The following is a 144179-nucleotide window of genomic DNA, read 5'->3' as shown; positions in this document are numbered from 1 at the left end:
ATTTACATTTCTGAGGATATGTTTTAATGAATATTGAGACACCTCATGCTGAAAAAAGCACACGTCTTAGAAAAAGCAGGATCGCCTCAGACCCCTTATCTTTCCTGATTCCTGTGTCCCTCTGTTTTCTTTTCCTTCATATAGTTTAAGCCTTTCCAGGCTACCCAGTCATTTAGTAGAAGACAGAAGAAAAGATGGGCAAGAGATATGTCTGTCCTTAGAAACTGAGCTGTGCTTAACATCCTTAAGCAAACACAGCTAACACTGTGGTTCTGCAGCATTCACTGCAGAAACCAAGCTAATGTACGTCCATCTCACCCCTTACATTGTAGTGCACAACAAAAACTAAAAACCAAAATGTGTGTGCACAGGCCTGACATCCATGAGCCCATGGCACAGGAGCAAAGTAAATAATGCCAAAAAAAATAAGGTCACCATATACCTTTCAACTATTTACATAGAAATGTAAATCCTGAGGCTGCAGGACTAAGGAGCTGCCTCTATATGGTGACCAGCTTCATTGGACTATGACATTTTACCCAAAATACTGCAACTTGAGTTCCCTGGGAACTCAAGGAGAAAGATACTTCCTGCTTCTACATATTGCTAAAAAGAAGGAAACGCAAGGTTTCTATCCTCTTTCTTCTGGAGAGTACAAGAATAGCTTAAATGTTGCCTTTTCCTGCCTTCAGCACATGAGGACAATTCATTTAATTTGCTAATATCTGTGTAGTTTATGCTGATGCTACCTGCCAGCAGCCAACCGTGAGGAGTGCTTAGGGGAAGAAGAAGGGATGAGTACCAAGATGCTTCTGTTTATTAACTCACAGTGCTGGAAGATGGGGAATAGAGTTCCCTCATAGATGCTGTCAGGGACTGTTACTTTATTCATACATTTACCTGTTGCTGGTCCTTCTCAGCCCCTAGCAATATCCTTTCATTCCATGCCAGTGGAGAGGTCAGACCTGGCACATGTGCCAGGTTAAGTTATTCTCTGTTCTCAGATACTCTGGTTGACACGGCTGGCTCTCTTACAGATATTTCCAAGCTGTTTAGAGAATTCCTGCCAGATCTCCACCGTTATATATTAGCCCATATCCTCACTGCCACTCTGAGGAGAGAAAACCTCAGTACAAGCCATCCTCTCAGTGTTTTGACTTCTTTGAGGAGATTGCTCGGTTTGTTCCACAACTGAGTTCCAGAGCAGGCTACAAGTTACGCAGAGGCCCTGGAGTGAATACAGAGTAGGAATAAAACTGATGGAGCTGTCACATCAGCTTTGGACTACCCCGGCTGCTTGGACCTGGCCCCTGTTACTACTTTACAACCTCTGGCAGAAGGATTAGGCAGAGTTGTTTTTACTGGCAAGAATGGGATATGGTTGTAAGGGAATGTTACTGAACCACGAGGAAGAATGAAGATGGACAGTTGTGCCTAAAATATGGTGGTCACAACATAACTGTTAATAACCTCGGTGAAAGTGATCACATTTCCCTTAAAACCACCTTCACCACCCAAGCACCAGAATCATTCCACCAGCGCTGGAGGTACTAATCGCTAGGATCAATATCCTCCCTTTGCCGAGAACTGAGGTGCATGTGTCTATCCAGCTGATTACAGATTTGATCCAGCACTTGAGCAGCCAGGAATATTTGTTTCAGAAATATTAATTTGCTACTGGAGTAAATGTTTTGCCAAGGTATTTATTACGAGATCAAACTCACATTAGCTGGAAATGTTGGGGTCTTTGACCTGTTGCTCTGACTGCAGTGTGCCTCCTACTTTCCAGAGAAGGCACAAATGGAGACAAACGTGCCCTCCTTCTGCTTTGGCTCCTCTGTGTAGCTGAGGTTCCCACATCATTTTGTGTATTGAGTTCCCACATCTTTTTTAATGCTGAGTTTTGGATCAAGGCCCCAAGTCTTCCTGCAGCTGTAACAACAGCAGCAATTTAGTGGTAAATTCTGTCAGAAGGATTATGAAATTCATTGACAAATGTTCCTGTATAGTGTGTCAGATTCGAAGCATAACTGAGCTAGAAAACTAATCGTAGTTCAAAATGAGTATATAATAAAAATGCATGTTGCACAATTATTTTTTCTTTTTTACTGCTCAAGGAATCGGTTTTGATTGTATTTGCATTTCTTTCGTCACTTCTTTGTTGGACTGAGGTTAGTGGTAGCTGATGGATCTGTTTTCATGACATAACCAGGGTAGTCCAGAGTCCAGAGGTGTGAGATAGGAGTTCAGGCAATGTAGTTCAATAAAAAGGGAAATATGCATTCAAAAGGTGAATGTAGAAGGCCTAATATGAGTTCAAGAGATGCAATAGGGGTACTTCCTTTTTTCCTTCCCTCTAAGTAACACCCAGTTATCACGACCTTTGGGATGGCAAACAGCCCTAGCCATGTGATTGCATCCTTTCTCTTCTGTGATTGTCTTTGATGTTTTGTTGTATCTGTGACCAGCAACAGTTGATTTAAAAAAAAAAAAAAAAAAAATACAACAAAACAAACCACAACTCCCCAAAATTAACAACATAAAAACTTATTCTTTAATACATGGAATCCGGCTGTGCCTGCCAGTAAGGTGGGAAGGAGGGACAGAGAGTATTTATCTGTGTGAAGAACAGTAGCTTTCCCAATATGCTGGTGGGGTAGAAGGACCTACAGGAACTCTTAAGTTCCACAGCACATTCAAGAAACTATTTATTTTTTCTTATCCATTTTTAGGATCAAATTTTTTTAAGTGATAAAATTTGCTTAACTCTGATCCCACTGACTTCAAAAAGAACAGAAATAATCCACTGCTGAGTTCTGCAAGCCTCACTCAATTCTCATGCAAGAAGGGAAAATGCAGCCTAGGAGAGCAAAGGGTCATGTAAAGAAGTTGAAATGGAGACTCTCTAGACTCTTAGTTTTTAATTTAGAAAGTACTCAGATGCAAGGGTGAGTCAGAGGTAGTATAGCAGCAGAGCCCAGTATCATGCACACATTGTAGATGCCAACTAATTCTCCACCAGGGTATACTGAGAATAGCTAAGATTTCTTATTTGGGAAAGCAAGATCAAGGACTCAGGAGCAGGTCGTATTTTACGGAAGGGAAACATGCGCTTCTGGGAGCAGGCTGCCTTTTTCTTACTACAGGCAGATACATAAAAAAGCTGAAAAAGAAACAGGAGTGGCCAACCTATGACTCTTAAAGCACATGTAGCTCACAAGCCACACAGGAGTTGTTTCCTATCTGAGATTGCATGAGCAGCAGCAGCAGCAATGTTTTGGTGGATAAATGAGATACTTCGGGATAGGAAGGTGGGGCCCATCAGAGGCTGCAGTAACTGGTAGTCACTGAGTCTGCCAAGACACTGCTTGCTTTCTTTCCAGTTGAACAGCGGGAAACCTGCAAAGCATCTGCCATCTACCAGTGTTCTTTCTCCCCTTGGCTTTTTGAGGTATGTGGTGCATATAGAGGGCTTTTCGACTAGGTGAAGAGCTTGATATACTTAGTGGGGCATTAGGGAAGGTTGCTGACGCCCATTTGTTATAAATCCACTCCTCCATGGGAGCAGCAGACATAGTGACACCCAGTTGGTCCCCCACTCATTGTACTGAAGACAATAGCTCCTGCCCTACTTACAGTTATATCCTTGGAGGCAATGCTTCTGGCAATACAGGATTCCTGCACAGGGAGTAAATCTTTCATAACAGACTAACAGACTTAACACCTGCAGGTATCCATTCTCCAATGCTTGGCAGAGATGTCTCCTGTATCAGGTTACCTCATCTGATCTTCAGCTGCAGGATAGACAGAGAAACCTGAAGAAGTGTTTGGAAGAAGCAAAGTACAAGTCTTTCCTTGTTCCATAATACACATCAGATAAATTGACTGTAACATACTGTCTCCTGTCTCTGGTTGTTTTCTTCTCAAGCAAGAATTACATAGATGAATAAAGAATTGAACAGGCATTTTGACCAATAAGGAATGCCACAGTCAAGCACACTGTCTCACTCCTTGATACACTGCCATATATTTTACATCTTTAATGATACTGGGATGCTTCAAGCAAACTGTGCAGTTGCTATCAGTCAATTTACCAAGTGAAAGCCACAAGAATTTAGAAAGAAAAGAATCAAAATCTCCTTCAGAAAGATATTCTTTTAGGGATGCATTGTTACCTTGCCTTTGTGAATTGTCAGTGAAATCAATGGGGCTTTTTCTGTAATGAAGACATGCAAACTACGAATTGTGCAAGCTAATCCAATACGTCAGAGAATAGAATTTGATCTGGTCCTCAGTGTGCCAGTTATACCTGGTAGCATTACTCAGGATGTCCCCTGGCTCAGCTGCTTTTAAGTGTTCACTGAAGGCCTGGGGAGTCTTGCCGTTTGCTGGTGGTGTTTTCACATAGGAGTTGTATCAGAAATGGTCCAAGATTCCATCATGCAAGTCACTTATCCACAACTCCTTTGGACTGAATTCTTATCACTATACCCTTTCTGCTTCACTTATGAAGCCCCCCGAAAAAGCAACCAGAATCATTTTTTCACCTCTGATATTCCCACCCCATCCCAGCAAGCTGCTGCCAACTCCAACACTTACTGCATGTAAAATGGGTACTTTTTAAAGAATGTTGCCCAAGTTATCTTTCCATAGCTACAGCACAGCTTTGCATACTGTGAATGTTTATGGAAATATATTAAACTCAGATCTGTAACTTCACAAAGCCTCATTATAGTTTGTATGCTTCACTGAAACCTTACCCTGTACTACTTAACATCTGTGTTTCAGGGTGTCAAAGTGTTAATCAGCTTGCATAATCAAGATTAAACAAGTAGATTATTTTGATATTCCTCAGTAATATATTAAAAGTGAAACATGATCCATTGGCCCTTCAGGTTCAGTCTCAGCGCATGCAATTATGCAAGGAGTTCCCTGTAAAAGTGAGCTGGAGAGCTGAAAAAATCCAAGTCCTTCACAGATGTGGTCTTACTAGTGGTCCATAATACATGACAACAATGAGTTAAACTAAGGAAATCAGTGAAGGCCAACATCTCGGTTTTAAGTTTCAAATGAGGTTTTTGCTTATGCCCACCTCAGGAAATTAATATTGCATTCATAAATTGTTTTTCTTATCCAGGAGATGAACCTTAACATTTTCATTCAGCCCCAGAGTATTAGATTTCTTTAACACTTTGCCACATTAGAATATGTTTTCCATCTGACTCTGATGATGCAATATCTCAAGAAAAAGTTGGCTGAGTGGCATTCCATAACAAGCAATAAAAGTTTATGATGCACAGAGTATGATAATTGGCACAATATGAATTGAATGCTTCCTTATGGATAATATTTGATAAGATATAGCATGTGTAGCTATCATAACATTTCAATCAACCCACAATTGCTACTTTAAACTGTATTTATTTTATTGTCTCCATAATGGATTTTACAGGGCCAAAAATTGGTCTGACTTCACTAGAAAGATGAAAAATCAGTGTGTTGTTTTCCCTGGTGCATTTATTTCCCACTGAAATCCTTCTCTCTTATTTTCTTCTCTTTTTCTTCTCATTTTTTCCAACCCACCTACTTGCCATGAGCTGTTGACATATGATTTGTTGAAAGTCGAAGCTAGTGGACACCAGTGTTTTATTTCCCCACCCCCCCATAGTGGCATTATTTTTGCATAGGGGCTTTTACAAGGTTAATTACACCATAATGGGGAAATCATTCACGGACAATGTGCTTTCCCAGTTTCCAGATTTTATAAACCTCACACCTGTTTTTCTTAGGTTTTTGTGCTACATCAGCCTATAAATCCTCCTATATTTCCCAGTGTAGTTTCTTATGAAATAAAACTTTTTCCCTCCATTTGCTCAACTGTTTTCAATACTTGCAGTCAAGCTTGAAGTTGTCAATCAAGGAACAGCTTATCAGTCTGAACTTTTCCTTTTCAAGCTTATGCTCAGTGACTTTTGAGACCTGTCAACACCCAGTTGATTTTAGCCTTAACAATAAAGTCACACTCTATCTCCCACCTAGTAGCTTTAGATTAAATTCTGATGTCATATACGTCATATTTACATAGTTAAAACTCATAACAAAGCAACCCACAGGCAATAGGATGTAATAACCATGCAAAAGAGCCATTTCCTGTCCCCTTTTTTCTCTCACACTATGTTTCGTGTAGTTTATTGGATGTGAATGTTTTGAAAATGAAAATCGTCTGGGAGAAAACTGCTAGCCAGGCGTGAGGTTTAGAAGAATTCAACTAAAAGAATATATAGAGTTGTAAATGCTTGGCCACCTCTGGTATTGTAAAATAGAAACTCTTTCAATATTCCTTTCATTTCCACAAGAAGAATAGATGGGAGGCCACAATTATGCGCTCCAACAGTCAATTTTTAATATCTTTAATTCTGCTCATATTAAAGGAAAACAATTAACTTGGAGTCAGAAAGCCTTAAACACCAAAAGTTTTACAGTTTTCATTTTAAAGCACAAAGGACCTACTTCAAATACAATGCAACAGGAACTTTAACCACGGGCTATGTTTAAAAGACAAATCCACCACGGTACTTTAAACAATCAATTAAAGCAAGTTTAACATTTTTTTTTCAGCCTCACAAAATAGCCCATTAAAAGTAAGGAAATAAAAACCGCTGTGTGCGTCTTTCTCTTCCCCCCTGCCAACATACATGCACACAAAGAGTACTCTTTAACCATAGCCATGTCAAGAGATTGTGTTTTATCTAAAATAAGGAAAAGAGTAAGCCTTAACCAGTGAACTTTACATAGAGCAATACAGTACCTTGTGCAAACTGCCTTTTCAAACTTAGAACAACTAAAACACTGAAGTTGATTTGAATATTGCTAGGACTCCGAGTGAAAAGTAAAATATCTATTCAAAGTAATTATTGAGGAGGACTTTTTTCTTCACTAGTACTGATTTATTTTAAAACTTGAACATAATTCATAAATACGAGAGTACAAACAGGGGAGGAAGTTTCTGCCAGAAGAAACTTCTGGCAGACTTCTAGGGGACACACCCTGTGACACTTCTCTTTTACCCTAGCCATGCCCTTTTCCATGATGTTCCTGTATGGAAATAAAAGGTCCTTTAATGCTGAAGGGGGACACTGCAGGGGATCCTCCAGTTGCTAAAAGCTAATGGATAGGCTGGGCTTAAACACACGTGTCTGTTTGCATTGAGCAGAGCTTGCATCACAGGTTGTGTGCAGTGGGCTTACCCAGATGTATGGCCGGCATCCAGTTCCTGCAAACCTCCCTGCTTCTGTTTTCCTTGCTGCTGTGGCTGCTACTATTGTTCCAGCAGCTTTCTTTGCTACGATGCCCTGGCCAGTGGAGGTTAAATCAAACTGGCCTTTGGGTCAGATAGGTCTCCATGGATTTGGGAGAACAGTTTTATTTGTGTTGAATTCTCCACTTCTTGCTCAGTAAATAATGAACTGTTTCCAAACAAACCATGTGTCAAAGCACTGGCTTTCTAATTTGTCCTGACAGTACTTTATTCCTAGCAATCAGCAGCCTAAATTCCTCAGGAGGGACATCTTGTTACACAACAGGCCCACGGAAAAGGACCCTATGGTTGACCCTGGCTTGGACATCAAATGTGAGCTACCAGTGCTGCACACGGAGTTGTAGAAAAGGTGAATGCTGGGGATATAAACAGGAGCAACCTCTGTGAGACGTCATTTGGCTCAGTTGGAGGGCTTCTGGTGAAGTACTGAGTCTGGTCTTGGATGCAGCACTTCAAAATGATGCGAAGGGAGGGAACCAAGAGAAAGACGATGAGAACAAGTAGACATCAAGAAAAGAAGGAGAGAGAAGAAATTTTGTACTACTTATCCTAGAAAAAAAGAAAAATGAGATGAGAAATTATATTAGGTTTGGAATGTTTTGAATGATAGCTGCCAAAGGGGAAAGACCTATTCTCACACTTCTCAACTCCCTTTAGATGTGAGAAGCAGTAACGTGCTTAAATTGGAGCAGGGAAGGATAAAGTCAAGCATTAAGAAAATGCTCTACCCATAAGGATCCTTGCAATTTCTTCTACTAGTGGCCTTTGTAAGAAGAAACACATCTGACAGAAATGGTTTTGACACAGTAGATCCTGTCTTGAGCCAAGGAGATGGCTAATGACTTCCTATGGCTCCTTTCACTCTTGCTATCTCTAAGTCAATTCTTTTCCTTTGTCTCTCTTCCAAACGATCTCCATATCAACACCTGTCCCTCCTCCTACGCCATCCTGCCTAACCCCATAGCCCCTCCTAAGGTGAAGGTAATCATCAGCAGTAGCGCTCACTGGAAACAGCTCCCTCTATTCCCCTAGCTCCCAACAGTGGTTCCTAACAGACGTTTATGACTGCAGGGAACGGATGACCAGTGGCAGTAGCAGAGGAGCAAAGTCCCCCAAGGTCAACTTACTGGTCAGCAGCTCAACAGTCATCTTGGGCCTCCTGAGCTCACAGACTTGTGAATCCAGTTGATCAAGTTGGTCTGTCAGTTAACTGCCCTTCAGTACCAGGGTTTGGCTATATCTGCAGAAGGAAAAAAAATATATGGGTATAGTTAACATGTGTAACTCTAATGCATAACACATGTAGCCATGTATGTAGCCAGAAGGTGTGCGTTGTGCTTACTGGAGTGATGATTGCCTCAGCTTGCACCACATTTTTTGTATCACTGCTGCATTTCCCCCATCAATTGACTGGTTGGCCACAGAGCATAAGTGCTGTTTTCTTCCCTCGCAGTGAAACAACCGGTCTCATGCCAGCATTAAATTCACTGGGGATCTCCCTGTACCACAGGAGACTTCAGGATGTCACACAGCCAGTCTGACATTCAGAGCTGCTGAACTCTTGTTGAAATTTTGCACCGTGTGCTGAAGTCAGCAAGAACAACAGATGTTCAGCAACTTTTGGAAATCAAGCCAAGAGCTTTTGCTAGGTTTGGTCTGATGGCAGAAAGACCCTACTTAGTGTATGTATATAAAGCCTACACTGTAGACTCCCTGCTCTTCAAACGGATATGTCATATACTGTGAAATTGCACCCTAAGTCTTCTGCCTGCTTCATCTCATGGCAATGGGAAAGCCTTCAGAGAAAATGTGATGCCTGCAAAGTGGAAAACTTGAAAGAGTGGGACATGGACTGCTTAGGCCTGCAGTAGCCAAGTTTTTACGGGAGATAAGGCAGACTTAATTTTTCTCTCTCAGAGATTTTACCTGCCTGTGGAAACACGTGAGATGGTGCCCCTCACAGACACCGCTGTTACTATACTGTGGCTCCCACCTTGAGGCTTTGCACAAGTCCTGCTGCACATCAGCAGCAATATACTCGGTGCCAACCTTGGCACTGGGGTGGAGGCTTTTGACTACCTGGTGCAAGCGACCTACAGGATACCATCCAGCTGCTTTAAGGACTCAGTGGGAGAGCTTTTCAGCTGACCTGAAGTAGCACACACATATATGTGAGAAGCAGTTACTGTCCTTCTTGTTTTTTGATCAATGAATAAGGAAATTAACCCCGGTGAATGAGCTAAGCAAGAGTCCACGTTAATATCTATGTATTTCAGTCCAAAATGGCAATTGGTCTCCTCTCAGCTTTGCACACAGAATGATACAGAATAATAGAGTGACTGAGACACGGTTGCTCTGAAACAATACTGCTCTTCAAATAATAATATTAATGGTGATGATTAGAATAATAAACCATAAAGTCTTAATATCTCAGCGAAACATGAACTGGGAGCCCCATGCTTGCAGAAACATTGGGAAAAGGAAACCAGAGGTGACTTGCTTAGTAAATGTATGTTCTTTTGTGAGTGTTGCGTCACACATTAGGCTTTCTGATTCCCTGGGGGAATGAAGCATAGTGTGCATTATATGGAAAGAAGACATTGCACAGAAGTTTACAATGATTGCAAAGGCAGAAGCCAGGGTACACTGAGATTTTCCTTCAACCAGTCTAGTAGGGAGGAAATACAGGGGTAATAATGCAAGTAGAAGAGAGGACTAGCTGAATTGGTTGTAGGGATGAAGCAGACTGACATTCACCTTGCTCAGCTTGTCACTATTAGATGTGCAAGTGATAAAATAAGTAAATGAACAGAATGGCCTCCAATACTGCAAACTGTTACACAAGTCAAATCTGTGTGGCATATTAACGAATATTTATGAAAATTAATATGAAATGACAGAAAATTTCAGTCATTAAAATATGACCTGCTAACTGCTTCTACCACTGTTTTCACCGCATCCCATGAAACAAAGAACATTTGGAATCCAGGCCTCTACTTCTTTTTCAGCTTGTCCCAAGCCTGTGATTTGTTGTTGCAATTTTGTGAAGATGTGAGAAGACAGTGGCTGGTTCCTCCAGCAGCATCTTCCAGAGGGCTCTACAAGAACTTTGCTACACAGCAGCTGCCACACTCAAATAAACTGTCTCTTCTCAAACCCTGCATTGCATTCTCTTTTGTGGAGCTAAGGGCATCCTCCTGAGCTTAGTTATGCAGGACAAAACCTTGCACTTTTTCAGTGGGAGCTGGGTCACAGGACTGGGGCAGGCACACATGTTATGAAATGGCAGAGCTGATGGCTGCAAGCCAAAATTAGGGCTCAAGTGCTACCTTTCTACTGAAGCCAATCAGACCTAAGGAGCCCATTCAATATCATCAGCATATCGTCAGCAATCTAGAACTCACACATGAGGATGTCAGAGATTAGTTTTTCCTTCTTTGCACTTAGACTAGAAGATCCCTGTGGTCACAGTGAGTTAATGACTGGCAGATGCTGATTTTCCAGTGACCTGCAAGGATGCTTGCTCTTGATCTCAATTCAGCACTCCTGCTGGTATGTTTTCTTACCCTTTTTTAACTAAGTCTTGGACCAGCTCCCACGCAACCAGGTTTAGTTCTCTCAGGCTTCACACAGCAAATATCCCCTTTCTGGAAAAGCCTTTTTTCTGAATTATTTTCCAGTCTTCAACATGTTTTACTCTCTTTTTTTTCATTTCCTTAGTCCCCTCCCTAAAGTATCTTTCCCTGTTGAACTGATGGGTCTTGACTTTCCTCTCAGGCATCATTTCCACCTCGAGCTTTCTGCACTCATTATGCTCTGCCATCCCTTTTCTTTGGCTCAGTGACTACTCTTACCTTTTCTGTGTCCCTTTAAGGGCCATGGGAGGCAACCTCTGAGCAGTGCCAATTCCTTCATTCCAGCTTGTTTTGCTGTCTCACATCTCAACATTCCTTGGTTCCAGTGCAAAGGATGACAAAACTACATAGCAAATACTTTTCTCGACTTGGAGTTTATGCATGGATCCCTCTTTGGTCCTTTTCTCTTCCATTCTCCTTTAATCTTATCCATATAACCTCCTTGTTCCATTTCAGAAATTTAATATTTATTTTAATATGCACCATATAATGCATCTTTCCCTTGCTTCCGGCTTTTGCCACATTCCTTCTCTCAGAATTTGAAGTGCCTGTGCTCTCTTTTAATGTCTAAACCTCATTTTCCTCAATTATCCTCTTGGCTTCAAAATTTTTGTGTGTGCTGTCACATTTTTGCCTATGCGATATATCTTGCAGACACCGCTTGCCCCTCTGAACAAATATAGAATGAACAAGCAAGACGAATACTTGGTCAACGGAGTGAGAAAACTGATTATTTGAGAAAAATAATGCTACATACTTTTAAGAACATTTCAGTAAAAATGCTTTGCTTTCTACATAGCTCTTCCTTCCAAAGACAGCTGCAAGAGACAGCTGCAAAGAGAGTGGGGTTTTTTGTTTGTTTGTTTCCATGGCTCAAGTATTAGAGTCACGTGGAAACTTGAAAAAAAGATCATTTTGGCTTTAGATACATTTCAGTTGTCCCCTACTGTTAAATCCAGAGATAAACCAATAACACAAGCACAGGTCTGCACACAGGTGCAGTGTGAACATAAATCAGACTGTGCCCAACAGTCCCAACACCAGTCCTCCACCACATTGAGGTCCCACTGGCATCCCCTTCGGAAGCATTGCATAGAGTTTAAACAAAACCAGGAGGGATGGAGCTAGCCCTGTATATTTCAAGTACCTGTTCATATCGACTTGTTTGAGCTCATTGTCCTTCATAATTGCCATCACATGTTACTACGTGCAATGTGACTGAAAGATAGCTTTATATCCATTTCGCTGTTTGCTTACACTGCATCACAGTATATACAGCAGGAGTCTCTCACAGCTGCACAAAAGTCAGGACCACGGTGCCCATAAACAAGTACAATAAGTCACCTGGACTAATTTTCATTAGCAATCACATTTCAGTTGCTTGTTTTGTGATGGAAAGTAGCTAAAATCAACTCTCTACTTCTACTGATATTAAGTGCAGATAGTATTTTCCCTTCTTTAACAGTGTTGCTTCCTTTCACTGTAGTTTGGTTAAAGTGAAAGTAGATTATGTCACATGTTTAGCTAACATTTCTTTCTTTTTCTTTGTCAAAATTAGCAATAATATAAACTAAATACGACAGTAAAAAATACAGTATTTAATTCTTAAAAAGTTTAGAATAAAGTTCAATGTTCGTACATAACTTATCTCAGCTTGTTTCACACTTCCAATTATGCTGTGCATTTTTTTCATGTGTTTGTTCATTTCCTTTTTAATCCTCCCTAGGCCCAAAATTACCATGAGGAAAAATTCGCAGTTCTAGGTACTCAGGGAAATTCAACAATGTTACCTTGCCAAAGACATTTCTAATTGGAAGATAAAATGAAATTATTCTGAATGGATGGCAGGACTAAATTATAAAATGAAAGACAGTGTTGCAGACTTCACAGAGCAATTCTAGATCAGGATTTTTCAGTCTGCAAGTTACGTGATCACCAGGTTTCCCTATTTCCTCAACAAATTAAGAATATCCATCAAACAGGAAATCTTTCCACTGATAAGGAAGACTGTCTCCACACTCAGTAAATACATATCCAGTTACAGAAATGCAGCAATATCAAGAAGACTCTGTGCATAAATAGAGATTAAATGTATCTTACCTTATTTCATAATTTTACACAGTATCACCCAAACAAAAGAAAATCATAGTCTGAAATCAAAGGATTTTAATGAACACATTAACACTGGAGAAGAACACAGCTTCATTCAGACCATTCAGCTGGAGACTTGGGGTGCCATCAAAACATTCATAATGTGTATGACCATGTGCATAACCAATTATTCCTAGAGTGATCCATTATGCAGAGATTCTCATGGGTTAAAAAACTCTAGGGGACCAGACAAATATGTCTACCCAGATCTCCATCTGTCTTTCTTGGCCAACAGCTTCCAGATTTCAGCAGAACTCTCTTTTCTTTCTGTATCAACCCATCACAGGAGGCCAACCACAGTCAGGGAATCCATCAGAAGCCTCAAACCTTGGTCCAACCTGCTAAATGTTTACTGAATTTGGAAAAAATGTGAGACAAATTTAGATGGAACTTGGGCTGATTTATTGTGTTTCGCAAAACACGTTTTTTTCGTACGATTACGACGCTTAAACCACACAAAGTTAAGTGGTTTCATTTGAATGAAACTAAAGCTTAAATCAAAGCTGGAGAGACATTACTGGAACAAAAGTTGTTGAGGCTTTTGTCTTTTGTTGTTGTTTTTTTTTTTTACAGGAACAAAAGTTATTTTGGTTTAGGTCTTTTTTCATCTTGAGCCAAAGTCCATAAAATATTTTATCTGTGCTTTTAGTCTGCCTGCACATATAGAAATAGAAAATCATGGTGATTTTCATTAGAAGTTTTTTCCTGATTGTTTTTTACCAATCTGCACCAGAAATTACAAGTGCTCACAGTTTCTCAGCATCAACTTCTTCACAATGAAGAGATTTTTCCAGAACAGAGAACTCTTGACCCAAAATATGCAGGGACTGTCAACCAAGAAGAGAGAGAAACTCTCATAGTTTTATTGGAGAAGTTAAAACAAATCACTATTCCAAATGCTGAATGCTAAATACTAATGGTAAAAAAACAGGCTAATTTTGCTATTCTGGAATTCCTTTGCATTGCAAAACTTATAGCACTTCCTTATACCACAATCATTTGTTATTATGTGGAATCATCAAATAGAGTGTTGTTTTCCAGACAAAAGTTTTGAAGAATGCAAGTTGCAAACAGTTTTCTCATTGCTGAATCAATATTTTTACACAGTCTTAATTTTTCCTGAGTGAAATAATTGATTTTGAAATGAAATATATTCTTACTTTGAAGCTAATGCAGATAGATAGCCAACTCCTCACAAACCCAGATATTAAACAGCAAAAGTTAAAGAACTTGGACAGGCAACACTACATTTTACCCTCATATGTTTGTAGAAAATCATTTCATTTTAGATTTGAATTATGAAGTTAACCAAACCAAATACAATCTTCACTTTGAACTGCAGATATTTTCCTTGACAGAAGAACACCTTTAATTTAATTTGCAATGCCGTTGATGGTAGAGTAAACATAGCAGCAGTTGTACTATAATATGTCTCGAGATAGAATTAAAACATACATAATATTTTCATCGCTGGAGGGTAAAGAAGAGAATTTTGGTCACACCATGACCATGTAAAGCAGGATATGATGTAGTTACAAGTTCATTTACACAAATACTCTGGCAACTGAAGGTAGAATCAGGGCCTTTTGGGTGTCATTCATGAAATTCCAAAATGATGTTTAAAACCAAGTAAAATGCAAAATAAGGGCACAGAGTACTTTAGTGCAGCACATAAAGAAAGGTGAGAAAATAGGGCTTAAAAAGAAATAGGGTTCTTATATATATAACGAGATGACTAGAAATGCAACTGGTAATGCTTAGAAAAGTGGTGATAAGAAACGCGCCTCAGAGCTTCATCCTGGGATTGTTTATCCCTCTAACACCCCATCACCACAGTATGCCCTCCTTGGGGTCAGACACTTCTGTATGAGCTGGCTGTGCTCCCCAAGTTCTCCTGTGCTGCCCTCCATGGCAGATGGGGGTCAGCACTAGCAAGGCATACAACTGGGGCAGGGGTGATAGTAGCTGTTCAGTATCGACAAATTAAAGACAACAGTGTGGGAGCAGGGCCACGCGAAGGCAAATGTAAAGAAAAATAATGCAAAGTTTCAATACATCAGATGCAAAAATGCGGTCTGGTCTGCGGGCAGTTGCTGGCTAACACCTAGCCCAGCCGGGGGTTTTCCCCTCACTTTTCACGTTGCCCCATGTGATGCCACGCTGCTCAGTATGAACAACTTTTCATGGTCTGGCCTTTCACAGGGTCTCCCCAAATTAAGTGTTTGCACAATAACATCCCAGAAAGGTAAGGCCACGTGTTTTTATACTCCACAACAAACACATCTGAAATAATACCCACTCCCACTGAGGCAAGAGAAAGAGGTTAGCTGTAATTAAGCTGCTGAAGTATAGCACTTTCATTCATTAAAAACAATTCTTTGATTTAGCGCACAACACAAAACACCCACAGACCACAGGAAATATCTGGGCTAATTCTCCTGCCCTTTCACCTCTCACACATTCGAGCTTTCTGCTTTCTTCCTCCTGTCCATCTGCTTTAATCATTAGCAAAAGCCTTGTGCAACAGCTCCAGCAAGTAAAGTCAGCTGTCATCAGAGCATATTTAAACTCTGACTGTTAGTTTCCACTAAATCAGCTCTATGCCCACAGGCCTCATTAAGCAGAGAAGGGTAGTGGTGCAGGTCTCAAAAAGCTCTAGAGGAAACCAGTCTTTCCCAGACAAAATTTTGGTCCACATGGTTCTCAGACCAGGTTGATCCCTTCCCGAGTTTTCTGATAGCTTTGAAGTGGAAATGCAACAGACACAGAAAACAGTCACTGTGTGACCGTTGCACTGAGGGTAGGTCTGAGGACGGCAGGTTTGCTCTGTAGGCATTTGAGTGCTAAAATATACTACTGTTACGAGAGAAAAATAAGTGCAGGTCTTGACAGTAGTCTAGTAGGGTAAGGATAGAGACAGCTGCAGTACAAGACCTGGAAAGGGTTTGATTTTGCTTATGTAATGAGCTCCCCTTTCATAATATGCTTACTTTCCCACAGTGTGATGGCTGGAATAAGAGAATGAAGGCAACAGCAGGGGAAGCTCTTGATGCCCAAACAGCATAGGCTCATGGGCAAAAAGGTTTGGAAAAGTCACAATGCTTGCTTTTGAAAGCAACAACAGCATTAATAATAAAGCAAATAAAATGAAGATGCAGTCCTGTGTTGTGAAAACTCGTATTATCTATGATGGAGAACAGTATATAAAATTCAGATGTGCAAGTGAAACTACCAAGTTAGGCCAAAAAATACCCAATTGACAAAGGCAATAAGGCAAGCTGAAGGGATACTAAGACACTTTAATTTCCATCATCTTAGAAGAAGCTTTGGAGTTTTCGTCTGAGCTCCTAAGTGTAGATACACTATCTGCTTTGTACCCAAGTTAAATTAACCATTAGGTAGACCTAAAGACATATACATCAATGGAATAAAGTTAAGTGAAAAATTGAGGCATTGGTCCTGCATATTAAATTTTAATGTGTGGATAAGTACACATCTTTACAGCAGATCCTCAAACGGTGTTCAGTCTCTGTCCCAGAAGTAGAGAAAACACAAAGACAGACAACCAGGATAATCACACACAAAATCATAGAATCGCTGAGTGGTTTTGCTTGGGAGGGACATTTAATGGTCATTTAGTACAGCCCCCCTTCAATAAGCAGGAACGACTTCAACTAGATCAGGTTGCTTAGAGTCTCACCTACCCTTACCTTGAATGTTTCCAGGGATGAGGCTTCTCCCACCACTTCAGTCTATCTATTCCAATGTTTCACCATCCCCATCATAAAAAAATCCTTCCTTCTATCTAGCCTGAATCTACCCTCTTTCAGTCTGAAACCTTTACCTCTTGTCCTATTGCAATAGGTCCTGTTAAATAGCCTGTCACCCTTCAATCTGCTGGCCACACTGCTTTTCAGGCAGCCTGGGATACGGTTGGCTTTCTGGGCTGCAAGTGCACGTGGCCAGCTCAGGCCCAGCTTTTCATCCACCAGGATCCGCAAGTTCTTCTCTGCAGGGCTGCTCTCAATTCCTTCATCCCCCAGCCTGTATTGATACCAGGGCTTTCCCTGACCCAAATGCAAGACCTTGCACTTGGCCGCCTTGTTGAACCTCATGAGGCCTCACGTGGACGCACTCCTAAAGCTTCTCCAGGTCCCTCTGGATGTTATCCCATCCCTCAGGTCTGTCAACCACATCACTCAGTTTACACAGCACCTGCTATTCAAGAGGAGAATACTCAGGTTAGGTGTCCTCAGTTTAGAAAACTGATAGCAGAAAAATTACATTACAGATCAATCAACAACATTATAAGTGGTATGACAAAGATAAATAAGAAATCATTATCTACTGTTTGGAGGTAGCCACGCTGTCTTTGTACTTATCCTTTGCTCTGTGTATCCTATGAAATGTTTGGATGCTTTAAATGCCTGTACAGAAGTAATTTTTAACACTCCATGTAGTTAAGTTTTGGAAGTCAAGAAGAATCAGACAGATTTATGGGAGATACGTCTGTCTCAGGTCATTAATCATAATGGATGTCAGTATAGGCATCGCTAAGCCACTGATTTCTAGAGGCTGGGGAGATGGGTTAAGCTCTAGTTCTAGCAAAGCGTTACTGTTCTGTTCACTTCCTGCCTGCTGCCAATCACTGTTAGAAACAAGATACTGGGTTTGAGTGATCTTCAGCTTTTCACAATGACAAGAACATGTTTATGTTCTCCAGAGAGTTTAATAATTTATCTTGTCAGATATTTAATTCAAATATTAAATTTACAGACTGAAACACTACAAAGCAAACAAATGAATAAGCAGTGAAAAGTCATGTTCCCATTGCAGGATTGCCAAATTATCACCTGGTATCTTGAATAATGTTTTTAATCTCCGGCATACTTTACTTATTAACTGGTGGAAGGGTGGCAAGTCTAAAAAGGAAATTAGCCTGAGCTTCAGAAAATCAGCTATATGCCCCTTAGGGCAGGAACAGATTCAGGTTACCCTGACTGTACACTCTATAAATGGGTATATTTAACAAAATACATTTGGATGTTTCAACAAAACTGAAATACTGGCATTAATATAAGCATAATTAAATTTATATCAGCACCTTTGTCCTGAAATTGTATCTTAGCAGATCAGTATTAAAAGTGTATTTTGGACACAAGTTTCATCAAGTTAAAAAAAAAAAACAGCTTGTGCTGAAGATGTTCCTAGAGAGGTAGCTCCAGGGGCAAAGCTTCACTCAGACCTCCTGGCTTAGGGAGGTGGAGAGCAGGAGCCTGCAGCACTCAGTGGTTAGAGAGCAAAGGAGGCACTTCCCAACTAAGGCACCCTTCCATATGTCTGCTGAAATTAATCTGGCTCTTTCCTGCCTTCTTACACCTCTAAATGGCCACATTTTAAAATGCACACATAGCACAGCACACACAAGAACATTTCGCATTTAGTTCTGCAGTGTAATGGTTTTGCTTGCTTTGTTATGGTTTCTTGTACCAGATGTAGGAATGTTGAGACATATGGAAAAGAAAATCAGCTACAGCAAGAGCGAGCTACCAGTCATTGTTGCAGGTTCCTCCAAGATAGGTGAATAAGATTAAAACCAACATCAACCAACTGCCAGAATGATTTAGACAATCACTAGCGTTTCCTCCTTTCTTATCAACTCCCTCAGCCCAAACCAGTGAAATGCTGGGCCATGCTGGCTCAGTTTCTGAAAGGAAACAATTCCAGAAAAAAAAACTATGATGACAGTCAGTTATTAAGATCCTATTGTGACTGCAGCAAGGTTATAGCAATTAAAATAAATTTAAGCCTCTTCACAGCCCAGTTTGGGTCTCTTCACTAAACACATAGGGAGGTTAAACTGACCTCTTATGAGCAGTCCAGCCTTAGAGATGTTACACTGGACAAACATCAAAGGACAAAGTTTTAAAATCTCTCTATACTAAAGGAAACTTGGACATAGGAAGGAGAGATTACTGAAGATCTGCTTTCTCCTGCGCGCTTCACTCCACCCTGGCCTCAATGAGTGTCATCAGTTCCTAATCTCTATCTTCCTGGGAGCTTCAGCAAAGACAAATATGGACTTCCTTGAGCTAGATTTAATCTCACTTATCACCAGCCTGCGGACTTGTGGCTAGGGCCCGACACGGGAAGAGTAGCAGCTGCAGAGAGCCTCATGGGATGTAGAAAACACCCACACCTCTGACATCTGCCCTGCTCGGCTGCTGTCACCCCTGAGATGAAGACGTGTGGGGCAATGCCTCTTGCTGAGGCATCTGGCCAGAGCCTTTCTGCAGCACAGCCCTGCTCCTCCTCCTCCTCTTCCTCCATGTGGCAGCAACCCTGAGTTGTACTGCTGAGACATTCAGAGGAGGTGTGACGTGCACAAGTGGCCATGGCAACGCAGAGAGCAAGGTGGCCCAGTGCCCGCAGGCTTAGCCAGTCTCTCAGCTGGGTTTTGCAGCCCCAGCTACTGGCCTTCTCCCAGTACCTCAGCCACCTTGTCTAAAACTAGTTTAAGTATTTCTACACCACACCACGCTTCCAGCTGCACACACCCTCCATACAACACACCACACACCACAAGGAATCTTGGTTCTAGAGATAGCCTGTTGCTTGCACGGTCATGCACAGAAAGCTGATTTTCCAAAGTGTTGACTCAATCCTTTAAGCAGGCACTAGGATCACTTACAGAAGCATACAGAATACTTTGTTTCAGTGCTCAATGGTCTGTTTGTGTGTTTATCAACCAGAGGGGGTTGTAGCATGCAATTTTGCCAAGGCAAAAAGGTGTTCCAAGAAGAGCAGCAGCAGCTGTAAGCAGGCTCTGGGAATTAAATAATGGCATCTTATAAAACTTCACAAATTGAGCCAATAAGTGTGCAATAAGTCAGTTTTGAAATTACTGTCTTATATCAAGTTACTCTAATAAAAGTCAAATTTGTGCTTAGAAAAGCTTAAAGCCCATATGTAGGAAAACTTTATAACTCTAATGGGAGCCATGATAGAGCAGCATGTTAGTAAATACATGTGTAAGCAGCACAGTACAAAGAGAAAAGTAGCAATATGTTAATTACCTCCCTCCTGTATTATTTTTGGTTGTCACTGAGAATGCAACTGCAGTGAAACACATGCACGTTCCTGACAGCTGCTCTGTTCCATGAGGAATAAAACGGCAGGAAGACTGGCAACGTGAAAGAGAGAAAACAGAGGCTTTTCTTCTATAAAAATTCATTACATGTCCATCCAGAGATAGCAATAATCATTTTATGTTCTCAGTGACTGATTCAGAGGCAACTTTTTAAAAGGAGATATATGGGTTGGAAAAGAAATGTCTGATGCCAAAGAATTAGTCTGTAGGGACAGGCTCCTTATTAACAGCCATAGGGTCTCACTTAGCTTGGAAGCATTGAAAACGGTCGTGTCAGCACTGAGAGCGAGGTAGACTCCCGCATCCCGGAGGCCTCTATGGCTTCTGGCAGGCTCACTCAGCGAGCATGGAACCAGCCTGGAATCCAGTTCTCCACCAAATGAAAGGTGAGCAAGGCTGTTGCTGCTTTCCAGGTGTGAGATTTGGACACTGGGCAGAAGACATATCCCGTTGCTGGAGAGGTTCCAGCCATACTGTGCAGAATGCTGCCAAGTAATGGCAACTCAACCAATGGCTAACTGCATTTGTCAAATGAGAAAATGTTCCATTGCCCTAAATAAAAGTGAGCAAACTCTTTTTGCTTGCATTTTTCCTTAGCCGCAGTACAAAGCAGCACCCCTCCGTCCCAGCCAACTGAGGTAACCACTGCGCTGTTGGTTGAGGTACAATAATAAAGGTTCAGCTGAAATGAGCCAGGCAAGATCTTGAGGGAAAATTATTGGCCCTCTCATTTGAACTTTTAGAGAAAAAAAAGCTTCTAATAGAGCACCAAGATAAAGGGTAGCACAGGCTTTTTTCCACTGAAAATGCATACCCCTCAACAGGGAGGGTATAAAGATGAAGGACTGACCAGCTTGGCAAGGTGCTTTCACATGCTCAGTTAATCCAGTTAATTATGAGATGAAGAGAGAACATCACAAATGCAGTCATCCCTGCATCCTCCAAATCTCACCAGTCTATCACACCACAAAATCATCTTCTCACCTAGAAGTCATTAACCATAATAGGGCAAATAGAAATGTTTCCAAAGTTACCAGAAACTACTTTGGCCTGTCCACAAGGGTCTAGAAAACTAAACTGGAGGTGTTGCATAAAAAGGGTGACAGAGGTCCTAAATCCAAAAGGCTATAAGTCTCAATGTGCCCAGAGTTATAATAATAATCTAAGTCCTACACTATGATGGGTACTTAAGATGTACTTCTCTCGTCACCATTTCTTACCTTCTATGACCCCAGTTCAGCCTATTGGATTCTGTGGGTCTTGTTCTTAGGCATTTGACCCACACACTGCACTGAATAAGCACCGATCCTAATATCTTTATCAAATAACGTCTCAAAGTTGGGCACTACAATGCCTACTTCTTTTTATGGAACTACACTTAAGCTTTATGTAGTAGACCACGTCACCCGTGTTTTGGTTTTTTCTTTATCGTTTTGAGTTATTAGACAAGGCCACTTCAAAGATTTCCTTTGTCTTTGAGAAAAGGAATGTTGCTTCTATAACCTTTCCTTATCTCTAGGTCTCCTTGAGACCTACTGTTCTTCAGATTACTACATGCTGTGCTTTAAGAAGTAGACAAATTATATCCTTTTCCTGTAATATGGTGACTAAAACTGCATAAGCAAGCATTTCAGATTGCAAAGTGTAAACAACATGCCGGGTCACCCCTGTGTGCAAATGTAACCTGGGCCATAGACTCACTAAGCTGGAAAAGACCTTTGAGATCATCAAGTCCAACCGTACCTGTCTACTACTAAATCATATCCCTAAGCACTTAAATCTACCTGTCTTTTAAATACCTCCAGGGATGTTGACTCAACCACCTCCCTGGGCAGTGTCCGCCAGAGCCTGATAACACTTTTGGTGAAGAAATTTTTCCTGATGTCTAATCTAAACCTCCCCTGGCACAACTTGAGGCCATTCCATCTCATCCTATCATCTATCACTTAGGAGAAGAGACCAACACCCACCTCTCTCCAACGTCCTTTCAAGTAGTTGTAGACAGTGATAAGGTCTCCCTTGAGCCTCGTCTTCTCCAGGCTAAACAACCTCAGTTCCCTCAGCCACTCCTCATAAGACTTGTGCTCCAGCCTTCGTTGCTATTCTCTGGACATACTTCAGGACCTCAATGTCTTTCTTATAGTGAGGGGTCCAAAACTGAACACAGTATTTTAGGTGCAGCCTCACCAGCGCTGAGTACAGAGTACAGGTGTGATCAAAGTAACTCCCCAAATATGTAGAGGCTCTGGACTTGGAGACCAGAACAATTGTGTTACCTATTGTACTCCACACAACTTAGGTCATCACAAGAGTATGCAAATGTGGAAGACTCACATGGTATCTGTTATCTATACAGCTGGTTGTCTGGATAAGAATCATGGCTATGGTTGTGGTTTGCTTTGCCCCGGCTTTTCCTTTTATGGTTTGCCTTTCGGGTACACAGAGAGGACAGGTCTGTTGGACAGAACAGGTCATGGATGCATGCCCTGCTCATTGGTCAGGTGCAGATTAGTCTCCTTTCTTCTAATAGAAAATTGCAAGGACACAGACAGCCCCTGTTGCTGCCAGGCCCTTCAAGACAAAACCAGGCAGCCACCAACAGTCTTCCCTCCCAGAACTCTTTGTCAGTCCTCTGGAAAACCTGAGTTCTGGTCCTGGCTTGTTTTGCCAACAAATATCAAGACCTTCAAGTTGATTCATAATTCCAGGGAAAGCCAGTTTTCCCACACATCCTTAAGAGCTCCATAGTCCAGATTTTGGGCAGCCTAATTCTATATGAATCCTTTTTCTTAGAGCTTCCTGTGGTTGGCTCCAGACCTTCGGGCATCCTATGCAACACAAAATACTGAAAAATGGTGTTTGGAGGGAAGTGAGGCTGACTGAACCTAGGCCTGTAGGTTTTCAATCCTAAAGACATTTTTTCCCATGTTTTATTCTACAGTATGATCAAGACAGGAAGAAAGAATCTTTTCAGAGCAAATCACATGACAACCTGCTGCAAATAGCTGATCTAAATTACCTGTCTTTCAATAGGACTTTCAGCTCTAGGCCACTGGATCCAGTCGATATGCCAGACAGAAGGAATGCCATCCAGATGGACCTTGACAGGCTAGAGAGGTGGACCTGTGCAAACTTTATGAAGTTTAACAATGCCAAGTGCAAGCTCCTGTACCTAGGCTGGAGCAATCCCAAGCACAAATAGAGGCAGGGCAGAGAATCGACCGAGAGTAGCCCTGGAGAGAAGGACTTGGGGGTGCTAGTGGATGAGAAACTAAACATAAGCCAGCAAAATGCACTTACAGCCCAGAAAGCTGAGCATATCCTGGGCTGCATTATAAGAACTTTGACCCGCAGGTTGAGGGAGGTGATTCTGCCCCTCTACTCTGCTCTAATGAGACCCCACTTGGAGTCCTGCATTCATTTCTGGAGTCCTCAGCACAGGAAGGACGTGGATCTGTTACAGCGAGTCCGCAGGAGGACTACAAGGATGATCAGAGGGCTGGAGCACCTCCCATATGAGGACAGGTTGAGATAGCTGGACTTGTTTAGCCTATAGAAGAGAAGGCTCCAGGGAGACCTTAGAGCAGCCTTCCAGTACTTAAATGGGGCCTACAGGAAAGATAGGGAGGGGCTCTTTGTTAGGGAGTGCAGTAAAAGGACAGTTTTAAGCTGAAAGAGGGGAGATTTAGTTTAGATATTAGGAAGAAATTTTTTACTATGAGGGTGGTTGAGGCACTGGCACAGGTTGCCCAGAGAAGTCGTTGATACCCTATCCCTGGAGGTGTTGAAGGCCGGGTTGGATGGGGCTATGAGAAACCTGATCTAGTGGATGGTGCTCCTGCCCATGGTAGGCGGTTGGAACTAGATGATCTTTGAGGTTCCTTCCAGCCCAAACCATTCTATGAATCTACGATCCAGCTGCTGATATTCAGTTTTGTCTGCAACACAGGGGCAGAAAGCTGCAGCCTCTGATGAGTACAATGAGAGGAGCATCCAGAAATGTTTTCATCAGATGTTGTGAGAAGGGCTAAGATAAACAGAGTCCCACAATCCAGTACCTGAAACAGCAAGTCTTGCCCATAACTTCACATCTTTTATCTCTGGCAATGCAGATTTTTAACTTATCCTCTTGATCTTTTTATGTGTGTGCATGTATACCACAAAATGGATGAAGGGTCTGGAGCAAATAATACAGTTTGATTTAGTATAATAACTTTGGCAAATCCATATAGTTGTAGAATTTAAGTTGGATTCTATTAGTAAAATAAATAGTGTTTTCAAAAATATGTGTATTTCCCCATGAAAAGATTATCCCTAAATTTTGAAGCTCTTTTGCCTTTGATATGATAAGGCTCCACAAATATGTAACCAAGAGGTTTGGCCATTGTTTTATTCTAGAATGTCACAACATGTTCTGCTCCTAAATTGGAAAATAATACTGTCTCAATATTTCATGATATTCTGGGGAATATGAAGTGATTTTCTGGATTAGGACAGAGGGGCATTCGAACAGCATGTGCAGAAAGTCACAGTGTGACCACTGGGGATACAGTGAGATGCAAAAAAAAAATCACATTTCTACTTACACTGCTATCTGAGAAGCAATTTCCCAATAACTTAAGAAGATATATGGATAGTCTGACCTATTTTTTTGTAGAGACTCACTGCAGCTGAGTATTTCCTGTAGTGACCTGGATCCAATATCATATTGAACCTAATAAATCAGTTAATATTTCAGGTAACTAAAATATTAAAAGATGTCTTAAAGATTTAAAATTTTTCCACACATCATACTCCAGCTTAACAAACAAAGGTAATGTGAAACATGTAAAAATTCCTCTCCTTTATTAATTCTTTGTTCTCTCTTTCTTTTTTCTTTTTTTTTTTCCTACTTGAAAGCTATCCAGCTAAGCAAGGGGAATCCATGACCTTAGAAAGTGCTTTTCTCTTTACCAGAGTGTTTAGAGACAATGTGTGTGGCACATTGAAGTGATACATAATCCCCAGTTCTTCCCCTCAGTCTCCAAGGAATAAAGACAGAATCTCTTGTAAGAACTATCCCCCAGAATACAGATACCATCTATTCAGTGCAGCTAATGTTTATTTATTAAACATCCTGTTTAGTTCTGATCTGTTTGCAAATATGGGATTTTCTTCTGTGATTTGACTCAAGAATCCAAATTTTCATTTGTATTACGTAGGATCCATGGTGATCTCTCACTTCTCCCATGCATACGACTCCATATAACCACCCTCGGAATAAATATACTTGGAATAGACCCATGTCCTTTGCCTTTGTTGGGCTCTGCTGACCATGATGTAACAGCACAGGCATCAGCTGCTAGCCCAGGAGAATCCTTCCATTAAAAATACAGGAAAAAAATAAATAATGGAAGCCTTCCTATTGTTTTCCTAAAACAAAAGGATTCCAGTTTCATAAAGCCAAGGCTTTTGCATTAATCACAGAATCTGTTGATCTTTGCCAGCCACTACATTTCTTGGCAGTTCAAGGAGCTGAAACAGTTAATTCAAGATGATCTCTTAGAAAGAGCCTGGTAGCAGAAAAGAGTTGGCTGAAGGCATTCTCCTGTACTCAGGGTTTTAGTTAATTTTATATACAACAACTAGGACAACATACTATTATGGAAAAGGCCATAATTCATTCCGGTCCATCTGCAAGCCAGGAATTCTAGGATTTGTATAAGTCTTTTGTAAAATGGCCAATTTCATGTTGAGCATGCAAACACTCAGAATTGCAACTGTCAGGAGACAAAATTCACAAACAGCTGAATGGAATTAAACTTAAAACCATTGCAGTTACTGTCTTCTAGACTAGATAAGCATGAAACGAAATTTTACAAAAAATGGTTGTGACATGAAAATAATGCTTTGCCATTGATCCATATGTACGAATTCAACTCAAAATCCATAAAACTAAGGACTTTGCATTTTTAATAAACCTCTGATGCAGTCTTCTACGCTTTTCAAAATACCCAGCTTTTCCAGCAGAGAAACATGCTAACTAAGAGTCCTTGATGTAGCCATATCTAACAGCCTAGTTATTGATTTTAGTTGTTTTTTCTGTTTGCAAGTATTTTATGAGCAGGCTACTATTTGACTGCTGATATTTTTATTTTCATGTCATTTCTTTTTCAGTTTACATATTGGATACATAATATTCACTGCACATATGGAGCTCAAAAACCCACCTAAGACTTGAGCTAAGATTTCAAGTCATCACTGATAAAGTAGTAGACAAAGACCTAACGTTGGTTTAAATGCTGAAATTTAACTACATAATGTCATTATGTTAACACATATACCTAATCTAGAAGTTAAGTAGCTATGCTTGCAGCTGGATCAGGGACTTGTCACAGGAGGAACATCAAAATGCTCTTCAACCTTGTTTTTACTTTAGAATAAAGAATAAAAGGGGTTTAATTTTACAGTTAATTTTTTTTTTAATAAATGTGGACCTGACAACATCAAGTTTATGAATACAGAGGGTTTATTAGTGTGCAGTTTATGAACATATTTTGCTTTAAATAAATTGTTTCTAGATTGGGAAATGTTAAAAACTCTTCAAACCATAAATGTTCACAGTGACATTCTAGAGGAAGCATTTTCATTTTTTTCCTAATTAAAATAGGAGATTTAATTCCAAAATATCCTTCCATTTTGCTTTTTAAAAGAAAGTTTAAAAATCCTCAGACCTATAGTATCCCTGATATTTTAGGATTTTACCTGTGCTAGCCACAAAAAACCTCCGAATAACTTAGGTTTGGGTTAACTTGATTTCCTACCCCCATGAGCTGCAAACAAATCAGCCATCCTTGAAGAGCTCAACAGAAAGACCAAACAGTCACAAACTTGAGCCTGAAATTAGCCTGAATTTCGATCTCCCTCAACACCACAAGCCCAAAGCCATGGCCAGATGGGAGCTGCCTGTAGCTGGTGGTTGGTGGTACCTTGGCAGACAGAGGCAGGCTCCTTGGGTGGCCAGAGCACATGTCCAAGGGCAGGAACCCCTTCAGCCACCCGATATTAACCCATTGTCATATGTGAGTCAGAGCCAAAATACTCCCCGGGGCAGAAACATCATTTCATAGCAACCTTTTCCGGTACACTCTCAAGTTGGCCAAGTCAAGCAGCTACAATCCTACATTAGCCATTTGGCAGGCAGGTTGTCCCTGCAATTTGTTGAACACACATAGTAGTCAGTTAATGTAGTCCTTTGAACAAATCTTGATGCACGTGAGCAGCCTCGGATTCAGTGGGAATACTGAAGCAATTGAAGGTTTTGATTTCAAGGGCCTCGCTCTCGCTATTACATAGGGATTTTGCCTTTAAATTCCACTGGGTTGTGTAGGATGCTCCAGGATCAGGTTGACTCTGTAACAATGTGGAGTTAAAAATGCTTTTACGTGTCACATGTGGTTATTCTTGCATTGTTGTTGTGCTACAGAAAAGTTTTCTTTGTGCAAAATCTGTATTATCACTTTGTGATGTTACAATTACAGGCTTTATAAGTATCTGCTTGGATTCACTATGAAAAGTGGGGATAAAACTGAAATTACTTGAGTTGATGGTGTTGCAAGTTTGCAAAGGCCGAAAACACTTTTTCCTCCAAACTCCTCACAACATACATTCTCCTGCCTAATCCCATGAATCCAGGGAACAAAAAGTCACTTCACACAGGCTGGCTCATTTGGATAATGAAATATACAGAGGAATTAGCTCTGGGGAAATGCTCTAATTTGCAGTTGTTTGAAGGCAGGACAAGTTAATAGTGTCACTGGTGAAGATAATCCAGGGAATTTTGGAGACAAACAGAGACAGAAATGTGCCTGGTTTAATGGATAGCTGATGTTATATCTTGTTATATTTTTTTTAAAGTCTGCACTCGTAAAGACTGTCAGCAGCAATGGATATAGTGGACTTGGGCCTTCTGATATCCACCAGACAATTCTGTTCTTACCCAGCTATCACATATTCTTTGACTTGCAGCTACTTTTCCAATATATACTCCTATACACCAGTGCTGACCTACCTCAATTGCAGTGCATGTGGCTATTGCTGTTCCCAGAGCACTGATAGCCAGTTGGATAGCTCTACCATGGAGCAGAAGAAAAGGTCACTACTGAAATAGTTTTCCAGCTACGGACCCTGTCTGCAGGGGCAGATGCATCTTCTCACAAACACTCTACACCCCCCACAATATAGGAGGGCTCCAGGAGGAGCAGACAGGTCTACCTGTAGGCAGAAAAACAGAGAAAGTGCAGTTACATCCTTGATAGAGGCAATGGGTCAAGAGAAGGGGAAATAAAATTGCCCTGGAATAAGCCTTGCTCATTATAAGGGTCTGGAAGTTCGTTTGGGTAAGTTTTTACCTCTGACCTACAAATGCCTCTTTGAAAAGAGGACATATAAACCATTTAGGAAAAGCACATTTTAAAGAAGTGTATGAAGGCAGAGCCAGGCAGTCACTCCAGTCAAAGGAGACCACATTTATCAAAGTTGTCTTAATAGCAGGAAAAAAATGTAACTATGTTGGTTAAGAAATTTCTTCCTGATGAAGATGGCAAAAATAGCAATTGAACAACTTACTTGACAAAAAGCTCTGGCTGTTATTTAGTCAGCTGTATTTACAGCCTAATTTATGTTCCCATCTTCGTTGTTATGAGAGTATCCCTCAGGAGCTAACAGTGTGAGATAGTATAAAAATGCTTTTATTTTATTGCCTACACTCAAATGCTTGATAATTGTACTAGGTTTTCTCAATATGATAGGAAAAGAACATGCTGAGTGAGAATTTTAGTGGTAAAAATTATTTGAGAATCTTGTTTCCATCAAATCCCAAACTCTTGGACATCAGCAAATAACTGAGTAGAAAAAAATGTCATCCAGAAAGAAGTACTCATGACTCACTTGGTGCATTAATTTGCCTAAATGAGATGATAAAGTATGTAGAATCTGGCTGTCTACAGCAACTCTTCAGATCACCAAGGTGGGGTTACTTCCAAGTCATCAGACTAGTCTAGTATCCATATGGCAGGCTCAGAGATCCCCATCACAAAGTGGCCCTACAACCTCCTCTTTGCACGTACGCACAAGGAGTGCACATAGTTTTTAAAATGTCCGGAAAAGCAATCACAGTATGAAACGAAAAATGTGGCAAAGACAGCAGGTGTTTATGGACACTGGAGTACTTTCTCCCTTTATTGTTGTGCTTTTTCCTTCTGCTTTTATCCTCCCTCTCCTCCCAGTGTCAGCCGTTTCCGCAACCGACCCTTAGCCCTCCTCCCATCCCCTGTACATCCCCACACATCTCCACACACCCCACACACCCTTCAGTGGCTGGCAGCACCAGCAAATACTAAGCGCCTAGCCGTGGCTTGCCCACCCAAAAAGAGAGGGTGCAATTGAAGTATTCCCTCCAGCATTTCCCTTCAGCATCACCATCAGGAAACACGCTGCTCACAAAGGCACTGCTGGCCCCAAGAATCAAACACCAGCCCAAAGAGCAGAGGCTTTCACTGTAGCCCAAACACAACTTATTGTAATCCCTTGCTGCCTCCTGTGCTTATACAGTACAGACCTTCTTGGGTTACAAGACACTTTGAAGATCTCACCTTCTCCCATTACTTGTCTTTTACATAAAATGTCCACAGATGTGAGCCTGCTAGTGTGCCGGAGAACTGCGGTTAATAATTTATAAACCAATACTTCCTATCGGGCATATTGTTTAACACAGGGGTCAATGGCAGGGGGAGAGGGCTGCCTTGCTGCAGGAGCACCCTCTGCTGACTCCCAGGCAGGGCAGCAGCCCTGAGGTGGGGTGTTGGACACTGGAGGGTCCAGCCCTCAGCTGCAGGAACACAGCTTCTCAGCTTCTCCAGGGTAGAGGTGACTGCTAAACCTCTCAGGCTGCAGCAAACGGCAAGGCTTCATGTCCCAGCAAAGCACAAATGAAGGGGATCAGCAGAAAGACCCTGATGTGTAATTCTCAGGAACCTCATGCAATGCACCCCCAACTTGTAAAGCATCACTTTAAGAAAGCCCAGGGTTTTTTCTGTGTGCGTGCTCCAGCAATCAGACTGAAAAGGCTCCTCTTGAGCCAAAGCCACAAGGAAATGGTCTAGACAGCTACACCTGAAAAAATTCCATTGTGCGTGATGGTGTTTGCCCCGAACTCTTAATTCACCCCAGATCTGACGGGAGTACAGAAGAGGATGTGGGTAGATACACTTGCCGTATAAGATAATTCTCTGCAGGTGGGACTGATGCTCTGGACCAGGAGTTTCAGCCTGAGAAAAGTCCTCCCCAGAAGTGTGCACTGGGTGGATCTTCAACTGCCTTCCCACTGGAGCAGGCAATGCTAGGAACCATGGTGGGAACAGTGGAAGAGCATCTTCCTGCAGGGACGTGTGGACTAGATCATCACAAATAAACAATTGCTCAATAAACAGCCATTGTGTAGCTCAAGTGCTTGTGGCAAGTGCTTGTCCTTTCAATACTTACCACATCTATCTCTAGGAACAGTATGTCTATTTACTATTTCCTTTTTTTTTTGAAATATTTGTTTCTAAACACTTTTCAAATATTCACTAATTGGTGAGCTAATGGTTCTTCACATCATCAGGAATGCTTGAGAGATTTTAAAATCACAATTAATTTCAGATCCCCAAGATGCAGTAAGTGGTTCAAACGTTACACTAAAGCTTTCCAGGGCACTGTGCAATTTCAGTTTGCTTTCAGATTTGCTTATGTCTTAAGCAATTTTTTTTTACCAGAAAAGTGATTACAAAAGCAAAATATTTGTGGCTCTCTACGCATACCTCTACTGACCTGAGGAAGAGTTTGACTGCTGAAAGCTTGTCTGCTTCTACAGACTAGTATAATAAAACATATTGCCTCCCCTTACAAACCTTGCCTTACTGACTGATCAAAATGTTACAAATGTTATTTCCAGCAGTGCTTTATTACTCAGACTGCAAAGGTAGGTTTAAAAACCTACAGTAGAGAGATGTCCTCATTTACATGGAAACCAAACTGACGTCCTCCTGCCTGAAACGCTTGGCTCCTTACCTCCAGACTGTGGCACCAGAGCCCATTTTACATCAACTGGAAACAAACAGCTGTTGGAGGCTTTGTGCTGGACACTCTTCGTGGTGGGATGGAGACAGCCATTTCATCTTTCCCCCACCCAGTCAAGGCTTCGCCATGTGTCCTCACCACACACCAAAGGTGCCAGTTGAGCTATTCCTCCCTTTGCACTGATGCTTGTGCTCTCTCCCTTGTCCTCATGCTGGAGTTGTCGTCAGTTGATGTATAGTGGGAGGTGTCACTGGGCAGCACGGACAAGCAGTGGGACATGTGGAAGCTGTGCTGATACTCATGCAGAGAACTGTCATAAACTTCTTCACAAGCATAGCATGGGTCCTCACCTGAGCTACGGACTACCCGGCGCTACCTGTCTTCACAGGCTGCTGCACCTCAAGGAATGCCTTCAGGGACTGTTGTTTCCAAATTTCATTACTCTCTGCTTTCTTGGATTATCACACAACATAGATTTTTTCTTGCTGATCTGCTGTGAACAGGGCAGAAGTACAGGCAGAGGTGATTTTGTGGTAAAAGCTGAAGTTTTTCCTATTCACCCACCCAGGGGGAACAAACACCTTCACAGAAGGCAGACCTGAACCACTCTTGGACAATAAACCAAGACCAACCACTATCAGAAATACTGTGTGTGTTTAAACATTGCGGAGGGGCAATTTCTTGAGCCCTGTTTCTGTCTATCAAGACATTTTATATTTTTTAAGGAGGTGGTATAATACAGAAGCTGTTTTCTGCCAAAATGTACCTGGTAAGAGGTCTTGGGCTATATTTAATCAGAAGACTGTTCTGTTTGAACTGGCTTTTGAATTTTCCTTCCAATTCTGGTAGAGTTAGTGCATCAACAACACATGTACCAGCTCTCTTTCACAGCTGTGTAAGTATCTTGATTTCCTATCGGTGACCTCTTTTTGTCACTTCTCCTTTTCATATCTATACGTTTTTCTTCTGCTCAACAGAGAGGAGGAGTTTCCTCCAGACAGTCATTCATGATGTGGACCAAAGCTTGGCTCTGCAAAATACCTGCCTTAAGCTGGCGGTTGCAATGTCACAGAGTGGACTGTGTTCCTATGAAAGGACTGAGCCTTTGGGGTTTTTGGCAGACTCTCATTTCCATGTGACAACAACAGAGAAGATATTTCCAGTAGCAATCTTGGGCATCTTGAATGTCACCTAGTTACGGACATCTGCAAACAATGACTTCCAGCCTGTTCTTCTAACAGACTGCTTTTAACACAGCCATGAGCCATAGCAATCCCCGAGTAAAATCAGTGGGAGTACTTTTCACTGGATTACAGGTGTTTCTTCCTGGGAGAGTCCGTGTTTTTCCACCATATGTAGGGTACATGTTTGTCTTCTAGGTGTCTTCTACCTCAGAAGCCCATCCTCTGTATCTTTACCAGTTTTTGGATCAACAACAGTTTGCTGTTATATGTGTGCTTGATATTCATCCTCATTGTGGAGAGTCAGTCATCAAGTACAGATGAAGTGCAGTTTTAACTACACATTGCTTCACTAGTGCTTATTACAAAGCAGCATCTAACAAACTCCCTGGGTCACTCAACTCAGCATTCACAGAGAATAAGGCACATGCTGTCTGACAGAGCGAGCCCCTTGCAGCATCAGTAAGATAATTTATTCTGAAGGTATTTTATTTAGGAAGAGGAGCAAAATGTTAAGAAGTGCCAAGATTTTTCTTTTGTATATAAATCCCCTCACTTTTTATTTCTGGGGTCATGCACCACTGAGGTATGTGGTAAGGAAATAGCATCTTGAACTTGCCATATACTGAAAAATGAAACAGATCTTCAATATTCCATGGAGAAGAGGGTGTGCATCATTTCTTAAGAATAAGCCCTTTGTGTATCTCTTATTTTTACAATGCACTTTAATGACCTGAAAGCATGTGTGTGCCTTCTTAAATCATCACATACAAAACTACATTTTGACTGTAAAACATATTAAGAATCTTACAGAGGAAGTTATGCCATGTGTGGGGGTTTTTTTTCTGTTTTCAAAGATAGGATGAGTTTTGCCTATATTAGGAGGACAAGCTCCAAAAATGAAAAAAGGTGGGAAGGGGAAGGTATTTTTTTTTAAAAAAAAGAATAAATCCTAGCCCTAGACACCAGTGTTAGAAAAGTCATCCTTACCAGATGGCTAATACAGACGAGGGAAAATAGCCAACTTGATTTCAAATGTGAGAGTGATTTTTAAAATGAATGATAGAAACTACTTCAGATTCATTATTTTGAGCAGGGAAACTCATGTGTTTAGCTTATGGGTCTGGTTTGAATAAAAGTTTGTCTTTCTTGAATAGAAATCATATGTGATTCCAGGCAGCGGCCTGGACCATTTGCTAATACTAATTGTTGTTGGTTGAAAGTAGGGTAGAAGATTGTTAAAATCTTCCCTGGCAGTAACTTGATCTGTGGAAATGTACTTTACAGAAACTGTGATGAGGTTTACAGATGGCAGAAGCTTGTGATAAGACGGCCACATGACTTTGCATCTCCTTTTTAATAACAGAATAAAAGCACGCATGACACAGTTCTGGTAGGTGAAGGACGGCAGAGCTTATATAACCTGAAATGGGGATATATATTTTTATTAACATTTTGAAAGATACCCAATGATGTGGCTATTTTGAAATAATATTATCACTATATGCTGAAGTAAAGCTGGCAAGCTAGGAAACCACCAACTGAGGCCAGATGGGCTGTTGAAATTCGCACATGAAGTATCTGTGATGAAAAAAAAGTGCCAGGTTATAATCATATCAGTTTTCCCTTACCCAGTCTCAACAGAAGCCTGGCCAGTTGGTAAATATTTCATTTGCTGATAAAGAGGAGTTCTAACCTTAGTTAAATAGATAAATTGTGATTATTCTGCATAATTTACATGTAGCACCAGCATCCTGGTAAATTCCAGAGTGAAACCTTATCTTTCGTTTCTGAAATTCTAGGGTTACACTACTTTCAACTTTCAGCCACAAGCCATAGTGCAGCATTGCTATTCACATTCACGTCCAGACTGGTTGCATCTTACTGCTGTGTGAAACACCTAAGGCATGATTCAGCTACCCAAAAAATAGGTTTTGGTGCCCTTCAAAAGGTCCTGATGTGTCTGAGACATCCACTATGGGCTGGAAGATGTGTACAACCCACTGCACCCCATGTCTCTGTGTCCTCTTGCAGACTGGCAACCAGCTGCCTCACGGAGTCACCCGCAGCATTGCAAACAGTGCCAGATGCCAAAGGCTGAAGCACTGAACGGAGTCTCCTATGTCTGTGATTTAAACCTGCTAAGCCACATAGGGATCCATAACAGAGCTGTGACTGGGGAGCAGAAAGGAGCTGCGGTTTGGATGCTCAGGTGGGATGCCTTGTCTGCTTCCCCATGGGGAATGTGCTGGAATTGTAAGAAAAGCTCAGCCCCAGTTGAAGGGATGAGTGGCATTTGATTGGTGTTCATACCAATGACATGGCACTCACGAGGTCATCCAGAAGAATTTCAGCCTGCAGTTCCAGCCACAGAATTGCACTTATTTTCATTGCACATCCAATCAGTATTAATGTGCTTTCTGAAGCTTTGTCATGCTCGGGTAGACAGAAAGTATTCTTTTCACTAATATTTTTATTGTTTCACATCTGGTTCATAATAATTCTCATGCAATTGTCAGTGGAATTGTTCTGCCATTTCCTTTCATGATGTGCTCTATGGCTGCTCTGGAAAACAGTTTATTTACAAGTTCAAAAAGATACTGTCGGGTCTATTTTCCATTTGGCAAGCTACAAAAGTAACATTTACAGTTATAAACACCTGCAGAGGCTAACATATATGCTACATAACTTTCTTCACAGAGAGGTATACAACATAAATATCATGTAAACAGTTTTCCACAAGTCAAACTGAATGCAGGAAAAAAAGCAAGACTCTTAGGGAAATGAAAAACAGAGAAGTATAACTTCTTGAAACCTTTTCACTTCCACCCCTTTCCAACCCCAGTTATGGTTAGTTCACATTTTCTCCAGTGACTGTCTTCTGGAAGTAGTGAATATTGTCTACTCATTTTATGTTCTTTTGAAAAATCCAAACCCTTCACAAGCACTGATTATTTTTATTCACTATTTTACTTCTCTACTCATTTGCATTGTAGCAGCTGGCTGTAAAAACGCACTGTGCTGTGTCCTGTTCTGTGTGGTCATATAAGAACTTCCAGTATGTTCCTCTTTCGGGAAAGCTGAGCTCCTCAGCTGAGTCACGTCTGCAGCCAAGGCTGGCATTAAATTCTTTCACATTTTGCTGGTTCTCACCTGAGCATCCTCTGGTATTTTTAGGCAGTAAAATACCCTTTCCCTAAAAAAAAAGTTAGTATTTCCATTGTTGCATGTGACGTGTTTTGAGCAGTATATTGCAGCATCAGATACATCTTTCATCGACAAGCACATAATGCTACCCCTATAAATACTATGGATCTGTAAAGGACACTTGAGCGTGAAGACTGCAGCTTCCCTGACTGTGGAGTTTCTGGAAGTTTGTAACAAACTCACAGCTGCCCATGGCAAAAATACCTGGGAGAAAGTTCAACTCTTGAACTCGTGAACCTGATATTACTGACTGAAACCTGCCTCTTGTCTGCATATCTCTCAGGAGGAATAGAGATGGCTGTGGGACAGATCTTCCCTTCCCTGATTCAAAGGCCAATGCAACATCTCACCTATTTTCCTGGCACTCATATTCCTGAAGAAATTAACATTTTTTTCTCCGTGCACCTCAGATGTCCTTCAGGCATCTTCCAGTAGTTGACATGAGGGAAAACAGGCACAGAATGTGCAACTAAATTCATTTCACTGCCTGTGGGTGGAGCTGTACTCTGTAGTCCTCTTCTGCCTCTGCTCCTACACACTTCTAGGAAGTGCAAAGTAGGTCCAGTAGAGAGGAGAAACAGATCAAAGGACCAGCAATTCACAGCCTTCTGCTACAGACAAGGCTGCAGCATGGACCCCTGGGCACATTCTCACAAAGGACTTATTTAACTTACTGGGTCTCCAGAACTGCTAAGATTATGCAGAAAACCACTGAGGCCACTGAAAAAGGAGAAGACGACAGATTGAAGCCACCTGAGACCTACATTTTCCAAGCCACGCCTCAGAGTTTCTGCACGTGTCAACCTTTCACAGGCAGTTTGGTGCAAACGCTGAACAAATGTTGGCCTTTGCCAGGAATACGCTTTAGAGAACAGTGTGGACAAAGGCTAAGAAAAGCTTTCAAAAGAAGCACAGAAAACAGGAATTAATGGAATCCCTTCCCCAGCTGTAATTTGCCTGTGTTTTAAATACTCTTAACAGAGACAAAAACAAATTCTCAGATAGTTTCTGTAATAGGAAAGGTGGTTGCAATTATAACAGGTTATGATTCAATTTTTTTTTTATTTTATGCATTACAACTTATGCCCAGACATCTTTTAGCTGGCTCTGTCACCAATCCTGACTTCTTGTTGAGCCTCAACCTCTGGCACTCATAACTAAAGCAATGAGACCGAGCCCTTAAACATATTCACTAAATGTGTTGGTTATAAGAGCTTTTTCCAGAATTATGTCAACCCTCCACTTATCACATATCTTCCTACCTCCTGCAAGTGCCCCTATTCACAACACACTGTGCGTAGCCTGGGACTTTCAGAGACCAGCATGCTACATATTTAAACCATTCTAATCTGCTGCTTCACACATCACCCCTCAATTGCAGCTCGTACTGATTCCAACCATCAGGCTCATAATGTTTGTAGCACATTAGCCAGGAAAAAAAAAAAAAAATCCATTTTCATTCTATCTTATCCATAACATGTGCAAATATTACCTCATCTATCCTTGAGCTGGCTCCAGAGATTAACCTAAAGCTGACATGATAGATGTCTAATTTAAAAAATAGTCCATTTCCTGGCAGTTGATTTTATTGTCAGCTTTGTTTTAAACTTCAACTTTGGGTGTGATATTGCTACCAGAATTTCATATTTTTAAACACCATTTCACTTGCAAAGGCTTAAGCCAAGGATGATGTCATATGTGCTAGTAGCTTAGCTCATATCTCAAGTGGGAGCTGAAGATTAAAAAGGAAGTTTTTCCTGCAAGAGCAGGACACATAGGAAAAAAATTTTTGTAGGAAAAAAACGTCACACCATTAGTGTGACCGTCTCATTAGTTAATACATTACACGAGTCTTTTTAATGGAGGGAACATCACTTAAGCTGTTTACTAGGCAGGAAGTGGCTGCTGACTATGGAAAGCAGGCTGCATGAGATTTGAAGCAGCACCCTTTGAAGTGAATGGGAAGAGTTTTACTGAGGCCAGTGGAGGTACTCTGCATTTGTACTAATGCAATTCCAAGTACAATTTGACCCATGGGGATGAAGGACACTGGCTAAATGAAAAAATAGCATGAATCCTTTGTTTATGTTACAGAAAAGCTCGTATTGTATGCAATATTACTAAGAAATAAAAAATCCTTTGCAGTGAAACAGTTTGTTCTTCCTAATCCAGTATTATTGTTACGCATGTGTTAAATCATAGGATACACATGGTTGTAAAAGCTGATTTATTAACTAACTAAAAATCAGAGGCATCCACCCAAGCACCACCCAGCATCTGCTGGGACTAACGTCCCTCAGAAACATCCCATATGTCAAAGGACGGTATAGGCTCAGAAAAACACTAATCCCAGCTGGTCAAAAGGAGCAAAAGAAAAACAGGTTTTGCTTTATAGACTACAGTATTTTGTTTGTTTTCATTAAACACTCTTACTGATTTTAAACATCTGTATTTGTTAACTTGTTTAGTTCTTTCAAACTTAAGAGTACAAACAGTGCCATATGTGCTCACTGCTGGCATTTCTGTTCCCCATGCTAACATTTGCCTTCAGTCCCTGGTTTATCTCTGACAAGTCGATAAACACAGCTCACGATGAAATTTGAACTATGAGAGGTACTTTGCTGCCTGGAGAAGGCAGAAGGGACATGCAAAACCTCTCTCTCAAAACCTACAATACCCCCCATGGCAACGTCAGCTCAGCTGAAGCAAAGCTGACATATGGGGGGGTCTGCATGTGGCCAGCTCTGCTGTCTATGGTTGTTAGCTTTCTCATCGTTCGCATTTGCTGGCTGGGGTCTGTGCAAGCAGGTGGAAAGGTAAACTCCAGTGACTACTATATTCTGCTGTTATATTGTCATAGAGGTTGGTTTAAAATGAAACCCGTAGCTTCCTGTTGTTGTATGAAGCAACATACAACATATGAAGTTGTCTTCATACAACTGGTCAAGAAGATTCAGAAGTGGTTTGGCTTCAATATATTAGTACTTTCACAAAGATGAAATAGAATACACTCCAGGGCTCTTTAATTATAGCAGAGGTGGTCTCACAAGTGGAAGGTTCAAGCCAAACACATTTAAGTGATGAATCAGATGAGTTTTTAACAAAAAGAGTAATCATCATCACTGACCAGAACCAGTTACTAGGGGAAGCAATGTCTTTATGGTTATTTTCCTAGAAGACAGGTCTTGGTCAAACAAGTTACCAGTCCCGGTACTACAGGACAGGAGATCAGACTACATGATATGTAGTCACCTTCACCCTGTGGGGTGACTATCCACCCACTGATCTGCGGATATGTCACTGACTCTTGCTAGAAGTGCAGGACAATGATAGTCACACTTCTTCCACTATAGACCAACCGAAAAAAGAAAAATTCCAACCCTCTTAAATTCTGCTATTTTTCAGCAATTTGAGCAGTCGTATTTAGAAAAAAAACATTTAAGGCATTTCCCATGGAGTGTCCTCATTTTGAATATTCACACTGCTTCTTGCAACCACTAATCTAATTTCAGGCCAATGCCTTTTTCAGAATATTTTTACTTCAACTCTTTTTTCTCCTATGATTGCTTTGTCATGTCCAGTTCCAATTTCCTGGCAGATACCTTGGCAGATGTATAATCTTGGCATCTGGCCTGAATTATCCAGCCTAGTTTTTGGCACCCAGGTTTCCTACAGAACAGCTAATACAAACGAGCACCTCTTAGGCAATGACTCTTACCTCCTTTTTCTCTGGTAGTTGCCCCTTCACACAGAGACCAGAGACACTGACCTAAACCATTTGTCTATATTTAGAATTACAGCAACATATATCTCTTTTGTCTTTAAACCCCGTATCCTTTGCATTCTGGACCTATATTTCATACTCCTTCTCCAAGGCTTTGCACCCAGCTTGTGTTCCATGCTGTAGAGGTACAAGTCTGTGCTCACCTCTCCCAGTTCTTTCTCCACAAGCCAGGCAACCTTGAGATAGGGATGCACCTACACACAAGAACATATGTGTGCATATATGTATAATCATGCACATATACTTCTCAAATATGTGCAGCAGCTCTGCCTGCCTCTCTCCAGCAGATGACATAGGAAATAATACTACTGTATAAAAGCTATGGGAGCAGAGGCAGTGAGAGTAGGCTTGGGGCTGCGTATATATACATTTCTTCATGGGAGAAGAAGAATAGATAGTGGAATATATAGGTGTTTAAATGAAAAAAAGAGAGGCAGGAGAAGAAAAGGGATGGTGGAGCTTATTTGTCTAAGGCTATAGATGGCACAGGACAAAGACAAATTTGATTTGTGGATATAGAAGAACTGAGGACAGCTTCTGCTGTTCATGTGCATGAATAGAGGAAAACGTCTTCTGATCCTCTCTGGACATGTCCTGTGTGAGCCTGACAGCAGCTGGATGAGAAGATCAACAGAAGATGAAGTTGGGCAAGAGCTATGGTAGTCTTGTTTCCTTGAACGTTCCCCAAAGGGTACTTTTAGGAGAGGTGCATTACAGTCCTTCAAAAGCCTAGTAAACATCTCATCAGAGCCACTGAATTCCACCTCTGATTATAGAGACCTTCTGCATCCTCTCAACATGTCACTAACAAAAGTCTCTGAAATTGCCATGTCTGCCTTTGTACACTCTTCCCTATAGGAGGCACCAGCTAATTCTTGGCACATCAGTAAAACTGTGTATGTTAATCTGATTACACTCAAAGTCCCCTAAAAAGGCAGAAAAAAGCAACCGAGGGGATTACCAAAAGCTACTAGGCAATGAAATATCTTAAGAAATCTGGCTTTACTCTCCTGGGTGTGGTCTGTGACTTGTATATATTTCTGAAATCAGACGCAGGTGTTTGGGAATGCTACTGCAAAGGAAATACACAGGAGAGTTAAATTCATAGACACTTCACATCCCCTTCTGAATTTGCACTTCTTTCCATATCTAACTTTTTTTATTGCTTACTGCATTTTGAACTTGACACTGTGAAGATCAAATAAGCAGCCAGCCATCGATTAACTTTCCAAAGCAAATATTTCAATATTCACAACACATATGCGTCGCAGGCATAAATGTTGGAGGGGTAGAGTGTTGGGTGTTGGGGTGGGTGTGTGCGCACACATGTAGAAGGAACTAGAGGAACAGGCTGCTCAGTTAACACACAGGTTTCCTAACGTGGATTATACAGTACTCTTGCACCTCTTTTCCTCACATCTCTTTCACTCCAAATGCAGGCAGATACCATACACACACATGCTCACCTTTGATATAAAATTGGGCCTGGCTCTTGCTGTGAACGTAATTTTCTTCTGCTCAATGGCTCTCTTATGTGCTTCTGTAAGTGGTCTGAAGAGGCCACCGGGTAAGGAGAATTTTGGCCCACCGTGTTTTAAACCTCATCACACATTAGGGCCAGAAGCAGCAATAGCTTCTCATTGTAAATTGTGCCTGTTATTGTAATTTATCAGGATCAAACAGCTGCTGGCAGCCCTTTCCATAAGATCCAGTTGCAGTGTCTATATCAGCATCAAGCAAAATCAAACATGGCTTGCGAACAGAGGTTTAACGATAAATAAATCACTCAGGGAGCTTTAGAGAAACAAGTCTTCACACACACCAATGTTATGGTACTTGTCTTTATTTCTCTTCCAGCTTTCCTTTCTTTCCTTTTCTTTTTTTTAATTTGATTCACAGCATTCGGATGACATGTGTTTTGCCTTATTCAGCCATTTGGAGTACAGGTGCATGACTGTGTTTTTGATGGAGTGTTGCTATTCTGGAGTGCTCCATCCAAAACACAATCCCACACATGTAACCCAAGCTGCCGAAGATGAGTCAACCATCTTCCCTTTGCCATGATAATTAGACTTTTTTTTCATTCAAAGTTGCATGGTCTTTATTATTAGTTGCAGATGCTATGCTTGAGCAATATTGTTGAATCTTAAAAGGCTTTCACACCGGGCTACTTCATCTCTTAGGGTAGAGGAAATTAACAAAACCTTCAAGCTTATCGAAAACTAAATTAAATAAAATCAAATATTATTACATTGCAATAAAACAGTTGCACCTAAATACCTTTAGCATACATGTATAAAATGTAGCTTAATGTTCTATTAAGTAATACAGCAGCTCACCAGGGAAGTTTTGTAATTAAGGGATTCACGGAACAGCAGCTTCCAGCCTTAGTAATCCACACAGGCCACACATCTAAGTGTCTTTTCTTTGAAAACGTTTCAGTTTCTTATCACATTAAGAAAGTGACCACTTCACAAACGCCTGAGACAACAAAGAACCTCACTAGGTTTTAAATCCTTAAGCCAGGTATTATTTTCCAGACAAATGCTTGCAAAAGGCAGTTTTTACAGAACTTAATATATACTGTCTGAACCTTTGGACTGCTGGTTGTTATTCCTGGTACCTTAGGAGATAACAGGAGATTAGAGGGGCAGATTTGGAGAGAAAGAGAAGACAAGGGAAAGCAGGTGTCATAGTCCTTCAAGGCTAAGCTTTAAGGACTATTTTAGCCCTTTGACAAGCTGATCTCTTGGTGGCATTTTTGGTACTAGGTGGGTGGCAGACAGACACCAAATGTTCAGCTGCTGGAAATCTCTACGTAATGACAGGTCATATCCCTGCCTAAAGCACTGTTCACAAAAGAAGTACAATCTTTTGCCTGTCCACATTCACAGGTTTCAGAGTGGTAGGGTTTTCCTTTCTATAGTGCCTATCTGGCTCTTTTTTAGTTTCTGTACAGAGAAAATCAGTATAGATTATCTTTATTTCCAGGTATGAAAAGAAAATAAACAAAAAAGGAGGATATGTGCTGACTCCAGAAATGTTCCTTCGCCAGGTGGAGAATGAGACCTCTCTGTTTGGCACTGCCGGCACAGGGCAGCACAGATGACATGCTACAAATGTATTGTAGGTGAGAGTTGCACACCTAGCCGAAATGGCCCCAAGCAGTCCTGAGGATGTGGCAGAACAGAAGGAGACCTCAGATTCTCTGACTTTCCAGTCCCTGCTTCCACACTAACAGCATCTGTACAAACAGCATGGGACAAGGGCCCACGTCTGCACAAGTTAGAGATGACAAGTGAGAGAGCAGCATTAAATCAGCAAACATCTGATCTTGCTTCACACTGAGAACAGACTTGTAATAGTCACTCTGTCCCCTCCATCAGTACTGGTTAACACATCCCAGGGTTTTTGGTTTTATATGTGAAGCTGAGTTCAGGAAGGTTTATTCTTTCACTGGCCACAGACAAGAAAGCATATCTACATGAGTTTATCTACCTGTTGTCCATTCACTTGGGGAAAAGGGATTCCTACACGTTCACCTAGGAAGTCCATGGATCAGTCGGTGCAGCAGAACTTGTACAGCCAACAATTCCTGGCAAGGATCCGATTTAGTCCCCTTAGCAATTAAGACCTGATGCTCAGTTCCCTGTGTAGGAATGTAAGAGTGAACCTCACAGTGCAGTTTCAAAGAAAATAAAAAATGTGGAGCAGATTAATTTAGGATGAAACTATAATGAGAAAAAAAAGCTCGAGGAAAAAGGCAACTGGGATAATTTCACACTCCAGCTCTCCTACCCAAATGCACAATATAAATACCTTTAACTTGCTGAATGTGCCTCAGAAATACCTCTAACAAGCTGTTAGGTTTACAGGAATACTGCTTAGAGCAGACATGAAGCCAGGAAAACTGTGCAATACATTATTGGTTAAAAAGTTAAATCAAACTCCTGGCAAATAAATTAATGGTCATTCCAAATTTTCTTTCTAAAAATGTAAACTAGTTTAGAGCAAAGCAAAGGATCCATTAAAAAAGTAATGACCTTTCAAGCCAGGAGACAATTTCATCCCATAACAAACTGCTTAATGAAATTATTACCACAGCAGCATAATTACAACAAGCCTTTTGCCAGAAGTCGCAGAGTCCTTCAGACCCTGACCATCAAATTTGAATTCAAGGGCTTAGAGCTTCAGTGCTCCACTACAGTGTGAAGAGCCACGCTGAATGCCCTCCGCCTGGCTGAGCCAGTGCAGGAATCATAGAATCACAGACGGCTTGGATTGAAAGGGACATTTAAAGGCCATCTAGTCCAACCCACCTACAGTGAGCATGGACATCTTCAACTAGATCAGGTTGCTCAGAGCACCGTCTAGCCTGACCTGGAAAGTTTCCAGGGTTGGGGCATCTACCACCTCTCTGGGCAACCTGTTCATGTTTCACCGCCAAGGCAAACTGACATGGCATTATCATTAGTTACTGTGCACATATGCACCTGCTACTATACCCCAGGTCTGTCTCGGGGAAGACAGACCTAGAGTTATCAGAGAAAAGCCAGCAGTTATATGCAGGTGAAGAGCAGGTTGGAGGGACTGTTCTCATATGCCTCAATATGAGAAACGAGCACCATGTTCCTCAGCTGCAGCCACCACTGTTTTGGGGCATGCTTAGCAGTGGGCTTCAAAAGGGCAGTGCTCCTGGCCTCTAACAGAGACAAATCTCAACACTGCGGATGGGCAGTGATCTTCAAAATATTTTGACTTCTTTTTCTGAGAAGATGCACATATCTTTCTTTCTACCTGTTCACTTCAGCCAAGAATCTGACGCAAAACATCTATCCTGCATTGAAAGTAGGGAAGTGCAATCCTTGGCCAAGTGGGTGTTCCAGGTTCCCACCACTCCAATAACAGATCATTTTTAAATCAACCCCCGAAAAACTGAAGACCTCCCAGTTGCACTAAACACACTGGTTTGACCCTTTTTCAGCCAGCAGGGTAAAATGTGGTGTTATGATTAGCTGTATTTTGGGAGAAGTCTCCTGTGGCAACCCTAGAGCTACCTTACTTTCAGAGGCAAATGTTAAAAATTGATAACTTATCCTTTAAGATCTTATGCTGCTTCTGTACTGATAAACAAAATCACAGTTGCCATACTATGCCTTTTTGGATACTTATCTGCAGAGAAATGATCTTCCCCCAAATAAGCTTTTTAAGATAAACACACATGCATGTGCTGTTTATTGTACTTTAAAAATACAAAAAAAAAAAAAAAAAAGTTGAGCCCAGAGAAAATTCTTCAAACTGCAGTTGGAGAGTGACCTAAGATGTGGGAAAGTTGTCTATTGCTTATGTTATTTTTTCACCCACTTTTGAATGCTTTGAGGCTACATTTCCCTTGAGTTATGACAGATATTGCCACCCACCTTAGTTCTTCCTGCCTCTGCCCTAACAGAACCTCTTTGTTGTTTTATCTAATCAGATTCAGAGGCCCTGCTAGAGTTGGCTCTTTCAGACTGTTCAAAGCAGTTATATTTCTTATTTCCCAGGCTTCAGAAGAACTAAAAATAACCAAGTGAAAATCTGAAATGCAAAGCTAATATTCTTGCCAGTGTTAAACAGATACATTGTCAGGATTAAAAAAAGATTTTCCAGATCTGAAAAATTTGAATAGAACACTTACTTTTTCTTTGTTGAGTTTTCTGAGTTTAATCTTTCCTAAGCCACTAAGAATTTTTAATAAAAATATTTACCTTAATTTTTTCTGAACCAAAGATATGCAGTGTGTCTTCACGCAAAGAAAAAAATTTATTATAAAACTTTCTATATACAACAGAGAATATCCATGACAGATGAGGGTTTGAACTTTAAACAATTTTAAGGTGAAAGTAATCCAAGTTGTTTCTCCAGTCCCTGTGTAGAACGGCAGTTGTGGTGTGTTGTCTGATGCCAAGCACTGGCAAGAAGGACCTGCAGTAAGCGTTGGGCAGGATCGTTAGACTAGTTCAAACGGGCTAGGGTTGGTTAAACCAGCCGTGTTTACATCTATTGCTGCACAATAATTTCCCCAGGACTTGTTAAAACTGAAAACTCATAACAGGAGGGGTCTTGTTTCACTTGCTGGATTACACAGTAGAACATTTCCCAACAAGTTTATAGAAAATTGGGCAAAGGAAGACAATACAGTGCTAAATGTTGGCAAATGCACCTCTTTTAAGCTGAGAGAGTGAGAAGCAGCTGTAATTATTGACTGCAAACATTCACCCTCTTGAAGAAACTTTCAACTGCTTACATTTGCTGGCAATAGCAGAGTTTACTCTATGATGCAGAAGGGTTTACTCCTGCAGTCAGTAATCAGAGCAGCTTTGTGCTTCCCCTCTTCCAGAGAAACTACAAAATTGGCAGCACAGGGCATAACATTATGGAAATTAAGCATTTATACAAATGAGCCAAAGAGAGGATCTGTTTTCAAAAAGTCTGAGGAAACGGTGCATGTCTGCTAACTTCCAGAAATGGGCCATCAACGTGACAGCTCGGCTTCCAGACTCGCATCTTCGTTCAAGGGACGCAAGCAGAAATAAGATTAGTGACCAGTTTAAGCCTCTGGAGTAATTTGAAACATGACACACAATTTAGTTCTCAGCCCATGGAGAAACTGCATGATGGAAAAGACCCGGCGGGTGAGATGCTAAGCTGAGTTTAGACTAGCTACCGTAACACAGTTGACCATAAATCTAGCCCTCGGGATTGGAGGACTATGGTTAATCAGTGGCAGAACAAAATAAGACCTGCAGTGAAACAAAAGTGAAAGCATTAAAAATTGTCTTTTAAACTGAAATTAGGTGAACTATTTTGTAACTAATCCTATTTTAACAAAGCCAGACTACCATTTTTGCGTGCAGGAAATACAGTTCCACATAATTTTTCCATTTTCTGTGTAACTTGTACTTTTACAGCAAGCTTTTCCCTTTTCTGACATATACACTGGAAAGGCTTTTAATTGCAGTCATGTAAGTAAGTATTATCACAGTGGGTATGCACAGAGAATGCAGTTTTAACTTCTTAATTCACCACTGTTTGTTTGCTTTTCATTCAGTATGAAACTGTTAACCTTTAAAAAAACATACCCAAGAATATGGCTAAATATTTATTATCATAATCTCATATTTCACATATTTGCAAGTTCAGTACTGAAACACTATCTAATGCAATGCCTTAGCCAAAGTGGATGTGGCAGACGTTTTGTTTCTTTTTTATTTGATGTCTTTTTCCCCATTGACATTCATAGATGATATGAATCTGAAATTAGATGTGCAAAAACAAAAGTATGGATATTTATCCCTTTTAATTTTACCATTAATTGCTTGAAATTAATAATACATGAAGTCTTATATTTTAGTAATCTAAAGAAAAAAATACATTAAGTGTAGACATGCGACACATTTAAATGAGAAGCCAATGACTACAGCAGCAAAATCTGGTTTCGTGGAAGTCAACAAAGGCTTCCCACCAATATCAGCAGAGCTGGAATTTTACCTTATAATTTGGGGCTCTGTCCAGCAGGATCTATTTCAGAATTTCTGACCAACCTTCCATTTTATTACCACTGCCACCCAAATTGCCACGTTCCTGGCTGAAATTCATGGCTCTCCATTTTTCAAGCGCCACTGTCAAGAGCTCTTGAAAAAACTGCTCCAACTGGATGGCATTAGAAGGAAATGAAAATCTTTTAAGTGGCTATTGTGCATGTCATTTGAATGCACTGGATAACATTTCAACACCACGCAATGCCTCCTCTTCACCACAGTCATCAAGAGTGGTTTGGGGTTTTTTTCTGTCCCATATGGGCACTGAGGTTTCCAAAATGTGCATTGATCCCTCTGCACATTTTTCTATACTTTGTATAAGCCTCTTTGAACACATTTCTGCAAGCAGAAGGGCTTCCATGTGCAGCAGTTTTTTTAGCAGCTCACAGGACTGAGCCCTTGATGTGATTATTTGATTATATATGAAGTAGCTCTCATGAGCAATGAATGATGTCACAGCTATCACTTTGAAGTTAACAGTGAAATTCACATTGGCTTAAATCTGAGCAGGATCAAGGCATGCAGCATCAGACTGACATCCCTTAATTAATTTCCATATTTCTCTTTAAATGCTTATGCCTCGCTCCATCCTTTTTCATGTGACGAGAAAAAAAAGAGCAAACACTGGAAACCGATGTTTCCACCAGCAGCAGGCTGTCATGCCTAACAAATTGTTCTAGTATATTAGTTTATGTGGGCATCCTGTCTTCGATCAGCTCCCACTTTTCCCATAGACAGCAGCAGAATTTGCACACAAAGATGAAATAAATGACCCATACTTTGCAAATGGAAACATAATACTCTATCTGCAGACAAAAGGCATGATTGAAAGAAGTGCAGCAGCACCTTCAGCAAAGTAATTCCTGTAGACTTGGGTGCATGCAGAGCCCATAATTCTTCGCTTCTTTGAATTTTAACTATAATTTATACCTGCATTAAAAAAATCTGGGATATATAAAGGCCATGTTGGAAGCACAGTCTCTATCTCTCAAGCTAACAGGAAATGAGAGGCAGTAATAGGATTTTAACTAGTTTCTTATTTGCGATGAGTATACAATACTCGCTGAAGAAAACGTTTTCAAGTCTGCTCAACAGAGAATCAAAACGTGTGCATGCGTGCGCACATGAACAATGTTCATTTGTGTTCTTAAGCAAGCTTGTTTTATTTTGCCATTTACTAAATGCTGGTGTAAAAATTCCTGAAGCAACGTGACTCTCACAACAAACACACCCGGCAGACCCTGACTGGGGAGCACATGCAAGCACAGACCGCGATTGTTCTCTGGTTGTTTGAGAGACAGCGGTCAGGGAAACAGGGGTCATTAATTTCCCTGCATATTTTAAACATTTCCAGGGATGTGCTGAAATGCATTAGAAGGGCGGCGGGTGACAGCTGCAGCAGGGACATCAGAAAAGCTCTAGGAGGGGATTCCTGTGCCAGAGCGAGAAGGGGTAGGTTTGATACCAAAAACGTCGGCAAATAAAACTCTCCAAGACTTGGAGTTTTAGAAAACCAGCATCCTTTATCAGGCCTGGGCAATGTGCGGGAATAATCTCCATCAACCATGTGCAATGAGACAAAGGCTGGTTACAGAATGTATTTCCCACTTATATGCATACGTATAAATTTTCCCAGAAATCTTATGCATATTCTATTACTTTCCAAGTTCTAATTTTAATCATAGAATCATAAAATAGTTAGGGTTGGAAGGGACCTTAAAGATCATCTAGTTCCAACCCCTCTGCCATGGGGGGGGGGTATTGTTATGAAACTTTGCAACAATCAAAACTCTTGCTAATTTGGAGCTGCCTCCAGCTCTCTGCTTGACCTTGGGCTTTCAGATTAGTAAGAATTCCAAACACAGGTGATTATAGGAGGACATTTGTTTAGCACGAATCGTTCTTCACACAATACATTATTATTTTCAAAGACAGGACAGTGTCTGAAAAACACCATTTGGAGGAAAACAGTCTATCAGAAAAAAAAAATCACGCTGTCAGAGGGACATTCTGTCTGACTTTCAAAAACCGCAACTGCCCAGACAAAACTCAACTGTACTTTTTGCTGAAATCAAAACATTCCACTTCGAAATGTCCCACACATTGTATCGGGTTGGGTTTGACCTTTGCGTTGGGGAAAGCAACGCACTCCTAACTCTTCCCATCTTTCTTTTCGGGGTCGGCTGCGGCTGCTGGAGAAGCGCGTCCCTCCGAACCGCGGGGAAGGGATGCCGGCTGCCCCAGTAAACCCGATCGGCTTCTCATTTGCATCCACAGGCTCCCGGGAGGCAGAGATGGAAACAAGATCGCTGTCTCGCCGCCGCCGCTCGCGTTTATCCTGCCGTGACCTCTCACGCTGCCAGCGATGCTCCCTCTTCCTTCTCCTCGACCTCGACCTCCTCCTCCTCCTCCTCCTCCTCTCTCCCACCCCCGAGCCGCTGCCTGCGCTCCCGCCCTCCCACCAGCAGGCGGCGCCACCGCCGCTACTGCGGCTGCGCCGCCCCACGTGACCGCCCGGCGTGCCCTGATCCACGTGACCGCCCGGCAGCTGGGCGTGTAGCCAGGGCGGTAACAGCCGCTAAGCAGAACGCTCGCCGCCGTCACGCGCCTCCCACGCGCGTGGGCTGGAGGGAGGTAAATCACGTGACACGCGTTTGGCGGGATCATGTGACATCCCCCTCCATCCCGCGCGGGCAAGGCGGTACGGTGGCCGGCAGGGTTTCCTAGGTAACCGCGCCGCCGCTGCCAGCGAGGGAGGAGGCGGCGGCCCAGAGGGGCTCGAAGGGACCCAGGTACGGGCCGGATGTGGAGCAGCGCTCCCCTTTCTCCCCGCCGTCCTCCGGAGCGTCCCCTCGGGGGGCGCCGAGCCGAGCCCGGCCTGGCGGCGACCGTCGGGGCGGCTCCGCTCCCTCTTCCCGCCGGGCCCGTTTGCCGCCTCTGCCAGGCCCCCGCCAGGAGAAGGGGCTCGGTGGGACCACGGCCGCCAGCCCTGCATGTGCATCAGAGGGAGCCGGGGGAGGAGGAGGATCCGTCCCAGCCCTGGGGCGGTAGAAAGATTACATAGAATCCTAGACTAGTTTGGGTTGGAAGGGACCTTGAAGCACATCCAGGTCCAAACCCCCTGCCATGGCCAGGGACACGTCCTGCTAGACCAGGCTGCCCAAGGCGCTGTCCAACCTGGCCTTGAACACCTCCAGGGATGGGGCATCCACACCTTCCCTGGGCAACCTGTGCCAGTGCCTCACCACTCTCGTAGTGAAAAGTATGTCTAGGAAGTATGTCATGTATAGGAAGGGAATCTCCCCATCTCCAGTTTATATCCATTGTCCCTGGTCCTATCACTACAAGCCTTTGTAAACAGTCCCTCCCCAGCTTTCCTCTAGGCCCCCTTCAGGTATTGGAAGGTTGCTATAAGGTCTCCTCAGCACGTAAAATGTGTTAGGCTGTATAAGCTTCCCTTCATTGTCATTTAACCATACCATCCCCACATTGCTGCTTTCTGCACTGTGTTGTTGAGTATACCCCAGCAAGTGACTTCATTGTTGATGTGGAAAACCATTTGTGAGCCTCCAATTCTAAAAGTTGGGCCGTAACATGCATTTGCTAAGGGTAATGCTTGTCTGTAATCTTCCGTTACGGAAATTTTGTGGCACGTTTATTGTCCTTTTAAAAAATAGAGTTTTATACTGTTACTTTTATAAAAGCTGTAATTACAAGGCAGACAGAAGTACAGATAACGTCAGAAGAATGAGTTTGGTTTTCTAGCAAGGCTGGGATTAAGTATTGTCCATTTGCTTAAGTAGTTAGCACAGTCAGCAAACTGTTAAAGCATCTCGTGTTCTCTGATGGAAAAGTATGAAAGGATACTGGATTACCTGTGTCAGGAGAGGTAACATTCTTAATCTTCTTACCATCTTTTCAGAGATGTTGTCCAAGGGCTTACATAAAGCTATCTGATTCAATTCAAAGTCTAGGCAGTCTGCTATAACTTCTTTTTTTTAAACTGCCAAAGTGTTGGGTGGTCTGTGGATGAATAAGGAGTGAAAGCAGGAAGCGGTTGTCAGAACTCACCTGTCAAAATCAATTTACTAGGTGGGTAACAGTCTAGTGTACTGAGAGGGCTGCATATCGGGAGAAGTATTATTTAATGATAAAAGCATTTCTGCAAACGTTTAGCCTTTTTATGCTTACATAGCACTTCGCAGCCTGGAAATTGCTAACGTAGTTTAATGCTGCTATACATGTGCAGTTTGGAAGGGAGCCATATGTGTTGAGCAGTGTGATACACGAAAGCTTTGTAGCATTTTGAGAGTGGGGGGCCTATTTTATACCTGAAAAGTCAACACAGAGTTTTGGGAATGGGAGGGAGGCAAGTGCTGTCAGCTGTTGGTGTCAGGGTATATTCTCTTATCTTAAATACTTCCATGCATTTATTTTTTAATGAGTCCTAAGCACAGCAGAGATGATGGAACAAAACTTGTAATGCCAGATGTCTCCAATTTTGGAGAAGAAACATAGGAAGGAATTAAAAGCTCTTAAAATTAATGGGAAGTATTACTGCTGCGTATTCTCATTTCGTCATTGACAGTCTGCTTAATTGGGGGAAGCTAACAGAGCTGTCTTTTGGAGAAAAATATAAAGACACTAAAGAGAATCATATTTAATTTGTCTCTCAAAGCTTAAATGCTGAAACTGTGGTTTTGGAAAGGAGTATTTTGCTTGTGAGAAATTTGAGTAGTCCAGTTACGTTTGCATTGATTGCCTTGTTCAGTAAATAGTTTAGTTCAGGATTGGGAGGAATGAAATTTGGCATCTCTTTCAAGAATTTTTTTTGTTTATACCTCTTTGTGAATGCAGCAAATTATTAGGCTACCTCTAATTTCAGAATGCTTTTAATTAGTTTTCTTTTTATTTTAAATCTTAGTTTTAAAACTCAGTTGTTTGGACGGTAACATTCAGTTGCAGATAATGGCTCATGGATTATCAAAAGAAGAATTAGATGAACAGTTTGAAGAGTTTCTGAAAGAGGTATGTATATTTCAGAGGAGTGTCACATCCCTTTTCTCTTTTAAAATACGGAGCAAAAATTGAACAATGAAAGAATATGAAGTGGAAGTTGCAGCTGTGCTTTTATTGCCTAATTCACATAGCTATCTTACATGTGTGTCTTTGCAAGGTCTTAACTTTGTTGCTAAATTTAATTAATACTACTTTGCTCATTGAAATCAAAAGAACACTTTTGTGATTAAATATTTTGTCATGGGTTGGTTGTAGATTTGGAAAAAGCCCTTGCTTCTTGATTTTTTTTTTTCAATTTAATTTTATGCTATTTAGTACAAGAATTGAAAATGAGATTAAAAACTTCTCCTGTATATAGGCACAAGCTGTATCTTCAGAGTTTCCTTATTTTTCTATGCAATACCTAGTTTTACTGGATTCTATTTAAAAATTCTTGTATTAATCTTAAGAAAATTAAGTATGGTGTAGTGGTTAGAAAATTTTGATTTGATTCCTGTTATTCTTCATGGTGCTTGACAATTTTGAGTGCAGGCAAAATCATGCAGGTCTGTGGGCTGTGACTTAAGCTAACAATTATCAGATGCGGTCAAAATGTCCTGACTTGGTATGTTTTTTCACTGTATATAGGCCTGTAATTTCAGAATTTGCCCTCTAATCTATCAGACACACGGTGTGGTAACCGTAAGATATAAATAATGCATGCGTAAGGCCTCTGCTATATTCTATTACAGTATGTAAGTGTAGCTAATGATGGCAAAGAATATTCTTTGGGTATCTGTTATATGTAATGCATGCTTAAAGTTTTTTTGATACTGCAGTTGTGCTACAGTTTAATTACCTGTGTAAAACGTAGGTGCTACATTCTATAAAAAATTGCACTTTGTACTGGTAACCAGAGGCTGCTTTCATGGGTAGGTCTGTAACCCCACTTTGACCATGCAGCTTGTGAGGGGTTTTCACAGATGCAGAATAAATGTAACTTCGCTGAGCCATACTGTGTAGAGAGAACAGAAAACCAAAATGCCATCTGAAAAATTAAGATTCACAAATAACTTAAAGGGACATTTTGGCCTTTCACTTGATGATGTAATTGAATTACCATTCTTGAATTCACTGAAATTATTAATGTTTGTAAAAATATAAAAGTAGGCTCTGCATTTCTGTCAAAAGTTTTTTACTTACTATTGTTATGAAGGGAATTGCTCCGGGGAAGAGAAAGGAGGTTTATTCTTTTACTTATTTTGCACATCTGACAAAGCTCTGCATATGATTGCTTCTAGTATTTTGTTCCCCATTTGACATGCTCTTCTTGCTCCTCAGCTATTGTCCACGCTGAGAATGCTTGAGTTAGAATAATTCAATACAGCTATTTGGATTTTTTTTTCTAAGTGGTATTTGGCATGTTCTAGACAATGTAACTTTTAATAACTCATATTTTAATTGTTTTTATCATTTCAAACTACAACTGTTTGTAAATACCAATCTGATCATTATACCAATCCGATCATTAAAAGTATAGTGACTTTTATGATTTGCCAGCTCGATACAGACCCAAATAAGAATGACATTATCTGCTCTCTGCTACTTTATCTACGTGAAACTTCTGTTATGCACCTCCCTTGCTTTTGTTTTTTATAAAAAGTGTGCAGCCTTTTAATGGTAGAAGGATGAGAAACTGGTGTGCTTCGTTGTCTGAAATTGCTGTGTAGGTGATGTTTGTATTGAGAGTGTGACAAGGGGGGGGGGCGGGGAATAGCAAAGATTCTTTGTACTTTGAGGAACACAGTATTGTTTAAGCAAATCTTTCAGACAAGAAATGGAGCGGCATTGTAACTCATAGTAAATCTGCCTTTGTTTTGGAGGAGGAGCGTATGTATGTTTGCAATTAAAACATACAAAGTTAAAAGACAGACTGTAGACAGTTGTATGATGTAGGTCTAATATGAGGATTAAACTAAAGATTTTTTTGAATAAACACTGACATTTAAAATCTAGCAGTGAAGATGATTTTCTAGGCTTTTATTGTTATACAGAAGGAAACACAGATGTGTAATAACAATTATTGCATGTAGGATACCTGTTCAGACATTCCCAGCCCCTTGCAGAATGGCCTGTTGTCATCCATAATTCTTCTCCTGCATTGTTTGTGTGCCTGTGATCCTCCCTCTTCCTACCACCAGTATCTTGCTTTAACATCCTTTCCCTGTTGTCACTTGAATTTATGGATCATCTGTCATACTGGTATAGCTCCTGAGTTTTCTGAGTGTTGGCTGTGAAGTTCCCTTGAGACAGGCAACGTGAGGAGCTCTTTCTGATACAAAGTGCTTCAATAAATTGCTTTTTTGATTACACTTCAAACATAGCGAAGTTAGGAAAAAGCCATTGTGTGCTTCTAGTCTTCTAGGTTGACTTTTGTTCTACTTGATATTTGCGGACAGCTGAGAAGGAAGACTTTGAAAACAAAAGGCTATATCATCTTAAATAGAAAATTTGTAAAACAGTACCTGGAAGAGTAACATTGCACATTAAACCATGTTTGAAAAACATTTTTAATTTTTACTAAACTATCAAATATATTAAAATAATAGTTTATACTAAAAATATAATTTGGAGTAGGCTTGTTTTATTTGAAAAGATTTGTTTCATTAAATAATTAGGACAACTGGTCATGAAAGTCTGAGTCCTGTATTACCTGTCTACTTTCTTAAGTATCTTCATGCGTATAGGAAGCAGTAAGCTGATTACGTGACATGAAGTTGTCCCAGTTCTAAAACTGACTCTTTTGGCTTTTATTTAAGTTAAGATTGAACAGCTGAGATTTTTCTCTGTGCATGTCTGTCTGCCTTCATGAAAGGCTGGCAGGCTGTTTTACAGAGAAAGGGAAGGAAGTAATCGGTTCCACTTACTGTCACTAAAAAGCCATTACTGGTCCAAAAAATTGATTGATTGATTTACTTTTTTTTCGAAGGAAAAAATAATCTGTAAGTTTTGCTGTTGAGACAACTGACATGTTGGGAAAAATGTGCTAGTGTTTTTATATCAGCATTTCTTCTCCAGCTGCTGCAACTTTACTGCCTGCAATAGAGAGATAGCTGGACATAGAAAGTTTCCAGAACTCTAGACAACCTGTGGGAGTTTCAGTTTCTTAAGTTACAATACTCTAAGGAGTACTAGCATCATTGGAGTTCTGCTTGCAGAGTAGAGCATACTGTTAGTCATAAATGGCGAGCGATAACAGAGCTTGCATCGAGCACCTGTCAGTACTCCTTGCGAGCAGGAGGCAGTCCGGCCTTTGGGGACAGTGGCACTAGTACTGTGTTGTGAGTAGTGTAAGGAAGTTGTTATTTATAGGACAGTTACTAAGCATTTAAAGCTGTTTTGTTCTGCTAACTTAAAGAAATTACAGTACATTCTGTTGTCTAGCAATTTCATAATTTATTAAAATTGCCATTTACTAAAGTGCAAGCCTTGGAGCACTTAAATTTTCTTTCTGAGACTATATGACAGGCATTTAGTATTTTCAAGTGAAACTGTAAGGTTTAGAGATGCTATTGGTCAGAGATATTCACAAGAATATTTTTTTCCTATAATTATTTTTTCTTAAATGATAGTTTTGTTTTGGATAACTGGAAATTAAGTTATGAACATTCTTGTTACATTTCATATAAATTGAAATATTAGATATATAGCAAAGGTAAGCTTTTACGGTAGCGCATTTTATGCAATAGGAAGCAGGCAATAGACTTCAGAGACTTGTTTTAATAAAACATCCTATGTTTTACATACTAGGTACCCACAGTTCTGTTGTCTCTAGGTCCCTCTGGATGGCATCCCTTCCCTCCAATGTGTCTACCACACCACACAGTTTGGTGTTGTTGGCAAACTTGCTGAGCATGATCTCAATCTCACTGTCTATGTCTCAAACAGAGATGTTAAACAGGTCTTAATACCAACCCTGTGGAATGCCACTTGTTGCCAGTCTCCACTTGGACAGGCTGGAAGGAAGAAGTGATGCCATCTGAAGGGACTTTGACAGGCTTAAGAGGTGAGCCTGTGCTACAGGCCAGGCGGAAAATGGATTGAGAGTAGCCCTGAAGAGAAGGACTTGAGGGTGCTAGTGGACGAGGAGCTAAACACAAACCAGCAAAATGCACTTACAGCCCAGAAAGCTGAGCCTGTCTTGGGGTGCATCAAAAGAGGTGTGCCTAGCAGGTCGAGGGAGGTGATTCTGCCCCTCTACTCTGCTCTCACGAGACCTCACCTGGAGTCCTGCATTCATTTCTGGAGTCCTCAGCACAGGAAGGACGTGGATCTGTTACAGCGAGTCCACAGGAGGCCACAAAAATGATCAGAGGGCTGGAGCACCTCCCATACAAGGAAAGGCTGAGAGAGTTGGGCTTTTTCACCCTAGAAAAGAGAAGTCTGTGGGGACACCTTATAGCAGCCTTCCAGTAATGAAAGGGGGCCTACAGGAAAGCTGGGAAGGGGTGCAGTAATATGATGAGAGGGTAAGGGGTTTAAGTTGAAAGAGGGGCTGTATAGATATTAGGAAGAAATGTTCTGCTTCGAGGGTGGTGAGACACTGGAACAGGCTGCCCAGAGGAGTCATGGATGTCTCATCCCTGGAGGTCTCCAAGGCCAGATTGGATGGGGCTTTGAGCAACCTGACCTAGTGGAAGGTGTCCCTGCTCATGTCAGGGAGGTTGCATGATCTTTAAAGTCCCTTCCAGCTCAAATAATTTTGATTCTAAGATTCTATGATTCTATTCATACTTCAACTTTTGTTTTATTTGTGGCTATTAAAAAAGTGAAAGTTTTGAAATTTTCCGATGTGACGAATTTCACATGTGAATTCTTTGTGTCTTACTCTTTACAGCTTTTGCTAACTCTGCTCACTGTGTTCTTTAAGATGCTTTAGGACAATTGTTTTAACAAATACGGCTAAAAGGTTGCTTAAAAATAAAAAGTGAGCCACTCTCTTTAATCCCATGTTTACTGAGTTGAAACACAATACATAACACACAAGGTTGCGGTGCAGTAGCTTAACGAATGTATTTCCTTGTTCAATGTCTGGACAGCTCTTTATGGCTCTGAGCTTGCTGTAAGCCATAAAGAGCTTTAATAAAGGAAAGGTACAGAGATCAGTTTGGGGATTTTTTTGTGTTTGTTTTTGGTTTTGTTTTTTCAAAAAAGTTGCATCACTTAAAAAAGTGCTGCTATCTAATGTTGTGTCTGTAGGTCATTTCCTTCCTATTACTCTTCAGTATTTAAATTCATAGGATGTTCATACTCATAGACTTTTTTTTCTCCATTGATTTAAGCCATCAGTCAAACTAACAAAAGCGAAAACATAGAGATGGGTAAGAATAGCTATGGCATTTCCATTAATTTCCATGAACGCAAAGCATAAAATCAATTTCTGAAATCTGACTTGCAGGAGGCTAGAATGTTGTTTGTAAAGATTTATTTTTCAACTATTAGTAATGTTGTATATATACAAAGCATGGCCAAGGCAAAACTGTTTCTGCTTTAATTCACTGTCTTCAGGGATGTAGTCAGGATTTTGGTTCTTATGTGTTGTAACTAACTGAAAAAGAGCTGATGATGCGGTTCACATGGACATATATTCTACTAAGCATTTAACTTTTAACATATCCAAATTCTGGCAGTGGTTATTATGATATGCAGTATTATGCCACATGAATATACTTTTTGTTTCTTACTGAACTTTGCACGAAAAAGGCAAGACAGTGGGAAGTAAAGAGAGGCACCTGAACTCAGAAGTCCGGAACTAAGTGGCTGAAATACAGTTGAACAATGTGAAAATGTAAAGGCTGTCTTTAATCTTGTATGCAATTGACTCAGTCTCTTTCAGATGATTCACTTGGAAATTCGAAGAAAAAATCCAGCATTCTTGAGACATTGGGACAGCCCAGGAAAAGAGAAACAAAGAAAAAGGATTCAGTGCCATGGTGGATATCTGAGGAAGATTCAGATGATGGTGGTAAATAACACAGTTTTGTAATGTTTTTGGCCACAGGAGGTCAGGCTAGTTCTTTCTCACGCTTCACATAGGCCTGGTTTCATGTTAAGTTCATGCCCCTCAAGTGCTTTAGAACATTACAATCCAAGTTTGTAAAGTATAAAACTCAAATGTAATTGTATTTTTTTTAAAAGGGTTTTTCTGAGAAGCTTGAGGCAACCCATTGATCACTTTGATGCTTCTCATGCTTCTTAAACCAAAAAACGCTGGGATAGGTACTTAAAAGGCAGGATGATTACAAGTTATAGAGAACAGTGCTTGTCTGGGTTCAGTACAATACAAAGCAGAATCAGAAAAAATAGTTATATGAAGATTATATGAAGTTATTCTCATCCAAACCAGTTCCGCCACTTTTATTTTTAAAATTAAGAATATATTATCTGCTGTGTAGTTTAACTAGAGGTAGAGCTATTACAGCTGAAACATGCTCGATCTGCATAAAATAAAAAGAGAATTCTGGTAAACTTTTTAAGGTCTGCCTTAAAGAAAACTTCTCATTTAACAGGAAAACATTCAGAAGGTGAGCCTACCCAGTTTTACTAGTATGGAATCCATTTACTTGCAAAAGAAGCTAGCATCTTCGTATTGATATTCTTCATGAGGGGCTGGATATTTTCAGAGGGAGTTGAAAGTAATTTGTGTATAATGCTTTTTGAATCAAAGGTCCAGCATTCCTTGGCAGTTGGACATAATGAAACTGAGACTACTTAGAAACTGGTGTAAATATGCTAGATCTATGCCCTGAATTCTTCCATGAGCACCATTTTTTCCAGCCAGATTAAAATTAGTTTTATTTCATCTACACTTCTTTCACCATTCTCTGCGTAGAATTCTACGCTTGTAGGACATATGCAGTAAGCATATCCCCACTAGTACTTTAATATTGCCAAGCAGAGAGGCCTTGGCACAGGCGTAGATTAGGAACTGTGTAATACAGAAGCAATCTGTATTATGATGAATACCTTTCTGCTAACTAAACTCTAGTTGTAGGGCAGGTTACCTTGCAGCGAATAGAGAGGCGTTTGCAGAGGCCAGCAGCCAGCTTCAGTGTAAACTGAGTTTTCCTCTGCAGTTGCAAAAGTAGATAATTTCTATGTGGTTATAACTAAGAATGATGAATCCCATAGAGGGGGATTTATACATGTGTGTACACGCCACAAACCATGCTGTGATTTTAGTTAACGTAGATATACTTCCAGTGTTTTAAAATGACGGGTCAGGTGACTGTAAGGAATTCAGCGTGGCTTTTAGAACTGCTCCTTTTTTCCCTCTGTGAGTCTCTGTCTTGCATGCTTCCAATTAGTTTGTCAAATACAATTTTGCCGAATATAACATTCTTCAGCAGGTGTATGTTGTGCAGCATGTTGTTCAGATGTATTAATAGTGGATGAAGACACAGCAGCATTGAAATACACGTTACTGCACAGGATGACCGAGAAGAAGATAATTTAGATTTGTAGCTTTTTATGAAATTACTAAATGTGCCCTAAATAGCAAAGTAATTGTCATGTGGAAAAAATAATAATAATGCTGAAATTTAGAAAATAAACTGAATTTAATTTCTGAAAATATAATGTTGGCATAGTTTGAAATTTTGTAGAGATCTCTGCATAGCCTTCTAGGCTTTGGACATCCACCTTGGTTGCAGATGGGACTTCAAAAATAATGATATTAGCTGACAACCTGTTAATAAAGTTTTGTCATCATGAATCAAACTTATGTAAATATACAGATCTTACCTTCACCTACAGCGAGGCAATGCATTACAAATACGTGCTCTATATGTATGAGTTATTGTGTTTGGGTGGCACTGTATGGACGTTGTTATAGTAACAAAGTACAAAATCTGGCTAATTAGTTTGAGTAATGCACCAAGCTGATGAGTTGTTTCCAGTTTAAGGTTTTCTTTGTGAGTTACTTCGGTATCTCTATCATGCTTTCTTGAACGAGACAGAGAGAGAGAGAGAGATGACTGAAAGACTAAGTGTACGCTATACAATTTATTGGTTGACTGTTTTTTCCAAGGCATCGCATCAACAGAAATGCCAAGGTGTAGATAGATATTTTAACTAATAGCCTATTTTCACTTGGTTTTGTACATTAATGGTAAACAGCATAGAATTTTTCTGTTTATTTTGCTGAGAAGTATGAAGTATATTTCAAAATAACTCGGCTTGTTATTCTAGGCACGTTTGAACTCCTGTTCTTCAGCTTTAAACCGAAATGTGCAAATTATGATTCAAGATACTGTCTTCTATATTTGACCTACCACTAACAAATGTTCTTGCTACTTGCTTTCGTAGATTAAATTATAAAAAGAAATTGGATAATAAGAGTTACTGTCCTGTCTTGCTTGCCTGTCTGTTCTTGCTGTTTGTCTTACCTTTTAAGAGTTTCAAGCACGATTTGTTAAAGTGAAAAAAGAGAAGAAAATTCTGGAAAGCCATGCTGAAATAGTGGAAAATAGTGAACAAAAGAATCCTCATTCAAATTCTGAGGCTGGTATTTGATTAAATATGTTTTGTTAAATTTATTCAGTATCAACCTTGTGTTACTAGTGCATTTCCTGTAGAAAATCCTCTGCAAATAGTCCATTTGACCACAGTGTTCTCACTGAAAGCAAGCTGCCATGTACTTCATTTGTCATTTCCTGAAGAAACTGGTAACTGTGCCAACTTTTGCTCAATTGTCCTTGCATCATACATCACTACCTATAGTGATGTAGTAGGATAGACTTTATTGAATATTAATGAGGAATATTGAATATTAATAATGAATAGTAATAGTCACTGTTCTATTTGTTTAATTCTAAAGACTGCAGTCAGAGAAGTATTATATTTATTTTCTGTTGATGTGATTCTTCTCCCTCTGCTGATGAGTAGGCTCCTCTGTGCATGCAGTCCCTGGAATGGAAACAGTACAGTTGGATTAATAATGACAAATTAAGTTGTTTGATCTGCAAGATTATTTAGGTCAGTGTAAATTCAGATTCAGCCTCTTATGTGAAGTCACTTTTTTGTGCTATTTGAAGTGAAGCTCCAAAATGTAATTAACAGCTATAAATACTGTTCCAGGAAATACTTTTGTGCAAATGACAATAGCAACTAACTTGTATATTCTAGTTTAAATGTGGCTTTGGTTTTCAGTTAGAGCAAATCAATAATATTTTGGAGATCTATGACAAAGGAATACTTGGCACTTGATATCATGTTATTGATCTACTGTGTAGCCTATAGAACGTCTCTCTGTTAGCTTTCTAGAGCACGTGTTATGCCCTGTTTTCAATAAGCATTATTTGCATAGAATAGCTATAAAGCATCTCGGTCTGGGAGATAAACACTAAAACTGAATCTATTTCTTGAATTAGGCTTAATATTTGCAATATGAGGAGTTTGGCAGTTATTTCAAATTGCTGTTTTAAAAGGCATCAGGTGTGTGCATTTACAGCGGAAGGCATGCTGTCAACACTTTTAGTTTCCCAGTAAATGGGGGAGAATATGAATCTAGAAAAGTGATGGACTTGAACATCAGTTGAGGGAATAAAGGACCCATGAATTGGAGCAGAATGGACATCATACCGATTCTCTTTTTGCATTGCACCTGCCATATGCTCACAAGCTTCCTTTAGTCATCTCGGATGTTCCTGGGTTGTGTTAGTTTCTGGTTGCGTATCCCCCTAGTCCTGTTTCTAGATGGCAGAAGTATTTGGTCTGACCCTCTAGACTACTCTTGCTCTCTCTTGTGTAAATTCAGAGGACCCATAACTAAGATTTTTTTTCTTAATTAAGTGATTTAGAAGACCCTTCCACCCTGACAATTTGAACAAGGATTAACTGGAGTGCCGTGCACCTGGCTAGCCTAAAGTATATAAAGTGTGTGGTTTGACTATCATGCAATTATCATGAGAGAACAGTTTTCGGCATGTTACCTAAAGACGTGAATGGAAGGTGTTTAGTTGTATTTGCTGCTAAGCAAGTCCTCAGGAGGGTTTGAGCAAACAACATGCAGTTCTTGTACCTGACAGCGACAGACAATAATAATTCACATTTATGCACCCATTTTTTTCCACTTTTCTTTGAACTGATCTAGATGCTTTATTTCAAAACTAGTAGTACAAAACTTCTTTTATTGTTGAAGTATTTTACTAGTCTTCTTTGTTTTCAGGTAATATATTGAGGTCCTAGAACAGTGTATTTTAATGCAAGGTATATGGGGACCAAGAATAAATCTGTCTCTTCTAAAAGTAAAAAAAAAAAAAGATAAAATAATTTTATTCTCAATTATAGGTATTAACTTTAACTTTTAGTTAGAGCTAGAAAATTATAGATAATTCAGTCTACAAGAAACTGATCTGCATTACTTTTTAAGAAGTGGCAATTTGAATTCTCATATCTTATTTTTCTCTTTCTTCCCTGTCCACTATGTATAAAAACTTAAAAATGTTTGTGTACACTTAAAAGTAGCTCCCCCTAAACCTTCTTCCAGTGCATCTCGCAGCAAGGCTTTGTCTAAATTCAAAATGCTGGAAAAATTTCATAAGAATAAGAAAGAGTCGTACTTTAATGAAGAAGAAGGAAGCCTCGCTTCTGACAGTCCAGACAATTCTGAGGGTAACAAATTTACTGTATGTTATATGATGTTGAAAAGTGAAAATGGCTTGATTCTGAAGGTCCTCCCTCGTCAGACTAGGACAAAAGAAGGTAGTTTTTAAATGTATGTTTGCTATTGTATGTAGTTTTGAGTCCGTTGTAATTATATTCTTACAATTTCTCTCCCAGTATGGTGATTATACATATTTTTCTAAGTGAAGCTCAGCTTCTTATTTTAATGAATTTTAAGGGGCATGACTTAGAAGAAGAATACCATGTATCATGAGCCTTAGAAAATATTGCACGAATTGACAATGTGAAGATATCGTTAGTAAAATCTTTGGAGTTCAAGGAAACTGCTTCTTCAAGAAGTTTTCAGAAAAGAACAAATGGAAATCACTAGGACTGTTCAAATAGCCAAAAAACACAGTGAGGAGAGATTCTGAAATTTGTCCAAGTTGATACTTTTTCCCAAGTTTGATAGGTTTTCCAGAGTTCAGATAGTGTAGGGCTGGTAAAAAAAGACATTCTTGCCTTCATTATCAACAGTAGTATCCCCTGTAATCTGAGGTGTGTGTCTGGGAATTGGAGTGGCTGAATTGCAAAAGTCAGTGGCTGCAAAAGAGTATTTGAGTTTCAGATTATTATGGGAGGTGGGTTTTTTTCTAAAAAAAAAGACCTCTGGTCTAAATTATTAGATGGCTTACAGAAATCCCATGAAACTTTCAAGATTAATGTGTGCAGAAAGGTCATTGAGTTTGAGATGATATAAGTAAAACAACTCAGGGAAAATGTCTTTCTCTAAATTTTTTTACTGTTCAAAGTTCAATTTGTCTTTTTAATGAAGTACATTCCTGTCTTCTTTCTTGTAAATCTTGTATAGGACGGCAGTGACAGTCTATCTTTGATTCTACTAACATTCTCGTTGAAAAATAGAGGGTTGGAGGTCTGGTGAGATTATGGCTAATGTGAAGCTCTGCAAAAATCTTGTGACCCAGCTGCAGGCTGATGTTTGCTGCCTTGATAACTAGAATAGAGTGCCATCTGGGTAAATTTTTCCTCCATTTAGCTACCAGAGAAATGGACTATTTATGCATTTTACTTCTGTTCAGCACTTTGGGCTGTTCATTTTATACTTTTCAATGTAGTAGCAAAGTGTATTTATTTAAGCAAGAATTTAGTATACATGTGGATCTTGATGTTTAGTCAACATATCTGGTGTTTATTTCTTGCATGCAAGGCAAGTCAGTCAGAATTCAGTATCAAAGACAGTTACTTCTTAACAGGGAGGCTCTTCCAATCAGACTGCACATGCGAAGGACTGCCCAGTAGGGAAGGAAAAGGTGTTGAGACTCTTAATTTCCTCACCCCACCTTATCCTGGGTGTATTTTTGGTACTGAGGAGGGTGGATATTCCATTGTCATGATATAGGCAAGTATGGCATTTCTTAAGAGAGAAGCACGTGATCAGCACATGGAAGACTGGTTTAGTGTTCCTGATCTGAAGGATGGTTGATGAACGCATCTCCTGCAGTCTCCTGCCAGCAGGAAATGAGCTTTTCTCAGTGTCTTCACCCTTCCTGGTATGTTCAGTACAAGGACACAGCTATAGTCTAAACATCATTTGGCCACACAGAACAAAAAATTCTTGGTTTGTTTTACCAACTGGAGATTCATGTTGGAAAAGAAGGGCAGGGTTTCTGTTCCCTCCTGTGAGTACGGTTAAGTCATTTTGAATGTCATTGGATGTAACACATAAGCAGCTTTTCTTCTAGCCCTTCTCCTAAAAGAACCTCTAAAGAATCAAGTATAAAGTTTTGTGTTTTAGAAGCAGGCAGAAGGGAGTTGGTACTGCTTTTCTACTAGTAATGTACTGCACTGTTTGGCTTTTAGTTTTCTGAAAGACTGTAGATAAGGCAGCGTTATGAGAGCAGAATTCACACATAAAGTTGGTAAGGTGATGTTGAACTCCCACAACAATGAAATTACACTAAGGAGAGTAACTGCATGTTGTAGTTGCATAAACACACAGAATGGAAGAATTAGATGTTCCATCTCTGACCTTCAAGTAATTTTGGCTACTGTTTTTTTCCTTAAATCATTTAATTAGCAACAAATGAAATGTAGCTGCTAAGTTGGTGGCTACAGTTTTCAAAAATGTGTAGTGCTTCCGCTGGAGTAGTAGATCAAAGGAAACGAACAGGCTTTTAATAAAGGAATGTTTATTCCTTTATGGTTTTTGTGTGTGATTGTCTTCCATGAGTAAAATTACATTAAATCAGCTTTTACAGTTGTTACATTTGCCCCATGCTGAACTTTAGGTTTCTGTGCAAATATGGAGGATGAGAGGATAGTGTATATAATAGCCTAATTCATTCTAATTAAGAAAGAATTATGTATCTCATAATAGAAATGGAAGTCAGATGAACATGATTTATGAGACTGTGTATCTTTGCCATTGCAACATGAGATTAAAATTGGTAGTTCTGGTAGAATACCAAGATGTCATACAAATAGCTTTTAGATGATAGTCAAGAATATTGCAACTTTTTTCCTAGGAATGCTTGGAGCCAAGGAAAAGTTTGTCAAGATACAGAATGCTTCACAGTCTATGGGAGAAGGTTATGAGAATATGCACGTGGAAAAGCTGCAGCTTCAGGAAAGTAATGGAGTTGCTGCTTCTTTAAGTAAAGACAGCCTGGAGACAAATGGTGAGAACTGAGAGCACAACCATTTAATGAAGTTAGCTGGGTCTAAATAAATTACTGTTACAAGCAGTTTATCTTAATTCAATGCAAGTTAGGATTCTTTACTTCAGTGAGCTGCATTGCGTGAACAGGAGGCTTCTAGTACTAGTTTGTGATGATTTGATACTGTTAATATTTTACAAGTCAGTCTGTAGTTGTTGTTAACATTTACGACTATTCTATGTGCACATATGCAGCATAGATATAATTAGTTTATTCTTTGTTTTGAACTTTAGACTCAGTTTTAGCTTCTGGGCCTAATGAAGGTATTGTCGGAGTTGGATTGGATACCTTGGAAGAGCAAGAAGAAAAAGAAATCTTCTTTGCCAAACTTGAGCAAGAAGCTTCCTCTACTATTGATTATTCAAGATTAAATAAAGAAATGGATTCCAATGATTCTGTTGTACTAGCTCCATTTGTACGGTAATTTATAATGAAGTAATGTTGTGGACTGTATTAATGGGCACGTGTGATCGGGTAGAACCACTGAGATTTTGTGAGACAGTGTCCTGTATGATTGCAATCAGTTTTTTGTTTGTTGTGGCTTGGCATTTTTTTGAAGACAAAATCAGGAATAAGCTTAATAAATAAAGGAGTAGCAGGACTTGGTCATGACTGGGCATAGCTACACAGTCTTGTGCTTAACTCAGTAGTAAGCTGTGATTAAATGAAGAGTTAACAACTGATAATAAGGAAGTGGATAAGGAAAGATTTTATGTCCCCTTAGATATGATGTTATAAATTAATCTAGGAGATATAAAATCTTCATAGGCTAGGATAATCCATTTATAATCAGTTATGTGAATATAATTTCAAGCATGTGTGAGAGAAATGGATGAAGGGGCAGTTCAGGCTGCTCTTGTTAAAAATGCTGAGGGCAAATGAAACTTCCAGTATCGAAACAGTTGGAAGATCAGAATGCTGGAGAGTTTTAGGTAAGGACAAAACTTTAACTTTACAGGAAAAGGGGAAACAAAGGAGAGATTTATGTTTTTTTGTTAATGCAGTATGAGGAGGTCTGAACAGGAAAGCAAATGTGATGATAAAAATTTGTTTGAGAAGATAATGTAGATGTTGGAGGGAATGCAGAAAGGGAGTAATTTTAAGTGTAAGTTCAAGAATTTTAACTATGGACAGCTGTAAAGACTTAAATATTTATTTTAATAATTGCTGACATTTGTCTGCCTTTCTTACCTATGGTATGATATGATAGACAAATTCATTTTTGTTATTGTTAATTGTAAGAAGTATCAAAGTTCAGAGTTAGAAAAAAAGTTATTTTCTATCCAAGAAGAGAGTAAAATTTTCATTTTGTTTCTCAGAAATGAAAAAAATGAAAAAGGAGAAGAGGAACCTGCACATGAAGAGAAATCTGGTAATAACATCTATCTGAATTGTTCATTTGAAAATTCTTACTTTTTTGTTAGGCTTTTTTTAATTGCTGTGTATACACTAAAAATTGAGAGAACGTCATGAAACAGAATAACAAAAATGAAAACTGTGGATTAGTGCTTTGGGATTTTTTTTTGAGTGGATTTTTAATCTGTTGTGACCTAAAAGATAAACAGAAAATAAAAAATTCCTATCCACCAAAAAATGAAGAAAAAAAGACCCTGATGTTGAATTTTATCCTAATGTTTGAGTTACTCCAGTGTCTTAGCTGTCATCTTTGTACCAGCTTTTTGTTCCTGAATTTAACCTCTATTATTTGCTGTATTACTCTTACCTGACTTTTCCCCCCCACATTTCCATACTACACTTGTTTCATCTTGCTTATTCATCTTTCACTCGTCAGGTCTTTTTAGTTCACTCTTCATTACTAGCATATAATAAAGAGTATATTGCTGTAATTTAATCACAGATTGTATTTTCAAATTTATGTATTTAGCTGAACTTTTGAGAGGTCCTGTTCTCAGGCTTGGATTTCCCAAACCTAAAAATGCTGTATTTGTAACCTTAATCACAGGAAATCTTTTCTTTTTGAAAGCTTGATTACTGTGACTACAATAGATCATGATAGTTGTAGCAGAAATGCTTTAACAATTTTGTAGCCTTTTTCCTAACAAAAAGGTTGAAATTATGTGGTTGTTAGAGTCAGTTTTATGAAACTGACACTTCTGATTTTCAGAAAAAGAGTTTCTATGCAATACCTGGAATGATCAAGCTGTGTGTTCTGGGTGGTTTGGTTTAGTCTTTGTCAAAATGCTGTTTCATGAAACAGCAAATGAAATAGTAGATATACCTGTGCAGGAATAGTATAAGCACTGTTATGCCTTAAGTCAGTATGAGGAAGCTGTTTTCAGCTTTCAGAACTTGTCGAAGGATCTAGGTAACTGAAGGAAAAACGTCTGGCTTGCTTGTAAAATTCGTTCTCTTGACATGCTTGTCTTTTTAAATAATGCTTACTCTTGAGTGTGGCTGTTGGGCCACTAAAGCAGGTCAAAGAGAATTACAGATTCTGAGTCTGGGAAGTGCTGAAGTCATCAGGGTGGATGTACAGAGTACTTTGCTGGCGGGGAGTTGCATCATTTCCACCCCAAAATGAGAGAAAGTGTTTGAATGAAAGGGGTCAATTGAAATACGCCTTGAAGAGACAGAAGTAAAATGTATCTGATCATAAGACAAACTTCGTTTGAATTTAGAGATGCTACATGACTTTCACTGTAGTTTTATTATCACACCTGGTCTTGAAACCTTTTTGTTGTCTTTGTGAAAGGCGTAATGGTGGCTGTAGCTGTTCTTACACAAGAGAATGGGGAAAAGAAAATAGTTTTCCCTTACTGCTCACTTGAATATTCTTTCTATTTGATGTTTTACTCTTCAGGCAGCTATAGTGAAGATTTTGAAGAAGAAGCAGATGCTAATACTGCTTTTAAAACTGAGGAAAGTCAGGTCGATCAAAACATCGTGTCAGGAGTTGCCTTAAGTCCTCAAGAACAGGTGTGATTTGCCAAATGTTTGTATTCCTTGAATGGTTTGTAAAACCTCTACAATATATAACTATACATATAGTAAGCTTTTATATAACATGCACTATCTGAAAGAAGAGACTACAGTGGTCCTGGGACTATATTGTTCTATTAAGGATATACACTTCCCTGAGATAAATTCCTGAAAGGGCTACGTTCTTCACAGGTTTTCCTGCTTACTTCTCCTTTGAATTAAGAACAGTGGATAGGAGTGCACAAACCATGAGCTCGTATTGGAGCCTCAGCCTCGGAATGGGTAGCGATTACTGCCTGTCTTGGAGCTATTAAGGTGCTGTCTACACCAGAAAGAGACACACACTGAGGGAAATAGTTCTGTGCAGAGAAGCAGTTTGGACAGAGAAATAAAACTCTATACTGTATGAACTTTGGGAGTTTTACTGTCAAATTGCTTAGTTGGTTCTTTTGATGTGGAGTACATGTGGCTGGAGCACATCAGGTGCATTCCTGGAGCACACATTCTTATTTGTTTTTATAAAAGGCATCTATGGAGCACCATATGTTCATCTATAATAGATATGAATAATATAATAGATATGAATGGTTTTTAAAATTCTAAAACTCACTTAGAGTATTATTTCTAATAAATGTTTGAAAAGAACAGAAGAGTAATCTACTTACTGCTAAATTATTTTATTTCCTTAAATTACAATGTAAGAGAACCAGGAAGGTACAAAACTATTGTTCCATTTATGCAGAGTAGCATTTGGTTCCAGGTCACTTGTGGGTGGGCTTATAGAGTACAGGAGGTTGAGAACCTTTTGGCATCCTAAGGAGAGATGTAGAGAAGTGTATATTCTTGGGGCGTGAGAAACTGCTTAATCCTATGAACTATTCTTATGTTTTGGACTAGCTTTAAGATATTTTTTTTTCCCGATGGAACTGAAAAAGTAATTTTTTTTTCTATATTTTTGTTAGGAAGAAGCAAGTGCTGGCATGCTGGCTAAAGGTAAAATGTAAACTTTATTCAGCAGGAGAATACTAAATATAACTTCTTGAAACTTTCTTACCGGATTTTTACTATTTATGTGTTTTTCACCTGATTTTATTGTGTTCTACTGGAAGTCTGTTGGACTGAAATAGTTAAAAATTAATCGGCAGGTTAGCACTTACAGTGATCATCAATGTAATTTTTAATTTTACTGTATCTAGTCAGTATTCAGATTTTGATGCATGCAATCAGAGTTAATCCGTTTACTATTAATGGTATTAGGGTGATATGTAGAGCATTTTTTGCATGTCTAGTACGTAAGATAAGTTTTGGTGTACTTCTAGTTCCAGTGTATACGGAATATAAAGCAAATTATGTTCTCTTTAACATTTATCTTCTTGGTTTTAGTTGTATTACTTGATTCACAAGATTCAACTACAGAACTTCAAAAAGCCATTGAAACATCAGATGTAGCTCTAGGTGAACATTATCTGTGTGAAGAAGTCAGTGGAACTGAAATAAATGAAGCAGGTAAGGGTTGGTTTTAAAAACAATGACCAAGCACACAACCAAACAAACCCACACAACAAAATTCAAACCCTAAACCCTTTAGTAGGGTGGGTGGCTCAGATGTCTTCCTTTGTTCTCGCCTTATCAATGAACGTGAACCCTTTGGCTTTTAGTAATAAATCTTGCAAGGAGTAGGAAATAATTTCAGGAAAAAGTCCTGTTTCTGCTAAAAAGATGCCTTTTCACTATTAGTTATTGTAAAGTCGCTTTTGACTTTACAGTATGACTTTACTTACTGTCTGGTTATGCATTGCAGCTAAAATTCTTCTTTGACAGCATTGAACATGATTATAAAATATATCATCTTATCAGACTTATCACTGCAATAGTGTATGCCATATACATCCAGTATGTGGCTTCAATGGCTTCTGTTAAAATAGTTATGTCCCATAGGCTGTTAGTTTTAATACTGATAAAATATTGAGGCAGGGGAGGAGGGTGGAGAGGCGTGCCAGCGGTAGATAAGACTGTATCCTGTCTACTAATTAACTTGGTAACTCCTTATATCTATAGTAAAAATGAGATTTTAAAACATTTTTTTCATGACCTAAATCACTGTTCTCGCCACGCAATAGACTGAGTTAGTAACTGGGACACAGGCTCCAGTGGGATGCTTCTTAAAACAGAAAATCCGGCAGTGTCTCTTATGAGCTTGCATTTTTCCCAGGAGCTTCCTATGGACAAACCACCAGTGACATTGAAGCATTACACCAAGCATACCATCATATTGATCAGTCTTTGCAAGACACCGATGAGCAAAAGCTGCAGGATTCTCCAGTGGCAGTCTCTGAATGCTTAGTGCAAGGTGTTTCGCAAAATAATGACATCTATTCAAAAAACATGTCAACTATTGAATCAGGTAAATACCTCCAAGGGAAGCATGTATTATACAAACATGTAAAATGAATTCACTAGTAATATCTTTAATACTCCAGTTATGAAACAGTTCTGTTTACAAATATTTTTTTCTAAGTTGTTTGGGTTTTTTTGCTTATCTTATTTTGTGCTAATTAGATTTACCTACTGTGGAAGAATTGATGAAACCAATTAAAGGACATGCATGTAATATTGGAAGTTTTGCTGCGGAGCCTGAAAGGTATTTATTTCAGAATACATTTTAAGTGTTGTAATAATTTAAGTCTTTATTTATGAAAAACATTTTACTAAATAACTAATTTCTCTTTTTCTCTAATTAAATACTGAAATTTCATTATCTCTCGCACTGGTGTTATAGCGTTTGAAGTAAATTGTGAAATGAATATATAGGATTAATTTGTTTAGACCAGGGATTCTCAAACTTTGAGTGAATAGCAGCAATGTTTGTCAAATCATTTGGAGGAGCGTTCCTCGCTCTTGCAGCTGTCACAGTTAGGATCTGTGCTTTCCAAGTGTTCTGCTATTTCCTCTCCTCCATACGTGTATTTCAGTCCACATTCTATCCTAGTTCTCCAAACTCAATAACCTAAGATCAAATCCTCTTAGTATGCTTACTCTCACGAATCTAACTAACCTGTGCTCCTCCTGGTTTGCTCCAACTGTGGCACCTAGAGCAGAAAGCACAGGCCCTGGAACTGTCAGAAACAGGTTAGACTTAGCAAATGACTTGTGGGAGCTTATGCGTGGCTGCACCCTGCAGAAATTAACATTCATTGTTTTATTAGCATTACTTGCATGCTTGCAGTTATTCAACTTGTAGCTGAGTTTGGTACCTCCGCAAAAACAGTTACTGCTTGGAAATGGGTTTTGTTCCACACTGTGGGAGTGAATCTGTATTACTAAATCTGCAAGGTTGTTGTTAAAAGCAGCCTAGTGGCTCTTCCTAATTCAAGCAGTTTTTACAGCTGATACCTAAAGGAAAAATGGCCCACTTTTTCCAGTGTGATAGAAAAAACAAAAGGCAAGAATCTTACTATATATGACTTTATTCCTTCCTCTTGTAGTGCTGTGAAACTGATAGGCAGCACAGCAAATGACCTTGTCAGCCACTTGCCCTTTGAAGAGCAGCAGAATAATACAGTCTGGGACACAAACTCATTTGACAAATTTAACAGAAAAGAGAGCATCTTTCTGCGGATAGCAGTAAGTGATGATAACTTCCAGAGAGTGACTGAGAAAGAAATCCAGACCAGTGAAATAGAGCCCAATGTACTAGAAGAAAAAATAGTTCAAGAGTCTCCGCTTTTGCAACAGGAAAGCAAAACTGAACAAGTAAGTAAGATTAACCAGATTTTTTGTTGTATGGAAATACATTTAAAATGTATATATTTTTCAATTGCCTTTCATTTGATCATGGTCTGACATTTAGAAACTGAGAGACTGTTCCTGTTTTTCTTGAAACTGATTTTACCATTGCTATTGTTAGAGGTAGCCAAATCCAGTGGACTTTAGGACCAGCAGCATTCTTCCTGTCCCAGCCCAATACAGGCAAGGCTGCTGTGCTTCTGTGTCCCCAGCTCAGGCTAGTAGTGAGTCTGAGCACCTGTTCCCATTGGGAGAGCATGTATAAACACACACAGGTTCAGAATAGAGAGCATACCTACAGAGAAGACAGAAATACAGTTCAATTAGAATGTAGAAGAGACTGCAATGATCATTGCAGGGCTTAGTCAGACAGTCATATTGATCAGCAACCTGGTCTTGTCACCAGCTTCTTTAATCTTGTTTTCCCTTTATTTCCCACTTATTCCTACCTGGTCCACCTCAATTTCTCTTTTCACCTAGGATTTTATGTTTTCCCCAAACATTCTGTAAGTTTTGTTCATTTTCCCAATTCTCAAACATTCCATAAAAAGACTTACACAGTCCCAAGCCTTCCCCCTGCATTAGTCACCCACTCCTCTAGCCAATCACACCTTCTCCCTGCAAGGTATGGCAAGGTATTGCAAGGAGAGAAGTTGTTTGTCTGACTCATCCTTGTGGGTTTCTGATGAGGGCAAACAGGCTAAGATTTCTCATTTGCTGGTCTTTGCAATTGTGTGCTCTGGTGATCAGGTTAGGTAGGGTTCCTCTGCCTGCCACTTTTCCCCTATTCATTTCTGGGTTTCTGAGTTCCGTGTGATTAGCCTTTTGTCACAAGCTACCTGCTTTGGTAAGATAAAGATCCTATAATGTAATACAACTTCCCAGAACAATTAAACAGAGCTAGTACAAAATGTTTGCACTATGCATAGTTTTGAAGTAGTAAGAGTTAATAGATTCTGCAAAATTACCTACTTTTTATTTGGCTGAAAATAATGCTTGCCACCAAATATTACAGCTTTGTAATTCTGGTAGCTGGTTCTATGTTCTTTTAGTAATGAAAGCTACCTTCAGATCACAGTGCCCAAAAACTGTTTTAAACAGATGTGCTCTCTGTGACAGGCTCTTCAGTCTTCCTTGAAGAATGAAAAATTAGAATCAATGGCAACTAAAACAATGGTATACAAGAATATCAGAAGTCCAGCGCCTTTACATAAAAAGAAGTCTTCATATGGTCCTCATGGAGTGGCTAGAAGTTCTGGATATGGGAAATCCACTTCACTATCAAAACAGTCTTTTCCAGCTGATGAAAAGAAAACACCAAAAGAAAATTTCAAAAAGACCGGTGTGAAAGCCAAGAGTCCTGCAGATAGACTGAGATCTAAAGGTAATTCTATCATAAGTGAGTTTTAAGAGCCAGAGAGCCTTGCTGTTCATGCGTAATGTTTTTATAAAACAAAACAAAACAAACAAAACAAAAAAAAACAAAACCAAAAAAACAAGAAACCAACCAAAATAAAAATTCAAAACGTTGTAGAAGAAATTGAAACCCAAATTCAATTAAGTACTGGTTTTTTTCTGTACCAGCATGAAGTTGCTGAAAGAGAGTCTTTTGAAGGGTTGCATTGTAGTCTTGTTTCCACTCACATACACCACCACTATGTTTGAGACATACCCGTTGGTCACTAATACGACCAAAGCAATAGAATATGCTGTTATTTAAAAATAAGTATCTACAAGTTACATTTTTTCATTACAGTAAATGCAAAGATTTGCTAACACGCTAACTTCTGTGTATGATGCCAAATTTCTATTCTCGGCTGCTTCTTTTTGTGTTTGTTTTCCCAAGTTACAAGGAAAACATTAAAAATAAAGTCCTATTTTCTCTTCATGTCTCTTCTAAAACTAAAGAAAGGAGAATACTAACGTAGTCCTGTGAAAGCTGAGTTTCACGTTAAGGACTGAACTTTTTCATTTTTAGAATCGTAGAATCACTAGGTCGGAAAAGACCTTTGAGATCATGAAGCCCAACCGTACCTGTCCACTACTAAATCATATCCCTAAGCACTTAATCTACCCATCATTTAAATACCTCCAGGGGTGGCGATTCAACTACCTCCCTGGGCAGCCTCTGCCAGTGCCTGATAATTCTTTTGGTGAAGAAAATTTCCTAATGTCTAATCTGAACCTCCCTCTGCACAAGGCCATTTCCTCTCTTCCTATCACCTATCACTTGGGAGAAGAGACCAGTGCCCACCTCTCTACAACCTCCTTTCAGGCAGTTGTAGGCAGTGATGAGGTCTCCCCTCAGCCTCTTCTTCTCCAGGCTAAACAACCCCAATTCCTTCAGCCTCTCCTCATAGCACTTGTTCTCCAGCTCTTTCACCTGCTTCGTTGCCCTTCTCTGGATGCACTCCAGCACCTCCTTATCCTTCTTGTACTCAGGGCCCAAAACCAAACGGTATTTCAGGTGCAGTCTCACCAATGTCAAGTACAGGGACACGATCACTAATCACTTTTGGGTTAAGCCTGAAGAATTTAATGAGATAATTCAGCTTAGCATCTTTGCAGATCATGTTTCTTATCTTTGAGGCATGGAAAATAATGCTAGAGATGGCCAGGTTGTAGCATGCTTCTAGCATGTAACGCTTTTAAAAACCCTGCAAACAGTGCTGGGAAAAGCAGTTTAGGATTATGTTGCACATCTTAGGAAGATCCTTCATTGGCATCTGTCAAACTAGGAAAACTTCGTTCCTCAGGGGATTGTTGTGATGCTCCCTGGAGAAGAGGCAGTACAGCCAGATGGAGGTGGCGGAAGTGAATGATGAGTCCTGAGGAAATCATGAGTCCTGAGGAAAGTCCACTACCTCGTTCAGACGTGTTCTTCCCTCTGTAGCTACAACCATTCTACATAGCTTCCGGAGTTAATCTCACTAGGATGCGTCTTGCAGGGACTCTATAGCTAGGGAGAGAATGGCATTGGATTAAACAATCTACTAATTATCATTACTAAGGGAACACCTTTGTGAGGGCATAGTGTAATAAATGTAAAAAGTATTAAATCTGGAAAATTATCATTGCCTATTTGTTTTGAAGTTTAATATTCCTAAGGTGGAGCTCTTAACTTAAATTGCTAGGTAGAAATGAAGTAGCTGTTGTTATTGTCTGTATTTTAGAAGACTATAGTGTGAATGGTTCCGTGTACATAGTTACTCTTTAGGGGGAACTTCCCTGATTTTTGATTACCAGTCAAGTTTCTATTTGTTAAATCAAATAGATGTTTCATGTCCTTGTGTGCTATCTGCACTCCAAAGTCCATTTTGAAAATTGCTGTGTCTTATTTTCACCATAGCTTAAAATATGTTCTATTTCTGTATACTTAGATAACTGGCATTTCTGGAGCAGAGAACTGAAGTAACATTGTTTCATGAAGGATTTATTATCCAGCTACTTGTTTCAGTTGTTCCGTTGTCTTCTGTTTTATCATCCATTCCTTACTTAATAATCTACAAAGTTTTCCATCATTTCTTTCAAGTTTCTACATTTCATTCAGAATTCAGATCATGGACTACTTAATTTATATGCCTAAGGGGTGAACTGATTTTTTTGAAAGGGCATTAAAGTCTGGATTTAATTTTGTTCTGTTTTACTTTCTGCCTAAATGAAGAAGCCTTCTTTGCTACTAGGATAATAAAATCTGCAGCAAATGAACCAACGACGAAGAGAAGTATTAACAGAGTTAGGTCTGGCCAATCGGTTGTTAATAATCTTGGACACCAGGCTGTGGATTATTGCAGGCAGTATCAGCATGTAAGTAATAATCATTATAATAATCATCAAAATAATAATGCTCTTAATGTATGTACAGCTTGGTTTGGAAGCCTATTTTGTCAGGACTTAATAATTATCATAAGACAGTGATAATTAGTCTTAGTGACTTACCTTTAGTCAAATACGAGTTTTTGCTTTTAAAATATGTAAGTATACTGCTTTTCAGCTGCTTGGAGAATTCCAATACTTGGGTGATTCTATATACTTAAATTTGGCCTGCTTATTAGTTTCTAAAAATAACTCTTTTGTGGTAGAAAAGGGGAAAACTTTGCAATTTAAACAGAACATGTTCTTAAAATAGTAACAGTCTCTTGGGGTTTTATCTATTTGTATCACATTGACTATTTAGTAGTATCTTCTGACTTGTCCAAGATGTCTGAATTTGCAGTACGATGATGGATTTTCTTTCTTCCTTATAAACTATATAAAAAGAATATCTGAGTCATTACTGCTATTCAAAAACTAAGATGCATAGATAGATGCAATAGAATAATTCTGGAAGCCATATAGTGGCTCTCATATGAGAGGTGTTTGTGTCTTTGTTTTTTAGCGTGGTTTTCTCATACATATTTTGGAAATGAGAAAGTATCTCATTAAAGTAAATGCAGGATTTTTTGCTCTTAATGTTATGTGGTTTTATTCTTTTGAAGTGCCTTATGTTGTTGCTGAGAGACAGGCAAGCCAGTTAAAAAATCCCACTAGTCAATTTTATTTATAAGCTGTCCGCTCAGTGTAATGTTTCTCTGAAATTTTCTTTTTGTTAGGATTTATCGTTTTCTCCTATCAAAAGTTGTGACAGAGAACTGTATTTGCTAAAACGAGTGCAAGATACAGAAGAGGACCTGAACAAAGCTCGTGATTTGATTCAGCAGCTAACCAGCACGGTTTCACAAAAAGAGAAGGAAATAGAGACAAAGTTAGTAGAATTGAAAACACAGCATGAAAAAGAGCTTTCTCGTTTGGGTCAGGAAAACTATATTCTTCAGAGTAAGGTATTTTATCATCTTGTATGCCTCTACTGTAGAACAGGAGAAACGTTGCTTCTGAAAATTAAATTAATGTTATTTTACATGAGTTGTTAGTGAACAGGAAATCCAGGTTTACACACACACTGCTATTGTTTAAATGCATAGCCACTGCTACAGAGATTGTTCATAAGTCATGGTCTTTTGTTTTGTTGTTAGAGATATGTCATTGCAAGTTCTTTTAGTTTGCTGTTTTGAGAGTTCTACAGCAGGGTTTTTGCGAAGACTTAACTCACTCTTATGTAAAAAAAAATGAATTGGAGATTAACAGATACCATTTGTTATATAGGCAAGTACTTTATGTTGAGATACTGTTTATTTTTTTTAATGCATTCTTCAATGATATGGGGTTTGCCTATGTGGCATATTCCCAGGGTTATTCCACTATACCTTCCTGTCTAGATACTAAGAGTAGAAGAGGGAGCCTAAAACTTTGTTAACTTTTCTCAAACTCTTTATACTTTTTCCCGGTTTATTTTGCTTCTGTAAAACTGCAATAATATGATTGGCTTATTGGTCTGCTTTCAAATCTTACTATAAAGATTGACTTATTTATATTATGGAAGTGTAGTCTTGTAGCAAATTCCATATTGCTAAGAAAATTTTCTTATTAATTGTGTGTCTTTTTCTTTCTGGAAGTTAAGGAGCATGGAAGAGCTGACTAAAGAAAAGAGTTGGACCCATCATACAGCAACAGTTCCTGTCACTGAAGAAAAACTGGCACAAATAAAAAAAGAAATTGAAGATCAAGAGGTCATTATTCAAGGTTATCAACAGGTATAGCACACAGCATATTGAGCTGTGTTCTGGCCAGTTTCAGAACCAAAATTGTTTAATGATTAATACTTTTCTGTTGAAATCAGCTATCTTGTTATCTAAAAAGTGGATTACATTTAGATATGAAGGGCATACATGCATTGGACATGCTAAAAGTATTTCACACAATTCCAGTTTGAGCAAAGCTTTTTCCACAATTCCATATAACTGTTTTAAATTGTAAAAATATTCTGAGAACTGAGAAAATACTTTATAGCCAATAAAGAACCCCAAACTTCTTGCCCAAAACATAGTAGAAAACTAGTATTTTTAAGCAGTATTAGAAATCTGGAGGGTTCTGGTTTCAAGATGTTTTTCACAGGCTCCGAGCAGCTGATTTCAAGGAAACTTTATTAGCATGCCTGATTTTTATTACTTAGTCAAGTGTAGAAATAGATAATGCAAGCTTAATCTTCCTGATCTTGCAGCTGTAAAATCAAATAGGTTCATTTAACCAGCTCCTGGCTGGTGCTCAAAAGCATTTCTTGGTATAGGCACAATGTCTTGCCTGTGTGGCTGCAAGCGTCCCGGATCAGAGATGGTTCGTGTCCACAGGATTGGACCGTGGGCAGGCTGAGCTCTGATCTGTCAGCGCCCATCCATGTGTGTGCTTTTAGGGTACAGTTGGCATAGCTTTGCAGAAGAACTGGCCTAGGTTCTCCAGAGTGAGCAGACACTTGGACAAGATTGTAGAGGTCACTGTATACTACTTTACCAGGAAGATAATGAAAGTAGATATCCATTTAAGAAACATGGTAATAGAACATTTAGTGTTTGCTTGCACTGTTTCAGTAGACAAATCATGCAAGTTATAGACCATTGTTTTTGAACAGGTTAAAATGTAATTTTTGAACTTTCTTAAACTTTATCTGTCTTGTCTTAGGAAAATGAGAGATTATACAAAAAAATGAAAGAGCTACAGATTGAAAACAAAAAAAATGAGGAACGAATGTTTAAGGAGAATCAGTGTTTAATGTCTGAATTAATAGCCCTAAGGTAGGCTCATTTAAACATGTGACCTAAAACATCTGGAGTTCTCAGCTAGGTTTGTTTTGTTTATGAAGACTCATCGAAGAGTCTGTCAGGTGTATGCTTTCCAGTGTTTCTTGGGTTTGTGGTTTGGGTTTTTCTTAGATTATGGGCACCTAATTCCTAGTCTTCTCGCTGATGGTGCAGACCTGTGGGAAGTTTTCCATTTGGGGAATATTTCAATGCTAAAATTCAATTACTTTCATTAGTATCAGAATGTGTAATACATTTACCACACTTGCTCTGGTATTATGGCTCTGCTTACTGTTGTAAGATACACAGTAGATCGGGGCCACAAGAGATCCTGGTAGTGGAGGAGCCATTAGATTCACTGCACTGTAGGCCCTGTAGGATTTGCATCCTGTGCTAGAAATAAGGAAAAAAACTAGCAATTGTGTATGCTCCTAATTTGCAAATCTTTGCTTGGGAGAGACATGTAAATGAGTTTCACTGGTGCAGAATAGGTTTTGTTTCTCTTCCTTACATAAACCCAACATACAAGTGTGTGTGTGAGGTGAGATTTCACCTCACACACACACTTGTTTGTTGGGTTTATGTAAGGAAGAGAAACAATTTTTTGGTATAAAGATGTATTGCATAGTTGCTTCTTTCTTTGTTTTGAACCTGCATAGATTGACTTTGTGGTACCATTTGAGGGGGGAAGAGGGAGGAACTGTGTTTCTTTTTTAGTATGTCACTGTTAGTATGCCAAGTCACTGCATTGTATAACTGGTTTTGCTGTTGCCATTTAGAGAAAAGATAGAGAAGACTAATATCCAGTCACAAATTCTGCGGGATTCTGAAGGAGCCAGAAGTCAGAGTTTCACAGAATTGATTTCAGAGCTTTGTGCAGCCCGGGTAGGATATACCAAGCCTGTTTTTCATTTGTTTTTCAAAAAAAGAAAAAAGAAAAAAACGCATGACTATCCATATTGTAGATTAACAATGTAAATTAAGTGGCGGAGCATACTACACATATCTCACAAATTTCTCATCGAATGATCTTTCAGAAGTCATCCTCTAAGACACAAATTCACTGAAAGTGCAGTGTTGCCTTATCTACTGGCAATTCTGAAATACCTTGTGAGAGCTTGCAGAAAGTAGCAATACCTCTAGAGCTTTCCTGCATAAGACAAATCCAGAAGCATGTTTATCCCTGCTCTGTACCAAGTAAGTTCTAGAAAAGAACATCAGAGTGAAAAGTTATTTGTTATTCTGTCAAGTAAGTTTTTCTTAACCCTACAGATGCCCATGGTTTTGAGGGAGCTTGTTTAGTAAGCTTCATGTTAAAATTAAAGGTTTTCAGGAACTGCTGTTGCTCTGCTCACTACAAGAGAGAGGACTGTTCTGGTACGTACTTCCTCAGATATTTAGGCCAGAAAATCAGAGGATCTGGATCCACTGAGCTTCAGGACCAGTGGAGGTGCTTCTGGTCTGATAAATCTGACTTTAAGCTCCTAAGACTCCAGGGACTCCTCTAGTTCCAGTCTTATAAGTGCTGCTGCAACTCTTCCCTGTCCTTACACCCAGCCTGTAATGGGACTGAACACAGATCCAAAGATGGAGAGTCAACATCAGACAACACAGAGCAGTGCCTGTGCTTGCCCCACAGAAATATAAACAATACTGTTGGAAACACAAGGAGCACCTATGGCCAGATCTTTTTCAGCAAATCAGGATAGGAGTTTGTCAGCAGTAACACATACACATGCTGGCCCTGGACATTTGTTTTATTTACTGGCTGGCCCCAAAAATCTCAGTCCCCCAGCTGCTGCTTTCTGTACCTATGGATCACCTAGCACCAAGGACTTCCATCTCCAGAGGTGACACTGGCACTGAGGACTTTTGTCCTACTAAGTCTGGAAATTTACTAGTGATCACATATAAACAAACCGAACAGAGAGTGCATGCAGAAAATGGTGAGAAATAGAATGTAGTAAGATGAACTGCTGGAGACTACATCTGTCCATTTACACTACAGTCTTAATCTAAGAAATAACTAAAACTGTGTTCTCTCCAAAGGCAGATGTTTCCTACTTCTAAGACAGTTCTGTAGACTTATTAAAAAAAAATGTATTTTTTTTTTGTTTAGCTTAAGTTTTCCCATACTCTGTTATAACAAGGCCTGATAATAATATCAAAATTAAAAAACCATATTGCTGCTATAGTCTGATACAGCTGTTATGATTTAATCATTTTATGGCGAAAAAACATGTTTGGGTTTTTTGTATAACAGTGTGTTTAGTTTTTCTTGTCTTGATGTTTTCACTAAAACTCAGAAGGAAGAAGCTAAATTACAAGAAGAGATAAGACGTCTCAAACAAGACAAACAGGCTCTTGAGGTAGACCTGGGACAAGCAAAGAAGGAGAGAGATTTAGCAAAAGTCCAGATTGCATCCACATCAGGTAAAGCACCTTCATTTTGTGGAATAATATTGCCTACTTTGTGCTTCACTAAATAAATATGTAACTAAAACTTGTTTCTTATTAAAACATTGCTTAGTCAAATGTATCTAGACCATTTGCAAATATTGTCTAATTGTCTAATAAAAGCATACAGTGGAGGTCATGCTACAGTACCTTTGGCCCTCTACTAGAAAGCCTTTTCTTGTACCCAGCCAAACTCTTTGTTGCTGCTTTTGCAGTCTGATTTCTTGCCCATCTTCAACTGGGAAACAGATGATTCCATTTATATGATGGCTCTGTTCATAAGAAAAGATTTACTGTGTTGCATCTTTGTCTGCTGTTTAGATCTTGCCCTTTTTTTACCTTTAATTTATGCCTAATGACTTTTTTTCAACATTACTAGCAGAACTCTTTCCAGTTTGACTTTAGCTTTCTTCATGAGAGAGGGCCAGTAATTGAGCACTCTCACTTCCAATATCAGGCATCACAAATGCTGTAAGCTGTAATATTTACCTTCATCTCGCTTCTCAAAATGTTTGATCCCTAAATGAGAGGAGTATGATCAGTACATATCTAAGCATATATTCTATATTGTCATCCATGTTGTTACTGAAAATTTGTTTACTAAAACACCATCAAGAATAAATCGCATGTGAAGAATGGCTGGAGAGCTGCACGGAAGAGAAGGACCTGGGGGTGCTGGTTGACAGCCGACTGAACATGAGCCAGCAGTGTGTCCAGGTGGCCAAGAAGGCCAACGGCATCTTGGCTTGTATCAGAAATGGGGTCACCAGCAGGTCCAGGGAGGTTATTCTCCCTCTGTACTCGGCACTGGTGAGACCACACCTCGAATACTGTGTTCAGTTCTGGACCCCTCACCACAAGAAGGGTGTTGAGGCTCTGGGGCGTGTCCAGTGAGGAGCAACGAAGCTGGTGAGGGGGCTGGAGAACAAGTCTTACGAGGAGCGGCTGAGAGAGCTGGGGTTGTTTAGCCTGGAGAAGAGGAGGCTGAGGGGAGACCTTATTACTCTCTACAACTACCTGAAAGGAGGTTGTGGAGAGGAGGGAGCTGGCCTCTTCTCCCAAGTGACAGGGGACAGGACAAGAGGGAATGGCCTGAAGCTCCGTCAGGGGAGGTTCAGGTTGGATATCAGAAAAAAATTCTTCACAGTAAGAGTCATTGGGTACTGGAACAGGCTGCCCAGGGAGGTGGTCGAGTCGCCTTCCCTGGAGGTGTTTAAGGAACGGGTGGATGAAGTGCTGAGGGACATGGTTTAGGGAGTGTTAGGAATGGTTGGACTCGATGATCCAATGGGTCCTTTCCAACCTTGTGATTCTGTGATTCCGTGATTCTGTTTCAAATACTTTTTAAACTACGAACCATTGAGTACTACTGTGTATGAGAGAAAAAAACGGGTCTTTTAAATACTGTTGCATTTAAAATGCTGATTAGGATCTGGTTTTAAAACCTCACTGCACTACAAGATTGTCAAAAGAGTAAATGTATTAAATATGCTGTGAAGGATAGTATTGCCTAATTACTTCTTCAGTGCGTTATTACTAAGAAAACAATACTGAGGATGTTTTATTCTTGTAGGTGAGAAATCTTATGAATTTAAAGTTATGGAAGAATCATACAAACAGGAAATTACTAATTTAAAAAGAAGACTTCAGTGGTATGCAGAAAATCAGGATCTTCTAGATAAAGATGCAGCCCGTCTTAAAGATGCAAGAGGAGAAATTGAGAAACTAAAACTAGAGGTGATAATTTCTAGATTTATCTAAGAAGTTGAAGCTTATTTTTTTTTCTTTTCTAGTGATGAGTATAATGTAATTCTGTCCTTCATAATAATCTGATTTTTTTCAAGAAAAAAACATGTAAACTCTTTACAAGCTTTAAATCAAGCATGGAGTTTTTATATGTAAAATTGATACCACTGCATATGCAGTGAGAGTTGCAAGTGCAGAGTGCTTAAAACCTGCTTTTGCTTTTGTTGTACATCTTGATGATGATTCTTGAAACAAAAGCTATGTGTTTCCTTAAAACCTGCAAATTTCTTGACTAGGAAAAGGAAGTACACTGTTACATAAATGACTTGGAATATCCTTTTTGTCATTCTCTTTTCCTTCCTTTTACTCCATGGTAGCATAGGCAACATTTATTTTTTCTTTTATGTACTGGTTCTAAATTCATTTTTGGAAAAATACTCTGGTTACTGTAGTAAGGAGGGAAAAGCCAAAACAGTCTAAATATGAAGAAAGCAGAACTAATATATGAATCTCTAATAGTTCTGAGACGTGCATTGCCTGCTTGTCAGTAGATTTGACTTAGGATTCACAGGAATAAAGAATTTTACCAGTAATAAAATATAATTGAACTTGGACTTTTTACATGGTGTTTTGTTAGAGAGATCACAGATGAAAGGAGGTGCCTCTTAAGGGGCAGCCAGTAAAGGAGATCTCTTAAACGCCACCATATCAAACTGATCAACATATCAGTGGGAAAAAAAAGAGCTCTGACTTCATAGAAGCAATCAAATTAATCAAGCTATGCTGCTATAAAAGCATTACTTATGCTAACATTGCCAGTGTGAGAGAGAAATCAAGACAGGAATACTGCCAGCTGTACAAGATGTAATATCCCTGTACTGTGATCATAGTGGCTGATAAAAGTAGGAAATTCAATTTAGATTAAAGTTTCAAGTCTTTGTGGCAAGACTTTATGGGAGTGCAGGAGCATTAGCTATTGAGTTCCTTACCCTGATCTTGAGAGTCAGCATTTATTTAGGCACAACATAATATTGTTTTTTGGCTGTAGCTGTATCTCACCATGCAGCATAGCTTTGCAAATCGCAAACTATTTCCTTAACTTACTTTGAATTTGTGTAATGTACTGTAGTACTTTATATTATAGCTTATTAATCAAGCCTGCATACTGGAAGTACTGGAGAAAAAAAAGCAGATTACTGTTCTGAAGACAAGAAGGTCCCAAAGCTGAAGCTGGGAATGGGTACCTAGAGAAGAACGTTAGCTCCTTTTGATGTAAATGCTTGAAGAAGTTGTGACTTAGTTTAAGAACCTGAAGGATCAGTTAGTACAGAAATCACTACTAGTTCTTAACTTACAGAATACTTTCATTATATTGTGTACATTTGAAATGCTTACTTTTGTACTACAGGATAATGTCTTGGAATATGTATTTCAGTGTGTTTTCTCATAAATTGGATAGGTTGAGAAGCTCAGAGCTGAAGCTGGAGATCAGTCTGCGCAACAGAAGAAACGTTTGCGAGACAGAGCAGCAGATGCTAAAAGAATTCAGGATCTTGAGCGACAAGTACGAAATAATAGAACTGTCACATTTAACCTTTATTTCAGATAAAGTCTCTCACAGTGCTTACCAGCCCTTTCATGAGGATAAAGCATTGAATGAAGTCATTTGATAAAGTAACTTGTGCTACGGAACACTCAACAGAAAAAGCAGCAATTATTTATTTACAAAGGGCTCTTCTGCTACTATGTTCTAATAAGCTATTTTACTAATATAATTTTAAAAATCCTTTAACATTAAAATACTTTTTAGGAGCAGGCAGGCAAAAGCACATACAAGCTTGTTGTTTATTGTCTAAGACTCCTTTTGTCTATGTTCAGCAACTTTTTAACATTATGACCAATTCCAACAAAGTTTATTCAAGAGTAGGTGTTTAAATTTTTCTGGATTCCTAAAAGATTAATTAAAACTGGGGGATTAGAGACCTTAAAATCAATGTTTCTACTAAGGAAAAGTCAGGTGGAAGTGAGCATTTCTGAATTTTAGGTGGTGGCAGCTGCATTTGGTAGGGATGTAGGACAAATGGGGAAGAGCATCTGCTTACTCTGATGCAAAGAGTGTCTTATCCATAGATAAAGAGAGGCTAATAAGGCTAATAACAAATTAGTCTTGCATGCACGGTATTAATGTTCTTTTATTGCAGACTCCAAAACAACAAACATAGAATCTGTTACTGGTAGAATAATTTCAATACTGTATGAAATATCTCTGCAGCAGTTGGAAAATTAGAATGTGAATATAAGTCCTAGAAAAAAAGCAAATGCTTTAGCAGCATTAAAAGGCATATACAACTGAAGTGCTAAGAAAGTAAATAAAATGTCCATTTGACATAAGATAATCTGAAGACTAGAGAAGTATTTTGTTTAAGATGATGTGTAAGTCAGTCAGTAAGAGATTATGAGTCTTGCTTTTCTGTAAACAACATAAACATAAACAGTGTAAAAAATTTTCAACATACACATCTCATTTTTCTTCTTCACTCAGCCTAAGTGAATGACATTTGTTAACATTCTGTCGCTTATTTCGGTTCACTTCTCATCAGAACTTTATTCTTTTTTGATAGATCAAAGAAATGGAAGGAATTCTAAAAAGAAGATATCCAAATTCTCTGCCTGCTTTGATTTATGCTGCTGCTGCTACTGAGAAAACTAATGATATTTCAGCTAAAGCAAACACAGTTGATTTTTTGGAGAAAAGAATAAAAAAGTTAGAAACAGAACTTGAAGGTAAAGATGATGAAGCTAAAAAAAGTCTCCGTGCCATGGAACAACAGTTTCAGAAAATAAAGGTAAAAATCAGAGGCTTGTCTAGTATTCTGTTCTGCAAGTAACAGTCACAAGGTTACTGGTGTCTAACACAGAGTAGTGGTGAAAATTGTGAAGGTAAAGACCACATTCGAGTAAAACAATATTCAAAGAATTTATAATCAGAATTTCAGTAGCTTCAGCACCTAAGATAAAAAAGCATTGAAATTGTTTGAGTAGTAGTGAAACTGAGAGGACAAGTTCTTGAAGCATAATAAGTTAATTCTACTATTAGGATAAATGGATTTCATCCTGTGGGTCAGAGCAGCTGCTTACCTAACTTCTTGCTGTACCAAAGGCTGCAGTTTCCAAGAGCTGCTGACTGAACGTTTCTGCAGGGAATGTCTGGGAACACTGCGTTCTATCCAAAATATTTATACAATAGCGAGCCCCGAGGCCTGTGTTAGGAAGCATGAAAGTCTGGCATCTTACTTTAAGAAAGAAGTGAACTGCTCAGATGCTTAATAAGCAGGAAGGGGAAGCACTGGCTGATTGTTCCTCCTTTTCTCCATATGAGTTACTCATCATGCTTTCCTCAGAAGGTCTTCAGGCTATTAAGAAGGGTTGGGTTTTCTGAGCTCAGATTCTGTATCTCTCTGAATCATAACACTATATTTAAAAAATGGAAAAAAAAATAAAATAATGTCCTGATAAATTTTAAGATGCTTTTAAAAATGTGAAGTACGATTTTGAAGCATGTGGCAATAATATGTGCAAACTGCCATATGGTGAATACATAATGGCAGGTTTTCAAAAATTAAACACTTCTTGCATGAGTTTAGCTGCCAGTCCAGCTGGGCCAGAGCTAAACTGTGACACTGTATAAAAATAAGATGTTACTTTGCCTGTCTGAGTTGGCAACATCTGAAGATAACTCAATTATATAAAAAAGAAATAGTTTCTTGTCAATTCTGTTTTCTTTCATGCATAGTTACTACATTCATTGTGAGTAGAGGATTACTTTGTAGTGAACATTCTGAGTAATTCTGTTTTACAGAAGACTTAAATTTGCTTCCTGTTATGTTTCACTCACTAATTTCTGAACTGATTGAGTAGTGTTAGCAACACTGATGTGTATCCTGTCTTGTGAAATCTTGCTTCGGGTGTCCAGTAACTTTAAAGAATAATAGAAAGACCTTATAATAAGTAGTTCACTTGAGGAAACTTCTTTTTCTTCCCCTCCTCCCACTCCCCTCCCTTAGATACAATATGAGCAAAGACTTGTAGAGCTTGAGCAGCTACTTGCCTACAAATTTATGAGTGAACCGTCAAAACTGAATGGTGATAAAGCCTATTCTACAGAGCTTGAACAGGAGCTTCAGAATCTAAAGACAACCCATCAAATCACTGTTAAAAACCTGCAGACAGAAATTGAAAACCTTAAAAGTCAAAATTTCCAATTAAAACTCAGAAGTAAAAAGGATAATAAAGACTTGGAGTCCACAGACTCTCAAATGAAACAAGGTAACACAAAAGACAGACTGTTAAAATTGAATGAAGAACTGGTCATCAAAAATAAAGAAATACAAGACCTTACAAAAACCGTAGAGAAACTTCAAAAAGAAAGGATGGTGATGTTGTCTGATGATAATTTGAGAAATAAAACCGACAATAAGGAAAATTCTACAGAGACCTTGAGAAAGAATACCTCAGCAGCAGATAAAAGGAACTCCAGCAAGCGTGAACCCTTTCTAAGCATTTTCAGTGATGACAAAATATACCAACCACAGACCTTTTCAGATTCTAATCTCTCAGAAGTTCTGCAAGAAAATGCACAACTGAAAGAAGAGCTAGAAAGATTGTCTCTCGAAATGAACCAGCAGAGGGTGAAGTCTCAAGCAAAACTAGCTTATTCTGAAAATAACATACGAAGGTAAACACTGAACGTGTTCCTTTATAAAACTTGTTAAAATTTTGGCTGATAACGGATTGAAGTGGCCCATTAATATGTCAGCCATGTGCGAAGCTAGCTTATGCTTGGCTGCATTCTCTGTAAATTTTGCTTGTAGGGTTTGATTTTGGATTTAGGAAGGTTGGGGGGAGGGGTTGTTGCTTGGGTTTTCGTTTTTTAGAGCAGTGTACTGTCACAATTCTTTCTACAGGCAAGCCTGTATTACTCCTTCTTATTAATACTACAGTTAGTCATGGTTTTGAGTAACAAGATCTCATGTAAATCATTGCATCTTAGATGCTATGTATTTGTGTTGCGTAGCATTAATATTTGGTACACATACTTTCCTTCGAACTTGGGTGTACTTTCAGTGGGATTCACTTGATCAGCTGCAGAAACTTTTCACTTTGCCTAGTCTCTCTTAGGTCCCTTCGTAGTAAAAGTAGAAGAATTGGCATATTTAGATTGCAACACATTCTGTTCTAAAATAGATACCTCAAAATAGGACAGCTGAATTATCTTTTCCTGAGAGGAGCCAAGAAACGTGATTGGCTGACTTTTCTGTATTCTAGCTGCCTCTAGTGAAAAGAGGCACATACCCACTATGGTAGGTTTCACACCCTGTCATCTCGTCAGAGCAGTACGTGTAATGGTGGTGCTATCTTCCAAGGTTTTGTTATAAAACTTCAAAGACATACCACCTTTAAGGTTTGTGATATTTCGTATATACAAGTGAGAAATATAGCCACGTATTTGAAGAAGTGAGAAATATAGCCATGTATTTGAAGAACTGCCTATAGCTGATTTACTACATCTTATTTTCTTTTCACCCTTGTTCAGGATACAGGAAGACACAGCAGAATACATTGCATCTCTGAAAGCTTCCCATCAGAGGGAAGTGGAGAAGATTCTTTGCCAGCATGCAAGGGAGCATTCTACTTCCAAAGTAGCTGAACTGAACAGCAGAATTTCAACACAAGAGGTAGGACACAGTAGACAGATTCATTATATATAGATAACTGTTAAAGTTATTTCTTTCTAGATTTATGTAAACTTTATCTTTTTTTGAATTAATATCTGTTGTTTCAAAAATGGGCCACTGTATTCACAGATTCACAGACTGGCTGAGGTTGGAAGGGACCTCTGGAGTTGGTCTTGTCCACCCCCCTTTTTGAGCAGGGTCATCTAGACCAATGCAGCCCAGGATACTGTTAGCCTTTTGTTCAACTTGGTGTCCACCAGCATACCCAGCTCCTTTTCTGCAAAGCTGCTTTCCTCTTGTTTGGATGGACTGCTTTTGAGCTTGAAAGACATGATACTTGAATGTCAGCCAGCTTTTTTGGGCCCTTCTTCATCTTCAGGCCTTACCTCATCATTCAGGCAGATCTTTGAAGAGACCAAAGTCTGCTCTCCTGGAGTCTAGGGTTGTGATCTTGTTTCGGGATCCTTCCAGGATTCTAAGCTCCACTATCTTATGGTCAGCCAAGGTTGCCTTTGGCATTCACATCCCTAACAAAAACCCTTCCTCGTTTGTGAGTTTAAGGCCCAGGAGACCACCTCTCATCACTCTCATCACTGGCTTCTCTATCACTTGGGTCAGGAAGTTGTCATCAGTGCTGTCTGGGAACCTCATGGATTGCTTATGCTGTGCTGTATTGTTCCTCCTGCAGGCATCAGACCAGTTGAAGTTCCCTGTGAGAACCTTAAATTGAGATTGTATTTGCACATTAAAATTTTGGGAGAGGTTTTTCACAGGGGATGAGGGTAGATAGAATGATTGCATTCAGAGTATTCCAGAACTTTCTATAACTGAGTAGACTTTTTTCATATGCTTTATATGAACATGGGTGCTATTTAATAATCCACGTAGAGCATTGTTAAATATCACACACGCGCACATGTTAGAGGTAGTGGTGTTGCTCTATGCATCGCTTATACCTGCAGTACTACAATACTGATATTTTTTTTTGGTGTATTTTTCCTGTATAGGTTTTCACATGTTGTCATGGGTATTTATGTTAATGACAACTATTTTTAATCTTTCTCTAGATATTAATAAAACATCTCCAAGAACAAATCAGTGAACAACAGAGACATCAGGAAGCCCTTCTAGTCTCACAGATGAGAGAAGAACTCCTGCAAAAAGAGGTATATTTAAATTTGGATTAGGAGTGCTTTATTCTATTGAGAGTGTTCAGTTTCATCCTTGTAAAGCCTGAAGTAATATGCAGTAAAATAAGTAAGTAAAATAACAGTATCTTTCTCAGTAGCTTCTACAGTTATACCAAGAATGGAATATATTTTTCTGATTTCTCTTTCAAGAGAACAACACAGCATAAAAGATATAACTTTGACCTTCTTAGATTTATTTTATTATTATTTTTAATTTTAGAAATGTCTGAAGTCTATATGAAAATTGATCAGCAATTAATCCAAACATTCATAGCCTCTTCTTTGAGAGTTATGATGAGTAGTAAATAGACCACAGGATGTTTTCTTTATGAAGAGGAGATTTTATTATTGTTGTCAAATTCCTTGTTCACATAAAGCTTTTCTTTTTTTTTCCTTCATTGCCATAAAACTGACTTAGGCAATTTTGTTCTTGGCTTTCTCCTTTGAAGTCTATGAAACATGAGGTCTTTGAAGAAGAGGTGGTTAGTTGTAGTAGTTCTTCTGAAATCCTCTTGGTTTTGAGAGAGATATTTTAGGTTGTTCCTAGTCTTTTACTTCAATTAATAGCATACAGTCTAGAAATTACACTTGTTCTCATGAGAACTCCAGACATTTCATCTTGTTTGCTCCCCTTATTTAGAAGAAATGAGAAAAGTATCAGTATGTGTTTAGTATATACTTAATGTAATTAATCTTAATCTCACTAAACTCTTTCAGTATTTCTCTTATCCATGCAAAATTCCACCTCTGTTGTGAAGCATTTTTAGAAAAGCGAGAGCTTGTAGGGAGAATAAAAAAGATCTCATATTAAACAAACTCTGTATTTGCAAAATGAAGACTGAGACTTTGGTTCGTATTATGAATCTAATGATACCTATTACCTTTCCATACAAAGCTTGTTTCAGTCCAATGATCTCACTATAGATACTACTTTCTCTTGGGAAGGCATGATGAGAGTACAGTGAGACAAATGTTATTCAATATGTTTGTTTCTTCTATGACTGTTTGCTTTATGGATTATTAATGACAACTGGTAAGAGAATGATCTTCCTATCACACCCGCATGTCACAGGCTGAGTTTGATGGGCTGGCATTGAAGAAAGGGGTGTCTTTGTTACAAAAATCATTGCAAGACTACAGCGAAGATGTCAAAGTCAAGTCCTGCTTTTGCCCTATTTGATTGCTGTGCTGCTTATAAAATACATTTTAAGCATTAAATGGTTAAATAAGTTGAGCTGAACAATGAAGGTAGCCAAACCTGAAAAGGTAGTCAGGATATGGAAACCCCCTACCATTTGCAGGAGGATTAAGACTCCTCTATCTATCTAAACAGTGTTATCTCAAAAAAGCAAATTTTGTCTGAGGCTCACTGGAAGGCTGTTATTTGAATACTAATCTCAGAAATGCTGTTCATGGGTGGTTTTCATTAACTTTATACTTCTCTTGTATAACATCTTACACATAGGACATGGAGCCCATTTTCTCCTGGGCCTTTTTTTCCCCCTCATAAAACCATTCTTGCATTATTTTTTCTTGTATTTAATTATGTACTTGAGCTCACACATCAACCATTTTCTTTAGTGGGCAACTCAGCAGACAAGCAGCAGACCCTCATTTTCACAGACCTTATGAAACTGACTTCTGCTTATCTAAGTAGCTGAAATTGGTTCAAAGCTGCTGGAGTACTGGACAGGCAGAAATGTGATAATGTACACCTTATTATTTCAGAAAACCATGTTAAAAATTGAAATAATACAAAGATGATGAGAGGGCTGGAGCACCTCTGCTATGAGGACAGGCTGAGAGAGTTGGGGGTTGTTCAGCCTGGAGAAAAGAAGGCTTTGGGGACACCTTATAGAAGCCTTCCAGTACCTGAACAGGGGGCACAAGAGAGCTGGGGAGGGGCTTTTTACAGGGGTGTGGAGTGATAGGACAAGGGGGAATGGCTTTAAATTGGAAGGGGAAAGATTTAGATTACATATTAGGAAGAAATTCTTCACCGTGAGGGTGGTGAGACTGGCACAGGTTGCCCAGGGAAGCTGTGACTGCCCCATCCGTGGAGCTGTTCAAGGCCAGGTTGGATGGGGCTTTGAGCAGCCTGATCTGGTGGGAGGTGTCCCTGCCCATGGCAGGGGGGTGGAACTGGGTGATCTTTAAGGTCCCTTCCAACCCAAACCATTCAATGATTCTATGATTCAAGCCATCTTGGAGTCACTTCTCAGCAAGAGTGACAACATCCTATGAAGAACACAATGCTTCAAGCTACTTGAATTCAGCGTCAGTGAGACAAAGGAGGGTTGAGTGCTTGAAGAGGGTTAGCTGTTTGCCAATGTATTGGGTAAGGGGAGCTAAGAGTTATAATAAAGGATAAAGATTTCAAAGCTTTTACGTTATTTTACTTGCACACATTTAGAAAGTAATCAAAAAACCCACTCAGAATGTTTAATGACAAAATATCAAGCTATTTAGAATAGAGAAAGAATGAGAATGAACCAGCAGAGCTTTAAAAAACCCTTACCTGAATTTCTGGAGGATTAGGAAATAATTAGACCAAAGGGGATTTGCAATCATGTCTGTCTCTTCTAGTTTATTCCTTAGAAATAGACTGGTACATTTTTATATTTGATCTTTATCCAGCACATGAGAAGGGATTGTGTAAGGGCATCTAATCATACTATTCTCTATTAATCTTTTAGTATGTTTAGAAGTATAAAAATTGACTGTGAATGATCACTTCATAACATACTACAAACAGGATTGAATTTCTCAAAAAAGACTAGATTTTCATGTCCTCAGGCTACTTCTCAGCAATGAAAAATTCTAATCTAAATCCCTGAGCCCTTTTTAAGCTTGTAAGTATAGGAGATTTCTCTTTTATGTCTTCCTTTCTGCGCCTTTTGAATGGAATGATTAAACAATGCAAATACACTTCAAAAGGAATGTGTTTCATACCCTGCTTAACACAACGATAACAATTTTCATCAATTCTGTCAAACCGTAGGTGACAAAATTGTTGGAAGAACTGAGAGAGGCTAAGGAGAACCAGAGTCCTGAAATGAAACATTTCTTATGCCTGGAGAAGAAAATCAAGCATATGGAGACTAGACATGCAGAAAGAGAGCAAGAAATCCGAAAGGTACACCACATTATATCTGCATTTACTTTATCAAGAGCAATTTAGTGGTTTAACTGTAATTTTATGGTATTTAGACAGGCTCATTTAGCTCCCGCTGCAGGGGATACTTTTTGATACAGCCATGTTTTTGTCTTTGGTGCCTGCTGATTCAAGCGAACGTAGATGCAGTCATAGTCAGCACTCACTTGCTGTGGTCATTATTACTTGTGCATGACTTGCATCTCAGGTGCGTAATTTCCTTGGTGCCTGGTCTAAGGAGGCCTTGCTGTTGCAGATGGTAGGACCTCATGACCTCTGGCAGCGCTTTTTATCATTCAGTTATTTCATATTTCAGTTACAGGATGAAGGCTAGCTACTGAGAACTTGACAAGAGCTTGTCATGCAGAGTTTAAGTTCTGCTATGTTCCTCAACTGAACTGTAATTTTATTTTCTAGTCCTAGAAGCCTCATTCAGAGAAGCTGCATTAAAAGCAGAGAAACATTTTGTAGCAGTCTACTACATACTGTTTAATACCTGAAACAACAACAACAAAATAGCTTTTTTCCTCCACAAACAAAATATTTTGAATTTTAAAGTTTGGATCTTTGTCCTACTACTTCATGCATCTGACATTTGTATCCCTTGAATGCATAAACCAATATTGCAGTTATTTTTTCATCTTAACTTATGTCACGGCCTCCATCCGGATTTTTCCTCTATCTGGGGAACTTCTATCATCTGGAAACAGTTTTCTAGTCCATATAACTTTTTTTCTCAGCACTTGCATCACTTAAGTCTATGACTGTATTTCGTTACTGTTTTAACTTAGGTTTTATGTAAATACATGAAGTCAAAGAAGGGCAGCTAGACTGAAAGATCATCAAACCTCTAGTAATTCTTAGTTTATGGAGTTTGTTCTACAATTTTGAAACCAGCTCTCACAGAATACACTTTTACTTTGAGAATTGTTTGTGGTAGAAGGTCTTATTCTCACACATTTCTACATCACATACTTCATTTTCTTCGCAAAAAGAGCTGTGCATAAAACAACTCACTGGATGAAGAACAAGCCACTGATGATTTTATTGTTATTCTTCACAGTCTGTCCTGCTGGGGACTGTAATACTATTTTACTGATTACTTTTTTATAATTCATTTTTTTTATAATTTTATAATTTTTTTTATAATTCTTTTTTTTTTGTCTAACGTGGGAACTTCTTTCCCATTTCTGTAAAGTGTCTGCTGCTGCCCGCCCTGTGATCTGTCTCCACTGAATTCATAACCTGATCTATAGTATAAACTAAGACATTTTGTAATGCACTATTAAAACCAGAAATAATAATATACACAACAGTTACTACTAAGTAATTTCATCTTTCCTGGTTCTACCGGCCTTGTTATGTATTAAGCTTTAAGTTTTGCTTGTACCACTTTTCTGCCTTTAATCATCTGCAGTGGTGCACCAAACAGTCCCCCAAATGAATGATAACAAAATGAGCAATTTAGGAAAAACTAATTGCTGGATAAAGAAATAACAGATTTTTCTTCATATCAATACAATAATTGTATTACAATAATTATGGCCTTTAAGTGATAAGGCTTTCCTTAAAGAATCTATTACAATGAATAGTGATGTGGAGATTTTGATATCTCACGATACTTTTTATTTTGAGTGATTTAATAGGATTATGCCATGAGTTTATGTCAAAATTATTTCAAATTTTTACCCCTAGCAGCTTCAAACCTTTGTGACTAAGGATATTTTCTGATAATTTATAGAACCTGTAGTTTTAAAAAGTACAGGAATTCAGAACATGTCATCCAGATTTGGTTTGTTTCTCTTGCAGAGCATTCTTTTAATTAACATATCTCAATAGCAATTTAAAAGGTTCATTTTGATTATAGAGGGGTTTATGTTAGTCTTCAATATTCAAGCTTTTAATTGCTGCTTTGGAGAGGATAAATTAAAGTCTCCTGAGGCTCATTAGTTATGGATTCTACCCTTCTGTCATTAATGCAGCCATTTAAAGGAATTCATTGCTGTCTGAATGACTTTTGTAATAGTCAGAAGAAATTGTTTCCATTTTACGTGAGCATTGGGCTTTGAGACTGAGCATCAAATATAATGTAGTGGCATATTTTTACAGAAGGGAAGCACTGGCTGAGTATTTGAGTAGGAAATCACAGTGCTGACTTGCTTCTAATTTGCAGGCAGCCCAACTAACACAACACGTTACTGAAGCAAGGCAAACTCATGAGGTCGAGAAGTGGCGAAGGCTGGCACACCGGAAGAATCAAGAACTGGAGAAATTTCGAGTGGAATTGGATTCAATATTAGATGTTTTACGAGAACTACAGAAACAAGGAGTTGTTATTCCTGCACCTGATTCCAGTGGATTCAGCATGACAGACAGCTGTTGGAAGACATGATTTAGGTTGATTAGAGAAGTAGAATTTTAATAGTCCGTTATGTATAGAAAACTTTGTTGAAAACCATTACACTTGTAAACTGAATTACATTCTGACCTTACCTGAAATCTTGCTTGTCCAAAGGTAGATTGACACAGAGCAACAGCCCAGTCCTATTGTATGTCTTATATTTTGTTAGTAATAAAGTTACATCCAAATTTTTAAAAATATTAGGAATATTGAGGTTATTCCATAAATTCAATTACCATTGAAAAATTCCATTTGATGCTTTTTCAGATACTGTAGAACGCACTTGAATACCTTTAACTTCTGTTTTTAAGTTGTCTTATACTGATTCCTTTGTGGATAGTTTGAGTAATATGCTATTTAGCTAATATTTTTAGTATGTTGAGTTAGTATCTTTTATTTGGTAGGACACAAAAATCTTCTTTTTCCAACATCATGCTTCTCTCCTTCCAATTCATAAAACATTCCTTCCCTTATCTTTAAGACCCCTGTCAATTTTGTAAATGATTGGAGGGCTGGAGCAGAGCAGGCGTTCCCTGGTGATCCTCAAATTCAAACTATTATGTTTATTTTGCAGATATTTCCAGCTGTGCTGCTAAGAATGATGGCAGAGTGGTCTAGCTAAATTACGGGGCAGATGTGAAAAAAGCCTGTAAAATACGGCACGAGAGTAAGTTATTGGCATTCCTTTTATGAGGGAAGGCTGTATTCATTCAGATTTTTACAAGGGGTTGTTGTGGATCTGCCAGTGTACCATGTTCATGGATGATCTTTACAGAATAGAGAGGCAGAGTAATAAAGAAAATGCACTAAAGCTCGATTTCAGGGATATTTTGGTGGGCAAATTTAGAGTTAAAATACTGAGCAAATTGGAAAAGGGAACAGAAAATAAAAGCAATAATCTTTACTAATGACAAAGGAGACTGGTATGCTTGAGCAGGAATAATCTCCACCCAAATAGAGAATGTGGATATAACTTTTTGCTCAATGGACAGGCATCATAGCAGGTAACAAGCTGAATATTTAGAGAAACCATTGCCTTTTCCCTCTCGTTCTTTGCTGGAGTTACACTAGATACTAGCTAGTATAGGATGAATTCCTAGCTTTTGGTCCCTTGTTTCAAAAAATAAATGGACCCAACTGGAGGGAAAAGAACACTCGGCAGTCTAGAAGATGTAGCCTTAGGAACACTGAACCCACCGGGGCTGCCCTGCTCCAGAGGAAAGATGAGGATGGCTGTCACGCTTGTTTAAGGCAAACCTGCTGATGGAGGGATAGAGAAAGGAGAAGCAGTAAACTTCAAAAAAATTGAAGAGAGGTAGCTGCTTGGTAGCAGGGAGGACAGGTTTTCAAACAAATACCAGTAAATTACTAGTTTGAAGTCTCGGTACTACAAGTTCTTAAGAATTCCACAGCACATACCTTGAGGTTGTAGTTCAATGAGCTATACTCATTTAGAGCAGAGTGAAGATAAAAGCTAGAGTGCACTATTCGGGTCACCTCTTCCTGTAATTTTGTACAATCTATACTGTATTATTTTGTACTATTGGTTGAAGCTAGCATTTCCCTCAAATGTGATATAGTTCAGATCTCTGTACATGTATTACGTATGATGCTTCTTCAGGGATCAGGAGTAAACATGCACTTTGGCTTACACAAGCATGGGACTGAGCATGCATAAAGAACAAAACAGTGTAACAAGTTATACCACGCAGGCACAGACGGCAATCAACAGTGCAAGGGTTGGGGCGGGTTTTGAGCATACAGCACACAAATATTAAGTGAGAGTATGTATATGAATAGGTACAGATAGAAAAAAGATGATGGTCATTCTCAATAAAACAGTAATCGTGCTTACCTCATATTCAGGTACTTTCAGTAGGGGTGCTTTGTCCCTAATGATAAAGTATTAGTCTGTATTCATAAAATGTGTAAATACAATAATGCTGTATATATATATCAATCAATACTGTATTTTCTTGATTTGGAACTGTTTAGCAAATGAAAAGGATGAAATCGAGTAATTTCAACTTACTATTTATTTCCTGTGCAATTTGCTACATGTGTAACACTATTAAAGTGGGTGACCTGAAGTGAGATTTTTTTTAAATTACAGCAACCCTTGTGTTCCCAGAGAGGCCAGGCCTTGGGGGTAGGTACACGAGGACACGGCCTAGGACAGGAAGGCCTAGGGGAAGCATTTCTGGTTGCTGGAAACTCTCAAACTTATAATCCTTCACCCACCAAGAGGGAGTTGCCTTAGTGTTCACACAGTTCATTCACACACCTTTTAAAATTCTTATATTTGGTTCTCAGCAAATGCTGGTATCTTACATAGCTTGAATTAAATTTCAAATTAAATTCTCTGAATCTATTTTACTGACCCAGGACAGTATTATTTACTTTTACTGTAAGCTATAATATGGTTTATAGTATGTTTTCTCTATTTTTGGAGGAGGCTGAGGGGAGACCTTATTGCTCTCTACAACTACCTGAAAGGAAGGTGTAGAGAGGAGGGAGCTGGCCTCTTCTCCCAAGTGACTGAGGACAGGACAAGGGGGAATGGCCTCAAGCTGTGCCAGGGGAGGTTCAGACTGCACATCTGGAAAAAATTTTCACAGAAAGGGTCATGGGGTACTTGCAGAGGCTGCTCAGGGGTGTGGTTTAGTGGCAGATAGGAATGGTTGGACTCGATGATCCAAGAGGTCTTTTCCAACCTGGTGATTCTATGATTCTCATGTATTACATAGCTGCACACTCACTGAAGCATGGTCTGTAGTTTTAAGGCATCTACTATGAATTATGCGCTCTGCACAGTAACAGACTCTCTCTGGTCTTGAATGGCTGCAGTAATGGTGTTCTTTTTGGAGAACCAAGGTCCAAGTCTCAACTTTCTGCTAAAGTTATTCGTTCTTGACTCCAGCAATCTTAAGAGTATGGAAATGGGAAAATGCCATGAAACGGAGCAAAGGCTGACAAAACAGGTCATTAGTTCTTACTGTACTCCACTGAGGAGTTCAGTGAGATCTTTCAGAAAGTAACAGAATTATAAGCTACCCTTGTATGGTTTTCTTATACCATACTACTTCCTCATACTTCCAGGCGGCATTGTAATTAATGGATTAAAAGAACATTAAACATCATTTCTTTGAATCATTAGCCTTACATTTAGCTGGAATTAATTTGTTTATAGCAAAGCAGATGGACTGTAATAACTTGAATTGTCATGTTTGAAGATTTTAGGAAATCAAGTGAGCAGCTGACTGGGTGACTCAGCAACCCAGATTACAGAGAAGACATTTGCTTCAAGAGAGGGCAACAGGGCGTGCAGAAGAATATCAGCTCTCATCATGGCATTTGTGGGAGAGACATAAGCAGTGTGTTCTATTTCAAGTTTTCTGACATACACGTCAAAATTGTTCATGTAACAAATTAAATAGGTTATAATGGATGAAGACTTTATTTGTTAGTACATAATACATTTTGAAGTCTGCCACTATATCCAGTATTTTTCTGTGTTGGTAAAAAGAAAGAAAACAGATCTGTATAGTGGCACTAGCTGTGCAAATCCAGTTCTGCAGGGAAAGGGGAGCCATGCATCAAGTGCTGCCCTGACTCTGGAACAGAAGGTCCTCTGATAATTTTGAACCGTAACATTTAGCCTTTCACAGAACTAACTACATAGCTCATGTCCGCAAATAAGAAACCACAACTCTTGCTGTTATTGGAGAACACGTGATAAATGGCTCTGGCTCTGTGCTCTCTTTTTGACACGTCAATACCTGTGGCTATCAAGTAAGTCCAGTCAACTGCAGCATCTCCAGCTGATTTATTTAGCTTTGTCATCTTTCACTGACAGAAGGATAAGGCAGAGTGGAAGGGGAAAAGCACACTTGAATTCCTCCTTTGCCAGTGGCTTGGTGAAGGGTTTTGTGGGGTTACTTTAATCAGAGCGGCAAAACCCACCGGTATTTAAGTATTCAAGATCTAGAGCTGAAGTGCATAAATAGTAAACTGCATGACAAATACACATCATTTCACCTTTTAGCCTCAGAGACCAGACATCAATGGATTTTAGTAGAGAAGTTCATTGGTTTACCTTTCCCTTTCTTTCCTTTATAAGCAGGCATTTTCTGATTTTACACAGCAGGGTGATGGGGTTTTTTTTAAGGAAAAAAAAGGGTCAAAAAAAGGTCAAAGCTAAAACTTGGTTACACAGAAGAACATTTCACAAATATTCACCTTTGAAAACTGGAATACATAGCTTGACCTAGTAAGTTCTTACAGAATACAATGTATGTTTACAGAAAGAAAGATATGTAGTTATCTTACAGGAACTACAGTTAAAAGTTAAAACCTAGCACCGGAGATGCACTTATAGTGAGTTTTGAGAAGGGGCTCTTAAAACAGCCCAAGCAGTAAGAAAACTTGCACTGTTAAATTCCAAATGTTTGTTTTGAAGTGTTACCCTGGTTAAAATACTTTCTATTTACTTCACAGTGAACCAACTCACGTTTGTTTTCTGAGAAAAGATGAATTTTTTTAAAATGTGTTATACAAAGCTGTTTATTTTACCAATCCTCTATCATGCCTATTAGTCCTCAAAAAGAAAAAAGAAACAAAGAACAGCTTTAAAATAACTGCTTTTGAAGATTGCACAGTTTCAGATTTGCCTTTGCTCTAATGCAAAGGCAGAGGAAAAATCTGAATCAGACTGTATAGTTGCCACAGCGCTTCTGAGGTCAGGGGAAGCCATGCAGTTGGCTCCGCCACCTTACAGTTCTGTAACAAAGTAGCATGAAAGCCTTCAAAGATAGAAGGGAGATAAAATGGAAAAAGTAGAACCACTGGGGAAGAACAGAAGCAGGAACTGAACACTTAAATACTTTCACATGCTTCAGAAGGGCACTAAGAATACAATTCCAATGCGTTATAAGTTAAGTTGGTATCTTCCCGTGATTATTCTATTATATACCTTTCACCTGGGTGTTATATGTCATCAGCATCCATACACATTAACGCTTCTCTCTGCCCCGTACAGCAGTTATGCACCCAAACAACAGCCACACAGATTTAAGGTAGCAGAAGTAAAGCTTAGGCTCATCCTCTGGGAATAGCAGGCTTTTTCTAAAGCCAGGCCTGCATTATTTTGAAACCTGTTTTTAAATGCTTTAAAAATAATCTTCATTTCTTGACTGTAGAGGAGACAGATTCTACAGAGATTTCTCCCTCGTTTACAAGCAGCATTTCAGTTTTGAAGTACGGCAAAGGAAAAACATAATAAAATATTAGATCGAATATCACCAAAGACAGCTCATTCATAGAGAAATGGGCTATAGCAGAAGCCCCAGAGCTTGTGAGCAAGAACAATGTTAAGTTTCAAGATCAGACAAAACTTAACCATCAGATAGCAAGAGTTGTTTACGGTGCCTCAGCAGGAAGTGGCGGTCACGTTCAAAAGGCAGATTTCCCAAATTTCTTAATTTGGGAAGAGAAATGGGAAGTCCACAGATACCGCCTTCATACGGAGGCCTTTTCTGCATCTCTCGCAGCATACTGGAGGCACTGCAACACATGCAGCCATGCTCATTTATAACAGGGTTCACTTCAGTCTTCTCTTGGGAATTGTTTTGAACAATAATCTGCTACTTTTAAACAGCCTCTGCCTTGCTTTAAGTATAATCCCATTACTTTAAATACTGGGAACTAGTGCAAGAATTACATTTGAAAACAGGAAATCTAGGTGTAAGTTGTTTGTAATACGGGCACAGGAAATGAAAATGAGGTTTATCCCACTCCTTGTATTCTTTAAATGCTCAACCCATTCACCTTTTTTCCTTCTTATCAGGCAAAGGATGAATGAGTTCATTAGCACTTAAGTGCCTGTAGAATATATCAGCAGGCCAATTCTAAGTTTTAACTCTGACGCAAATATGTTGTGTACAAAGCAGGCTAGTTTCAAGAAAACTCAAGTCAGGCACAAGATCTTGAATCCATTAGTTTCATTTCAGTTAAGAACTTCCTGCAGAGCACTCTTAATCCAAATCCAGCATTAGATTTCAACCTGGTTCCTCTGTATCCTATGTGCTTGCTCTAAAACCCTTTGGCTATTAGTAAGCATCTCTTTAAGAATGCTTAAGTGTAATTTAAGTACTGGCTAAGGCTCAGAACCTTATTCCTTCTCTAAAAAACACACTTAAAGGCTAAAATTACATCTATTCTATTCCTTAATAAGCCTCTCTCTGCGAGAACACCTGTGGTTGCAACGCCATCCCAGCCAAGTACGAATATAAAGATAGAGAAAGTGCAGCTCAGTTACGCTTATGGAGCTGCCCTCTCAGCCCCTCTGAGCCTGGTAGCCCCCCACTGGCTCACCGGTCAAAAAAGGGCTCTTTATAGAGCCAAAAAGCATAGGAAGAATCAGCCTATAAGCAAAGTTAATATCAGCTTAACATGCCACCTCTATTTGCGTATAGCAACTCTATTAGCAAAAGAAAAATAGGTTTTGCGTGATTTCCTGTGATTTAGCTGCTGATTCCTGCACTTACCAAACTGGAAGTTTGCATCAGCAATTTAAAAAAAAAAAAAAATCAAAAAAATTAATTACTGTTTTTGTGTGGAATAGTAATTCCAGGTCATCACTGAGCAGCAGGCAGAATGTCACAGGTGGTGGTAGCATTTTGTAAACACTGTAACCAAACAATTTAATATGCAAGGTATTCCCTCTGGAAGCTTTGTAAATTGGCTTTAACCTGCACCAAAAAGCAGTCAGGAATGAAACTGAAGTTTATGCCAAGCAGACATCCGTTGTGCTGCTCAGTTTCAGGTGTCCTTTTGGGGAGTGGCAGAAGCTGCAGAATCTCCCCAGGAGCTGCCTGCTTATTCCTTGCTTCAGTCTTAAGTTTACACTTCTCTTGGCCAAGGAGTTTTTCATACACCTCCAAATGCCAGGCTCCAGCTTTTACAGTCCCCACTAATTACTACAGTATCTTGCAGAAACCAGACATAAACAGTCATTTAAAAAACAAAGAACAACAACAAAAAAGATCAGAAAGCAAAAATAACACCGGACAAATGGTTTAGACCACAAAAGGCATCAGAATAAAGTATTCAGTGTTATATCTCTTGTCTAAACTGAGTTCTGTCAGCACAGCCAGTCTTACATCCAATAAAAAGCATAGGTCTGCAATGCCTTCTTATCAAAATACCCGCGGGCCAAGAAAGCCTTCAAACTCAACAATAACAAGACCCTTTACCTTAACGTAAGTCTATTTTAGTCAAGGATCCGACAGGAAGACTGTATGACCGATTTGCTTTCTAAAATGATTGGTGGCTCTGAGATGAGGAGATCATCCTCACCTAGTGAAGAGTTCTGCTCAGTGTTCACGCAGTTTGGAATGTTAAATTTTGTAAGACAATTTAGGTCCTCCTCAAACATTCCGCTGCTCCTGGGAACTTCCTCAAAGTGGATATTACTCTCCAGACCTGAACCTTTGTGACTTTGCTTTGCTTTGTCCAAACGTTCCACTTCATTAATACAGAAATGGAAAAGTGACCGGGATTCTTCAGCCATTTGACGAGAAAAGACCCTCTCCGAATCTAGAGGTCTTCCAAAATCTGCCACAAAGCTATTCATGCGAAATCTTTTTTCAGAAGGTTCTGCGTTACTAAGGAGGAAAAAAGAAAAACACAGTAAGCATGGAAGTAGAACTAGTCAAGTTTTTAACAGCAAATTTGGTTTCAGCAACCATTATGATCAGGAAGAAAGGAAACCCTACAGCCTGGTGACAACAGACTTTAAAAGCCAGCACTATTTATTACCTTTTGCTGAAGCTATTTTAAGTCCTGATTTGTCGTGATAATTTTCCATGAGAAAAAGTTAGCAATGCTGGCACTCTTAAACAGCACTTCAATATACTTAACAACTGGCTCACTGAATGAGCTCAGAAATACTCTCCCATATCTCCTCTTGACATCAAATAGTATCAAGTAGTAAAAAGTTTTTAAAAATGCTTATAGAAGACTTTGAGAAAAATCTTTGATAAAGAAAATCTTTGAAACATAGGCAGCACTGCCATCACTAAAGGCATAATTTGAGTGCTTGATTGCCCAGACATCAAACCATTTTTACCGCTGAATTCAGTCAATCACATTCAGATTTCCAAATCAGAAAAGCTGGTAGTAAAGACTGCTATAAAGACTGGCAGTCTTAACACTTCTAGAAACCTCCAAGAAAGATGTTAAGATGTCCTTCCCAGGCTATGTGTCTGAACTGTCATCTCAAACCAGCTCCAATCTGCATGGACTCAAACAGAAGCCAAGAATAGCTGGGGGCGAGAAATGCTCAAGCTAGACGCAAGTTTCACAGACAGTAACACACTCTTTACCAGGCTGAATCTGTACGCTGTCATCACAAAAAGCAAGTTATTGGCATCTGAAAGGCAGCAGAGGCGTTCAGAGGATAAGTAGTGAAAAAAATCTAAACTTATTCTCAGAATATAAGTTTTGCTAAGTAAGAATTAATAAATCATACTGTTGACATGTAAACATGTAGTGACAAGTGACACTGGAGCCAGAGAGCTGAACTCCTAAGAGTGCACACAGCACTGGAAGATTTTCAGAGTAACATTATAATGTAATTCTCTCGGGCCTGCAGTAGGAGATAAGTGCCTACATGCTTCTGAAAGCTTGAGATGGCACCTTCAGAAATCTACGCCTAAACTTCAAGTTCCACGTATACCGACTCTTAAGTCTTTCAGACACAGTTAAAGATTCCTGCTTTCAAACACTAATTTACTTTCATTATGTGATATGAGAATTCTGTCCTAAAAAAATCAGTTACAACAGCCTTCAAATTGAAGCAGTCCTCTGTTTTATCAAAAGTATATTGGCTCCTTCTACATTTCAAATTGAAGCATGTAGAAGCATGACATTTAAACTGATGCAAGACAGACCAGTAACTACATAATAATCTACTGTAAACTCACCAAGAGGCAAGCACACTGGAATAATACTCATGATTGACATTTCTGTATTTATAATGCAACAGAAATGACCACTGTGAAGCTGTGTAGGCAGTTTTGCAAATCTGTTACCAAGAGTTTCTATGCATTTTCGTGGCACGGGCAGTGGAAGTGGCAAACCAGCACAGAAAGAAGGACAAGCGTTACAGGCTAAGGGAGAAGTGACTTCAGAAGAAAGCTTAAAATGCATCCATTAGAGAAGTAAAACCAGTTCCTAGGTGTGGAAAGTGCTCTGTAGTCCAATGAGTGACAAAGGAACAAAGGCTGAGTGTACAGAGGGATGCACAAGAATAGTTATGGCGATCTAATCTAAATGGAAGAATAGGAAATGCAAAAAAATTTTATAATGACCCAGGATGCTGAAGACATAAAACAGAGAATAATCCTGTGCTCATGAACAGGGAACACAACCTAATACACAGTCCTATTTTCAGATTCTAAAATTCACAAACACTATCTGTATTTGGGGAGGAATTTTAGTTTTCTTTTTTCAAACTACACTAGAAACTCACACGGTCTTGCTTATTATAGTATGCGAGTATACCTTGGAGTATGTTTTCGGAAGGCTCAAAATAAGGAACGCAGCCTCAGATATCCCAGTTTTACCGTGGGAGGGAGCACAGCCACCTGCACAAACGAATCCCTCTTGCAATATCTGCACCAACAGGACTCTGAGTCTCAGAAGCTGCCAGCAAGAGAGCAGGAAGGTGAACACCACACACCTTGAGCACCACACATACTGAAAAACACTCAAAACAAGCAGTTGCCAATGAACTAATCCAAGCTACCTTTTGCTGGCAATCTTCCAGCCCATGATGCTGGGTACGGATCTGCTGATTTCAGTATTAAGTTCTGGATTCTGCCCACTGGACTTGAGTGCACTGTCAGGGTACAGACCATTCTGCGCAGTATACCCTTCTAACAGGTTTGGGACTGACACTTGCCATTCCTCTATAGCTTAAACACGCCTTTTCTCAACGTCCCTGGCACACCATGGAGAGGAATAAGCAGCCAGGCCTCCAAAATAGCAGGGTTTGGCAAACAGATCCATTTATCTGTAGCACTTTTTGTTTCAGTGATCTGCATTTCTCTAAGTGGATCTCACTCTAAAATTCTTGACCAAAACCAATTTCTTAAAAAAACAAAATCTGTCATTTTACCTTTAGCGCTACTAGATCACATAAGCCAACAGTCTATATAGATTGGTTACATGAACAGACTCGTCTGCTTGTTGGACAAATGTGGTTTTAAGGACATTTCAATGTAGAAACAAACATAGTGTACTATCTTCTTAATGACGAAGAGCACTTTGCAGGCAGAAATTCAAAAAGGTTGTCAGTAGACTCTTTCTGTCACGCAAGCTAATGTTCTACACATACTAATATGCAAGCAAACAAAAGAAAAGTGCAACGGGCATCATTCCCATAACTAGTTACATTTCTACCTCTCCCTACCCATATCCTGATCTTTTTCTTCTGTTCTGAGAGCATGCCCAGTTCTTAACATCTTGCACAATTTTGAAAGGTACATATTATCAGACTTCACCTGGAGTATAGATTCTAGTCAGGGGCCCCAACATAAGAAGGACATGGACCTGACGAAGCGGGTCCACATGAGGGCTACAAAAAGGGTTGGGGCACCTCCCATATGAGGAAGGGTTGAGACAGTTGGGGTTGTTCAGCCTGAAGAAAAGGATGCACCAAGGAGACCTTATAGTGGCCTTTCAGTACCTAATGGAGGACTACAGGAAAGCTAGAGAGGGACTTTTTACAAGGGCACATAGTGACAGGACAAGGGCTAATGGCTTTAAACTGAAAGAGGGTCAATTTAGATTAAATATAAGGAAGAAATTCTTCACCTTGAACATGGTGGGGCAATGGAACAGGTTATCCAGAGGAGTCATGCATGTCTCATCTCTGGAGGTCTTCAAGGCCAGATTGGATGGGGCTTTGAGAAACCTGATCTAGTGGAAGGTGTCCAATAGCAGGGGGGTTGCAACTAGATGATCTTTGAGGCCCCTTCCAATCCAAACCATTCTATGATCCTATATTGAGCCAAGAAAAGCATACTACTAGAAGAAATCAGAATATTCTACTTTGGATCCATCTCTCAAATTAATGGTATTATAAAGAACAGCCACACTGACTTACTGAAGTCAGAGACACCTCCATCAGTCAGGCTGGCTTTCTCCCAAGACCTAAGAACCCCGTTAACATCTGTTTCTAAAGGAGGGCTGCAAGACAGCCCATTAATGAAACGAGTCATGAAGAATGAGTCATGAAGAATCCAGTCAAGTATAAAGACACAAGATACAGGGAAACTAAAAACACAGTCTGCAGTGGTTTAACTAGTAGGTGTTACAGGATTCACTGCACTTAGCATATTCCTGTGATGATCTGCTTCAAGTAACTTATGCATTTGGTCATCAAATCTCAAAGAAATAGTGCTCAAATTTGTTAAAAGTTAACAGAATATAGCGAGTGGGCAAGCTTGCAAGCACACAGCTCCCAAAGCTGCAAAGGAAGTTTAAGACAAATACAGAAAATAATAACCAGGCTTGCTTCAGCAACTGAAGAAAAATCACACTAAGACACAGATTGCAAGGGGGGATCTCTAGCCTAACACCCTGATCAAGGCAAGGCCAACTCTTAATTCAGATCAGGTTATCAGGACCACAGATGAAGGCTTCACGAACCCTCTAAGCAACCTGTTCCAAAAAAGTTCATGAAGAAAGCAGAAGAATGGTAGATTCCAAGTATATGTCCTCCCTAATATGGCCTCTAGGCCATATCCTACCACATCCTGCCTCTAGGGATGTGTTATTACATGAAGTTTCAGAGCCAGTCTTTATATGACTGAATAGCAAACTGCCCTCAATAGGCACAGATAGGCAGGCTGCTTTAGGAAGTGATAAGCACTAACAAATGCTTTTCCACAATCAGCTTCTCATCACTGCTAGCTGCCTGCAAGCAATCTCACTCTCCAGAGAGGCTTTTTATTTCTACTCTATAGCAAGCAAGCCTGAGAGGAGATGTAGGTTCACACTTTCTCAGAGAAAAGGACACTGACAGCCTACAACCCTAAATCCTTGAGGGAAGGAACAGTCTGCACGTACTTATCAGCTGGAAAGAACAAGAAAAAAAAGAGTTTGTGAATTTCAGGTGACTCTAGTGTTAAACACATGGGCTTATCCGAACTTCAGTACCTAGTGGAATTTCTCAGCAGAAACTAAGGCATTCTGACACTGGGGAGCTACAGGGTTAAGGGAAGACTTTGTAAATACAAGCCCACCTTGTGGACTTGAATATATAAAAATGTAGAAACCCTCCAGACTTCAACTTCTTTAATTAAACATCTGCACTGCATTTTATTTGTATTTACTGTCAATATTCACATTTCTCCATTCCACTCCATCATGATGTGAGCTTACTTAGTTAGAATGACCCCATTTGTTTGCAGAACAATAATCTAAAGCCTGTTTGGCAGCTGACCCACTAACTTCATTTTAGCATGGAAAGCGTACACGCAGCCACTGCCATCTCTCACTGCATGTCTACTAATGACTTGCTAAATAGGGAACACATTAATAACAACAGAATTGGTCTCCTACAAGTGCTTGGAAGAAAGGTTTTTGAAACAAAGACAGATGGCACCCTTTCATAAGAACGGAGTAGAACAAGATGGTGCTGAGCCAGGGCAATGTCAACACTGTCAATGCTTGTTTGGAGGCGGCAAAAGAAGAAATATGTTGCTTTGCAGGCTGGATTTGTTATTGCTGTTAACAGACTCACTCTTGATGTGGTGCTCCTGTCTTCGTCAGCAGAGTCAGGACAAAAAACATAAAGATGACAAAAACAGCAAGACCAACCCAAAATCCAATCACAATGGAATCTGGTGAAAAAGACAAAACAAGATGATCAGTATTTCACCTGCACTTACAGAAAGTTCCCTTCCACATGCAGCATGGCTGCAAATCCCAAAAGACTGTGCATATTAGTCCTAGATAGCAAAGAGGAAGGACAATGAGATTGATCTTTATCTATTTTTAAACAGGAAGCTGCCATGAATTTTACAAGATGAAAGAGGTAAGTCACCGAATCCTCTTTTTTAGTAAAATAAGAACAGCTCCCTTTGTGATGCCTGGCCCATGTCCAAGCATTCTTCAGAAATAACTTCAGTGCTAGAACTCAGAAGAGAGAATTATCTGATTTTCAGCAATAATCTCTAGCCCTGTAGAACTGAATTCCTGCTATTTTAAATCATTTCTGCCCAAGACCATTAGGTTTTTAGGTTTTGATGGATTTCTTTGACACAATAGGTTTAGGAAGATCTAGCTTTCTTTCACTTGTAACACAGAGGGTTCTGAAATAAAGGGACAGCAAATAATTTTATCAGTGATCTCAACAAATACCAACAATCAACACATACAAGACTTTTAATCATTTTTAATTTGGGTTTCCAACTTGCATCCAAAAAAATGCAATACAATGTCAAAGAAGCCAATGGATGAACAAAAAGTCACACCAACAGTTAATTAAGAAGAAAACATCAATGCAACAGCCAAATATAGAAGCAACTGGGAAGAGCGTGGCTTCTTCCCTGGGTGCATAAGATGTACCTGCTGTTCTCATTTACAGCCAAAGGACACAGATAAATGACTCACTGCACTTAAAACTAATCTATGTCCTTTTGAGACTTCAAAGTTGACACACAGTTGCTCCTGAAAGAAGCTCAAAGCTCCCACCAACTTGATTAAGAGAGGTACAAGTGGAATAAGTATCTTTCCAGACAATGATCAATCGATAAATATGACCCAAAGTTACAGAGCCCCAACCCACAATATGACCTGGTCCAGGGCCCACAGTTTACAGGTGCGTTCTCACCTGTCATTTCAGATAGTTAATTCTTATTTCTGCAAATATTCAAAAATTCCACTGTAAAAGTTCAGAAACATTAACACACAAATATGCAAGACAGAAGCCTTGGTCAGGATAGGTATCCTATCTACACTTAACCTCTCAATGCACAGCTACTACTGAGCACCAAAGATCCTCACTGGCTGTAAAGCTACACAATGATTAGTCTGACCCAGCACAGCAGCCACAGCACAGAACTTTAGCAAGCATGTTGAATTTCCCACAGGACTAAGTAAAGACATCAGAAAACAAGGAATCGGCTATCCTGCCTGGTGCTTGACTCCAATGGTTAGTCACACTCCCACTGTGAAATAGCTTCCACGTTAAGAGGCAGATCTGGAAAGTGGAAATCAATTCGAACCATTTGCTTTTTCTCTGCGAAGTCAATGGGCCTGTTGGAACTTATAATTTTTCTCCCTGTGAAAATACTTTATCACAATCAAGTCACTATTTAATCCCTTTTTCTGCTAGGCTAATGAGGTTAATTTTCAAGTCTCTCACTGCAATGTTTATTCCACCTCTCCTCTGCCACATCTCTCCCTCCGTAAAACAACCAGAGGGTGGTTCAAGTATACGTATCATTGATGGGGCAGCGAGGGGGGTTGTAATACTGCTTTATCCTTAAAGCATATATTGGTATGAGTTTATTTCTCTAACCCCATGCATTATGAGTCCTAAATTTTTTTTTTAAATCATTATAAGTACAGTGGTTCAAGATGCATCTTGGCCCGACCAATACACTAGTACCTACTAATTAGTCAGACATGCTTCAATGATACTCAACTGCATTGATAACCAGAACGTTAAGCTCAATCAAGTAAGGTGCCTAAAAAACACGCATAGGGATTACAATGATCAAGCTGCAAAATGTAACTCATCAACTAAGGAAAAAAAATAAAGGAAAATTATAATAATAGTTTAAAAAAATCCAGATTCTGACAAACTACTACCCTCCACAAAATCACACCTGTCAGCATTGTGTAATGAATAACAAGCCTGTCTTGTGGTTTCTTTGGTGTTCTCTCCCAACAGAATTCCTGCATTTACTGAGCCTAAAGCTACATCTTCCTTGCTTTACTGCAGCTCCCGACACTACCAGTCCTCTGCTATATCAAATACATTCAAAGAACACGTTTAAAATTAAAGCAGGTGGCCAGAGTTCTCTTCAGCATTTCTTTAGGCCTCACTCATTTAGGAATAAATTATCTAAACCCAACTGTGAAACATTTATTCAAAATAAACAGTACATAACACAACATATATACAAAAATATGGTACATAAGACCACATCTATAATATATACATAAAAACAGATTTATAATCCCAAATTATGAATAGATGGGGAAAGTAAGCCATGATACTCAAGTCGAAATATAAGCCTCCCTTTCCTTCCTAACACAGACTCATAACATCCTGGCAGCAGTTCTGACTCCCCTGAACTTTCCTACCCATTTTACCTTTCTCTAACATTACTGAGGCTTCTTCTATTCTAAAGGCACATAAAAGGATTTTGCTCTTATCTCTGCCAGTCACAGATATCTCCTGGCTTTATCTGTTTACTTTCTAAAGATTTAATTTAAAAAACATGTGGTGCCTACTTTTATGGATTTTCTGCTTTCTAGTTTCTGCCTTCACTTCCCCTCAGAAAGAACATACTTGTTGCCTGTAGAACTTTTGTTTTTCCAATTATATATTTGAAAAGCCACTGTGGCATTTGAACACCTCATCTTCTCCCCACCTCCACTTTTTTTTTTCTTTAAGAAATGTATTTTGTGTATCAGACTGTTTGGTCAATATTTTTCTTCACTCTGCATAAATTTCTCCTCTTCTTTCAGAAAACTGGCTTAAGAATTACTTTACTTGTACTTTATATTATCATGAAACTCCTCTTGGCTACAATTAATTAAATTAACTAATGCAAAAGTGGCCTCCACTTTTCTCTTGTGGAATGCATCTTACGTTATGGTTGAAATCAGTGCCCTCCAATTCTTTGTGAAATAACATGTGTATCATAAATAAATAAATAAAAGTACACACTTCTAATTTTAAGAGGGGCCAGTGATGTTTGCAGCTGGCCAGGTGTTACTACAAGCCTGCAACACCTAAACTGGAGTCACCTTTAAGCTCTCCACCATAAGTTATAGGCATTCGTTAACACCCCTTCTTTATCAATACTCAGTCTCCCTCCTAACACAATTCCAGTAAATCTCCTCTCCTCCTGCCTCTCCAGGTTAGGATTTCAGTGAAGTTAAATATCTGACCACATTGCCTCCCTGTTCCTTGACAGTCTCAACTTAGCTGAAAACAGCTAGAACAAGAAACATACCAAGAACATACCACATCAAGAAGCGTCATGCCATATACAACACACAGACTGTTCCTTTACTAGATGAAACTCAGCCCTCTGAGAATGCATGCAGCAACACTGAAGTAAACAGAACCAACTCCAATCTATGAGTTAAAAAAAAATAAAAAAAACCCAAACCAAACCAAATAAATAACTAAATAAACAAATAAACAAACAAACACACACCACCAGAAGTGACTTCGTAGGTCACTGACTCAATACTATTAACCTCTTTCATAAGTACATCAAGCTCCACCTGAGAAGCAATTGTTACTTCTGTACCATTCTCTAATGTAAGAATCATCCAGAGGGACAGTAATGCTGAGCTACCATGCTTAGCACGGCAATCACTTCAATGGCAATTCATGACCTGTTTTGCTGCTATACTTCCATAATCCAGAGGTAACTATCATATGTATTTTTTATTCCCGTCACCCTCTGATGCACCAAGCTGAAAAGAAGCCATGTACGTAAGACTGCAGCTGATCTTTGTAATCAGGTTCAGCCTCGGATTAGCTGGAAGAATGGAATATAAATTAGAAACATGATAAAAGCTAACCCACATTTTTCAAGTACCTAACATCTGTAAAACTACAGACAGTAATCAGCAGACTTTTTCAGGGGGAAAAAAAGGTGAAGTACAATTCAGGCTAAAAAGTATCTTCTGCTCTAGTTCATTTAAAAATATTAAGAACTGCAGCAAGTTTCTTCTGACCCTTACAGGGCTTCCTCAAAACCTCCTGACTGTGCAAAGCCAAAGGAGATCAGCCTTTCTGAGCTATCAATTGCCACTGCAAGCATCCCTTTTCCCAGTCTGAAACCTCATCAGGATGAATAAGGCAGAAACCATGTATCCCACGCTGGACCACTGCTCCAGCACTGGAGGGAAACTTGACTGAATATTGGTGCTCAAACCCTCTCACAGTGTATTCAGTTCAGAAACACAGCAACAAAATGATTTGCTTCTTTTTGGCAAAATGCATGCAAAATAGCTCCAGCAATTCTGAGCTTGTCTCTGTCAATATTTCTTTTTCCCAAACCCATCTCCTACCACTACTCCAAATGAGAAATTTTATAAAAGCCAAAGCCACTGCCTAGAGTTTAGATGTTGGTTCATCTGTACTAGTAGCTTGGCCTAGCTAAATTTCCTTTCAGTTCCTACGCACATTCTTCATCTCTCTGGTCCCTGTCCTCTACTTGTACTTCAGCTGTGAAACGGCTCCAGTATAGCCAGAATTGTGAATTTAACACATCCCTCCTATGAAGTCTCACTGATGAAAGTTTCTTCAGAAAGAGAGGGGTTTTTTGTTTGTTTTAAATCTTTTATAGCCTTATATTTACTTTCTATGAAATAAAATAAAAGCAGTGAGGCTGCAAGAAGAAAGCAGAACAGATCACATCAAGTAATCACCAGAAGCAACAACAGTGGCTACATTTGCTGTTATCACCTGTTCATGATCTCCTGATATTCCTCAATATTGATAAATTTCTACCACAACCAAGAAATCCATGGTCTTCTCATGCAAAAGAAAAGCAGCCAATATAAAGAAACAGAATCATAAATAATTAGAATAATCTAATACAGAGTAATATATCCAGTTGATGAGAATCCAAAAAGTTAGGAGAGAGATCTTTTTTTGTACAATAATCAGTTACAAATGAAGAGTGGGAACATTAAGATGGAGAAGCTGCGCTGCAATAAGGTCTCTACTAAACTTACATTTATGAGCTTTCAGGCCTTCAAATGACACTGGTCCGTACTCATAGTACTCGTACTCCCAGGTGTAATCAGAGTTTGACAAGGCCTGCTGGGAGGTTCTGTTAGAAATCAGCCTCAGGGCAGACATCTTGCACATGAACAAATATATACCTGTGGATACAAAATGTGTTAATAGTACATACTTGCACATCTTTTGATTTTACAGAGAATCCTTTCTTACTTATGGAAATCTCTGCTTGGCCACTGCTCCCATGAGCAGCCACTCACACTTACAAAGGCATCCTCTCACCTCTTCCTTTAAGGTCTAGTATCACTGCCTCATCAGACAAGGCTACTGCATTCCCTCCCATTCCTTCCCCAGTCTTGGCTGGCCAGCCATCAGTCAACAAAGAACCTGTGTTCACCTTCCCACAGATGCCTGTAGGCACGTTAAGTATCAAAGCCAAGTTCCTCAGACTGAATATAGGCTTTGTAGCTCAAAAAAATAGTAAATACCAAAGAACATCAGCCTCAGTAGCTTCATATGAAGGCTGCCATGAAAATCTAGGTGGAAAACTGGCCAGACTACAAGGTTCAAAGGGTTATATTATCCACACAAAGTCGAGCTGGCAGTTGGTTAACAATGGTATCCCTCAGGGACTGAAAATGCCACGAAAGCAGCAAGTTCATGGAATATGTGGGGGACAGTCAAAAGGCTGGAGGTCAGACCGCTACTCAGAAGAATCTGGACAAGCTGGAGAAAGGGACTGATAGGAACCCTGTAAGGCTCACCGGTGAAAAGGCAAAGTCTTGCATCTGGGAGGGAATAACGCCACGCAGCAGTACAGGCTGGGGTCAGCTCTGCAGAAAAGGACCTGCAATGGAAAACAAGACAAACATGAGTCAGTAGTATGCCTTGTGGCAAAGAGGACCAAGTGTGTACTGGGCTGAATTAACAAGTGAGTAGCCAGCAGGTCAAGACAAGTGTTTATTCTCCTCTACTCAGCACTGATAAAACTGTATTGAGGGTACTGTATCTGGTTTTGGTATCCTCAATAACAGAAAGATATGGACACAGAGGAGCAAGTCCAGTAGAGGGCTACCAAGATGGTCAGGGAGCTGCAATACAGAATCCACAAGAGCCTAAGAGAACGGAGTTTGTTCAACCTGGCGAAGATAAAGGTCTATGAAGACCATAGTTCTGTCTACAGTTACAATTATGGTCAGAGGCAGCAGAGATGACGGAATCAGACTCTTCTCAGAGGTGCAAAGTAAGAGGACAAGAGACAATGAACACAAATTGTGAAGCAGGAAATTTGAATTTGATACAAGGAAAAGTTTACCTGATCTAATTGAAAGTGCTTTGAGCAGGAGGTTGTACCAGATGACCACCAGAGTTCCCTTCCAATCTAAATTTCTCTGTGAAAATAAACAGCTTCAATATGCTATTGCAGAAGGAAAACAAAACAGGAGTGATTCTCCCCAGAGATTAACAAAAGCTGCCATGCAACATTAAGCATCATTAAATCGTCTTGACAGATATTCCTGTTATTACCATAACACTGCACTAGGGATTTGCATTTTGCAGAGTATTTTTTTCAGAATATTAGACAATTTTATGCATACTAAAAGAGAGCACATCTCTGTGCAAAACATCTGCTGCAGCAGCTGGAGTCAGGACATCAAACTCAAAACATATTACTAAATACTTTTTGTAAAAGCAAATTGAGCTTTGGGTATTATTGCATGCAGTTAAAACCCAGCGGGGTGGAGATTTCATGCACTTCATAAAACTACTGTAATTTGTTGTTCTGTGGACAATGAAACTTCTCAGAGCACCAAGTCAAATCAAGAAAAAATTTCCTGAAAAGGGCCCTAAATAGCCATGTCACTCAAAATAACTGAACATTAAGTCCTTCCTAAAGATAACTGGATTGGCTAAGACTGTGCAAGTAAAGCACATTGTTCAAGTGCTAGGAGGGCCACACATGAAAAACTAGGAATCAGGCACATAATGAAGAACACAAATCCACCTAGGGAATATGAACAGCTTATCAAATTCGTAAACAGGTTCTTTCTGCAACCATTTTACCATGAGTAAATGCTGGAAGGAATGTTCCAAAAAAAAATCTAAATAAATAGTGAAGTATGCCTGAAAAAGAAAATTTGACATCCAGTTACAATTTTCAGAAACTTAAATACATACCAAAACTTGACCGACACCTTAAAACAAGAAATGGATCTTTTTCTCAGCTCAAACCAACTTGGTTTTCACAATTAGTAATTTGCCAGTGGGGAAGAGGCAATAACCAGCCCCATTTGCTTGGGTCAGGATAAGGAGCTTCACACTACCTCCACCCTCCTTTAGCCACTTAGAAAGCTCCCAGCGAGATTAAATAACCTGAAGCACAGAAGAGTAGGAAAAAAGATGGTTGTACTTGACAGTAGTGACTGTGCTAACAGTGAAGTTCTTCCTTTGCTTTCCCAGTGACTAGCAAACCTTCCCATTTCCTGGAATCAAAGACAGAACGTCTAATTAAGCTTTACACAGATTGTTTTGGTTTTAATCAACTAAAGTAACTGCTCTCTCCGAGAGAAGCAAACAGCACAGAGGGAAAAAAACTAAGATCCCTCTTCCAGTTTGCTCCCACTCAGCTCTGTCAGCTGTCTCTTACAAGATTTTGTGTTTCATTTTGTGAATGAGCCCCAAGAGACTACATGGTGCTGCACAGGGTTTCCCCATATTTTTCCCCCCTTCTCTTCAATGTTTTGTTGATGATGCATCTCTTGCCAAATGCTTATATGTTCATTTTTCCAAGTGTAGGCAGATTGCATTAATTGGGCCGCACACAAGTATCTCTCCAGATCTGGTCACAAGTGTCCATTCTTACCATTTATAAAGAGAACAGCCACTTCTAGAACACAAACAATCTGTCCTGTTTTAGTCTTAGGCTAGAACTAGAAGCTCCAGTGTCTCACCACTGACTACAAGCATTTCTAGACTTATTTTCACCGTAAACAAGCCACTATCAGAGGGAAAGGTGCTAACATAAACCTGGGTCACCACCTCTCAGGCTAAGATTTGTGGGAAATATGCCTCTAAATGATCCAGTACAGCTAAGAATAAACATTGTCACAAGATAACTTGCAGGTCATTTGTAAGCTCTCTCTGTCCAAATACATCTAAAACTTCAGTATGAAATATGTTAAAGCAAACCTTTTTCTACTTAAAAAGCCAGCCTAGTATGGTGGAACAAGGACCAGCACAGCACAAGCAGTGAACATTAAGGCCTTGCATCTCACAAAGAAGAGCAAAGCAGGGTGAGCTGGGATGCTAGCAGCCTGTCACATGCATCTGCCAGGCTGCAGCAGGTCATGGAGGGACTGCGGGTGCCAGATAAGGGCTTCTGGGAAGAAATGCCCCCAGGAGATGCACTCAAGCACTCTTTCTGTCAAGAGTGGACAGCAGTGATTCATCCCACAGCTCTGAGGCATGACACAAAGCTTCTCTAATTGACCTTGCTGATGGCTTTTTGAGGGGGCACAGGAGTTGTTGAAGACAAACATGAAAGCCCCTCTGTTGACTTTGATGTCTATGGATGCAGACAGCCTTGCCTCATGCTGGCTTATTCCTTCCAGAAGCAAGTAAGTGAGCAACAAAAAGCTTCACTTTGATTACTCAAGAAACCTCAAAGCAGGGCTGTGTTCAATGATGCCAGCCAGGAGATTCAGGCAGGTCAGTCTGGAAACTAAGAAGGGCAAGTCCTCATGGCTTACTTTTGGAGCACTGGGTTGGCCTCTGCAGATAACAGGCACCCAGACACTCCCTGTGGAGACACAACCACAACTCCTAGAGCTGAATTATATCTTCGTGAGAATTTATTTGTAACCTGTGTGAAAGTTTGTAAGTTCATTGTTTGCCAGCCAGTGTTACCTTAGCAAGGCAGCTTGACCATCAGGCTATATTTGCACTAATTCCACACCTTTGAACCGCACCAGAAGGGCATCACACACTGCTGCTGCTGGACTATTTTCTTCAATCTGGACCTCACTGGCACATCGCACAATGCTTACAGCCACTTACCTTTCAAACTGAGTCACCATAAAGGCAAAACTGGACACACACCATATATGAAGCACAACTCTATGGCTTACACCACCACCAGGGCCACAAAGGCAAATCTGGTTTTGCATAGATCTCAAACCATCTTTGTATGTAACCAGCAACAACAATCTCTGACCCTGACCTGCATGCACAAGAATAAATCCATGTGGACTGGTCAATGTACTGTTTCCTCCTGGAACAAGAGAAACTACCAATACAGTAGGCACAAGCAACTCAGTGAATTTTCAGTCAGAAACTACATTTGTTTTCCAAGCCTCCATTCTGCTTACTGCTATCGTCTGAGCACTGTAGAGTCTTCACAGAATACATGAACAAACTGCCCCTCACAAATTGTGAGCATCCCAAAAGCCAGGCAGGAAAGTAAAGTAGTGACATTTCAAGCTGTGAGAAGTCCTATTCTGAGAAAGCTTAGCACTACACCCTGATGGATCAGCTCACAGAACCATCAACCCAGAAACTGTTGGCTATGAGAAGTTATAAACTTGGGCCATTCGCGTATGCTGTAAATCCCCATATCAGCAACAATATTCTACACGGAAGAAGAAGGAAATCATACACTGCCACCACATTCCTTTTATCTCCGTTCCAAGGACCAAGCAGTTAGGTCACAGGGAAAGAAGTCAATGAGGAAAGCAGGCACAAACTTATTTATTCTGCACTACATGAGCTGAAAGGTAATACAGGTCCCATCTTTCTACATCCCTACTGCATGGCTATTGCTTCGAACAAGCTGTGCCACTCCGAACCATTGATGAGAAAGGAGGTTGCAGGAAATACTTAACCAAATGGTCCTTGTTTCTTGCTAATTCTCAAGGTTGTAGGTGCACAGGATTTGAGATTAAACTTGTGGTCTTTTCAGGACAACACACAATCTTCCTGCCTGCAACAGAAAAGAGGAAAGCAAGCCATACAAAGCAAGTGAAATTTAGCAAGAAAAATAGAAAGATAACTGAAAACTGATTACAACTAGAAAAAAAAATATACATGCTAAGTATGAGTGCATAACACCTGGGACTTTTCCTGGAGACAAAAGAAAGCACCACTGTTAACATTGGTCATTTAGTGGTGGATATTCATCAAGAGCATCATATACAAGAGCTATTGCACTAATATAGCAAGAATGATGTTGGATTCATCACACAAGGACTTTAAAATAAAGGGAAGAAAAATGCTGGTTTAGTCACTGCTTATCCTTGGAACTAAGGATGAGAAATGATGAAGTTGGATATCTGTGCCTCACACCACTTTATTACACATCATATAACATATTTTATTATCCTTACAACTGTTCAATGTAAACTAGACTGAGACAACATTTCATTTTGACATTCAGGATGGCAAAAACTGATATAGTACAGGAATTCACCCTTCTACCTAAATAACAGACCTCAACACACAAAAAAAAAACCAGTTACAGTCCCAAACAAGACTAAATCTTTCTTTTAAGGAAAGGAAAGCCTCTTTTTCTAAAGAGAGAACAAATGTAGATAAAACCACATCTGAATAACAGGTTTCAATTTCTGAGTATGTTTTAAAGAGGGAAGATTATCCTCTAAACAGCCTTTTCCCAGACAGGTCCCAGCTGAACCTCCACAGAACCTGCTTCTGGAGGGCAGCAGACTCACAGAGATGATCACAGACACAGCCAGGCTGCGGTCAGATGAGAGATCTGGCTGATAGAGCCCACTTTCCTCCCTGCATTCAATGTCGACTTCCTCCCAAATGTGCACATATGGCAACATCAAAACCCAAGTTCCCTCAAGACCAGCCAAACTGGAAGAAGCCCTATCAGTAACCACTGAAGTACTGACACCTTTCCAGTCCTATGTTACAAACGCTGACATCAATGGTACATGTAAGTATATTCAACACTTCACACAAGGAAGGCCGGCTGTCTTTCCCTCAGCTGTTTATAACACCGGCTATCTTAACCTTTCACACTACAAATTTTTTAAACCTTCAGCCTTTCAGAAGTTCCAGACTGATTTGTTACAGAAAACCCTTAAGTGAATGAGCTCTGGCATATCCACTACGGTCAAGGCAAACCACAGAGCAAGTTTGCAACTAGCCCCCGCCCTTAATGCCTCTGGTTTTGGGCTGCACTTTCTTTCCAAATTTTCCTGGCTTGATAAAGTAGTCTTATTTTTCAATTTATTAAATTGCTCTTTTTATTAGCTTTATTCCCACAGAAAGCTCAGCACTGAGATGGGGATATTTTGGTTTCCTGGCTAACAGTGCAGTCTGTCAATCCAACATCTTATTCTGAGCAAAGAGAAAGAAAAGCTTTCCCTCCTGGCACACGCTTACTCCTCAGCCCACTTCAAGTCAACTGTAATGGCACCATTAAAAGATTAGTTAGCTGTTTTTAAAATATCTGCTATTTGTGTCATCACAAAGCAGCCATAGTAGTAGGGACCAAGCCAACGCCGCTATTTTTTTTTTTTTTTTTGGTAACTAAAAGATGGTATTAAATTTGAAAGCAAAAAAAACCTCACTCTGAATTTATGTGAATGCATGTAACAGAATGCGTAAGGTAACTAGACTAGATTTACTCACATCAGCTAGTCTGCAAATCATGAACACAAACTGGAAGCACAGTCCTCCGCGTAGCCAAATGAACAATTTAATCCAAGGAAAAAGGCACCTGGGAGTATTTTAAATACCCACACCTAAACTGACCATTTTGCCCCAACAGGGGCAAGGCTGAAAGAAGAAACTACACTTTGAATGACTGTTTCTGGTAACCTCAGCACTGATTAACAACTGAAATTACCTGGGCTCCCTTTGCAGTAGCTGCCCAGGTCTGAAGATGCCCTGTGCCTGCCACGCCACCCTTGCTAGACCTGCCTGGCACCAAGACTTAAATGCAGAGTGGATGTTCACAGAGCTGCACAGCCAAGAAAATAGCTGAGTGCATTCTGGCCTCATTTCATCTCTCTATATTGCCTTTGCAACAATGAAAAAGCCACCGAAGCGCCAAGGGTGGCAAGCAGAGAGGAAGCTGAGTACACTTCCCTTCTCCCACTGCAAAACAATCATCTGCACATCATGCTCATCTCACCTGAAATACACACCTCTCATAGCACCTCTTCCCTTCTCAGTGGTTCTCCCCACAGAAAGAGTTTTGTACCTAGCTTGCACTGAAGCCAGCAGAAGATAAACTGGCAGAGATGAAAAAAAAACCCCACGTATGATAAGCCATTTGTTCAGAGCTACTCCTACACTTCGGTATCTCAAAGACATGGTTTTGACTACGCTATGGTGGAAAAATCTGTTTTGGGCTCTCACCCACGCAGGGTCTGTAAAGCCATAATCTCTCAGACACAAAGTAATGCTAGAGTCTTCCATTTGAAAAGCCAGTTATGTATTATGTTTCCTCAAGGACTAACAAAATCAAACAACAAATAAATAAATAAATAAATAAATAAATAAATAAGATCTTTTCTTGAAAATTTCCATGGTAGAACGACAAACTGAACTTCTGTAGTTAGCCTACCACACGACGCAGAAATTTTGCCTTAATTGGTTCAATAAGAATTCCAAATAGTCACTGAATTGGAGCTGTTTATTAAAAGTCAAACTGGTTTGGGATTTTTCCAAACCAGAACTGAGTTTTTTTCTTGTCTTTAGATCTAATTATTCCCTCCAGTGCTGTTGAAGAAACAAACAATTTATTGCAGCAGCTCAAATACAAATTTCTTTCCAAGTAAAATCAGACAGCAGTACACGATTCGCAAGCACACATCTGAATTCTCCCATTCTTAATCTCTGACACATCTCTTTGCTACACCAGGTTATAAACAAATAACTAAAGACCAAGGAAACATCATTAAAACAGCATAACCAAGGCCCACTGCAGTGAGAACGCAGAATAAAGCCTTCATTTATTTGTACTAAAATATGTATTTGCCAGTAACAGCTCTACTCCTATTATTAGTTCAAAGCCTGGAAATTTGATTTAAACAGTTAAACAAGCTGCAAGAGTATCATCTGTGCTTCATCTTAAAATCTCTTCCACCACAAAGTGTACGCAGACAACCAGTAAGAGAGTAGGGAGTAAACAACTTTGTCCAGACCTTGATATTCTGGATTATTTCCTTTTCCTTCAACAAGAAGGTATTCTCTTGAAATAGCTTGATTTATTTTATATGTTTTTGTTTGCAAATGACACACTGAGAATGTCACATTACTTTCAGCAAGAATAGAGTCAGACTGCCCTCAGTCAATGGAGAGTTGCCGCTCACCTGGCATCTTTCCAGGTACTTCTGCAGTAAAAAAATATCTTAACTCTGTAATTAGGAACCTGGATAGGAAACCACAAATGGACAAGAAAAACAAGCAGCGTTTTAGAATATTGCCTGATTATCTCCAAGTGGAAACCAAAACATCTCTTTATTTCCACAGCGGTAATGTAAATCTGCATCCCTGTGTACGCAGCCTCGGGGGAGCTCAAACGAGAGTAATGGACAGGAGCTGAGGGAACAGACAAGAGCCGAAGAAACAGCTCCAAAACAGAGCAGTAGGCGAGGAAAACACACCTGGAAATAGAAATGCCTCAGTGTTCTTGCATACAAACCCCAACCAGTATTGCCACTGCTGTCCCATCCCTCTCCCAGCTACACTGGTCACAGGAGAAGTGGCAAATGCAGTGAGCCTACACCCCAGTCAGTGCCCAGTGTCAAGCGCTGGACAAAGCTGATGTGCCAGGAACCAACAAGCAAATGCCAAGAAGCAGAGACTGTTTGAAGGGAACTTTTGCAGTCCTGTCACTCGGGTGATCATTTCCAGAAAAAGAAGGGCAGGCAGCTCTTGGGGGGGGAACTTGATCTGCCTTCCGCACCAGTCCCTGTCAACAGAGGCTGCTCACCAGAGGAAGAGACTGATAAGAAGACAACTGATAAGGCACAGACTGTTAAGGGAGAGGGAAGGCAGGATTTTGGGGGGGAAGGAGTATGAGAATTATCAGACGACTAGGGAAGTGCACATGGGAGAAAGGGAAGAGGGCAAGACAGAAAACAGGAGAGAGGATCTTAGGCTGCATGCAGGAAAGCTGTTCACCCTTTCAGCCTGAAAGCACAAAGGGAGATCTCATTGGAAAAAAAACCCTAACCAAACAAACAAAATTAAAAAAAACACACACTAAACCAAACAAATTCATAACAAGCATCCTGCCGCTGCTGCTTTTTTAGTTTTTCAAACGTTTTAGGTTAAACGTTGAAGTTCATTCAGTCGCTGAGCAGCCGGAGCACAGCACAAGAGGCGACTCGCGGGGACTGTGAGCAGTTCCCACGCGTTCAAAGCGGCGGTGGAAGGGAAGAAAGGGCTGGTTGTTCTGCTTCGGAATAGACGGACTTAGTGACACCAGAAAAAACCGCTCCGTTACGAATCCAGGAGCGCGACACAAGCTTTCCGCGGGGGGCATTCTTCCCCCGATGCCCGAGAGCATCCACCGAGCCGGGATGGGGGAAGAGAGAGAGGCGGGATGGGGGACGAGAGAGAGGCGGGATGCGGGAAGAGAGAGAGGCGGGATGCGGGAAGAGAGAGAGGCGGGATGGGGGACGAGAGAGAGGCGGGATGGGGGACGAGAGAGAGGCGGGATGGGGGACGAGAGAGAGGCGGGATGGGGGACGAGAGAGAGGCGGGATGGGGGACGAGAGAGAGGCGGGATGGGGGAAGAGATGGGCAGAGCTAGGCAGGGCAGAGGCACCCACCTCCCGTTCGCTCACCGCAGCGCCGTCCCGCACCGAGCACATCCCCCCGGCGCGCTGCAACCCGCGAAGCGCCGCTCCATCCCGCGCGAAAGGCGCTGCCCCCTAGGAACACCCCCGCCCCAGGACAGGATAAGGGTGGGCAGGATGAAGCCAGCAGCGGGTCCCGCCCTCCCATCCCTCCTACCTGCCCGGAGGAGGTTAGGGGGACGCAGACGGGACGGCAGCAGTCCCCCCCGTGCCCGAGCGCAGCCCGCACAGCCAATGAATCAGCAGCGGCCGCGGGGGGCGGTCACGTGACGCGCCCGGGCCAATGGGCAGCGCGGGCGGGAGCGGTGCGGGCGGCGGGGGAATGGGGTAGTTTGGGCTGGAAGGGACCGTAAAGGTCGTGTAATTCCAACCTCGTGCCATGGGCAGGGACACTTCCCACCAGACCAGGCTGATCACAGCCCCGTCCGACCTGGCCTTGAGCACCTCCAGGGATGGGGCAGCCACAGCCTCCCTGGGCAACCTGTGCCAGTGCCTCACCACTCTCATGGTAAAGAAATCACTCCTTGTGTCCAGTCTAAATCTGCCCCTCCAGTTTATAGCCGTTCCCCCTAGTCCTGTCACCCCATGCCCTTGTGAAAGACCCTCCCCATCTCTCTTGTAGCTCCTTTAGGTCCTGGAAGGTCACTATAAGATCTCCTCTGAGCCTTCTCCAGGCTGAACAATCCCATCTCTCAGCCTGTCCTGGTAGGGAAGGTGTTCCAGCCCTCTGATCATCTTTGTAGCCCTCTTCTGGACCCATTCCAACAGCTCCATATCCTTATGTTGAAGATTCCAGAACTGGACACAATACTCCAGGTGGAGTCTCGCAAGAGTGGAGCAGAAGGGCAGAATCCCCTCCCTCGACCTGCTGGCCATGCTTATTTTGATGAAGTCCAGGGTATAGTTGCCCTTCTGGGATGCTGCGAGCTATGCGGCTTCTGATCACAGACCAGGCATCGTTTGGCAGTGACTGCTGCGTGTCACTTGCCTTGCAGGAGCACGCACTTCTCAAAGGGAAAGTGTTGTGCAGGTTCTGTGCTTCGGGCACAACACCTTCATGCTTGGGCAAGAGCAAATGGAAGGCTGCCTGGAGGAAAAGGACCTAGGGGTGCTGGTTGACAGCAGGCTGAACGTGAGCCAGCAGCCAGGATGCTATCCTGATACAATAGCATCTTGGCTTGTATCAGGGACAGTGTGGCCAGCAGGACCAGGGCAGTGATTCCACCCTTGTACTCAGCACTGGTGAGGCGGCACCTCGAATCCTGTGTTCAGTTTTGGTCATCTTCACTACAAGACATTGAGCTGCTGGAGAGTGTGTCCAGAGGAAGGCAACAAAGCTGGTGAAGGTTCTGGAGAAGTCTTACAAGGAGCGGCTGAGGGAACTGGGACTGTTTAGCCTAGAGAAGAGAAGGCTGAGGAGAGAACTTATCGCTCTCTACAACTACCTGAAAGGAGGTTGTAGAGAAGTGGGTGTTGGTCTCTTCCCCCAAGTAACAAGGGATAGGAAAAGAGGAAATCTCTTAAGTTGTGCCAGAGGAGGTTTATATTGGATGTTAGGAACAAATTCTTTACTGAAAGAGGGGTAAAATATTGGAACAAGATACCCAGGGAAGGGTTGGAGTCACCATCTCTGGAGGTGTTCAAAATATGTATAGATGTGATGCTTCAGGACATGGTTTATTAGGCATGTTAGTGTTGTGTTGACGGCTGCTCTTGCTGATTTTAGAGGTCTTTTCCAACCTTAATAAATCTACCATTCTATTTTGGAGAGTGAGGAGAGCCAAGAAAGATTGCCTGTCCCTGCTGGAAGTGGCGGGGCTAGTATGTTTGCATATGGATGAATGACATTAATTTTTCAAACCAGTACTAAGAGAAAAGTCTCACACACCTATCCAATGCTCTCCCTCAAATGTTACAGTGGATCTTCACTAGTGCTCTGGCACTTACTTTTTAGCATCAGCCTGTATGTGGTTCATATCCATTTGTCTTCTTGCGCTCAAATGCAGTTCATGTGCAAGTAAGGGCTTCTGTAAGACCACTGTTTTACAGCTGTTTCTTTCCAGGAGGAAGTGTGATCTTGGACATTGCTGCCTCTCTCCAGCAACAGTCATAAAAGCTATCAGTGCTCTCATCTTCATCTCAAAAATACAGAACTGATGCTTAAGCATCAACATGATTATGATCAGAAAAGTGAATAAGCACAATGGCAAGTCAGGAATCTCCCATCTCCTGATAATTAAAAAGGCAGAATGACTCAGGCTTCTGTTTTTCTTAACGGATTCAAATTCCCTCTGAAAGAAAGAAGCATAACGGCCGGTACCCCACTTCCACCACATCTCTTGTGCCTTGTCCTTTGAGGAAAGATTTTAGAGCTTTTACAGCAAATGCAGAAGGGACCAAACAGAAATAAACCACAGCTAGTCTAATGAAACAGAATTGTAGCATTTTCTCAAGAAATTTTGTTTGTAATACTTCTTATTAGTGAAAATGCAGAATTAATGACTATTTAGTAACAGCAACATGGTTGAGATTGCAGCATCCTGATGAGATGTGAAACTACAGGTGCACAGACTCCAAGTGTTGATAAGGGTGCTTCACAATCTTTTTTTCCTTTCTTCCTGTCATTTCATTTTCTGTCTTCATGCACATCATTAGTGTGTTTTCCTCCTAATAAAGGCAGCAGTGGGATTTTTTTAAAGGCGAAGGAATTCAGCTAAGGAAGAGGAGAAGCTGTGCAGGCATTCACATTGTGGCTGACCAGTACGAGGGTGGCGTTTCACCTGCAGCGGTTGCTGTCTTACGTCTCAGCAGCTGCAATATCAGCCTAGGGTTTAGTGACACAGCTAGAGATCACATGTACAAATAAAACAAAAATTCTGCAGGAATTTGTTCCACCAGTCCTTCTTGACAAATCTTTATATTCATGTACAGTTCGTAGCTGCCTGGGGTTTAGCAGCCATCAAAAAAGTAATAGCAAAGAAAAAGAAACAAACCTCTTCACTGTAGCCTAGTTAGAAAAAAACCCTCTTCACTGTAGCTTAGACCAAAAAAAAAGCAGTCTTGAAAAGGAACATTATTATAGTGGTAAAAGCTTTGCAGTTTTTCCAGATCTGTGGTGATTTAAATGGTAGGTAATAGAGGTACTTTCCTGCACCACTTATGACAAGTAGGACTGTGTTACAAAAATAAAGTTGTTTGGTTGCATTTTTATTTTCATAGCAATGATGTAAAGAAACAAACTTCAGCATATTTACAATTTTTCTGTACTACACTCTCAAAAAAAACCTCGCAAGGCTGCAGATTATGGACAGGCTGCCCTAGAGGGCTTTCCAGTGCTGTTAATAGACAAATGTACATACAAATTTTGGGTTCTAAGTTGCCAAAAATTTATTTTAATTTTATTTCAAACTCTGTTACGTTCCTCTGTTTGTAATGTTTTGAAAGAAATGATATTGTAGGGGGAAGTATATTTTATATACCTTACAACATGAAACTAAATTAAAAACTAAAACATCCATGAATGAGGAGTGAAGTTTTAACAGAAGCAACCCATACAGGTTAGAAGCAAATATATATATATATATATATAAAAATAAAAAATGGATAAGTAATGAACTATGTTGAAATATTGTAACTATATCACTTTCATAAGCAATAATTTTCAAGATGGAATTATTATTAAATTGAAGTTGCAGAAAAACTGGGGAAACGGCAAGTTTGTAGAAGTGGAATAGCTTCTGAGAAACCCTTCTTGCCTGCAGTAGTAGTATGAGAATCTGCCTTCCTCCACCAGAGCATCTTTTGGTGCTGTTACACTCAACTACTGAAAAAGCTGTCATATTTCCAGTTGGAATTTGAAGCTCTTAGTACCATTTCTGTGTTGAAAAGCAAGCTGCTGCTATAGTCTTATGGTGATTGTGTAATTATAATTAACTGGAATCTTCTTTGGACAAGGTTCATAATCTTGAACACTGTATCTGTTAGAGTGATTTTTTTCTTCTAGTAACCCATTTTAATTTTCCAGCAAAGGTAGATCAGAACTTAGGCATCATTCTAGCATCAGCCACATGAGAGGTAAATATCACCTCTCTACTAATCCTGAGTACTCCCTTTTTAAGTAAGGTACAGAGCTGACATAACTCATTCGTAACAGCAGTTTTGTCCTTTACTGACAGTTTTGTCCTTTAAAACTTCTACAGAATCACATAATTTCTAGCATACACTCCTTTTTTATGTGTGACCTTCAGTCTGTGTTCTTCTCTCTACAAACTGAATGTTCTGAAATATCTTTAATGATAATAAAAAATCAAGTAAGCTCATGCCTGTGCCAGCGTGCTGCTGATAACTGTTTAAAATCTGAACCAGCCTTGCCTCCATCTGATATATTCTTGTAGGCATTTAAATGTGATTAATTTTCTTATCTGAACGCAGTGCAGATATTGTGTGTAACTTGTGTATTTATGAGCCAACCTTGTAATCTAATTTAAAACCTGATATATAATTGTTAGATATATCCTAATTCCTATAAAATACTAAGTGATATGTAGGCTTGGAATAAACCCGTGCCTCTTTCTACTGTCAGTGGTCAAAACAAACAGCTCACTCTGATAGCCATCAACTATCAGTAATCAGATTCTTGGTCAATTATCCCACCCCCAACACTTGCAGTTACCCCTCAGACAATGAAAAGAAAGAATAAATTGCCTACAATACTTGTGGTCTGTGCTTTAATTTATTACATCAGTCCTGTGCCAGCCTTTATGCCCGGCTGTGGCAAGCTATCTAGGCTGTGGCCACACAGATCCTCTCGTCCAGTCCTTTTATTAATGCGTTATCACAGCATCCCTTTTTCTTTCAGCTAGCGTGGTTCACCTGAATTTATGGAGCATCTTTTCTTGTTCCTGAAACAGCTCCTGTTGCTGGGAGGGATAGAGGAGGGAAAAACCCCTCAAAGGTGTCCAGTTCATTCTTGTATGCAAAGCAAGGAGACAAGGACAGGCAGACTTCATTCCAATAAATTCCAAGTATTGTTTTCTAAATATTATGTTGGATAAGAACCAGTTTTATTCCAGCAAAACTACTCGTGAGTCACAGGAATTACACCCTAGTTTATTTTACAGATTACGATTCTGTCAGACTTTAGCAAAATACTCTGCAGTGCCTGCTGAGCCCAGCGCCAGTAGGTAACAGCACAGAAATGTGCTCCATGTCACTGAAATTTGATAAGCTACAGCATGTAGTTCAAAGCCTTACCAGAACACAGTGTTCACTCTCTGTATTTGATAAGCCACTGGTGGGAATCACGAACATGCCTAACTGCCCTAAGCAATAGCTCTTCCACGTTATGTATTCTTTATTTTACAGACTAAGATACAGGCACACCTACTTTGCTTTTACTGCACAGGTTCTACTGTGCTGCACAGAGGAGCAGTTCTGCAGCAGAAACGGAGGCAGTTGTGTCTTTCCAAGGACTCTATGGAAAGGGAAGGAGGGACTGTAAGTTCAGACATCAGGCTCAAGTTCTCATGGACCCTTGCACTGGAATTCAAGTGTCCTTGAAGTTCTCTGTAAGGAACTGGCTGCTCTGAAGCCGGAGGAAAGGAGTCTTGCCACTGGAAGCATCCCCAGACTTCCTAGCAAGGCCAGCTGTCTCTTGGCAGGTTTTCTATTCTCTCTTTACAAACACGTTCTTCCCTAGGCAGGGAACACCTGCCCAGCATATTAATACTGGCACGCCTTGCAAGCATTGCACGGAAGTTTAGATTGACAAAGGCTTTATTTCACCCCCTGCTCTATTCAATCCATGCTGTCCCTCTTATAGCTCCAGCCATAGCTCAGGTGGGCTTGAAAGTGGTGCATTCTCTCCTGGGGGGATAAATGGGCACTTGCTCAGACAGGTGGACAGCCACAAAGGCAGGACATGAAAATCCTTCCTCTTTCCCTTAGACAAGAGAGAGAGAATGTTCAGATATTCATTTCCTGGTCCTATACAAAGGCTATCGTCTTGTGCTCACCCCTCACTCAGAGCAGGTTGCAAAGTTTCAGTTTAGTACCTTTTTGGAGTATTTCCTTTCTTGATGGTTCCTCCTCAGAGCAGAGCACATTACCTACAGCAGGCATCCTTCTCTGCCAGAAATGCTCTTAGAAGAACAATAACTTATTCATTGCTGTAGAGAGGATTTTTATCAACCAGGGCTGCACCGCTTGAAAAATACTGTCATTGGACCACCATGCTACTTAACATTCAAAATTATTACATTACTTTCTGTGATGCATAATTTCCTGCAAGAGGCAATTTCTTTTGTTAAGTAAATGGATATAATCAGACAGGCATACAGCCCTTCTTTTGGTCTGAATAAGAAGTTACATCCTCAAGGCTAAGTACAATTTTAACAAGGTTTTAACTTTATTTATGTTAATCTATTTAATGGTTTGAAAGAAAAGGTGGCTGATATTTGGAAAGCAGAGATGGATACTAGAAAGACGTAAGGCTGTAAGATTGGTACCTCAAAAAAAAAAGAAGAGAGAGAAGTAGTTTACTCCTCACAGAGTAGATCTATAAGGCATAAGCCAAGAGTGGAAAGTAGGCAGAAGGAGTATGTACCACAAACCCAGCTTCCTTTTCAGCCTGTGATTTTCAGTATGCAGTATGATTATTAACTATACTTGCTAGACTCTTCCAGTTAAGGTAAATACCTTGAGGGTCATGACAGAGGGGAAAGGAACACTTCTCTGAAAATGTTGTAAGGTATTTGTTCTGTGCTCACTGCACAGCAGCAATTTGGTTTCTTCAAAACTCATGGATCAACATACCCATTTCTACAGAAACAGCAACTGTCCAACATACTCAGTACAGATACTGAGCAGTCACTGTAATATCAACATTCATTTAAGAAGGATGTTCCTCTAAGTTAACACAACAAGTTTTTGGGGAGCCCCTTCAACACGGCTTACTGTATTGCAAAAACAAACCCTCTTTATGATACATGAACGGATGTCACATAGCACCAACCCTGGTGGGGGGGTATTGGAGATATATGCAATCAATCAAGAGTGAATCACCATCTATAATGAAATAAAAGATCCTTGGTGGGAAGGAATTGCCTCCTTCCCTGAAGGTGATGGATAAAGACTCCTAAAATTTTAAGTTTCCATTTCTGTTAGGCAATTAAAATATCAAACACAACTTTAGAACTCATCTCTTATTTCACGTCTAATTAAAATTCTGCTCTTTGACAAGTTTGCTGTAGTAGAAAATTATTTTTCAATCTTTGACTGATATAAAACCACAGCTCACTGAAGCCTGCATGTAACTAGCTTTTAGCCACCTTTGGCTTTGAAAAATTTACTTTGATAAAACTAGACATACTTCTACTGTGATCATTATTTTTAACCTCTGATCTTTATGAGACATGTTTCTTCAAAGAAATAATCTTTCTGCATGGACTAGGATAGGGCTTAGAAACAGCTATTAATATTTAAGTAAGTACTATTTGAATAGTAAAGTCCTTTTCATCTGAAGGTCTCAGGATTTTGGCGAGCTTCAAATCTGACTCCTCAGTTCAATACAGTTCATTTGAGCTACATACTGTGTCAGCAAGAAGACCACACACTTTTTTATCTTCTGCGTGATGAGTACTAAAGTGCTGCAGAGGCCAAACAATCTCAGCAAATGGAGACCATTGGAGAACAAGGATGATGCTGGCCAGCAAAGGGATGGGAGGTGAGAACTCTTTACCAGCAACTAAGTGAGGAGTATTCATCCCTGCTCCTTTGAAGGAGGCTGCTCTCGTCATAGATGACTTGCTAGTAAATCAAAAAGGCTGAACTTGCTAACCTACAGGCCTTTCTTCACTGAGGGTCTTGCACTTAGATCATTCAAAGTTCAAAGTCTGACAGTATGGAAAAGTTTTGCTTTGCAGCATTGAAAACATCAATAGATGGCATGCAGCCTTACTTCTCTGAAAGTCTCTTGTGTCAGATGCTGTACAAGTATGGAATTTATAAGTCTGTGCTCAAGAAGGAGATTTTGTATCCACCTGAGGTCTTTTCTTTGGTAGGGAAAAAACACCTTTTTTCAGCTCACTTAGATCAAAAACTCAGTCCATTGAGTTCTCTGCCAAACAGTGTTTCCACTGTTTTTTCAGTACTGATCCTGAGATTCTCCTTGGCAACTTTTTCTCAAATGGAACTTAATGCAGAGCAGAGTAATGGACAGAAGCGAATGCCAGCAGGTTCAAGCACCATTCAGTTCACTGTGTACTCTGAACAAACACATGATGACCATTCCCAAGAAAGAGCAAATCAAAAACCACTACCATAAGAACATCCTGTAGTCAAGCATGTGGTTTAGAAAGCTAAGCTAAAAGTTGAATGTCAGGTACAAATAAACTGTCAAATATGAAAAGCAATAACAAGGCTGCTATGCTAGCTCTTGTGTTAGGCTGCTCTTTGAGAAGGGGATCAAGTTCAAACAGCTCAAGAATATAAATAATAGGTAGCTTTACAGAATCATAGCATACCTCTTGTAGCAAAGATAACAGGCCTTGTCTGTATTCATCAAAAGAAAATAAGGTTTTAGTATTTTAAAAGAACATAACAAGTCATAAATTGGCATCATCTTGACAGAGATATAATTGTGAAACGATTCACAGTACTAGTTTTATGATTAGTGGGGGTGGAATTGATACACCTAAAGTCTCTTCAGGAGAGACAAAATTAATGCTGAGGTGCTTCTCTCCAGCAAGAGCTTATTATAAGCTTCTTGCCACTTTTGTGTATCTTCAAGAGGAATAGTTTTTGGATTACATGGAAGGGAATGAAAACAAAACTGATAATATCCCTACATCTTTCTTATAACTCAAGTACCTAGTGAGCAAGTTATCATCTTTTAATAAATCCACTATGGTATTGAAAAGTGATCAGTGTCCTCTGTGCTTGTAGAGTAAAACATCAAGAAAAAAAAGCCTGGCATACAAGAAAAGAGAGCTAGGGAACTCCAAATGAAGTTCAAGAACTTCAGTTCTTTGGTTTTTAGTTTGTTCTTTTTTTTTTTTTTTTTTTTACGTAGGCCTTGGCAGTAGCTTCAGATACTGAAATTTTATTGTATTAAGTACAAGCCTGTATAAGGGGGCAAGCCCTGTCCTTACAGTTAAATGGCAGGGAGGTGGATGTGGTGGGACAATATTGTAGCAAGATGCCCAAAGAAAGAATGAGAAACCCAAAGTAGAAAAATATGGTTACATTTTGTGTTCAGGGAAAGACACTCCAGATATCAGCCCCAAAGGAGAAGTACAAAAATACACTAGAAACTCTGTTCCCAAATCTTACCTTGAGTGTGATTAAATCATCCACCATTAGCAGTGAGAAAGTAAACTCTGGTGAATTGCTGACTGATGTGGCACACAACTGTGCTACACTGATTGGTTTCATCTGGTGTCATGTAGTTGTGTGACTTTCCAGGAGAAAAATAAAAGTCACATACAGGAATATAATATTTAAACTTCATTTTCTTCCCATCCTTAGAGAAGCAACAAGGGCACAGAAGCGTGATGTGCTGGAAGAACATAGGGCTGGAAATAACAGTGCAACCTCATGGTTAAGAACATCTTTTGGGGGCAAACAGGCCATCCTTTCTTTCTCTCATCTAAACGATGACACAAAAAGGTGCCCTTGCTGAAAGCCGAGCCTGATGTTTCAGGAAGCCTGACTAACTCAAGTCTGAGATCACCAATATTTATCCCCTAAGTCTGAAACATAGCCCCAAGCTTACTTTAGAGTCTCTTTGGATAACGAAAGCTTTGGCTAGTCTGTCAAATACTCACTTGAAATTTCACTGCCAACGTGTTGTTGGTTAGCCCTGGTAGGGAAGGGTGTCCCACACAGCCTCTTGCTCAATTCCCCCAGCATAATCGAGGACAGAACAGAAAGAGTAAAAGTGTGACAACCCGTGGGCTGAGATAAAGACAATTTAACAGGGAAAGAAAAACTGTAAACACAAGTGAGGCAAAATAAGGAATTTATTCACTACTTCCCATCAGCAGGCAGGTGTTCAGTCATCCCCAGGAAAGCAGGACTTCATCACGCATGAAGGTTACTTGGAAAGGCAAACATCATAACTCTCAGCATTTCCCCCTTCCTCCTTCTTTCTCCAGCTTTTATTGCTGATTGGGATGTCATATGAGATGGAACACCCCTCTGGGCAGTTGAGGTCAGCCTCACTACTGTTTGTGCAACCCCAGCCTATTCACTGGCGGGACAGGGTGAGAAACAGAGAAGTCCTTCATGCTATGTAAAATGTTCCTGTGTTATCAACACTACAAATACAAAACAGAGTCATTAATTCTATCCCAGTCAAAACAAATATGCACAGGGAGAAGATTAGGCCAGTTAAATGCATGTCCACATGCTTTTGACATGCAAAAGGACCATGTTCTGCCTGCTCACTTAGTCAACCAGAAGTTATTTGGCCATGATAGTATATCAATGAACATGAGCTAGAATCTCTTAGGAGCTACGTAGCTTCAGTGAGTAGTTCACACGCAGTCTGCAGGATGATGTGTCTGTTAGTAAGACGGTACGGATTAAACTCCATGTATCGGTTTGCAAGAGCAAAGACTTTTCACAGTTTTCAAGACATCTCCAGACATTGTCTATATTCAGCAAGTGTTCAGCCAGTTACAGAATCCACCAAAACACTCTTGCATCAACACTTGATTTAAACTTACTCTTATTTTCCTTACTTGCAACATTTGAGATACATCTATATCTTTGGGAACAGTCTTTTCAAACCTTGTGTTTGGCATCAGAAAATAAGAAATGTTGTGGCTGAAATAGCCACAACAGATTTAACTAGCACTCAAAACTGGGGGAGCAGTGGCACAAAGTCATCTTCTTGGTTGAGAAGCTGACACAAATGTTTCCAATACTGATGCATGAAACCTGGAAGAATTTATGTCATGAAATATATCCATAAGCAAAGTACTGGACAACAGCCAAGAAAGATGAAGAAAAGTTAGCTAAGGCTGGGAAGCGCAACGTGTACAAAGTATTAAATAGCAGGAGAGTGAAGGGAGCAAGTGAGTCAGACAATAAAAAAGTGATAGGTGAAGCCCTAAATAAATTTAATCAGGTGGTAAAAATCATGACAAATTTGGAAGAAGAGTGAAAGGAAAATGCCAAGGGGCTGGAAATTAAATAAAGGTACAGAGACAGCACAATGGATTTAAATTGCCTTAATTTAAAAATGAAACCACAGGGGGGAGATTTATCATTGATCTGGAGAAAAGAGATAAAGACCTCTCTTTTTTATTCAGCATGCAACTTGGGCAAATTAGCTTCAAAGCACAGGAGAAAATTATTTGTAGGCACAATGTTTATGGTTATTTGAGCCTGATACTAAGCTTTTTTTGTGGCATCCTCCCACTGCCAAAGCACTGGAGCAGACAGTGTGGAGCTGAGGTACAGTTTTGAAGGGTCTTGCCCAAACAGTCTGTGGCTAAGCCAGTAGCCAAAACCAGCAGGTACTTGAGAAACCATGAGCTGAAACTAGCTGGTACTTGAGACCATTCTTTCTTGCTGCTGCATGACTGGCATACAAATGGGCATGACTAGTACAACCATCCCAAAGCAGCTAGCACTGTAAGAAGATTGGAGCTTTGAAGGTCAATATTTACAGCTGTGGATAGGACCAAACCCTTGCATATGTGCCTACATGCTCACGCCTGTTTATGTTCAGAAGACCTCCCAAGCCAGGTATGTTTAGCTCTCCATAGTCCATACTCTGTACCTCTGACCTCTGATTCCTTATCGTGTCCTAACGAGAACAGAAGAAGACAACAAAATATTGAAGTAAATGTAGACTTAAAACTTCTTAAGGCATAAAGTTATTGATGTTTCTGAAACATTAGTGTGATCTCAGCAAGCACTAATAGTTCTGTATTCTGGAAGGTGTTAATCTAAATCCTACATTTAGGCAACTAAAGGGGAGGGAAAGATGAGACATACTGCCTAGTGGAAACGTGTGTTAGGTGAAATATGCCCTGTAGGCAACCTTTCCCATCCGTCTGCCCTTGACTGTAAGCAGCAGTGAGCTGAACATCCTAGACTTGGCTTCTAGATAGTTAAGGAAGATGAATCATGCCTCTCACCTTTCTGTCACCTCCACTTACACATAAAGATAGAATATCTTTCTGTTCATTTATGCTTCTGTTTGAAGGCAAAGCAATAGCAGCAATTACTGGGAAAAAAAGAGATGCATGGGGCAGAAGAAACTGCATTTCTTACAGCATGCTTAATGATGAGGATTATGCCAGTTTGGGGGCACTCGCAATCAGAAACTGAATGAAAAACCCAGGCTCACACACCGTGTAACATCAGGCAGAATGCATTGCTATGCAGCTGATGAAGAACTGTTTAAGTTCACATCTTGCCCTCCCAGAATGGAAGAATAATGGAAGAATAATATTAGATTTACTTCTGGATGAACTTTTTTTTTTCCTCTGCTGTTAGGAGTGTCATAATACTTAAAAAGGAGCAGAGTATATTGTACAGCTTACAATTTTCTCATCTTAAAGGGAGATAATTTTTTTTTTAAGTTGTGATTTAAAGAATAAGAAGCTGCAGCTCTATTAAGCTTTTGCTTTATTACAACAAAAGCATCTTTTTTTTGCCTGTCCATTAATGTCAACTCACAGATGGTTAAATTTTAACAGTTTGGGATTTTCAGCTACTAGATTCATACACAAATATTTCCTATCCAATTTAACAACGAACAGCAGTTGTATAGTCATCTGCTTGCTGAATGTGATCATTTATCAGCCAAGTTAATGGACGGTGTCTGGGTACTGCCTAACTATAGCATTGGCAGATTTACAGGTGTTAGCTGTTAGAAATAACTACAGGACACAACTGACAATAAATAAAAAAAGCCTTGGAGATGCTAAAAAAATCTGATGAAAAAAAGGTTGCGTGTGTCTTGACACTCAGGACATTTTCACGACTTGAGCCTTTTCTTGCCCACATCCCATGTCCTTGTCCAGGCTGGGCTGCTCTGTACTTGTGCCCTTTTCACTCTTAAGAAGGTTGTTAAAATTACAGCCAGGAAGGGAACATGGGAATCAGAAGGGATAGCAGTAAGCTTCAGGAAAACCCTGTTGGTTGAAGATCTAACCAAAACTAAGGTTCACTTCGTCACTGAAGGCTTACGGGGGAGCGGACTTCCAGAACAGTTAGCTCCAGGTCAACAAGACCTCATAAAGACATTTTCAGTACTTTGAGCTACAGGTCAATGATCACTTTGAAAAAAATAGCTTGTCTTGAAAGAACAGAAAAAATTAGCTGAAAGGAAATTTCTTGCAGATGTCACTCTTCAGCAGCAACCTACTAGAGTCTGGTTTTCAAGACTGTCATGCTGCATAGGATATAAAATAAGCAATTTAAATAAAAATATCAAGCTGATGTTTCTTGGTCAGAACTAATGGCAATACCAACTAAGTAATTTCGTTTACCAGATATTTTAGAATATGCATCGTGTCAGTGATAACTCTTCAATGGTAGGCTTCAGAAGAGAAGAGCAGCATAAACACAGTCTTGACACATTTGCTCTGTTAAGTACATTACGCAGAGGAAGAAGCATAAAAGAGACACAGGAGTAATTGGAATAGATATAAGGTAGATTTACAGGAGGTGTAGCCTCAAGGCATAATAAAAACATTTTGGATCTATCCCATTGCAGGGACACACAGACCAACAACCAACAGCAGGCAGGCAGGACACACAAGATGCTCACCTCAGACTTTAAGCCCTTTTAACAGATCAGAGTTTCTTGACAGCAGCAATAAAATAAAATTCACAAGAACAGATTTGAAGGGAAGATGGAAGATAATACAGAAATGGATCTTCCACCTCTTAGCCCAAACACGCTTTACCAACAGCTCTGGCCCTGGACTATCGACTGCCACTGCTCCAGCAGAACATAGTTTACTATGGTCTTAGAGCACTAGCAGAGACTTCACTTTAGAAGATGATGTACACAGAACCTGTTTCCTGCAAATATCGTATAGACATTCAGATCCCATTCACTTGCAGCAGAGGCTGAAATGAAAGCTTTGCACCCACATCTTCCAGGGGTTCACACAAACGAGCATGTGTACAATTTGCAGTGCTCCTTCGGATGAAAGAGGTCACTAACCACGAAGAACTGAATTAGTGTTAAGAAGTCTGCGCTTCCTAAGTAGTGGGACTGCTTGCAACCGTTAGTTCTTTTTCTTCCACGAGACAAAGGACTTAATTTTTGCCATTCTAACAGTGTCTACAGTAATTATACCTCAGCAATACAGAAGAGATTATTTTCGCAGATGAGATACTTTTTATTAAAAAAGTCATGAGGTTTGTTTTCAACAGCAACCTAGAACTGAAAAAATCCCACCGCTCTTACAAAAGAACCAGGGGAGATCCGAAACAAATAAAAGATTTGATTAAATTCTGTCATGCCAAATATAGTTTTGCCCAATGGGAAGAGGGGAGGGAGAAAACATACATTTAGTGCTTATGTTCGTCAAAAGAGTCTTCTGCAGGCCCAGATGACAGCAGCAGAACAGGCATTCAGAGCCTGACTGTGGGCTCATTGAAATTGAAGCGAAAAAGAAAGTAACATTTTGCACCTTGGCATCACGCCTCAGTTTCTGCAGGCACATTACAGAATTTCATACCAATTTCATATTCTTTTTCTAATACTTCTTAGAGCATCACATTCCCATCTCTAAACACCCTTGTGAACGTATCAGCAAAATACGCTCACTGGCCAAACCATTTTTATTTAGCTTGGCTCTTTTCTCTGGTTATTTAGCTTGGCATTTTTTTCAAGCAATGCTCTGAAGCACTCTGAAATTGAAGGCTATGTCAAGTTCACGTTTTCCTCAACAGCTGTATTTCTCTATTATGCTGCCATTCCTTCTCTTCAGTGATGGCTGAGGTGAGGGGGGAATAAAGTACTTGCTGCCCTTCACCTCCACCAACACATGAAATCATCCCAAGCTAGTGACAAGAGAGTGGGCACTATTTTTTGTCCACGTTTTCATAAGTGACAGATAATGAAGAGCCCAGATCAACTGCAGATAAGGACACTGCAGCTCTCATCGTTTCATTCTAGTTTTAACTACCACGCAGGCTGTGCAGTACATTCAGTCCCAGTACAGACATCAATGCAGTCAATTGTGTCTCTCCAAAAAGGATTCACCAAAATCCGCATGCTCAGCAGGAAAGGAGATATCTGATGATCTCATTGATGCAGATGAAGCCACCTCCTCTCAAAAAGGCACAAAATGAGGGAACACCATGTCTCCTAAGGAGTCTAAGCCATGACATCTCACCTGACTGCAGCTTTCCACATCTAAGCCGGTGCAGTCTCAGGACAGAAGCCACACTTGGGGTATTTGAAGGTCATGGGTTAGTCACTGATGCCCTACAGCTCAGTGGCCATGACTACTTTGAGAAGCAGAACATGCCAATCCTGTTCCTCTACAAACAGAAAGGACTGAAGGTCTCCTGCATTTAAGGATGCTGCTCTGCTTCTAGTGGCTAATAGGTTTCTTATCCCAATGAAGAAGCATTTTTCAAACTATATAATTTCACAAGTTCTAGGGTAAGCCTAGAACAGCACCCACCAGAAGTAGGCTAAGCCAATTATACCTCAGCTTGCTTTTCCAAGAGTCAGAAGCCAAAGCATCTACTGAGGTACACAACACATTGGCCACCTACACTTTTTCTGGAAACAATCCCAGAGAAGAAGTGTGAGCCAGCCTTATCTTCAATCGTATAGAGCAATGAATGCAACAGCTACTCTACAGAAGTCTTGAGTGTTGTTTATTTCTAGCAGGAACAGTCAGCTTTGCTAAGCAACAGCATTACTATCTTACTTTGGCTAACCAAAGCAGTCTTTAACAAGCCTAGGGGAAGGGCCTTTTCTGCAACAGAGCTGTCTTCGAGGACTCTCTTCCCCGGAAACTATCCATCTCCTGTCTACTAAAATCTGTGCCTGGGGCTTGGTTTCCCAAGACGTTTGTGTAATTTCACTGTCAAGATGCAGGTCCCACCCTTCATGACTAGTGAACATACGAGTAAACTAAGCCCATTGTACCATGCATGCTGTCAGAGGGCTCTTACATTCTTGGCATCCTGGCAAATCTCTCCAGGACCTGCTGGGCAAGGAATGGCCAGCTGTTTTCCATTTAGTGAGGAACAACTGTCCAGTTTGATGAGGGAAGACTGAAGCATCTTCTTTAAACCAAGTTCTCAACCTGGATTTAAATCTGAAATATGAGCAGAACGTCAGGACTGAGGATGAAAGAGGGAAATCCTGCTGATGTTGTGGCCTCAGAAAAGATCAGCAACATCAGAAAACCCCATCAGAGCAGGCATAGCCCTTGCTTCCTAGACTCACTGTGCGTTGAGCTGAATGTGCATAGAGTCCAAGCCTAAAAAAACAGGAGACTCTGCACTCACAGGATGAGTTGCCTCCTGTGTATAACAGGAAAGGAGGAAACCGTGTGCCTGAGTGATGGATTTATCAATTCATCCTGTACAAGGTGCATGCTCATCTGTCAAGCAGTACACATTAAGAGATACTCCCAGATAACCCCAGTTATCGGGCTCTTGGTCTGTCAGCTCCTTTTTCTAGTGTTCAGGTTGTGTAAGCATCCCAATACACAATTCACAAGTACTGTTGCCATGCTTAGAATTAGATTAACTTTTAATATCTTTACCAAGGGAAGATTCCACTGCATTAAAAACGTACATAATCATTATTTATTTAGTAAAAATTCACTGTCATTGGGTTTCACTCTACACAGCTTAAAAGGACATAAATTCTGAACTTGCCTCACACTCATACTCTCTCGGGTACATAACATTTGTTTGCAAACACTGCCTCAATACGAGTTTATTTGAAAGAGGAAATAAAAACAAACACAATTTCACACAGGAAGCCGTCTGGTCTGCCAAAACTACTGCATGCTATTAGCAATACAACTGTGTGGAATACAGACAAAAATTGTATTCTATGCCTCTTTCTGCAGGGTTTTGTTCACCTGAGACATACTCCGGTCTTGTCAGTGTCCTGCTTTATTAAACACAACATAATTCTGTTGGCTTTATTCCCAGTAAAGGGAATCTGGACTAAATGTTATTCCAAGCCACCTGTGGCATGTTCCAGCTCTTTTCTCTGTCATGCTGTACAATACTTTCATTACTATGGTAACTGTCCAGTTGTTACAGTATTAGGGTAGCAAATCACTTTCAGTAATTATTTCTTCATGTCCTCAAATCCAGTGGAACTCTTGCTTATGCTGCTATATCTACATATGTTCTGGGGAACACAAACATTCACTAATTACAGAATCTATATATAGCCATGCCTGCGAGAGGGAAAAAAACCCTGCAACTGACAAGAAACCAACATCTCATGCTGTCAAAGTCAACTCATTTCTGCCATAGGAAGAGGCAAGGCTACATGGATTTTCCAGGTCCATGGGATAAACTGGGTTTCAAGATTGTACTACAGAAACAAATACTGAGAATCAAAGCCATACACCTTAAAACAGCTCTGGTGTTTTCATCCTTCATGTCAGACCAGGACATCTCACTGTCTTGCTCTGATAGATCATTTGGGTTTCTAATCGATTAAATTGTTTCAGCTGTTCATCAGTCTGAGTTTAAAAACTGCCGTTCAATGACACCACGAACCAACCACTGACACAGCACAGACAGCATGGAAAAGCATTAAATCTGCTGCCTGATTTTGCTGGAGAACACGTTGGGATATCAAAGTACAGTTCACTGTAAGTCCTCTCGGTGGTAACTGATGGGCTGGTGAAGCTGTAACAGGTGTCTTTGTAGTTCTAGTAGTCATTAAAAGGTTAATAAGTGATGAAACTGTGTTTCAAGCAGTTCAGTTATTTTCAAACGTCCTTAGCTTGTAGTATACAAATGTCATTAATTTTTCTGCTACCTTAAAGAATGGTCAAAATTACAATTTAAAATTATTTATAGGATTCATGGGCTCTCTTCGCTTTTGACCAAAGATGAAAGGGAAAGGAGCTGCACTTGATTTTGTTTTGGTGTCACTTTGAAGTAGTCATAGCAATAATCAGGAAGAGATTGCATAAAAATTTGGCTTCTACTTACAAGTTTTGTTTCCAGATATTTATTACTTATGAATGCTTAAGAAACTATTTTCCAAAGCAATTATTTTCTGGTCTGGGAAAAGCTTTTTAGTAGCCATAGATACACGGACATATTTCATCACAAAATTATTCTTATTTTACTAAGGGAATGCCAGGGAATACTACATGGATTTAAATGTTCACCAAGATATCTTCTTCAGAAAACCTCATCAACACAGAGATTGGCAAATCTCTCCTTTACGTAGGCAAAACACCATTTTCTTACGTCCTCAACACATGCCTAAGGGTTGTGTGGTAGGGTTTTTTTAATCTTACAAGATGTGGTTTGCTGGGAGATGCTATTTCTTCTCTTAGACTAAGGAAGATAGGGACAAAAATGAGGGCACGTTAGCTGTATGTCTGAAACAGAAAGGAGACTTCAAGCTGAAATTTGAGATTGTTTATCTGAGTTTAAGGGTTTCTGTTCATCGGTTACTCATCTTCAGGGGAAAGGAAAGAGAGCAGTGGGTAGCGGAGGAGAGCACTGCCAAGGAGAATGGTGAGCACAGTGTTAGTCACAGGGGCAGAGACACACCCAAGCCATTAGTGCCATGATGAGTATAAGCTACATTCATGTATATGAGGTGGTTGGAGCCTTGAAATTGCAGGGAGCAGGCACAGAAAGACATTTTGAGACAACAACACTGTGGAGGTAAGCTAAGCTAGAGATTAGTCTCACTGGATAAAGTGATGTATAAACAACAGCTCTGAGAAACAATTCACCCAAACAGCCTGTAGAAGCAGAAACTGGTATGTTGTTCGATACAGAATTCCCTTCCCCCCTTCTCCTTCTTTACTGACCATTTGTAGTTCTGCAGGACACTATGCCTGATCAAAGGTCCCCATGAATGGAGTTTTTTGAGAGGCAATGTCTCAAATAAAAGTCAACTCTTTCAATATAACCTAAAGCTCAGAGAAAACCCTAAATGCCTTCAGGCTGTAGCTACTGAAGCTAAAAAAAAAGAGAAGCAAGGCAAATGATTTCCCCCTGAAAAGGGATTGATAGAACTCCCAAACCACAGTGGACTGCCCTGCTATTCCAGTCTGTCTCCTCTCCCACACAGCACACAAAGCCCTTTTGGCGACTCTTGCCTACTCTAAAAGGGTTTAGACAGTTAAGAGGATTCAGTCCTGCGTATGCAAGGAGACAAGAAAGTGTGCTACTGAAATTCCTCCGATTTTGTCACTTAACATAAGGTAAACAGTATAATTTGTAAAATATTTCTCGAACTGTCCTTGTGATGAGTTCAAAAGACAACCAAAACCTCATACGTTCACGCTTAAAAAAACCAATATTGTTTTGAATGTGAATAAAACACCTGATAAAGCCTTGGTAATTGCTTGCATCACCAACTAAGAGAAATATGAGAACAAGGTGACTCCAGCTAGGGGAAAACCAAGGTTATGTGACTGAAAATCCACTAGGTCTGCTCTGTTAGAGGGATAAGTTGTTTGCTTAAATCAAAACATACGGTGAGCAAAACACTTGCTCTGCAAACTGGCTCTCTGCAGAAGCTGACATACTGCACACGATCGCTAGTATGCATTGGTCTCAGCCCTTGAAGACTGTGAGAGGAGCCCTGCACTTCTTGCACAACTGACCGCTCTTCCGTAGACGCAAGAGAAGGTGCAAGGTTTGCAAAATAATTTTGGCAGAGTCTACTGTATTCACAAGGTCCCAAGGTAGTGGAGTCCAGTAGTACCAGCATCCCTCATATTAGGAGCCTGGGTAGAGTCAAAAAAGCCTTCACAGAGTTGCATGGTTTCCAGAATGCAATCTTATGAGGACTGGTCTAGTCCCTGGCTGTTTCTCAAGAAGAGGACTTAGCAGTAAATCAGCATATAAACTCTGAAGCTTCGTTGGCAAGTTTGTGAGAAGAACAACAGGGGACATATTGAATTATTAAACTCATTTCACTAGTTTCAAAACAGATAGAAGAATCTCTGCATGTAAGTCCTACTACCCAGGAAATCTATTATTTAGAATTTCAGTATTCAGTATTTCTTATAGGAAAATAATTTCACTGGATTTTCTGCACCGAAGAAGTACATTGTTTTTAAGCAAAAGTACTGGAGAAGTCCAGCTAATATACTTGTTTTTCCTAGAAGGGATGGCATAGAATCTTGATGGGAATGTAGATACATTTAAGATGGTTATTTGAACAATTTTGGGCTTAAACATCTGTCACAAAATCTACTCTGCTTATATTCACTTATCTTGTTGAATGGCTAAGGGCAGAGGGTAAGTGAAGACCTTCTTAAAATTCACAATGACTGTGGCATTTAGGAGAAAAACGCGCTACTCCAAACAGTCTGATCCCTTAGAGGCATTGGATGCATTTTTGAACAGGGATTCAGCCTGCTACAGAGATAGGGAGTAGCTTTTTCTTAAGTCACATATGACAATTGTGCAAGCCAGTGGGCATCTTGGCACTCAGCTGCTCTTTTTGCCTCTTAGAGTTACCTTTTCTAGCCCCGCACCCAAGTACCTACCTTCAGATCCCTAATTTTTAAAAGTCTAAAAATTT

General features: G+C 39.9%; 2 protein-coding genes across 20 annotated transcripts; one reads left to right on the top strand and one right to left on the bottom strand.

Annotated features, from left to right (window-relative positions):
- The first annotated feature begins 49745 nt into the window (after positions 1-49745).
- CEP162 (centrosomal protein 162) lies at positions 49746-98734 on the top strand. 11 transcript variants are annotated; one of them, XM_054061784.1, is made up of 29 exons: positions 49752-49895; positions 52028-52131; positions 57988-58126; positions 60557-60667; positions 62626-62865; positions 65313-65465; positions 65738-65924; positions 66824-66876; positions 68326-68441; positions 69407-69437; positions 69828-69950; positions 70657-70848; positions 71004-71085; positions 71930-72197; positions 73350-73614; positions 75895-76037; positions 76823-77050; positions 77723-77860; positions 78783-78895; positions 79681-79786; positions 81208-81334; positions 82932-83095; positions 84564-84668; positions 85726-85950; positions 87169-87839; positions 88698-88839; positions 89907-90005; positions 93031-93165; positions 95357-98734. In XM_054061784.1, the coding sequence occupies exons 2-29, from the start codon at positions 52072-52074 to the stop codon at positions 95573-95575; spliced, it is 4635 nt and encodes a 1544-aa protein (XP_053917759.1). In that variant the 5' UTR covers positions 49752-49895; positions 52028-52071; the 3' UTR covers positions 95576-98734. The 11 variants fall into 11 exon arrangements, with proteins under 11 accessions (XP_053917765.1, XP_053917759.1, XP_053917757.1 ...); XM_054061782.1 differs by lacking the exon at positions 49752-49895 and adding an exon at positions 50944-50992 and having other exon boundaries at positions 62629-62865; XM_054061787.1 differs by lacking the exon at positions 49752-49895 and adding an exon at positions 50944-50992 and having other exon boundaries at positions 62626-62775.
- Positions 98735-98845: 111 nt separating this feature from the next.
- On the bottom strand, positions 98846-123694 carry MRAP2 (melanocortin 2 receptor accessory protein 2). Of its 9 annotated transcripts, none has more exons than XM_054061794.1 (7): positions 123588-123694; positions 118439-118572; positions 114910-114985; positions 114359-114441; positions 113588-113737; positions 108396-108495; positions 98846-103248 (listed from the first exon to the last, which is right to left on the bottom strand). In XM_054061794.1, exons 5-7 carry the CDS (start codon positions 113721-113723, stop codon positions 102855-102857), a joined length of 630 nt encoding a protein of 209 aa, XP_053917769.1. In that variant the 5' UTR covers positions 113724-113737; positions 114359-114441; positions 114910-114985; positions 118439-118572; positions 123588-123694; the 3' UTR covers positions 98846-102854. The 9 variants fall into 9 exon arrangements, with proteins under 9 accessions (XP_053917769.1, XP_053917774.1, XP_053917767.1 ...); XM_054061799.1 differs by having other exon boundaries at positions 114345-114441; positions 118475-118572; XM_054061792.1 differs by having other exon boundaries at positions 118475-118572.
- Positions 123695-144179: the final 20485 nt, after the last annotated feature.

This window comes from Cuculus canorus, chromosome 3 (assembly GCF_017976375.1).
Source record: "Cuculus canorus isolate bCucCan1 chromosome 3, bCucCan1.pri, whole genome shotgun sequence".
NCBI lineage: Eukaryota > Metazoa > Chordata > Aves > Cuculiformes > Cuculidae > Cuculus > Cuculus canorus.
Note: the sequence above shows the minus strand (reverse complement) of the source record. Positions and strands in the feature narration are given on the sequence as shown.

Bases quoted from the DNA above. Each gene is read 5' to 3' on its own strand.
- CEP162 (XM_054061781.1), top strand. From the start codon at position 50,959: ATGAAAGGATACTGGATTACCTGTGTCAGGAGAG. The intron at 69,438-69,827 runs GTAAAATGTAAA...TCTTGGTTTTAG, and splicing joins TGCTGGCATGCTGGCTAAAG to TTGTATTACTTGATTCACAA. The intron at 69,951-70,656 runs GTAAGGGTTGGT...CATTTTTCCCAG, and splicing joins AACTGAAATAAATGAAGCAG to GAGCTTCCTATGGACAAACC.
- MRAP2 (XM_054061794.1), bottom strand. From the start codon at position 113,723: ATGTGCAAGATGTCTGCCCTGAGGCTGATTTCTAACAGAACCTCCCAG. The intron at 108,496-113,587 runs GTAAGTTTAGTA...CTTTTTCACCAG, and splicing joins AGGCCTGAAAGCTCATAAAT to ATTCCATTGTGATTGGATTT. The intron at 103,249-108,395 runs GTGAGTCTGTTA...TTTCCTCCTTAG, and splicing joins ACAGGAGCACCACATCAAGA to TAACGCAGAACCTTCTGAAA.